The sequence below is a fragment of the Aulonocara stuartgranti genome, assembly GCF_965226115.1.
Source record: "Aulonocara stuartgranti genome assembly, chromosome: 18".
NCBI classification, from domain to species: Eukaryota; Metazoa; Chordata; class Actinopteri; order Cichliformes; family Cichlidae; genus Aulonocara; species Aulonocara stuartgranti.
Window position 1 is genome coordinate 2,604,806 of NC_138954.1, and position 141,117 is coordinate 2,745,922.

General features: G+C 40.9%; 10 protein-coding genes and 1 long non-coding RNA gene across 22 annotated transcripts; 6 read left to right on the plus strand and 5 right to left on the minus strand.

The window, feature by feature from the left end:
* The first annotated feature begins 3,816 nt into the window (after positions 1 to 3,816).
* Positions 3,817 to 18,386, plus strand: vcpip1 (valosin containing protein (p97)/p47 complex interacting protein 1). Its single transcript, XM_082512919.1, has 3 exons — positions 3,817 to 6,782; positions 10,432 to 10,518; positions 12,005 to 18,386. The coding sequence occupies exons 1-3, from the start codon at positions 4,133 to 4,135 to the stop codon at positions 12,793 to 12,795; spliced, it is 3,528 nt and encodes a 1,175-aa protein (XP_082369045.1). The 5' UTR covers positions 3,817 to 4,132; the 3' UTR covers positions 12,796 to 18,386.
* A 1,954-nt stretch (positions 18,387 to 20,340) lies between these two features.
* LOC309694718 (uncharacterized protein) lies at positions 20,341 to 34,826 on the plus strand. Its single transcript, XM_082514927.1, has 5 exons — positions 20,341 to 20,582; positions 23,968 to 25,039; positions 27,590 to 27,684; positions 29,454 to 29,624; positions 32,663 to 34,826. The coding sequence occupies exons 1-5, from the start codon at positions 20,429 to 20,431 to the stop codon at positions 33,679 to 33,681; spliced, it is 2,511 nt and encodes an 836-aa protein (XP_082371053.1). The 5' UTR covers positions 20,341 to 20,428; the 3' UTR covers positions 33,682 to 34,826.
* Positions 34,827 to 35,041: 215 nt separating this feature from the next.
* Positions 35,042 to 48,050, plus strand: dusp28 (dual specificity phosphatase 28). Of its 5 annotated transcripts, XM_082513676.1 has the most exons (4): positions 35,042 to 35,100; positions 39,143 to 39,216; positions 43,517 to 43,936; positions 45,627 to 48,050. In XM_082513676.1, the coding sequence occupies exons 3-4, from the start codon at positions 43,592 to 43,594 to the stop codon at positions 45,726 to 45,728; spliced, it is 447 nt and encodes a 148-aa protein (XP_082369802.1). In that variant the 5' UTR covers positions 35,042 to 35,100; positions 39,143 to 39,216; positions 43,517 to 43,591; the 3' UTR covers positions 45,729 to 48,050. The 5 variants fall into 5 exon arrangements, with proteins under 5 accessions (XP_082369802.1, XP_082369803.1, XP_082369804.1 ...); XM_082513677.1 differs by lacking the exon at positions 39,143 to 39,216; XM_082513678.1 differs by lacking the exons at positions 35,042 to 35,100; positions 39,143 to 39,216 and adding an exon at positions 42,291 to 42,631.
* On the minus strand, positions 36,377 to 39,826 carry LOC309693978 (uncharacterized protein). The gene is made up of 2 exons (XM_082513673.1): positions 39,581 to 39,826; positions 36,377 to 38,368 (listed from the first exon to the last, which is right to left on the minus strand). Exons 1-2 carry the CDS (start codon positions 39,750 to 39,752, stop codon positions 37,920 to 37,922), a joined length of 621 nt encoding a protein of 206 aa, XP_082369799.1. The 5' UTR covers positions 39,753 to 39,826; the 3' UTR covers positions 36,377 to 37,919.
* Positions 48,051 to 49,510: 1,460 nt separating the features above from the next.
* Positions 49,511 to 55,978, minus strand: proca (protein C (inactivator of coagulation factors Va and VIIIa), a). Of its 2 annotated transcripts, XM_082512319.1 has the most exons (10): positions 55,848 to 55,978; positions 55,550 to 55,613; positions 55,387 to 55,470; positions 54,233 to 54,390; positions 54,020 to 54,044; positions 53,536 to 53,646; positions 53,028 to 53,168; positions 52,145 to 52,260; positions 51,678 to 51,795; positions 49,511 to 50,176 (listed from the first exon to the last, which is right to left on the minus strand). In XM_082512319.1, the coding sequence occupies exons 3-10, from the start codon at positions 55,454 to 55,456 to the stop codon at positions 49,587 to 49,589; spliced, it is 1,329 nt and encodes a 442-aa protein (XP_082368445.1). In that variant the 5' UTR covers positions 55,457 to 55,470; positions 55,550 to 55,613; positions 55,848 to 55,978; the 3' UTR covers positions 49,511 to 49,586. The 2 variants fall into 2 exon arrangements, with proteins under 2 accessions (XP_082368445.1, XP_082368444.1); XM_082512318.1 differs by lacking the exon at positions 55,848 to 55,978 and having other exon boundaries at positions 55,550 to 55,704.
* Positions 55,979 to 60,497: 4,519 nt separating this feature from the next.
* LOC309694299 (uncharacterized protein) lies at positions 60,498 to 65,772 on the plus strand. The gene is made up of 5 exons (XM_082514275.1): positions 60,498 to 60,561; positions 61,516 to 61,987; positions 62,196 to 62,276; positions 62,666 to 62,746; positions 63,151 to 65,772. The coding sequence occupies exons 1-5, from the start codon at positions 60,538 to 60,540 to the stop codon at positions 64,062 to 64,064; spliced, it is 1,572 nt and encodes a 523-aa protein (XP_082370401.1). The 5' UTR covers positions 60,498 to 60,537; the 3' UTR covers positions 64,065 to 65,772.
* A 1,285-nt stretch (positions 65,773 to 67,057) lies between these two features.
* saga (S-antigen; retina and pineal gland (arrestin) a) lies at positions 67,058 to 78,710 on the minus strand. Of its 3 annotated transcripts, XM_082513628.1 has the most exons (16): positions 78,533 to 78,710; positions 76,714 to 76,796; positions 74,790 to 74,850; positions 74,364 to 74,408; positions 73,872 to 74,071; positions 73,328 to 73,387; positions 73,176 to 73,243; positions 72,941 to 73,076; positions 72,663 to 72,747; positions 72,483 to 72,555; positions 71,897 to 72,034; positions 71,735 to 71,812; positions 71,340 to 71,354; positions 71,123 to 71,175; positions 70,559 to 70,568; positions 67,058 to 68,004 (listed from the first exon to the last, which is right to left on the minus strand). In XM_082513628.1, the coding sequence occupies exons 2-16, from the start codon at positions 76,759 to 76,761 to the stop codon at positions 67,878 to 67,880; spliced, it is 1,197 nt and encodes a 398-aa protein (XP_082369754.1). In that variant the 5' UTR covers positions 76,762 to 76,796; positions 78,533 to 78,710; the 3' UTR covers positions 67,058 to 67,877. The 3 variants fall into 3 exon arrangements, with proteins under 3 accessions (XP_082369754.1, XP_082369756.1, XP_082369755.1); XM_082513630.1 differs by lacking the exon at positions 70,559 to 70,568; XM_082513629.1 differs by lacking the exon at positions 70,559 to 70,568 and having other exon boundaries at positions 67,058 to 68,000; positions 71,109 to 71,175.
* A 5,524-nt stretch (positions 78,711 to 84,234) lies between these two features.
* On the minus strand, positions 84,235 to 87,716 carry LOC309693985. 3 transcript variants are annotated; one of them, XR_014272756.1, is made up of 7 exons: positions 86,566 to 87,716; positions 86,143 to 86,225; positions 85,640 to 85,841; positions 85,379 to 85,528; positions 85,066 to 85,209; positions 84,821 to 84,968; positions 84,235 to 84,704 (listed from the first exon to the last, which is right to left on the minus strand). It is a non-coding gene; the product is annotated as an uncharacterized lncRNA (long non-coding RNA). The 3 variants fall into 3 exon arrangements; XR_014272757.1 differs by having other exon boundaries at positions 84,235 to 84,391; positions 84,639 to 84,704; positions 85,066 to 85,528; XR_014272758.1 differs by having other exon boundaries at positions 85,066 to 85,528.
* Positions 87,717 to 88,336: 620 nt separating this feature from the next.
* cldn15la (claudin 15-like a) lies at positions 88,337 to 95,595 on the minus strand. Of its 3 annotated transcripts, none has more exons than XM_082513671.1 (6): positions 95,589 to 95,595; positions 93,488 to 93,691; positions 91,500 to 91,664; positions 90,216 to 90,297; positions 89,791 to 89,898; positions 88,337 to 89,676 (listed from the first exon to the last, which is right to left on the minus strand). In XM_082513671.1, the coding sequence occupies exons 2-6, from the start codon at positions 93,669 to 93,671 to the stop codon at positions 89,598 to 89,600; spliced, it is 618 nt and encodes a 205-aa protein (XP_082369797.1). In that variant the 5' UTR covers positions 93,672 to 93,691; positions 95,589 to 95,595; the 3' UTR covers positions 88,337 to 89,597. The 3 variants fall into 3 exon arrangements, with proteins under 3 accessions (XP_082369797.1, XP_082369796.1, XP_082369795.1); XM_082513670.1 differs by lacking the exon at positions 95,589 to 95,595 and adding an exon at positions 94,678 to 94,808; XM_082513669.1 differs by lacking the exon at positions 95,589 to 95,595 and having other exon boundaries at positions 93,488 to 94,161.
* A 2,192-nt stretch (positions 95,596 to 97,787) lies between these two features.
* crfb16 (cytokine receptor family member B16) lies at positions 97,788 to 106,911 on the plus strand. Its single transcript, XM_082513647.1, has 8 exons — positions 97,788 to 97,939; positions 98,018 to 98,145; positions 100,900 to 101,026; positions 103,038 to 103,228; positions 103,528 to 103,652; positions 104,029 to 104,176; positions 104,860 to 105,014; positions 105,300 to 106,911. The coding sequence occupies exons 2-8, from the start codon at positions 98,094 to 98,096 to the stop codon at positions 105,426 to 105,428; spliced, it is 927 nt and encodes a 308-aa protein (XP_082369773.1). The 5' UTR covers positions 97,788 to 97,939; positions 98,018 to 98,093; the 3' UTR covers positions 105,429 to 106,911.
* A 24,283-nt stretch (positions 106,912 to 131,194) lies between these two features.
* Positions 131,195 to 138,179, plus strand: LOC309693745 (uncharacterized protein). The gene is made up of 2 exons (XM_082513253.1): positions 131,195 to 131,302; positions 133,691 to 138,179. The coding sequence occupies exons 1-2, from the start codon at positions 131,203 to 131,205 to the stop codon at positions 137,398 to 137,400; spliced, it is 3,810 nt and encodes a 1,269-aa protein (XP_082369379.1). The 5' UTR covers positions 131,195 to 131,202; the 3' UTR covers positions 137,401 to 138,179.
* The last annotated feature ends 2,938 nt before the right edge of the window (positions 138,180 to 141,117 follow it).

A 141,117-nucleotide genomic window follows, 5' to 3' on the forward strand; every position in this document is an offset into this window, starting at 1 on the left:
AACACGTTTAAAGGTGCTAAGCTGTAAACCCATGAAAATCCTAAAAATGACTGGACAGTGTTATATATTTTGAGGGCCACGTGATTTCTAACATATCCTTAAAGTTCCCAACAGCCCCTACAGTCCACATACAATTTGATTTATTACTTTTATTTTGAAGCCAAAGCAGCCGATCTTTTGGAGATCCACACTGTGCTTCCAAAATAAAATAAAAGTTATAAAGAGATCAGTGATGTTGTTGCAAAGCCAGAGAGGTAATTGTGCACTTGAGCACACTTTAGTGTATTTGCTAATTATAAGCACCATTTCAAATGGGCTTTCACGGAAGAGGCTTCTGTGTGACTACAGGTGAGTAGACGGAGTGTTGTTAAACTCGTAACACTCACACAGTGTGTACTTCTGGGAAAAAATAGTCAGTCTGCATACAAATATTTACCTGTGAGTGGAAATACTGTGTATGCATCTTGTATTAATCCTGACTGTTGGTACTAATAAAATTAACAAAGGCTCTATACTGTGCTTTTAAGTAAACAGTGAAAACAGTGTTTTTATAAGGCCTTTAATAATCGTGTATTGCCAGTTTTTCATTATAATTTAGTGTATCTTATGTTTATACGTAAATTTACTCTTAAACAAATCAGACTATTTTATTTTTAATAAAAAAATCTTAAAATCTTGTTGTGCAGTCTGAATGTTTGAAGTTTATTCATTTCCTTTGGTAAAAGCTTTTATCATCTAAAACAATATTTTTATTGGCCCCTTTTAGTTTTGTTAATTCAAAACATAAACACAGCAGGTTATGGGCTCATTTAAAGCTTACTGATAACTTTGTTCATATTTTAATGTTTTAATTAATAGTTTGGTCAATTTCACAATTATGTTACATTTGCAAAGTGTCTTCGTGACTCTTTACCTTGTAAAAATATTAACAACTAAAGATTTTAAAACCTCAGTGTCTCCTTTTTTGCTTTAAACTTAAGTAACGTCTCTGAAGGTGATGCTGGATTTCCACATTTGTCTGGCAGTTTGTTTCCCTTCTTTCTTACCACAGTAAATAAAAGTTTCAATAAGGTCTCTGTGGTTCGTTTGAAACAAACATATGATGACAAGTTTTGTGGATTTGAGTTTGCTGCTAGTGCTGAGATTAAAAACGAAAAGGATAAGACCGCCATCATGTGGTTATTCAAAAGAACTAAGTAGTTCAAAATCAAAGGGCATTCCTATGAAGAACAAAGGTGAATTATATAATCATATAATGGTGCTCAAAGATTCAGTCATCTGTGGTCAGAACTGTTGAGACCAAAGAAAAAAAGATTTGGTCTTGTTCTGTGTCTTTGTACGTAGAGAACTTATTTGTCTTTACTCATATATGACATTTATTATCATGTACAAATGTTTTACATAAACATGAACACTTCTCATTTGACAAAGTTATTTGGCATGTAGAGGATCTCACAGAATTTCAAACATATCTGTGTGTTTTTGTTTGTTTGTTACTGAATGAGATAAATAAATAAACCCTGACACTTGTCAGTATACTGTTTCTCAGAAAAATGCATTTAGCAGTCTTAAATCCAGATCCAAAGCCAGGCCGGACAGCAGCAGCACAGAAAATGGTGTCAGGTTTCTGTTACGTCTGACAGTAAAAGCAGAAAAACAAAACCGTATTCAACCATGCAATAAAAAAGAAGCTACTCTCAGCTCTTGCCACAAGGGGTCACCACAGAACTGGGCGCTCATGCTGATACAGTCCCAGGGGCAGTGCCTCTGCGAATTCACAAAAATAAAACTGTTTCTGCAGCATTTTTAAAGCAAAGAATAATTTACTGCCAAAAGATGGTGTGAAATTTTTATTTTAGATGTTTTTGGTGTGCAGATGATCACAAAGAGACGCCTTCTCTTTAGCACCAAAATCACACTTTATAAAATTAGTATAAGTCAAAATGACCTTTCTCTCACGTTTTGCTGCAGAAGCTACTCAAGCTCTTACATGGCCCACAATCTACTGTGAACTGAAAACAGATGAACCTGTTCAAGGCAAGTTTCACGCTGGATATTTTCTCCTGATGTCACACAAAAGCATTCAGACTGGCCCACTGCTCTGAATGTGCACACGGCGCCCACTCAGGTAAGAGATCTTTCATCATAGTCTGTGCTAAAGAAGAGTGAAAAAATTAGACTGTGGGAGAGAGTAATACGAATATAGTACAATGTAATACTACAAATAGTATCGCAGGTACTACACCAAATTGCAAAGCTTCTGTTTTATTTGCTTTACAAAGGGTGGACGAGTGTTTACACTGGTTCTGGTTGTTTATTTAACAAGTACGGTACCTACTGGACCTCAATATAAAAAATTTAAGTAAACTGCTATTTACATTAGACGCCCCTGGGCAGGTCACATTGATAGATACAGCACAATTCAATTCAATTTTATTGATATAGCACCAACTGACACCAACAGTCGCCTCAAGGTGCTTTGTGTTGTAAGGAAAAGCACAACAAAACGCACACAGGAAAGACAAATAAAAATATGTCACACTGGCTTAAACGGGATCACAGGTCTGGTTTTTCATAAGCCACCTTGAGATGTACCTTCAAATTGGACATATAGAATTTTTCTTTATTAGTACGCTATATTAGTATTTGCTTCCCTTCAGTGACAGCAATTTGTCCAACTGTGGTTCACCTGCAAAGCCGTTCCCAGCCCCTTCTAGCCATGTCCCTGGGTCCAATCTCACAGGCACTCTTTGGTTTAATAGATTCATTTAGAGGAGTGCAGGAGTTCATGCAACCTTATTTAGAAAACGGGCATCTCAGAGCTCCAAAGCTCAACATTGTTTTTTATTTAGGGGGTTGAGCTAGACTCTGATATACTTGAGTTAAACATACTTTACAGCTCATTTACAATGCAAAGCTCCTTACCTTGCAGGGCTACACTGTAATGCATCATCTCTACTGGTGATTTTGTAAACATCTACGATCATTTTAATCATTTGTGCTTAACGTGACACTGAGACAATCTTATTTAAGTCTTATTAAATATTACAGTTAGCATTCAGAAGATGAACTGTGTTTCTGTCCTTTCAGTGTTCAGAGGGTCCTGTTTTGCTTGGTCACTGCTCCAAAACCATTATGTCATTGTTCCCCGAGTCACCTGCCAGGGAGTCGCACCAGGCGGCAGCATCAAGCCTGGTTCGCCCTGAAATAAAGTGCATTCTGATGCATCGCATTTAAGACGCATTGGTCACAACTAGCTTAAAATGTGTACAAAGCTTTTAATATAGCTCTGTGAATTCAGTGTATTGACCGGCGCACAAGGAAACTTAAATCCACATATTTCTAAATGGAGTTCGGCGACGGTTGGTTTCTCTAAACGTCCCAGATCCAGTTACCGCTGGTTACAGCAACGACATTTAAATGGAATGATAAATATTCAATGCGAGCCCTGCTCGGCACCCTGCTAATTTTCCCAGATGGCTAACGGCTAAGCTAACCGGTAAACTCGTGTTGTCAGTGTCTTTAATCCAAACTCTGTTGGTTTTGTGCCCCAGATCGTGCAAACCACAGGGCACAATAAAAGTCTATAAACAACGTAAGTGAAAACTGTATTTCACTGGATTTTGTGGGGACCAAAACTATACGTTAGAAGAAGAAAAGCAAACCCAGTCAGTCCAAATTGACATGATTCTGCCGAATTGACTTCCTTACACAACACACGTCACTGTGACGCGTTGCATTCTGGTAAATGCAGTTAACCTGGGTTTAAGGTCGTAAATGTACACGACTTAACCCGACATATGCGTTTTACTGTTTGAGTTTCTCGCGTTTCCAGCTAATGTTCGAACAGGGAAAAGATAAAAATGCAGTCATTTTGATGCTGGTGCGTAGTTGTTTAAACATAGATAAAGAGAAAAAAAACTACAAATCCCAGTAACTGACGTCATTACGTATGTACGTCTAGCAACGGCGAACAGCTAAAGGAAAAAACAGCCGCTTCCGTGTTGTTCTTGTGTTATTTTGTAAAATAACTGTCGTTAGCGGAGTCAAAGCTCGCCTGACAGCCTCGCCGGAGTGTGAATATCATGGTTTTGTGAAGCTGACACACAGCGTCAGCCTTTTTTCAGCCAAAATGTCGCTGCTGCAGAGCTCAAAGAAAAAAGACAAGCGTATTTTGTCTGGTACCTGCCCAGACCCGAAATGTCAGGCGAGGCTTTTCTTTCCTGCTTACGGCTCCGTTAGCATCGAGTGTACCGAGTGTGGTCAGCGCCACGAGCAGAAGAACCTGCAGAACGTTGAGGAAGTCACCGACCCCGATGTCGTGCTTCACAATCTGCTCAGAAACGCCCTGCTCGGCGTCACCGGGGCCCCGAAGAAGGGGACCGAGCTGGTGAAAGTGATGGGGCTTTCTAACTACCACTGCAAGCTGTTGTCGCCCGTGCTCACCAGGTATGGCATGGACAAACAAACCGGCAAAGCCAAGCTTCTGAGGGAGATGAACCAAGGGGAGATGTTTGACTGTTCCATCCTGGGAGACAGAGCTTTTCTCATTGAGCCGGACCATGTTTCCACCATAGGCTATGGCAAAGATAGGTCAGGGAGCCTTATATACCTCCACGACACTCTGGAGGAGGTGAAGAAAGCCAACGGCAACAGAGAGTGTCTCATCCCGGTGCATGTGGACGGAGACGGGCACTGCCTGGTCCACGCTGTGTCCAGAGCTCTGGTGGGGAGAGAACTGTTCTGGCATGCCCTCCGTGAAAACCTCAAACAGAACTTCAAGCAGAATCTGGAACGCTACAAGGCACTTTTTCAGGACTTTATAGATGCTGCAGAGTGGGAGGACATCATCAACGAGTGCGACCCTCTTTTCATCCCACCAGAAGGCGTACCCCTTGGACTACGCAACATCCACATATTTGGCTTAGCCAACGTCCTCCACCGACCCATAATTCTCCTGGACTCCCTGAGTGGGATGAGGAGCTCCGGGGACTATTCTGCCACCTTCCTGCCTGGACTGGTGCCGGAGGAGCAGTGCAAGGGGAAAGATGGGAAGCTGAACAAACCCATCTGTATCGCCTGGAGCAGCTCCAGCAGGAACCACTACATCCCTCTGGTGGGAATCAAGAACACGGTGCTGCCAAAGCTGCCACCCCGTCTGCTGCCAAAGGCCTGGGGCGTCCCTCAGGACCTCATCAAGAAGTACATCAAGTTAGAAGCGGATGGGAGCTGCGTGATTGGCGGAGATCGCAGCCTGCAGGATAAATATCTGATGAGGCTAGTTAACGCCATGGAGGAGGTATTTATGGAGAAGCACAGCATCCACCCGTCGCTGGTGGCTGACGTTCACCAGTACGTCTACAGGAGGACTGGCGTGATTGGCATCCATCCAGAGGAGGTCACAGAGGCGGCAAAGAAGTCAGTGATGGAAAATCGGCTGCATCGCTGCCTGATCTGTGGCGCCCTTTCTGAGCTCCACATCCCACCGGAGTGGCTGATTCCCGGCGGTAAGCTCTACAACTTAGCCAAATCCACACACGGCCAGCTGCGGCCGGATAAGAACTACAGTTTCCCCCTCAACAACGTGGTCTGCTCTTACGACCCCCAAAGGGATGTTCTCCTCCCAGACTACAAACTGAGCTCCCTCAACACCTGCAACTGGTGTCACGGCACGTCAGTCCGCCATATCCGTGGAAACGGCTCGGTGGTTTATCTGGATGGGGACAGAACCAACACCCGCTCCCAGGGAGGGAAGTGTGGGTGTGGCTTCAAACACTACTGGGAGGGGAAGGAGTATGACAACCTCCCCGAGGCCTTCCCCATCACGTTGGAGTGGGGGGGTCGGGTGGTGCGAGAGACAGTGTACTGGTTCCAGTATGAGACTGACCCTTCATTGAACAGCAACGTGTACGACGTGGCCATGAAGCTCGTCACAAAGCACTTCCCGGGCGAGTTTGGCAGTGAGATCCTGGTGCAGAAAGTGGTCAACACTATCCTCCATCACACGGCCAAGAAGAACCCGGACGAATACAACCCCGTGTCCATCGACGGGGCTCATGTCCAGCGCCTCACTGATGCCTCAGAGTCTCAGCAGCCGGCGGACCCCCAGCCGCCCACAAAGATCATCCTGACGGGACAGAAAGCAAAGACGTTGCACAAGGAGGAGCTAACGATGAGCCGAGCAGAGCGCAGCATCCAGCAGAGCATCAGCGAGCAGGCCTTCGTCACCCAGAAGCGTCGGACTGACAAACTGAAGCAGGAGCAGAAAGGCCAGGGCCGGACTTCTTCACCCGGAGGCTCTCCAGAAACCTCCTCCTCTTCAGCTCCAGCCACACCCACCAAGTCCTCCTCCCCGTCTTCGTCCAGTAAGGAGAAAAAGATTCGTGTGACTACGAGCGACGGCAGACAGGCCATGCTGACTCTGCAGGCCCACACGACCTTCTCTGAGCTGCAGAGGAGCATCAGCAACCAGTTCAGCGTGCCGCCGGCGCAGCAATGCATCCGCTACGGTTTCCCACCTAAGGAGTTGGTCCCACCAAAAGATGGCGAGGAAAACGAGCCAGTGGCGCTGCAGCATGGTGACAGGGTGACTGTGGAGATCCTAAAAGGCCCAGAGGACAAGAGCCCTGCGGCCTCCATTCCCCGAGCCTCCAGCTCGCACTCCGCCCTGCATTCAGTGAAGAGCGAGGACGCCGTGACGCCCGGAAGAATGAGCAGCCGGGAACTCCAGGACAGCATCGACCTTGAGATGTCCTCCCTTTGTCTCCTAGCAACGTTGATGGGTAAGGTTACATGTAGGGTACCAAGTAAGTTAGTGAGTGAAGCAAAGTAATGTATTATCACAGCAACCTGTGCCACAAGACTGAATGTGACAGGAAGTGTACGTTTAGGATATTTCAGAGCATAAGATCCATCCTGATATAAAGCAGAGCAAAAGATCTTTGGTCGCACAGCTTACCTGTACCGTACGGCCTTCTGAAGCGAAACTGGCTGCACATAAAAACAAGCTGTGTCACTTTGAGATGTCACTAGAGGAAAGTTATTGTGCTGGAGCTGCAGCTTCTTTTCACTTTAAAGATGCTGTGAATCCTGAATTCTTTGCTGACGTGTGGATTCGAATATCACAGCCGAGACACTGATTACGTTCTTTGAAATCAGTGATCGTCTCCGTTTTCAGCAGATAGTGGGCCTGTCTTGAAATCGTCTGCCTTATTAAATGAAATCCATGCTGGATTCAATTTTGCAAAGGGCCAGATTTGATCCTCAGGCTTTGATTTTGTCACATTTGATCTAAGATATAAAAGCTTGTTGGTCTGATTGAAGGCTGCCAGGAGAAAACTATTTTTCTCCTGTGTTGTTCTGCACTTCAGGAGCTAAAACCCGCTCGTCAGGTTTAACAGAGCCAAGTGGCTGCTGCTACTTTCTTATTTTAATAATTCACTTCTTAGTTTGATTTTAGAAACATTCCTTTCTACAATAAAGCTAAAGGAAAACAGTCCTCTTTTTCCTATGCTTGCATAAGGAAACGTGTATTTCAGTTATAATAACTTGAATCAGTCATTCAGTCCGGCTCTTGGCTGTTGCTTGTTACTGTACAGAGTTAATCTGTGACTTAGCAGTGAGTTATTTACAGGTAAATATACAAAGAAGCACAAAGGTTCAATTAGACTTAATAAAAGCAGGATAAAATATGATAAAATGTGTCCTGGCTTCTGGGGGTGAACATGCAATTATCCATGACTGTAGTTGAGGCAAAGAATGTGTCGACTGACTTTAAGTCTTTTTGGCCATTTTATTAGCAAAGATGTCTTCAACCTTGAGTAAAACTAAACCCGACGTATGTTTTAATATCTTCTGTCGCAGTGATTTTCCTTTGGTTGACAGCCAGCTTCGATTGGCGTCAAATGTGTTTTTAGTACATGCAGAGAAAACCCTGGTATGGAAAAAATAACATTTCCTCAAACATGACAGTGCTGGTGCTTCAGTTTGCTTTAAAGTTCAACTTTTGATCATTAATCATTCAAAGATAACGATTGAACTCGTTCTGCTGTCTGCCCTTTCATTAATTTGACCTCTTGTTTATATTTTCATTATAATTAGCATCTCTATAGTCAATGTTTGTTCACAGGTTGAGCTCCTGACGATACAAACCTACTGTGCTGGGGCTGACGGTGTGTTTATAGAGAGTGCTGTCAGGTTAATATCATACAGCACTTTATTTTATTGATTAATAATCAGTCAGAATGATAACGATTTGTACAGTAAACATCTCCTGTTCCAGTTTCTCCAGCATGGGGATGTCTTTGTTTTCTGTGTTCACTCATATTATTGAATGTGGTGATGATGATGATGATGGATCATCGTCGTGTTTAATTTATTGTCTTCTTGCAATGATGCTGCTGCTTGCTTAAGACTGCAGAGTAAGCTGAAGTGTGTTTGTGTGTGTCTGTGTGTGAATAAAGAGAACAGCTCCAGGTGTGCAGCGCACATGCCTGCTGGTTTCTGATTGGCTAGTGCAGGCAGGTGATCAAAAAACTGCCGTTTGCTCTCAGCAGCTGATTGAGCTCCCAGGTTTCTGATCAGCTGCCATGAGCAAACAAGAGACTTGTTTTGTGTGTGAGTGTGAGAATCTGCTGACTCGAGCAACTCGCTCCCTCCCCGTCTCACCTGCCAATCAGGTCAAAGGTCACAACTGCGTTAGGATAAACAGATCGGGCCGTGTGACACACACAGAGCGTCTGTCGATATTCAGGAAGGTTTCGGCTGCGCTCCGAGCGCTCCGCAGGCCTGACGCTGCACTTCCTGTCAGCACCGAGCTCGTGTTCAATAATCCCCCCGCCCGGCCCCGGCCAGGATGAAACAAAGCATCCGCTCACCAGACAGTGCCTCCAACCCAGAGCTCAGAGTTCACACAGCTGAATGGAGCAGACCTGTAGCTGAATATGTGCGACGTGCATTACATATAAACACACAAACAAAAGGAAATGCACCGTCACGCACTTTCAAATGGACTCAGTGCATCAGTGCAGTGTTGAAGTCCCTGTTTTACTGACAGGATATTTGAAGCTAAATAAACACCTGAATATGGTTTTATCGCCTTTATTTATTGACAGTGGTTTTGTACACCAAATAAAATTTAACCTTAAACCAGATTTTATTTCATTTTAAGCTTAAGTTGTTGTTTTTGCTCATTTCACTTTCAATTTTCATTGTCTGGAAATGATGAGTTTCAGTTTAGTTTTCATGAGTTTTGGTGGTAGTTTTAGTTTTGTTCTTATATATTTGGAGGTTTTGTCAGGTGCAAAATTTTAAAGGTTAACACACTTCATACACATTCAAGTCCCAGACTCATTAAACAGATGCACCAGATGTTCCTCAGGCTGGTTGTGTTGAAAAATAAAGTGAAAAAATATTGTTTACAGTAGCTTTATTGCAAAGTCTAGTTTTTATTTTTACTGTAGCCAATTTATTCTTGGTTCACTATAATAACTTTGCCTGAAACTGAATCATTAATGAACCATTTTAGGTTTTCTCAGCAGAAAAACCCACATCGACACATTCCACTTTAAGTTTTAGATTTGGGAATTAATGGAGACAATGATCAGTGACAGACTGGACATTTATTTATTGGCTTAGATGACTGTTATTGCAATAAAAAAGGGTTTATGTCTCAGATGAGATGGATCATTTTAATCACAGCAGGAGAGTACAAGTGGATTGATATTTTCTGTCGAGGTTGTTGAGACTAAATATGAAGCAGCTGAAGGACAATGGCATTTATTAGAGGACCTCTAAAACAAGAGACGGTAAATGTAGATGAAATGTAGAATATAAAAATGTGAATGTTCCTACAGAGTAGCAGCAGCATGAGCAGCAGTGCGAGGTTAAAACGAGGGGGAATCGCTAGCCTGGCTTTACCATCAGCATCAAAGCTGTAGATGTTGTATGTAGTGTGAGCTTCACTGAGTGTGAAAGCAAACATACTGGAACCACAGAGGTTTCTATAAATGACTGACGATAGCTGCTGCTTGCAGCTTCATATTCATCATGTAGAAATAAATGTGATGTCACACCTTTATCAAGAAACATTTCGTAGGTTTGTCCACCACTGCTTTCAGGTTTAAATATATTTTTACATATCAGCGGCTTCACTGTACGCCAAACAATGGCGAGGTCAGAGTATCAACTGTATTTCCACTCTTGTGTCTTACATTCAGATGTTTCGGTCTCTGTTTATTTTTGTGCTGCTCTGACCGCTCACGTTCCTGCCAAAGCTGTGGCCTCTGCACTCTGACACCGAGGACTTCTGTGGTCCTACATTGTGCTGTCCTGTGTAGCGTCCTGCTCACACAGACACATTTTAACCTTGTGTTGTGTTTAGGACCTCGTCTCATTCGTTGGATCCTTTTAAAATGTTTGTCTTTGTTTCAGGTGAGGATGTTTGGTCGTACGCAAAGAAGCTGCCACACTTATTCCAGCAGGGCGGCGTCTTCTACAACATCGTTAAGAAAGACATGGGTAAGCAGGCTCTGTGTAACAGAGCAGGTACATTTATACATGTGCGTTTGTGTGTCTGCATCACTGTGAACCGGAGCTTATCATACGTGAGCTACTTTTTTTAAAGGCTTCTTTGCTAACTAATTATTAGACAGATTTTAAACATGTGCAGAAATGTAGCAGAAACACACGCGACTGATCAGGTGACGCCTGAGAGCAGAAAAGTTCAGTGAATAAAATTCACGAGGCTGCAGGAAATGAAATGTTTCTTCCCAGACCTGATGATCAATGCCCAGTGGTCCACATTTGTGCCATATTCCGGGTTCCCAGCACGCACCTTACAGGAACTCCTTCCCAGAGAAGAAAACGGGGTCTGTTGTAAACATGTGGAGAGGATTTCGATTAGATGATAGTGCCCAGATTTCTGGTAAATAAAGGAACGTGGAGTGGCTCACTGATGTGTGCTGAGCTCTGGTCCTCTGCAGCACAGAGGAATATATGTCAGAGTTTACAGTCAGATGAAGTTTGATTGAAATATATCGATTCTTGTCACATGCACGTGACTCCTCAGACATGTCTGAAAGCAGATTGGTGTGATTAAAGGATCAGTTTGTTTTTATCTGTCATATTCTTTATTGTAAGTTATTGCAAACCAAAAACTAATAACACAGGATCCTTTATGGCGACTTCTTATTTCCTGTTATCAGATTGTCAGACTGTTGCTGTGTTTCTATCTGATGCTCTGGAGCTAACCGCAGCATAAATGAAAGCAAACCCTTGAACCTTTGTCAATATATTTGGTACATCCCACCCGAGGGAGGGAGAACAGCTGTGTTATTAAAGTTGACCTATTGTGCTTTTGTTTACCTGTCATAGATATATTGTTACAATGGTGGATAGTCAAGTCAGCCGCGAACTCACTTTCTCCAAACACTGTTTTTCTACTCTTGGATCTGTGTGACGGCGCTAATATGGTCATTTGAATCTTTGCAGGTGTTTCAGAGCGCGTAACTAAAAGCATGAGCTTAGTTTGATAATAAGAGAGCTTAAAGAAAAACAAAATTACAAGTTAAATCTAAAACAATAAAGTTTGACAGCCCTCACATGCTCTGCTCCCACTGCACTGCACAGTTTCACAACGTTACAGCTGCTGAAATGTTTGTGAGCTTATACACAGGCATCAATGCAATAACACGAATATGTTTCCTGCTTCAACTTGATTGGCTCTTTGGGGGAAGGCGGAGGACGCTGGCCATCTGTAGTATCTGAGAAGTCTCCCATAAATTGCTGTTCAGATTCTTTTTTTCTATATAAATTGTGTCTGAATGTGAGAATAAAAGTTTCTTGCCTACTGATTTAAACCTTTTCTTGTGAGGGGCAGCCAATCAGAGTTGGCAGAGCTGAAGGCTTGTTTCAGACCAAGACCCAGGATGAGATTAATAAGGATTATTTTAGACTGTGAATCATGTCAAGCTGGGAATGACCTCTCTCTCTCTCTCTCGTTCAGGCCTGATGGACGGGAAGCACTGCACGCTGCCTCACCTCACAGGGAAAACCTTTGTTTATAATGCAGCAGAGGAGCGTTTGGAGCTCTGCGTGGACGCTGCCGGTCACTTCCCTGTTGGGCCTGATGTCGAGGAACTGGTGAAGGAGGCCCTGGTGCAGCTACGCTCTGAGGCATCCGGTAGGGGCAGTAGAGAGGGTAGTCCCTCTCATGGCGTGCTGCGGCTGGGCAGCGGTGGCGTTGTTCGTAAAAAGGAGCAGCTGCAGAGTGTCACAGCCTTTCAGGGAAAAGGCCACTCTCTGGGCAGCGCCGGAGGCTCCTCACCACCAGAACACCGCCCTATCACACGACAGCACAGCAGTGGCGTGGACCTGAGTGCCAGCGTGTCCCGAGGACCCCCGGACCTGTCGGACATCCCCGAGGACACCACCAGGGAGCTGGTCCGCATGGCTCCGGGCTTCGTCACCATGAAGGACGGCCGTGGACTCGACCCCAGCCTGATGGAGCAGCAGCGAAGGAAGCTGCAGGAAATGGTGTCCTCCATCCAGGCCTCCATGGAGCGGCACCTGAAAGAGCAGCAGAGCACCGCCTCCGGGGGTAGGGCTGCCCAGGAGCCGACGGCCGGAAGCCAGGCGGGTGAGGACCAGTCGGTGTCCACGGCCGACCACAAACTGCCAGCTGCAGTGTCGACAACGGCAGCCATCAAACCTGAGCAGAAGGTGGAGGAACCGGAGGAGATGGACAGCCAGGACGCCGGGCAGAGTAACGCCACCGAACCCATGGATCACTCCTGATCACGCCTGAGCCCCAGCACCGCCCCACCCCCGCACCCGCCTGACCGGCATCTGTGGGTCATAACACCTCAGGTCGGATCCTCAAGCTTTGGTCTTCATCGTGTTGCGTTGTCTTTACTGCATGACTAAGAGCGGGCCGACTGTCCTCGCCGCTGCGAACTCCAGGTGGGACAGCCGTCGATGAAGCGATATATTGTGACGCGCTGTCTGCGATATGTCATCGATTCATCCGTTTCACAGATCTGTTGCAGAAGCCGTTGCCATGTGTGTTTACACTGTATCCACTGTAGCTCGCCTGTCAGCACCGCTCTATGAAAATTTAACACGGTAATGAATAAATACAACGATGTGATCCCCACGTTGATTCAAAATAAGTTTTTCTCTTAAGTTGATGATGTATCGTGAACAACTGTCTCACAGTATATCGCAGAGTCGTCCATAAGGTGACGGGATTCTGTCGTTAGGCCTGCGGTTCCCACCTGCAGACGTCTAATCCTCTCGCTGTGAACACTTACGGATCTCCGAGGAGGAAAATCCGGTGAGACGCATTTCTGTAGATAGAAGAAGTCTTAATCTGCCACCAGGAAGGAGAGTAGCTGGCCGCCGCCAGCGTCGCGTCCTGCAAACATGCTTCCGTCAAAGTGCACGCTCTGAAAAGTGCACCGGCCTCCGTACGCATCAACGCCTTCAGAATCTGCTTTCCACCCTCCGTTTGTCTGAGCTCTGCAGGGAGAACTCTGATCTGTGTTTGCTTGATTGTCTGAATCCTCCTTGATGACTTTATATTTTTACTTTACCTTTTTGCCCCTCTAACCATCACCAGTTTAATGGTTTATATTCTAGAAAAATCAGAATGAAGCCCCTCACAACCTCCAGGCAGAGAACTAACTGCAGTTTCTATTTGTTGTATCTAAAATTTAACCGCACGCTCTCATCTCCACGTGTGACATATTGCAGTTTTGTGTGATGCCACCTGCGCCTCAACATCAGTAATAAGGCGTCTGTCGATATCTGTGCCTGTAGCAGTATTGAACATGTGCTGTGCGAGACCTCCAAAGTCCACATGAGCTGGTTTGTTAGTACAAGTTGTTTGGTGGTCCACGTCCCATTTGGACCGTTGTGTTTTGCACTTTTAATTTTTTCTTCTGTTTTGTTTGTTGTTTACTTGACATTTGATTTGCTTTTTAGGTTGATTGTATGGAAAAGACGGCCTTGTTGTATTTGTGCTCTTTTTATGGCTTTTTGAGCATCAGATGAGTGTAACCATATTTAAATGAGAAGTTTTATTGCTCAGTTACCACCTAACAGTAGCTGGTTTGAGCAGAAAGCTGCATCCATAAGCTGCACACAGGCACAGATGTCTGGTGATTAATGCTAATCAACAGACGAATAAAATACTGGAACGGTCTCTTAGCTGATGGGTCGCTCGTCACAATTTTAAACGTCATTAAAAAATTCTCCAGAATGCTCCAACAGCACAAACACAGTCGAGAGGTCCCGTTCAGTGACTCTGATTAGCTGAAGCCTAACAGCTACACCTGCCTGTGTCACCACCCACCTGTCAGGGCCACGCCCCCATTAATGCAAACTTTAAGCCTTATCAGTGTCCAAATGAATAAGTTAAATACGATTAACATTGTTTACAGTTCATCAAATTTTTAATATTTTTACTTGCGGGTCTGCAAAGGCTAAGCTCGAGTGGCCATTAGCTTCATTAATGGATGTTTCTGGTTGGTCGGGCTTCTTAAAAGATCTTAGTTTGGGTTCCTGTGTACCCCACTTCACTGCCAGTGTGTAAATGTGGGTTTGACAAAAAGTGTTACGTGTTAAAAACAAGAACTAATTTATTTCTCACATATTTGTTCCAGCTGTATTTTTATTCACCTTATGTATCCCAGGTTAAATATTTTAAATTTTTAACACCTAAATTTAAGTTTCATCTGATCTCCAAACACTGCAGATTCATGAGAATCTGTGTAAATGTAGCAATAAAATGCCAAAGATGTGTTAGAGATGCACATGTAGTCAACAAGAGTCACTTATGATTTTTTTACTATAAAATTCCCAAGACGACCTCGACACGACGTGTTTGAACATAAATGTTACGATCCACTCTGCTCTGGACTATTTTGTGTTTGTTATTAAAACTCTTGAAATCAGTACCTGAAAAGACTTTTGTGTGAGGTTTAGAGGGACATAAACATGAAGCAAATATCTGGTGCTTTAGAAGCTAAAGATGAAATGCCTTGAGATGTGAGCATGAATATGAACTTGAGTGCAGTGCAACGAAGAGAAATTGTATTTATTGCCTGCAGGTGGCGCCGTGTTGAATGTGCAGCAGTAATGAACTTCCTGGAGGTCGAAGCTTCTCCTCGGTTTACCTGAAAACACTGTAAAATAACTCTGCACTGGACTGTTATCTTATGCTCAACAACTACCTTTCCCATGAGTCTTAGCCACAGGAGCACAGTTAAAGTATTATGGGAATCAGCGAAATCAAAAAGCGTTTAGCTTGTAGAATTTATAGAAAATCCAAAATGAGCTGCGGAGGTTTGTGCAGGTTAAAGCGAACGGCTCCTCCTTATGGAGATACTCTGAAAATACTTTGTGAACAAGTTGATCTTCACATCCCAAAAGTTAAACATGTGCTCATCAGCTGATCAGGTTACTTCATAAAAGGCCCAAATATCAAAGTAAGAAACCTAAAGCTCCATTCAGGTGGGATTCATGTCTCAGTGGTGCTTTGGTGTGGCCTCGGGAGGCTTTCTTCTTCTTCTTTGCTCTGAAGATGAACCTTCTGCTCCTTCCTAACATTTAAGGTTTGGTTCTCGCTTCATTTTTTCTCTTTTCAAAAGCAGAACACAGCCAAAGAAAAACCAGGTTCAAGTTTTCACTGGAGTTTAAATTCTCGTGATTGATCTAAGTTTTGGTTGGAGGAAGTCCTCGCTGGGCCTCTGTGCTTCTGTCCTATGCAAACATCTTAACTGAACTTCCAGGTCTAAACACCACCTACACATTTCAGCTGAACCTCCCAGACTCACCACCAGGTGGCCCTGCTGTCAGTGAAGGCGTCTCATAGAGATGCACTGATTGTGGAAATCAAGTTAAACTATTGTTTTTAAAACAACAGCTTTTGGGAATCATATATTACAGTTTTTCACTCTCTGAATGAGAAAGAATTCACTTGTACAAATTGAGGATCGACGGGACACAAAGTGACCGTCGATCATCAGCTCTCGTCTGTAAAAACCAAACCACAAACAGGAACTGAGAGATTTAATTAAATCTTCCCTCAGTGTGGCGACACCAGATTACAGAACAAGAGTTTATTATTTTTATTTCCCCGAGGCTTTAACCGCTCCTTTATTCCTGTAACGCTGCAGGAAGAAAAAGTATCTTTAGATGTGTCAAATCAGCTTTTGTGGATTGTGTTTCCACGTCTGGAACATCAGGCAGGTTAGAGTCGCAGCATGTGACTCTTCTCATTTTTCATGTGTCTTTCACACTGTTGTCCACATGTCTGCTCGTTCTATATGAATCATAAAGAAGCTGCTGTTTTTGTCAGAATTACCTGAAAGTAAATGTGTGTTTGAAGACAAATCCGCAGAGAAAGCATTATCACATAAAGCTCTTTATGCAGCTGCTGAATAAGCTCACAGAAGCAGGGTCCCAGGTTTCTGATGAAGATGATTTTGGACATTTTTAAATGTTTTCATTGTTCACACAGAGTGTTTGGTTTCACTGAAGATGGACGTCTTAGTTGTGAATTACAAGCAGCTATTGTCACCTATACATGCAGATCTTAGTTTTAGTTCACGAGGAGCTCGTTCAGAGCTGCTCACCACACACTGCAGAAAGGGTTTTACAACTCTAAGTTGGCCTCCAGGCTTGTGGTTTCTACGTTCAGTCAGTGTCTGCTCTTCCTGCTGCAGAGGAAACTTTTCCCTCTTTCAGCATGAAACAGTGAAACAGATCCAGATGTTAGAGCTCACTCTTCAGCATCTGGCAGGCAGACTGAAGCCAGAGGAGCACGTTAATGCAAATGCTGCCACTGTCACATATGGACAGGCTCTATAAGGGAGGCTTCACGTGTATGTGTTTCTTCAGTGCTTGATGTTCAGAGGTGGGTTTTGCTTTGTTGTTGTTGTTTTTTGCTGGCGTCGTTATAGTAACAAACCTAGTCATGCAGCTAGCTAACAGAGCTAACTAACAAGGTTAGCTGTGGCAAAGTTTGTGCAGCTCGGCACCAAAACAAGAAGTTCAAGATCATTTCTGGGCCACACACTCGAGGTGTTTTCATAACCTTTGTACAGCTTTGAGCTTCATCAGAGGTTCAGTCTTTTCTTGGGTAGTAGTACTGAATTATTTGTAAAAACATGTGATTGGCTGAAGATTTGTTTAAAAATTAGGACTTTTATTCAGAGGCGCTGCTGCCTGAAATCCTCTCTGATGGCACAGTTTTCAGCAGGTTCGTCTTCACTGTTTGACGGGACGTCCACGTTCAGTGTGAACTCTAAACTGTTGCATCAGCAGCAGTTTAGAGTTTCCTGTGTTTTCTAACAGGAGATGTACACTGGTGTGTACAGTGTTTTGGTGTGTGTGTTTGTGTACTTTTATTTTGCATGTTGATTTTTCAGGGACTTCTTGAGGAAAACAGCAGTTTCTTTTCATGATTCATCAAACCAGAGGTCTCAAACATCCATCTGATTTTTACAGGAACAAACTGGGTCATTTCTGCTCACAGTCCTCTGATTCGATGCTTTTGTAGAAATGTAGAAATGTGCAGATGTTTTTCATTGTGCTCTGGAGCAGCTGGTTAGTTTAGCATTAACAAAGGAAATGACTCTGAACTCTAAATCTCACTGACGCTGTATCGCGTTTGTTAAATCCGTGTGAAATGTAAAACAGGACACCTGCGAGTGGCACCGATCTCTGCTCCATCACAAACATGGAAGGCAGTTTCCGCCAACACAGATGTTTCTCCACCTCTGCATGTTACTTCTGTAATGAATCATCAGGCCTTAAACTGTGCATAAAATGTTTTACACTTAGGTTCTGCTTCAACTCTTTTATCTCGACTGTGTTTAATTTGAACTGGAGTCTTTGTATTTTCACTTTTTTGGCCTTTTTGTTTTCTGGTTTAGCAAAAAAAAGTCTGTTTCAGAATCACGGTCCTTCTGTTTTTGCCGTTCAGATGAATCTTTAGCACTTTGAGGAAAACGGGGAATGTTAGCATAGCATGCCCATAGCCGAATCATCATCATCATCATCAGTCAGAGAGGAAGCAGGTCGGCAGCACGAATCAGGAGGAGAGTTTGCTCAGATCAGACGACACTGCTGTAACAGACTTGAAGTTTTTCTTTGTGACTGCTGTACTAATGACATGAATTGTAATCCACCTGTATAATAGTATATATTGTAGTATATTTGGATCTGTACAGAAACACAGATGTTCAGTTCCTGCAGTAATGATTTCTTTTGTTAACTTCTCTCTGGTTTGCTAATAAAATATTGATGATACACGGCTTCGACATCGCTGTTTGCATGTGTGATAAATTTCCAACCCCGACAATAAAATCACTTCCTTCACATGTTTCCGTATTTTGTCGTCACTCACACACTTTTCTGTTTGTCTGTTTAAAAAAAGGTGTTTGTTTATGGTGCAGAAATCATTTTTCTCTGTTGTCCAGTCAACATAAGTTTGTAGAGAAAAGCAAGAGTAGAGCTGGCAAGAGCCTCAAAGATGTTAAAGATCGTGTTATCTCTTTTATGTCTTTTTGAATTAAACGTTGGTGATTTTGATGAGAACACCTTTAACATTTCTTTCAGTCACTCAAAGACTGCTCACTGTCTGGGGTGTCAGACACATGGCCAGATTCAGCCAATGAAACGGTCCAATCACACCTCTGGATAAATTTGGAAAGTGTTGAAAAATCACACTGACATCATTGATATCTCCAGTCCAATGCTGAGGAGAGACTAACAGGAGGGAACAAGTATTTCTAGATCTGAATAAATTAAAGTTGTTTAGTTCCAAAAGCTCCACATTTGAAGGCTTTTATAGAACATCTGAAACCTATAATGTGCTTGTAATAATGCAACTGTACATGGTGGAAATGAAAGAGGGATAAGGAAGGCGCCCTCCTCAGTGCATCAGTGTACATGCAGTGAAAGCTGTTGATTTAATTATAGAGGGGAAAATACATTTTTAGTTCAGAAACATAAACTCCCGTCATGTAGTTCTCAGTGGTTTGGTCCACAGGACAAACACAACTTCACAAACGTCTTGATGGATGATCAATCATCCAGGTAAGTAAATCTCCAAAAGCTGATTCTGCTCATCTGGACGTAGCGTTTGCAGCGGGAGAAAAGGAGGCCGTTTATGTGAAAAGGAAAGACCATCTCTGAATCGAGGAGGGGGCCTAAGGGAACATCTTTCACCATCATACAATCCTGTGATTGCAGCCATTCCCCAGCTCTCTGTGAATGGTACTCATGACCATTGATCAACAACCACTGATCAATGGTCATGAGAATTTGCATAATCATGATGAACTGACCTCCCAGCCCATTGTTCCCTCAGTGGACTGATTTCAGTCATTGTGCAAATGTCTGTTTATAAGATTGGGGAAACCTGCAGTCAGAGACTGAAGACGGCACTTGGATGAGCGACGAAACGTTTCTCCCACTGAAAACGTCCAGATGAACAGAATCAACTTTTGGAGACTTCACAAACCATCCACAGGATGCGTGACTGCTGCTTTCTTCTACTTTTAAGCGTCAGTGCCTCCACCACATACTGTAGGCCTGTGCTTATTAAAGTCACTATAGAGGAAACATTTTCAAGCACTTTTTTTGTTGTTTTATTTTATTTTTTAGAAAGTTTCCTGATTTCACAAGACAGAAGTGATCCGTTCGCTTGATTTAAAAAAGAATCGTGTCCCTTTTTTCCAAATTAATAACATATCTTAAAATCCCAAAGAGCATCTGGGGATTTTAGTAAGCAATAATGAGCCCTCACTAAGGTGAATACCACTTTATTTTGAATTAGGACTGAAATATTGGCAGATGTTGGTGTCCTTGTCTCTTGAGTGATTGGTTCATATCCTGATCCTTGAGAAACCTTGTGTTATTTTAAAGATCCGAGGAGCAGAGGCATTGAAGGTGGATGGGTTTAAATACCTGTGGTCAGAAATGAGTATATGAGAGGGGGAGCTCAGGTGGAGCAGTTTGAAGATGAAGTTAGAGGCAAGGCTGAGCTGGTTTGGAAGGACCAAAGGATCCCGGAGATGGAGCTGACAGGCAGGAGGAAAGGAGGAGCTCAGAGGAGGATGCCAAGGATAGGGCGAGAAAGAGCGAGGATTTACTGCTGTGTAATCCCGATGAGGAAGCAGCCAGAAGAAGACAAAAGCTCTTTCATAAAAACTCTGTTATAAATGTTTATAAATTTAATTTGTATTTCTTGGCCAGTGGATGCATTAAGCTTCCGTAGAGCGCGTTTTATTTTTAGAGGAAAAGCAGCTTCCGGCGGAAGTGGACTGAAACTTCACGGCTGTGTGGACGTCGGAAGCTGGCAGCTGGAGGTTGACGGTGTTTTGCATCGCTGAGGCTCGGTGGAGCTGCTGGAGGAACCATGTCCGCTCTTCAGCATCTGAGGCTGTTCGTGAAGGAGCGTCTGAGCGCCGCAGCGGAGGAAATCTTCAAGGAGTTTGAGAAAACCGTCCTGCAGTACGAGGAGCAGCTGCACCAGCAGCACGGGGCCCTGAGCTGGACTGCAGACTCTGCAGGTACGTGGGGCAGCAGGCCCGGGAGGAGAAGGACCAGCGCTGCGCTCTCAGGCCGGGCGGACGCTGTTAGCTTAGCCGTCACAGGGTGAGTCCAGCCGGGGCGGAGAGCGCGGAGGAGCCGCTGACAAAGGAGCCGCTGAAGCGGGGATGTGGTGACTTTGACTAGTTTCTCCAATTTAAAATGAAAATATATTTTAAATCTGACATTTGTGGTTCGGTGCACACGTAAAAGCCAGCCAGCAGCCGCAGGAAAATGCCAGAGACCGTGCTGTATCATTCCAGTATAAATTCACTCTGGTTTTATTGGAAAACACCAGAAACCAGTGACAGTTACTGCTCATGTGTAACTTTTTTTCTTTCAAACACATGAAACAGAAATATTGCCCTAACATTTTTTTATGTGCAGTTATTGATGATTCCTTCATTACAAATAACACAACTTTCATTTTATTATTTTAGACGAAGTAAAGTACCAAAACAATAAAGCACTGCTGAGTAACAGTATCTGTTCTAATAGAAAGGCACCGAGCCCTTAATGGCAGAGAGGCAAGCGGCTGATGCTGTCACTGCGCTCGGGTAATCCTGGGTAACACTGGACATGTCGTGACCCTGCGCGCTCTGTCTCAGTGCACTGAGAGAGAAATACAGCCAGAAACGGCACAAGTGCAAAAGGTTTCTTCCCCTGGATGGTGGACAGAGCCAGAGACGCTTACACTGAGACTGTAAGCGTCTCATCTCTGCTCGTTTCCTTTTGTTTGGGCTTTAAAGACATTTACAGATGAATGAGGTTTAGCTTGATCTTACTCTGACGATGATGTTTAACTCTGTCATTACCAAACACTATCACTTCAGTTTACTTCTAGTTGTAGAAGTATTTCAGTAGAATATGCAGTAGTAGTAATATGTAGTAGAATTCAGCAGAGGGGGCACAGAGACCTTTCTGGATGGTCTGAACTGCCCATAGAAGATCTGCCCATGACCTTGATGCTGTGGATACAACTGGACTAGGAACCAACGCTGATGATTTTCAGGCTCACAGCCCTGTACACTCTTGGGTTGCATGATCAGTGGCTGCACACAAGTTTAAGAGTTTAGTGTTTCAAACAAATGACTTAACTGAAAGTATGAAAGCACTGCTTGGAGCAGAGGACCTGAAAGTGCTGATGTGTGAGTACCAGTTTAAGGAGCCAGCAATCGTTGATGGTCACACTCTGTGAGGATACTCATTTATGTCGGTAACTCTTTAACCTTCACTGAGGTGGCAACATCTGGGATAAAATAAATGAAGAAAACACTCGGTTGGTTTTATATGCCTGTTTTTCATCACTGTGCAAACTCATCTGTGGAGAATTAACCTTACGGTGCATCAGCTGCACGTGTGCTGCAGGCAGGGACATCCAGAGGAAGTTCTTCTTCAAAGACGTGTAACAGGAATGAGCACTCGGCCGTTGACTCTGCAGATGCCTCTCTCTGTTTCTGCAACTTTAGAACTCAGTGGGATCAAAGACAAGTGCCCCGATGTGAGCGGTCACAATCAGACAGGTAGATTTTCAGATTTTAGGTTTTTCAGAGTTAAAGAGTAAATGTGGTCACAAGATGCTTGGGGAAAACAACAATAAAAGAAGCTCCAGCTGTCAAAAATATCTTCCTGTCATCTCTCAGTTGATGATGATGGATCGTCACCTGCCACGCCACACACGACTTAACTTGAGCAGAGGTCTGGGCTAGAGATGGACCGATCTGATATTATGTATCGGTATCGGTCCGATACTGACCTAAATTACTGGATCGGATATCGGAGAAAAATAAAAAATGTAATCCGATCCATTAAATATCACGAAAGCACCTCACAAAACTTGTAACACGCCGTAACTCACCTCAGAATGTTAGCACTCGGAGCAGTATGCATCACGTGATAGAGCAGCTGTGGCATGCGGGACCTGTCGGTGGTCTGGATAGCATTTGGAGCTTCGCTAGCAACCCGGCATTTCATCTCCGACAAAGTTATCCCGAGAGAAGTAAAGCAAGTGTGTAAGTCCATCTCTGAATGTAAAGCATTCCTGCGTTAAGCTTAACAAGCGATATATGGAGCGACTGCCTCTTCTTGCTGCTACTTCAATCATGAAACTGCTTAATGATCAGCTGATCGGCTTTTCTGTCGTGAGTCCGTCTCTCTGGTTTGTTTTTGGCCCACTTTGCACCAGAAAGAGGAAACCAGCGGCTGAACAACAGCAGCACGTTTAAGCTTGATCAGCTGTTGTTAGAATGTATTTAATATTACTTTCTACTCGAGGATCTTTTTCTACGTAGCTGACGCTGGTAACTGTGCAGGGGCGGATCTAGCAAAGTTTAGCCAGGGGGGCCGATAGGGCATTAACAGGGAAAAGGGGGCACAAAGACATAGTTTTCTTTCTTATTCTCATTTAAAATGTCTAGCTTTTAATAAATAATTATCTGACACCCAAAGTTTTAATTTGATGCAAAATGAATAGAAGTCAATTACTGTATATAGTAACTATTAAGTCTAATATATACCCTAGTAAGCTATAGTACTTTTTCCTTTGGGAAGGTACCATCTGTGCAGTCTGCAATTTTGTTGAAGAAAGATGTTGAATCTATTTAATATTTCTTGAAAAATAATTGATTTCTGTGCATTTTTTTTCACACTGCATCAAATTAAGGTTGATTACGTCGATTAAGCATCATGAGGTGGAGCGTGAGGGGTGGTTCCCTATTTTTTATTTATTTATTTTTGTTGTTGCTGGGAGTTGGAACCCTATTAGTTAGGTTGCTTAATATTTACGCTAAGTACTCTTTAAAATACCAGAATAGGGAGGATGGTGTAGGTTTAAGTTTATTAGATTGATCAGTATTGCTGAACTATGAAATTTTTTTTTTTGCATACAGGTATAACAGAATAGCTTTAGTGTAGTTGTTGTTTTAAACTTGAGTATGAACTTATACAAAATGCAGCAAGATATTTAAAAAACAGTTTTGTTGATTAAAAAAACACTATATCGGATTCATATCGGTATCGGCAGATATCCAAATTTATGATATCGGTATCGGACATAAAAAAGTGGTATCGTGCCATCTCTAGTCTGGGCGTGAACTTGTGCCCAAACATGCTCAGAAACATTTGTGTTGCAGGTGTTTGTTACGTGTGGAGGAGCGACATGAAGCCAAGATTTCATTTATTATGAATATCAGAATAAACATGATATTTTCATAATGAGCAACTGGAGAAATTGCATAAAAATCGGGCTAATTGTTGAGGTATCATCAGTCACTTTGACCCTCATCAATCCGAGACGTCATCGTCCATCAGAACAAACCTTGTCGTATCACAGTATGAACTAATTCTTTCTCCCTTTTATCTCTGCAGACCTTCCACAGGAAGATGACTGCAAAGAGGAGGAGAAGGTTTCCATCGAGCTCTGTAAGCAGAAAGAGGCCTCTGCTGTGGACCAGGAGAAACCAGAACCAGTACAGATTAAAGAGGAACAGGAGGAGCTCTACACCGGTCAGGAGGGAGAGCAGCTTATCCTGAAGGAGGAGAGCGAGACAATTATGGTGACTCTTACTTATGATGAAAGTGACCTCAGTGAACCTCAGCACAAGTATGTGGACTCTGGATCTACGACAAATGCAGAGCCACAGCCAGAGGAGCTACATCAGCGTACCAGAAGCACCGCGAAAGCTGTCACATCACAGAGTCAGCGTAAACCTGACGTGGGGAAAAAGTCTGTAAAATGTGACGTTTGTGGAAAAACCTTCAAGTATAATTTCCAGATGAAGAAACATTACAGAATCCACACAGGCGAGAAGCCGTACGCCTGCAGCACTTGTGGAAAAAGATTCTATCAGATTTATTTCATGAAATATCACGAAAGAAATCATACAGGTGAGAAGTCACACCTGTGCATCACCTGTGGGAAAAGATTCACTGACCTATCGGCACTTAAAAGGCATACATCGATCCACACAGGCGAGAAGCCGTATTCCTGCGAAACGTGCGGGAAATGTTTCAGGCACAGTGCGACTCTGTTGGTTCACATGAGAACCCACACAGGTGAGAAGCCGTACGCTTGCAACACCTGTGGGAAAAGATTCACCAACTTATCCGCGTTTAAAAAACATGCTGCAATCCACACAGGTGAGAAACCGTATTCCTGTAAAATCTGTGGGAAAAGTTTCACTCAGAGCGGGAATCTGACAGTTCACATGAGAACGCACACGGGTGAAAAGTGGTACTCCTGCGAAACGTGTGGCAAAAGTTTCAGTCGAAGTAGCAATTTAACTGTTCACATGAGAACGCACACAGGTGAGAAGCCTTACCACTGCAACACCTGTGGGGAACGATTTAAATACGCCGCAACACTAAAGAACCACATGGGAACGCACGCAGCAGAGACGTCGCACGCTTGCAAAAAATGTGGGAAAGGCACCAAGGGGGAGTGATAACAATCTGGTCGCTACGGGAACCCATACAGGTGAGATGTCAGGGCCCTGAAACACCTGTCGGGAAAAATATTATGAATATGCTTGTGGTAATTTAAAGTCATAAAAACTGCTGTGACTTTATGTTCACAACATCTGTGTGTTGTGCTGAAGAGATATCAACTAGAGCGCAATAAGGCTGGGCTGTGCTTTCATGCAATACCACTTTGTACCACAAGATGGTGAAACAAGTCAGCGTAACCTTTATTTAAGGAGGTAGTAGTGACTCCTTATAAATACTTTATTTAAGTCATGGCATCAGTTCCATCTATTTTACTGCAGGATGTCAAAGACTAGCTCAGTTTCTATATTTTTGACTTTCAGGAAGTTGAATTAACAACTTTAAAATGCCAGAGCATGTTTTTAACATTTTAACACCAGATAATTAATCTGATTAAGCCAGAAAGATGTAAAATATAAAGTATTTCAATATCCTCATAGAAGTGAAAACACAAAGACAAAACAGTTGGAATAAGTTGTTCTTATGCTCTGCTATCATGTGTTCGGCACAGGGATGCAGAATCAGTCCTAAACATGCTTGTTATGTTGTGGTTAGCTGTGATGTCATGTTTTCATGCTGCTGTTCTGAATCAGTCAACATCTGGCTCATTTGTGTTAATGAAGTGCAGCTGTGAGACAAACTCCTCTCAGACTTCTTCTTTCAAACTCTGGTACAATGTTTTGTGTCTCCAGGTAAAAACACCTGTTAGCCTTAAATAATGAATGCCATCGTGTGTGGGCGGAGCTTCAGATGAGATGGCCCTCAGTGAAGGTCCAACAGCTGCTCTCTAGGTGCACATCTGCACTTTCTTCAGTATCCTCCTTCTTCTGCGTTTGCTGCTCCTGAAGGCGGCACGTTATGCCGCATGTGATGTGACTTTGTCATATTTGCGGTGTTGAAGTCAGTCCGTTGTGGCTTATTGATTGTATCCTGTCGGCATCATGCCGACTGAATGGTTAATATCAGCCCCTCCTCAGCACACTGTTCAGTGTTTTATAGTGGACAGTAGGGCTGCCACGATTAGTCGACTAGTCACGATTACGTTGACTATCAAAATCGTCGACAACTGATTTAATAGTCGACGCGTCGTTTGAAGCTTTGTAAGATCACAAAAGACGCAGGAATAAGTAGCAGGATTTAAGAGTGTAATAACAGACTGAAACAGAAGATGGCAGCACTGCATATACAAGGATGCCAGCTGCCGTTAAACCCGGAAGAAGTAGCTCTGTCCCAGAATTCATAGTGCAGCCCAGCGCAGTGTCCAACAATGGCGGCAGCTAGTTAGTTTTAATGTTACTCTTATTATTCTTTCTGGGTCACAAAATAAATGTTTAACATATTTTCAGGCGAGAATGTAGCTGTGTAAACCTCAAATATCTGCTCAGTTTATCAGGACACCACATATTTTCAAAAGCGCTCCGACGTTTTCGGAGACGTCTGTTACCCACTAGCTCGATAGCGAGCCGGGGTTCAAGGCTCACTAGAGCCGTGAGAACACCGGACTCCCGGCAAATCGTTTTCAAACCCACCGCCGTCTTTCGCTGCTCAGGTTAAACATGATATATAAGTCACTTAGATAATTTAAAAATATTATTGTTTGGCGTTTTTCAGTGTTTTATTTGTTCCTGAGTAAATCGGTTTGGCTGAGATTAAAGTTATAGTTTTTACACAGCTGAATAAACGTCAAGCAGACAGCTGATCATCAGAAGTGTGAGATGCTCGAGAATTTACTCCGGTGTCCTGTTATATTTTAGATAGCAAGGAGTTTATTAAACTTCACTGAAACAATCTGAAAATTTCATTAAAATTTAATAAACTATCATCTTGTCTTTAGTTAGCACAGACCTTAAACACTTAAAGCTGTAAGCTAATGATAGTTATATAAGAGCAAATGCTGCTGGTGCGATAAGCTGTACGTCCAATGGATGATGATCTGATTAGTCGACTAATCGCAAAAAATAATCGGCGACTAATCGACTGTCAAAATAATCGTTTGTGGCAGCCCTAGCAGACAGTATATCAGAGATTAAAGCTGCTCGGCAGTATTTGAAACATTCACATCCAGTTATGAAATTAGACCTTGTGTATGTCCCAGTACCAATATAAACAGTTAATAACATTTATAATTTTGCTGTTTTTACCCCCATGAAGGCCTTTTGTTACACTCAGCTCTTCTTTGCTGTGCCATCCAATTTAGAGGAGCCAGCCTTTGACACAAGGAGAGATGAGACTGTTTATGATGGTTTGAACCCAAAACCTTCTCTCTGTGAGGTGACCAGGCTAATAATCTGTTTATCTGACTAATGCAGCTACACTTTGTACTCAGTCGGTCAGTATTTGTTTTTCAAGCAGAAGCCGTTCCACACAGACTTTAACAGTTAATGACAGACCTGTGATGTTCTGGCTGTTCCCCAGCGGTTTGCACTGCACCTCATTTTTATTTGTTTTAATTAACTTCACACAGAGGTGTCTGAGTTAGTCGTCTGTGGCTCTCCTGGTTTTACAGCAGCGTCTCATCTCACAGCTCCACACACATTTACCGGTCTGACACCTGGGACTTAGAAACACGTCTGCTGTTGATCAGCAAGCAGCAGTCTGCTTGTAACAGTACATCCTATCAGGTGCGTAGTTTAAGACCAAAAATAGCCACATAAACACTTCAGTTCTTTAAAATTTAATGACTTTGGGATCTTAAAAGATCACGACCATCCTGTTAGTACGGTGGGTTAGCCAACACTAAACCCCGGGCCGAGTTCAGCAGGGTCGGATAATCTTCTGGAATAACTTGTGAGTAATTGTGTCGGGTCAGAGGAGCGTCTCTTTAGTTACATTTTCAAAAAAAATCCCTTTCATCAAATATTTCTGAGTGAGCACGATTCACAGCAGGGCTTTCAGACTCCAAGTGCCTTCTGACTTTAACAGTGATGATGTTTAAGAGCTTGTTGTGTCACACTGTGTGAGACGGGTTGAATGAAGTGTAACTCTGTGTCAGGCAGAACAAAGTGCGAATTTTAAGGTGTCAAATAATTTATCCTTAACGACTGTTACAGAATCACAAACGAATGAAGACGTCTGATAATTATGAAGTTTAACTTCTGTGCTTGAGTTTTGCTGACAAATAACCTTTAATATCAATGTAATCCTTTTTTTTTTCTCAGAAGTATTTTGAAAAATGTCATTCATTTGAAGTTCTGTATAATCCTGTCCATCTTGTAAAAATCCGTTATGCATTGTGGTGATTTATTTAATCTAAGTTTAAAACAAAGGTTTATTGTACAGTAACATCATATCTGAGCCGACTAACGAGCTGTGTTTCAGGTGTTTCTTTGTTTTTCCAAACCATCATAAACAACTAAATTCATATATTGTATCATATTTGATATAACAGCAATCTTTTATATTTAAAAAATAAACATGTCGAAACTTTGACTTGGCTGCTGGTGGACTGTTTCTTGCTAGGTGGGAAAGTCTACCCAGGTGATTAATCTGGGTGCTCCAGGAGGCGACTCACCATCATTAGTGCTGACATGAGGCTGAAATCATTACAACAGAATAGCATTGTTGTCGTTCTATTACTGTTATCATTTATCTTTTTCAGGGTTGTGGGGAGACAGATAACCATTAGCACTCACATTCACACCTATGGGTAATTTAAAATCACCAATAAACCTAAATTAACCTAACCCCATGTCTTTGGAGTGTGGGAGGAAGCCGGAGACAATCCACACAAACAGGAAGAACCTGGCCAGGTGCAGGAGTGTGGTGGTTAGTTTGTGAGCCACCAGAGCTAACCACCACACCAATGTGCTCGCCTATTATGTTATTCTATACAACAAAATATAGTGCAACTCTGTCACTGACACAAAAGGTAATACTGTAAGTTTAAAAAGAAGATTAAAGATGAGATAAAGTAACACATTTAGGTTTTCTAGGAACGTAGAAATAATACTGCACAGTCAGTGCATCAATACTGACACAAACTTTGTATAATATCACATGGGAGTCTTTTTAGACCTGCAGGCTCTTAAATATAGTTTTCTATAAAAGAGGAACATCACACACTAATGTGCAGTGCATTATAGGATGAGTAGCTCACTGTTAAACGATCGCAGATGTTTCTCCTTTATTTTTGTTTATTTATTTAGTTACTTATTTATTATTTTTAATTAAATGTTTTCTTATGGGCGCAGCTGGCTCTTTCTAAACCTTAAACTTCTTGATTTTCTGAAATATAAAATGTACTTTCACGGCCGAATCCCTTTAAAAAGTGGGAGCTCAGCGTGGAGCTCCAATAAAACACGGGCGGAACTACAGTTCACTCCCTTCTCTTCTGCCGGAACTCGACAGTGTGACACTCGGGTCGTAAACAGCAGCGGCGCAGGCGCTAGCAGCGTTAGCTGCTGGAGGTAGGATGTCTTCAGCTCAGTGTTTTCCTCCGGCTCATGAACTCTGTCAGACGGATGTGGAGCGAACCTTCGTCCGCTGTCAGGAGGAGCTGCTGGACATCAGCTGGAAGCCTGAGATAAAGTTACACAGAATCGGTAAGAAACGATGACATGTTGCAGGGTTTTAGGGGTAGCAGGGAGCTGCAGGTTTTTCCCAAAGAGAAAAAAAGAGAGAAACGCCAAATTACATACAACCCAAATCCCAAATAGCTGGCTGCTGTGAAAAATGTAAATAAAACCAGAATGCAATAGTCTGCACATCCCATAAACCCATATTTTATTCATAAAGAACACATCAAGTCTTTAAACTGAGAAATGAACAATTTTAAGACAAAATCATTTTTGACAGCTCAAAGAAAAGTTGGCTGGAAAATGGAGGTGGTACTAAGAAGAAACAGATGGAGGAACATTTTGTATCTAATTAGCTTAATTGGCAGCAGGTCAGAAATGATGCTGTCATGGAAATCACAGCATGGTCTCAGGAAAGCGTCCAGAAATCATGTCTGTGAGCAGTTTGCTGTAGCGTGATCCAGAAATGCTGCCAAAGCTCATTTAAAATGGACCGAGGGAGAATGAAAACCATTTTGGTCGAATGGTAATTTAATTTGAACACAAGACTAAAGATGAGAATGGCCATCAGTGTTCAGTTCAAAAGCTTGCCTCTCTGATGTATGGAGGGAGATGAATCAGTGCTTGTGAAACTGGCAGCATCCACATCTGGAAAGAATCCATCACTGCTGAAAGGTATATACAGACGAGCAGCAGAGAATGGATGAGGGAATTTGCTCTCATCCAGATGGCGTCTGTTTTTGGGAAGGTCTTGTGAATTTAGCAAGCTGATTCTAAACCATGCAAAAGGATGGAGCAGGACAGCTCATGAAACATCTGCTTGTTAAATTCAGTTGTGTAAATCCACAAAAAGCAGTAAACCTTAGATCAGCTGATCACATCCTGTTCACAAAGAAATTCTACTGCAGCTCTCAACAGCAGTGGTGAGTCTTTCCCTGAGCTGAGCCACTACAACCAATTTTAGGCTTTCACAGCCTGCTTAAATCCACTTTAACCTCCAACTGTACTCATTTTCCTGACACCCCTTACTATGTAGGCAAAGGAAATGTTCCTTCTTTTTCTCTGCTCGTTTTCTACTTGAGTGATTTAAGCAGAGCACATTTATTAAGTTAACTTTAGTTTAAATTTTAAGTTTATATTCTCATTGATATTATTTTATTATTACATTAATATAGCACAAGATTTAGGTAGCGTTGCAAAAAAGGAGCCCCTCCAAAGAGCTGCTTTATACTTACGTACTTTACTATTATCATTAGATGCTGCATTCATTTAGTTTTTATTACACTCTGATTTAATACAGTGCAGAATCTTTGCTTTAGTCGTGTGTTGTGCAAACTCTGTTTCTGCCTTATTTACTTTAATTCCACATATGTTTGCACATGTTTCTACTGATCACAGCACCCACCTTCTATTTCCTATCTAAATATAAAGAAATTGGTTTGGAGCTCTGCATTTACTGAGGCAATAGTATCGGTGACTTATGTGTTATGTAATCTGATCAACAGTTGGTTGTTGAATAACCAGGAAGGAAGAAACTTCACAAACTGACATGTTGCAATGATGGCATCTTCTTACAACACCATGCTCAAATTCAGTGAGCTCTTTCAAACCAAACATTCTGTTGTTTGGTTTGAGGGCTGCTTGGCTAGAAGCTTGATATTTCTACAGCTGTGGCAGCGGGACTGTAAACACCTGGGTTTAAAGATTAGCAGGTGTGGTCCTGTAGTATTGCCCATTTGGTGCATGTTTGGCCTGAAGTCTGTCGACACAAATCATTTGTTTAAACTAAAAGCACGTCGTGATTTTTTTTTTCCTTGTGAATTTCTGTGTTTAAAAGTTGTTAAAAAACAAAATGTTAAATGTATGTTAAACCAGTCATCACTAATCTGGGAGTTAAAATAGAGGCAAATCTTAAACTTGAAAGCCAGGTCAGAGCTGTTGTAAGATCTAGCTTTTTTCATTTGAGGGAATTAGCCAAAATAAAGCCTATCTTATCGAAACAGCATTTTGAGACAGTAATCCATGCCTTTGTTACTTCTAGGCTGGATTATTGTAAAGCACTTTATTTTGGGGTTAGTGATGCGTCCATTAGGCGCCTGCAGGTTGTGCAAAATGCTGCAGCACGTCTTTTAACTGGAACAAAAAAGTTTGAGCACATTACCCCAATTTTAATTTCACTCCACTGGCTACCTGTACATTTTAGGATTGTTTTTAAAATTCTCTTATTTGCTTTTAAATCTCTTAATGGCCTGGCCCCCCCCTACCTCTCGGAGCTACTACAACCATATACACCTCCCCGTTCCCTTAGGTCCGCCAATCAGCAGCTCCTTAAGGTACCAAAAACTAAGTATAAATCTAAAGGTGATCGTGCTTTTGCTGTAGTTGCTCCAAAGTTGTGGAATGATCTACCCTTGCATGTAAGGCAGGCCTCTTCTCTCTCTGAATTTAAAAGTCTTCTTAAAACATATTTATTCGCTGAAGCCTTTGGCATTGATTAGAGGGGTTGACTCAATTTGTTTTGACATGTTTCAATTTATTTTAGTTTTTTAGTTATTTATTTTATCTTATCTCATTTTAATTTTCTTTACTTATGCTTTTAGCATGTACAGCACTTTGTGAACTCTGGTTTTATGTTAAAGTGCTTTATAAATAAAGGTGGTATGGTATGGTGGTAAAATGAGGCAGGATGTGAATTTAAAAAAAAAAAACACTATGACTTCACATCCTAAAAATCTGTGTTTTGTATGGAAGACAGACCAACTGAACTTAAAATGGGGACATGCAGTACTTTCATGTAATGCCAATTTATACTAAGGGTAACCCTTATTTAACCAGGTAAGTTATTAACAACAATCTTGCTCACACTGCGGGCTGAGCAAAGGGCAAATCCTTGTGAGGAAGTGAGTAGAACTAAAAAGAAATATTCAAATTAAGAGCAGCAGAACACATTTCAAAACTCTCTAAGATAAAAACACTGTCCCTGCTGGTTTAAAAACATGTGGTTACATTCCCCAGAACGTAATCGTCACACTAGGAACTTTTCATGTGTCCGTTTGTCCCCTCAGATCTTCTGTGTGTCAGTCAGAATGAGGAAGAGGAGCTCTGTAACCAGGAGAGAAACTCCCGTCTGGACCAGGAGGATCCAGAACCTCCACAAATCAAAGAGGAAGAGGAAGAACTCTTCATCAGTCAGGAGGGAAAGCAGCTCCTACTAAAGGAGGAGATCGATACTTTTATGGTGACTCCTGCTTATGAGGACAGTGACCTCAGCGAGTCAGAATCAAACTGTGATCAGCTCCTCTCTCCCAGCTCTCCTGAAACTGAGAGCTTGAACGAAGGAAGCTTTGATGTAGCCTCAGGATCAACTAGAAATGCAGAGCTGAAACCAAAGCAGAGCCGTCACAGAAACAGTGACAGCAATTTAGACTCTGTCAGTAAATGTGATGTTTGTGGGAAAGACTTTCAAGATGACGGGAACCAACACAGAACCTCAGAGAAGCCGTACGCTTGCAGCACCTGTGAGAAAGAGTTCTATCAGCTTTATATAATGAAGTATCACCAAAGTGGCATCGCAGAGGAGAAGCCGTTTTCTTGTGAAACATGCGGGAGAGGTTTCCGAGCTCGAGATAAAATGTTGATTCACATGAGAATCCACACAGGCGAGAAGCCCTACCTTTGTAATGCCTGTGGGAAAAGCTTTTCTCAGTCATCGGCGTTGAAACGGCATGCGTTAATTCACTCGGGAGAGAAGCCGTATTCCTGCAAAATATGTGGGAAAACCTTCTGTCAGAGTAGTGATTTGACCGTCCACAGCAGAATCCACACGGGTGACAAACCGCACATCTGTAAGAGCTGTGGGAGAAAGTTCTCTGACGCTTCAGCGTTCAAACGGCACACGGCGATCCACACGGGCGAGAAACCGTATTCCTGTAAACTGTGTGGAAACAGCTTCAGGCAGAGTGGCCATTTGCTGCGACACATGAAGATCCACACAGGCCAGAAGGACTACTCTTGTACAATATGTGGCAAAAGTTTCACTCAAAGCGGCGGTTTGAACGTCCACATGAGGATTCACAATAGATAGAGACCGTACTCTTGCAAAGTGTGGGAAAAGCTTCATCAATCGTCGTAACGTGTCTGCACACATGAAAATATAAATTTGCAGGAGAAGGAGTCCTGCCAGACATGTGGGAAGAGTTTCACTCAGTGTTAGTTTAACAGCCCACAGACTCTCAGGAGGAAAGTCAGGCCTGTAATGTCTGAGTGGAAAATACGTCTGGGAACAGAAGTCGTTAAGTAGAGCTTTCAGTTTTTAAGCGATGTATAGCAGGCTGTGTTCGATGAAGCTGCCTGGGCCTGGATCAGTGTGTCAGACTGCACAATCAATCTTTGTCAAATTGTCCAGTAGATGTGGTGAATCTGTAATAAGTGCATTTCAGTTTTTATTGAATAGGTCTTATTGAAATGTGGATGTTTGTAAGGGCGTATGATGATGTCATGGATTCAGTGGGTTGTACTCTGAGGCCTGTACAACATTTGAAATGTTGTCAGTGTGCTTTCTGCAGGCAGATATAACGTTCAAACGATTTTCAGATGACTGCATTCTGTGTTACATCGCTCCTGTTTCAAATAGTTTTATGTCAGAGCACGTTGTCTCAGCTTGTTCCTGTGTGCAGTGTTTGTGATTGGGACACGCAGCTGAGGCAATATTAGATGTAGACGTTGGATAACAATCATTCTTTTAGCACCAGTTACTCAGGTTCATTCACCTAACAGTAATTTATACTCCAAGTATCACCTGGTGTCATAATAGCAGTAATTGTATAACTTTGTTGTATTGCAAGGGTAACTGAAGCTACACAGCAGGAGTGAAGGAGGTCAAAATGAAGAAGATCTTGTTAAATGTGTGAGGTGTTAATGTTTCATCTGAAATTAAGGACTTGAAAACCTCTGTTAATGTTTCTCTCTCCTGAACCTGCTGGAAGAACATGGTGAACTGATAAGGACCACGGTTTACCCCACCTCTGTGTACTTAGAGGGCCTGTAACTCTGAAAATACTTAAAGTACGAGTGTTGCATGGTTTATTTAAACGTACTGAACTATTGTACAGAAAAACTGATTATGAGTCAAGTGTGAAATTTTCCAGATTTTATATGAAATATAAATGATGTTGTTTGGTTTTACGTTATGTTTCCATCTGAGGCACCTGATTAAAATTTGCACATTGTAGTCAGCCTGTCTGTTTCTGTTTTATCAGGGTTTAGTTCCTCCTGCTGGTCAAAGCCCAAAATTACATTTAAAAGTAATAAAAAGAATGAAAGATGCTGTGCATTATTAGCATCAGCCTGCATTTTAAACCAGCATTAAACAAATATGAAAACACCTTTAGAGCTGTCTTTTTATTACCCTGACATGACTGTAAATGTTTTTAATGACAGAAACAAAGTCTGACTGCTGTGAAGGTTTTCTGCTGCCAGAAGAATCGGATCAAAAAGATTAAATGTAAGTGAAAATCACGTGAGTCATAAACTAAAACAAATTCCTAAAAGTCTGGATGGGCTGTAAAATGTAAAAACAGGTCACATTACAATAGAACATAGAAAACATGTCAAATGTCCATCCATCCATTCGCTTCTGCTTATCCGGGGCTGGCTCAGCCTCAGCAGAGAAGCCCAGACCACGCTCTCCACCACCACCTCCTCCGGCTCGTCTCGGGGAACACCAAGGCGCCCTCAGGCCAGCCGTGAAAGTTCAAGTTCAGCTTGGTCTCTGTACATGAGACAGTTCTGAAATACGAAAGGTCTCTGTGACGAAAAAGACATTTTTATAATGAGCATGTAATGAAAACAGCGGGTTGTGGGTTGAATCACACACAAACCTTGTTTCATGAAGCTTACACATTGTAAGGCAGGAAGAATATCACCAGTTCTTCACATGTGTCAAACAGGGTGCGTGAATCTAACAAAAGGCGCTGATTTCTTTTTCAATAAGCGACGGTCTCAGTTCCTCGTTCATTTTCTTGTCACGTCTCATTTTTATACCAAGAATTTGAGCTGCTGACATTTTAAATATTAGAAAAGTTAACAGCATGATGTTTAAATGTATTTTAGATATTTTGTAAAAACTGAAGACAGTATTTTCACAGAGATACACTGACTGAACTTTTCCAGTATTGACATCAGCACCTATGAAATGATTTATTCATCACGATGAGGAAGAAACTGAATCGTTCTTTTATGTTCAAAGTAAGTAAAACAATAAATAAAAACAGGACTTTATTTCTTTGCAGTCGTCTTGTGAAACACAGAACAGCTCAGAGCTGAAAAAACTAGATCAGCCCACAGACTGAGCTGTTGTCAGGACACTTGACCCGGTTTCTGTCATCAGACTAATATCCAGCCCAAACACGGGGTTGGTGCATTCATAACTCCTCTAACAGCGCTCTGACTCTGGGTGATGGACATTTCAGTCACAGATGATTTCTCCATCATCTGTGATTTGATGTTTCAGCTCTGTGGCGTCCCGCCTGGAAGCTTCCCCGTTCTCCACTCTGTGGTTCTCGTGTCGACCGGCAGGTTGCTGCTGCTTCTGAAACTTTTCCCACACATCCCGCAGGAAACGGCTTCCTGCCCATGCGAGTCCTCATGTGGACCTTCAAGCTGCCGCTCTGAGTGAACCGTTTCCCGCACAGTTAACAAGAATACAGCTTCTCCTCTCGAATGGCGTCATGAAGCTGAACCTCTTCAGATTTTTTTTCCAGATGTAGTTTCTCCCACATGTAGATTCTCACGTGGCTCGCTACGCTCGAGTGATTTTGGAGACACTTCCTGCATGTTTTGCAAGTATGCAGCTTCACACTGGTGTGGATCCTCAGGCGAGCCGTTAAATCGCTGTTCTGACTGAAACCCTTCCCACAGAATTCACAGGAGCACAGTTTCTGTGACAAACTCATCAGGAAATTATTTACTGAGGTCAGAGGTCAAGAGAAGAGCAGGTTCATTTTCTTGCTTCCTTTTGCATGTGAGGAGGCGCCCCCTGCTGTCTATTAGTCAAAACAACATTTCAATCTGAGCTTCAGAAGAATGAAGCTGCTGAGTGCCCAACGAACGATGAGCTGTTTCTCACATGGAGGCCACAGCAAAACATCTGTAAACGTGTGGGCTTAGTGATGAAACAGCAGGAGACGCCATGTCTGACTTAAGCGCTCGCGAGTGCGATGAAGGATCCCAGAGAGCCGACTGTTGGTTTGTGAATCATTTATTAAAGAAAACGTCCAGAACTCGAGTGTCACTTTAAAAAACCTGAACAATGAAAAGATGATAAAACATCTTCAAAACATCAGACGTATCAATCTATGTACAACTAGTGCATTTATACATGATTAATAAAATAAAGAAAGCTGAAAGGACATGCACAGTTACTCAGTAACAAACTCATTTAGAATTTAGAGCTTCGGTCTTTAATTCACCTCATTTATTAAAACAAAAGAAAAAAGAACGGAATATTTACAATTTGTTTCTAATACTGACATCAGGAACTACACACGTGGTGCAAACGTGTAAGCTTTTCCTCCAGGACCTCAGAGAAACTCAAAGATGGCCTCACAGCTCGCTCTGTTAGTCTGCATTTATAGACTTGGTTTTTTTTACTGGCACAAATTTGCTGTTTTACATGATTTTATGATGTAATCGAGAACCATCGGGAACATTTCACACTTTTAAAAGAATTTTATTGCCAAATAAATCAAATGTATGTAAATCCCAGGAGTTTCCTGGTCACAGATCCAAAATGTTCATTTGATTCTCCTCCGAGCGACTTGGTATCACTTTCTTGTGATATGCTGGAAAACGTTCAGCTGGTCATCGACTGACAGTTAGTTTGGTCAAACCTTAAAAAGCAGGTGGAAGAGCAGAAGCTCACAAACTGATCCTGGAGCTGTGATAAAGCAGGAACAATCAGGATTTGACCCAGAAGCTGAGCTGCAGCACACGTTGTCTCTGCAAACACCGACTCGTTCAGCAGTTTATTTGCAAATAAAAATCTTTGAAACGTATGAAATGCTTGTGACTGACTTCGAAACATATTTTTCCCCAAAGATATTCGTGCAGCTTTCTTGCAGCCTGAAACACACGTTTGCTGTATTTCTGTGACATTTAGTGCAAATCTTGCTTGAACACAACTTCTTGTGTGGAGTGACAGTTTACAACCTACAACTATGTATCACACGTGTGCAGCTTCACGTGTGCGGATCCTGGGAAGCTTCAGCATTTGGGACTTTTTCATACAAGTTTTTTTACCCACTTCACATTTTGCAGACTTTTTTATGCTGACTCTTGGACGTGGGAGAGTTTTCTACAGTTTCTTTCATTGGCCTTTCTTCTGCGCTTCCTTCTTTGTTTCTCGTCCACGTTTGCGGCTGATCCTGACCTCACGTGCTTGCTTCCTATCAGACTCCAGTTTGGGGAGCTGTGAAAGAGAATCTGGCCATCATTTGGTTCCTGTTCTCTATGTTCCTCATAAACAGGAGTCACCACAAAGCTCTCGGTGTGACGCTTCAGTGCCGACTGCACTCCCTCCCTCCTGAGTTTGTGCTGTTCTTTGATCTGTGGACGCTTTGGTTCTTGCTGATTGGACAACAGTTTCTTGTGTTTTTGTTTAACATGAGGAGGCCCTGGTTCCTCCTGGTTCAGGCTGCAGTTCCTCTCCTGGTTACAGAGACGCTTTTTAGGAAGAACCTTCTCTGCTGCAGTGACGTGGAGCTGTGGGTGGTCTGCAGGGACAAGATAAATGTTAGTAACAGTCCATAAATAAGCACAGAGTACAATCCTGACCTAGCAGGTGATTTAAACTTCTGTGTTGGTGTTTGAGACCTTGTGGTCGCGTCTCGTGTGTCATATAAGCTGTGCCAGCCGTCAGAAGCAAATAAAATGCCAGGGCATTATTCTGCCTCCCTACCTACTCTGCTGGGGAAATTTTAAGAGGTAAACATGTTTGACATATTCTTCCACATCTTTGTAAATGCTCTTGCGTCCATTCCAACAGACAAGCTCCCTCCAGGAGCTTCAGGGAGTCTTTATTTTGAGATGATAGTGATTATTTTCTGATTAATTCAAAACCTTTGTTGAAAAAGTAGCTGGAAGTTCACAGGAGGAACTGATGTGACTTGGGTTTCAGAGAGATCTGGTTATAACGTATCTGCAGAGTAGATTTAATACAGTACACAGAGTACAAGTACAGATCAGCTAAGTGCAGGTACTAGTTTCCTTCTGATCCAATTTCACAAACCATCCATCCATCTTCATCCGCTTTGTCCAGGGCCGGGTCGCGGGGGCAGCAGCCTAAGCAAAGAGGCCCAGACCTCCCTCTCCCCAGCCACCTCCTCCAGCTTATCCGGGGGAATACCAAGGCGTTCCCAGGCCAGCCGAGAGATATAATCTCTCCAAACACACAAAAAAATACAAAAGTCCTAATGGCACTTTTCTACTCTACAACATGTCTCCTTCACCCATTCTGTCACACACACTTTTCTGCACCTATCCAACAGTCAGCAGCTCAGGTTCAGCATCCTGCCCACAGACACTCTGGAGCAGAGGGAACCCCCACCCTTCTGATTAGCAGGTGAGCTGCTGAGCTACACCACCCAGCTGTGCTGTATCATCACTACAAGTCTGGCGTTAGAAGCTGTGACAGACTCGGTGAGTTACGGTGATTTCTACAAGTGTACAGACCTGAGGAGCCCGCTACCGCTAACCAGCCGGAGCCACGTTACCTGCCTGTGGGCATGCTGAGCCGTCAGCGTCTCTGCTGCTCTGACCTCAGTCTGATCTTTCTAAAAGCTGAAGGTGTCTGCTTTTAACTCCGCATTTCTCATATTATTATTATTATCATTATTAATATTACTATTGTTACTTTGGTCTGCGAGGATGACATAAAGAGCTCGGAGCTCCCGCAGGCTCACACTCATTCATCCCGGTTAGCCTACCGATCCTCTGAAGCTTGATCTCCGGCTTCCAGAAGCTCTCCAGCAGCCTGCGCTGCCGCTCGATGTCCTGCTCGTATTTGACGATCGTGTTTTCAAACACCGTGAAAATTTCATCCACGGCGGCAGACAGCCGCTCGTTGACAAAGTTTATCAGAAACTCCACTGTGGACATTTTTACTTTCGATTAAACGATCAGCACAAGTCCTTCTACAGTTCCGGATTCTGCTGAATCTGCTTCCGCTGTGTGCTGCACCATTAAAGGTTCTGAATGAAGCTGAGACGTTTTTTAAAGTTCCGCTCTCGGTAAATTACTGCCAAACGTTATTTCTTACATAATATTAATAATAATAATAATAATAATAATAATAATAATAATAATAATAATAATAATAGTTATTATTGTTGTTTTTTATTATTTTATTATTGTTTTTTATTTTTTATTTTTTGTACTGGCACAGTTATTGAAAGTAAGTAATCGCAGGCCGCCATCATTTCCATTTTTTTTTTTTCTGTCCCGTTTGGCTCTTTTGCCCTCAGAATTGTTGTCTAAAGGCAAAGAAAGATGCCCAACGGATTTACTTTACCAAATTGACCATCCCAGCCTTGCCATAATGGTCCATTTGATTCACCTTTTATTGTTTATTTTATTTTCACTTACTGAATACGGGACAGACTTGACTGGGGGAAAGAAGGGGAGAAAGAAAGAGGGAAAGAGAAACAGCTGAGAAGAGGGACGGGGGAGAAGGGCAAAAGGCAAAAACCAACAGAATGAGCAGAAAAAAAAAAGAAAAAAATGCATATATCAATCACCTGGATCACCTGCTGAGAAAGAAAAAAGAAAACAAGCAGAAGAGAACAAGAGTAATAGAATAAACAACATCACAATGATATATGGGAATATGACAGTAAATACTAAATGTTAAACATTATTGTGCAGCACATAAGATCAACAGAACACAGTGTGCTTTGAGGTAGGAGCCAAAAAGGGTGTAGTTTGTGAGTGTGATCACCCGTGTGTACACCTGTGAGCATGGACGTGCTTGTTTTTTGTTTTTTTAAAAGGTTCCTTCATGTAATGATCTGCTAGAGGGTGTGGGGGGGGCACAGCCCCGTCCTCCAGGGCATGAAGCAGGTGTGGAGGAGATCAAAACTCCAGACATCCAGAGGCCCCCAGAACACAAGAGACCAAGGAAGACCAACAGAGGGGCAGCTGCGCCACTGTCCCAGAAAGAGCTGAGGAGAGTCCCAGTTGAGGGCTCATTCAGCAGCCGCGGAGCAGAAGCCAGGGGGAGTTGCAGTGACGCGCCCGTGAGCTCCGCCGGCAGCCAGCCGTGCCTGAGTGACCGAGCCCCAGGCCGAGAGGCCGGGGGCACCCCACCTCCGAAGTGGCCCGAGCGAGCCCCAGGCTCCAGGCCCCGATAAGCGGCCGCCAAGGAGTGAGCCGGCGTGTACCTGGACGCCCATCCCCAGACACAAAGAACCACCAACGCACCGACACCTGAGGGAGTCCACCACTGGCAGGGGAAGTGGTGGTAGGGGGAGATAGGCCTCCAAACCTTGGAGGGCCTGAGGTGTCCCCAGAGAGGTGGCGTCTGATACCCAACCTGACATATAGACACAGACATACAGGCACACACAGATACAAACATCCATTCCCACCCTCATGCTCTCATATGCACTTACTCCACACTCAACCAACGTGGAGACAGACATAAAGAGACGCTGTACACACGATCACACTCCCCAAGCGTACTCTACAAACCGGGTCTAGGTACCCTTGCCCCTGGAGGGGGGGAAACTGCACCCAGACCCAGGTGGTGTTACCCTCCGCCATCATTTCCATTTTCACTGTATAATATGGTTTTATACCATAATCTGACAGCGTGTTTATTTGTTTGATGTCGCTGTCACGGTGTCATGTCACTTGTCTTTTAAAGACTTACTAAAAATCATCACTGCGACATTTATAAGATTTACAGCTTATCATGTATGTGTCACGTGTCATGTCACCCGAGCAGCCATCACAGCAGCTCTTACTACCATCGTGTAAACCTTCTCCTTCAGTCACAAATCATCCACCCACTCCACTCTGCCTGCTCTCTTCTTAAAGTGTCAGTAATACATATACAACAATAACAGTTTAATCATTAATTTCTTTAATAAATAAATAAATCCCCCCCCCCCAAAAAAATTAATAAATAAATAAAAAATAAAAATAATAAAAAATAATAAAAAATTAAGAACAATGAAACAATGACTTTACCTGCTCGCATCGACTCTTTTCATGCACATAATTTGTTTTTGGGATCATTTTCTGAAAAGAGGATCAAAAACAAACAATAAGGAGAAAATAAAGCAAAGTAAGCAGATGAAATTGACTGAATATTACTTATTTTATTTTGTTGGCATTGTAGTATATTAAGATGATAAATAAATAAAAATATGATGAGGTGAAGTCATTGTTTCATTCATTTTAAGTTTTTTTTTAAGTAAAGTAAGTACTGGTGCATGAAGCCTGATAGAAGTTAATATAAATTTAAAAGTACAAATCCAAACAAAAAAAATTACAGAATTATTTATGGCATTAACAGGTGCAATATTTATACAATACAGATGCTTATTTTTTATATGTAATTTATCTGTAATTAAAATTATCATTTCAATCTTTATGCAAACAAACCCAGTTCCAAAAACATATAAAAACAATAATAATAAAATCAAATGAAAATCAAATATTCATCTATTTTAGTCATGGATCTGAGCAGCTTTAAGACCCAGAGCAGAGCGGCTGTCAGCAGCGGTAAATATAGCAGCATTGTGGTGTGTGCGCTGTTCTGTGTGCGGTGTCGGTGTGCGGGTCAGAACAGCTCCGGGTCATCATGAGGAGGCCTGAACAGACCGGAGCAGTCTGAGCTCTCCTGTCAGCACGAAGCGAACATGGCGCGTCTTTAAAGCACAAACTGAGCGTGAAGGAGCCTGAAGATCAGCCGCACGTGAGTCACGGCGTCCTTGTGTTCAGCGAGTGTGAGGCGTTCACTGCCTGCTGTTTCTGTAGGTTAACTGAACATCTTAAATCTCTGTCACTGGGGCCACAGAGAATATTTAATGTCTGTACCTTTATTATATTATTGAGATGACATATGCCAAGTAAAATGCTTCAACTAAGATTTATTTTCTTTGTGAATCATCAATAGGTTAAAATCCTGTAGCGCGAGCTGATATCCTGACGTGTACTTTATCCAGCTTTTATTTACAGAAATGTGAAACAAGGAAAAGCAAAAGAATCTCATATGTGATCCAGTGAATAAGGTCCTGATTAATCTTGCAAATATATTTTTCATCAATACATTAAACGTGTTATTATTTATACCACTACCACTACAAAGCGCTTTATATGGTAACAGCAGAAGCTGTACAATACAATATTAGAGGTAATCAAACAATCCTCTGTGAGAAACACATGAAGAACAATGAGAAAAAAGAAACTGTAGGAGAGAGAAGACAAAAGTTAACGACTGATGGAGTAACATGATAGAGTTTTACGATATGAGACGACCAGATTATTCAAGACCTGGTATGTAAAGAGAAGGTTATTTTTTTCTTTAACAAAAAACAAATCTGTAATATCTGTAAAAGATTCAGCTCAGTATGCAGCAAGTGAAACACTGTACAGTTAAAAAAAGAAGCTGACAAACGCACATCAGAAGTTACGCGAGGCTCTACCTTCACACTTCTACTTCAGCAAGCAGAAAAGATATTCATTTAAATAATAACTAAAAGTAAAGAATGAATGTCGTTCCTTTTAGTTTTACTTTTAGGAGGAAGTCAGAGTGGATGGACGGGTGTAGCCTTGAACTCTGCAACAGAGTCAGAGACTAACTAATCATTTTCTCAGTGTTAAATAGACTGCTGAACCCGACACCGCTCTCTCTCCAGGCACTAGTTACCTGTGAGCCTCACTGACAGTGTAAGGAAGCCCACGAGGGTCAGTTCTTCCACAGCCTGGCCAGGATGTTGCAGCTGTGTAAAGTCACCAACGCTCTGTTCATCAGTAACGCCCGCTCAGCCTGCAGCGACGAGCTCATCCAGCAGGAGGCGGTGACGCTCTGCATCAACGTGTCCAAGCAGCAGCCGTTTCCCTCCAGCAGCATCACCAAGCTGCAGATACCCGTCTACGACGACCCCAACGAGGACCTGTACAGCCACTTTGACCGCTGTGCCGACGCCATCCAGAAGGAGGCGAACCGCGGCGGACGCAGCGTCGTCTACTGTAAGAACGGACGCAGCCGCTCGGCCACGATCTGCATCGCCTACCTGATGAAGCACCGCAAACTGTCCCTGACAGACGCCTTACAGGTGAGGATCTATCCCACCCTGCTCTACTTTACTTTTTGTACAGGTTACAACTTTGGCATCTGGTGTTAGTGATGAACTTTGTCCACCCTCCACAGACCCCGAGCTCCTCCTGCTGACTGTGAGGCAGATTATAAATGTGACACTTTGTTTATTGGAAAATAAACTGCACATTGATTAAACAAACTGCTGAGTTTGTTCACTCTTAGAGGAGCTGTTAGGTTCCATAAATACTGTTCTCTCTCCCGAGACGTAACATCTCGACGTTTTGTCACGTCCCGCAGCGGACCGTGAGAACGCGAAAAGTGACCTTCCGCGTTCTTATGGTCCGCACCAGGTTATGGATGAAATCCAGTGGAATGACGCTCCCGCGGTAATAGACCTTCCAGCCATGTATTCCAGCCCTATACCTAACCTTCTCCCTAAGTCTAACCATAACTTTATTCCTAACTTTAACCAGCACTTTAATGACGTTAAATAGTGTTTTCCCAAGAGGTTTGAAGAAAATGAACAAAGATGTGTAGATTGAGTCCAAACGGTTGTCATATTTCCTCATTTTTCCAATCTCGTCATTTAGGAATGTGTTGGGTGCCTTGAAAACGTAATATGTTGACGATTTGTCACCTAGCATTACGCTTTGGGAGAACGTGCTGATAAATAATGATCAAGTCTTCAAATGAAGGTCTGAGGACTGAAAGAGTAATAGAGTGAACACAAGTCACAGAAAAAGTGCTGAACTTTTGGTTGCTTCAGAGTTTTTCACACATACAGTTTTTGTTTATCATTTAATAAGTATTATTTTGCAGATTTTAAAATGCCAATCATCCTATTTATAAGTCTCACTGTGCTTTGAGCCGTCTAAATCAGCCCAATCCTGCTGCATGAAGGTCAAAAATGTGGAGGACTGAGCTCAACCTGCAGCTGAGAGGTTTGTTTTCTGACGCTGAAGCTTTTATTATCCAAAGTGCCCTTGAACACAACACTGAAAGATGAGCTGCACACTGAGCGTTGCTATATTCATGCTCAGAAGGGACAAATACAACAAATCAGCCCTTCTCTGAAGGCTGACACCCCTGGTCCTGTTTTGTGCTGCAGATTTGGCTCAAATGAAAAAGAAAAAATGTTATTTAATTAAATTTTATTTACTGACCTATATTCATAACATTAACTATCTGTTTAACCCCAACAACAGAAACACATCTTTGTTTAATGTCTTTTTTGCTTTTTGTAACGTAAAATTAAAATTTTTTGGAAAAAATTGTTGAAAAACAGCATAAACACTTTAAAAAATCTTCCACATCTTGTTGTGTTGAGAAGAAGCTGAATTTATGCATTATCTATTTATTAATCATCACTTCTTTTTATTATTAATTTATATTTAGAGTTTAAATCAGATGTTATACTGTTCACTAAAATATTTTCCCACAGTTTCTCCGATAACTTCAAACATTAAATGAGTTTTATGATTTGACAGAAATGAAGGACTGAAGTTTTGCAAACGTTATGACAGGTAATGGAAAAAAAAATACGTCCATAAAACAAATAACAGAAAACAGGAAAAAATTTATGAAATACAAAAATATTTAGAAAATATTAAAATAACTTGTAAAGTACAGAAATACAAATCATGCAGAGCAACCACAGATCCTTAGAAACAACCAGAGCTCGTCACTGTTCATTTCCCTTTTCCCAGAAAGTCAAGACGGCTCGTTACGTGATCGACCCGAACCCCGGCTTCATGTCTCAGCTGCAGAGATACGAAGAGGAGCTGAAGCGGAGACGAGGAAAGTCCTGATCCTTCTCACAAAACTCAGAGTCCGCAGCCGAAAACAGAAGCGGTGCTGAAGCTTCTTCACCTCCGTCCTCCTCTTCTGCAGGATTTTACACGCCGTCACTTTAATTAAGGCTTAGATGAATGAATTAACCTCTAGATTACGGCCTGTTTTTAAAAAGAAGTCCCAACAAATATGTATTGAACTTATTTTCATGTTAGGATCCTGAAGATATCTGAGTGTCTAAAATGTGACCTGATAAAAACAATATTTAAGGAAAGTTTTATTACAAAACTGAACAAGTGGAGCTGATGAGAAAAAGTATAGATTTTTTTAAAATCAAGTCAAATAACATAAGAAGACAAATTAACTATAAAATTTGAACTAAGCTGAAGTGAAGGTGGAACTGTTACCTCCTAAATGTACTGAACATACACGCTACATGATGTTCATCTACAGAAAACGAGGCTCATTTACTGTACGTAATCACAATAACATTATTTCTTTTATAAACCTTTACTTTGCTACAAAGCACTTAAAGAAAAAACAGACAGGACAACATTTGTACCAAGTTTGTGGAAAATAAAAGATGAAGACATCAAAAAGAGCGAAAATGTGGTTTATATCTAAAAGTTCAAAATATGAACTAAGAAGTATATTTATTATCCAATTATCAGTTATGATCTATCAGGTTGCTGCTCACCGTTGGTTTCACTATTGATTACTTTGCAGCCAATACTTCTATTTAAATTAAAATAAAATACTTTAAACCATAATTGGCAACAAAATAGTATAAAAACTGATTATTTTTATGCTTGTCCTCTCAGTGGTTCACTAATCATAAGAAAATCAAAAAGAATGATTATTTTCTGTCTAAACACTCAGTTTTCTTTTCTTGTCCAAGTCTGAGCACACGTGGCTGCAGTCCCACCTTTTACCTCTAGGTGGAATCACTTACACAGAAAATAATGCAGCCCCGTGAACACGTGACGAGTCAGGCTCCTCTTTAATTTGATCTGAAACATTAAAAAAATCCACAAAGAAGCTCAGGGATGATAATAAACCGTGACGTGAGATTTCGATCTTCATCAGCGTCTCTCTTGTGAACCTGATTAAATGAGAACTCACCTGGATTTTATTCTGACAGGATGTAACCTTAGGAGGCTATCTCACTGATCCTAGGTCAGTTTCACTGTAGAGCATGGATGATGTTACACTGAGAGTTTCAGTTAAGATGTGATAATATGGAGCTTTCCAGGTACTTAAGCCTCTCCTGTTAAAACTTGTTAAATTCACACAAAACCTTTACATTTATTATTTGTAAAAGAATTATTTCCCAGGAGGCTCCAATTTAACTTCACCTGAGATTTAATTTGAACTTAGGTTAACATATGCCAACGTGGAATTGTTCATTTAAATAAGTGAAAAGCTGAAATTTTCCAGAACAGAAATCTTTAAACTTTTTATGTTGTCATAGTAAAGTCAAAGGTTGTTACAAGTTAGAGATTTGAAAGCTTTTTAGTTTAAATCACCTTATAAAACTGATAATAATGTCGAGATCAAGTAACAGTTTATATTAATATTCTATGAATCAGCCTCTGAATGATACACGGGAAAAACATTTTCCTGGACATGAACAGGAAAGCAACATGTTCCTGGTCTTTTATGTTTAATTAAACAAAAAAACAAAAAGAAAGAAAGAAGATTAATTATTAATCTCTAAAAGCACAAAATCTTGAAACTGGGCATAAAAACAAAAGAACACAAACAAAAATGTCTTGCCTTAAAGAGCCACTGAATTATTAATTGTCAGTTTTTTTAATGCTCCATCAGATGTCTTAAAGCTCTGTAAATATACAACATATTAAATACTCAGGTTAAAATAGTAGAAAAGAAACAAACACATTCAAGTACATATGTGGGAAACGGTCTGAATTTTTAACATTTTGGCAGCTTATTAAGTCTGAACGTAAAACATGTAAGTCTGTGAAATTCAGCAGTTTTATATGTTAAATGTGTTCTGTGAGTTTTAATGCTGCTTCTGGTTAATAATTATCTTTTAATAAACAAAACAAAAAACCTTGTGAAAATCTTTGGTGTCTGCAGAGTCTTACTGTTGATCTCAGGTGTGTCCTCCTTTTGATGCTGCCATTTGAATCTAAAAGCAATGATTTTATTTGCACAGATATTATTTAAACCACCTGTGACCTCAGTTTTTATTGTAATGAGTCTATAATTACAAAAGCAAACAGATGTCTGTGTTAGCTAAAGGGTGTTACCATAACAGGCGCTTAAAGAAATAATCCTGCCCTGCCTCTTTAAGACCAGGCTGCTGTAAACAATCGTTTGTGAGAAAATAAAAATAAAGTTAAATGTTGATCACTCAAAAATGAGCTCTGTGGTCATTGTCTACAATATGTTGGCCAAGGTTTAACTTTATGTTTTATTCCTGTCCTGAGATGTGTTTGTTTCTGAAGCTGAAGTAAAAAACACTGCAAACCACAATATTTGATTAAAAATACTCCAAAGACACGAGTAAGGCTCACAGTTGTTAGTCTAGTGATCGTGGCTCAAGAGTTGGCAGTTCGTCTTGTAATCGGAAGGTTGCTGGTTCGAGTCCTTGGGCAAGACACTTCCCCTACTGGTGTTGAGCAGAGGGCCGATGGCGTGATATACCAGTGAAATAACAAATTGGCTTTCTCATTCGGCTCTCTCTTTACCACAACAGATTGGTACAGCAGCCGCATGACTGTGAATGTCCCGCCAGCCTAACTGTCAATCGCACGTCTCACTCGTGAGCAAGATCCTAAAATACTTGAACTCCTACACCTTGGGTAGTAACTCGTCCCCAGTGGCGGTCCTAGCCTGTTTGGCGCCCTGGGCGAACACTCCCTTTGCCCTCCCCCAAACACACACACGCGAAATGTACTAAGGATTGTACAATAACATAAAACTGCTGTCGGAACCATGCTGAATTTCGCCAGAGAAACACACACACGTACACACATATGAAGAGAGAGAGAGGTCCCCAATCGATGAAGCCACAGAACCACATCAAAGAAAATCCCACAAAATCCAAAGATAAAAACCTTTTATAACTACTACAGCTAGATATTCTGTCCATAAAAAAACTATGAACAGATCCAAGGCTCACCAGAAACATGTCCAACGTAGTGCCAACAATTTGAACCAACTAGTTCTGACTTCTTCCCCACCAGAGATGTAACGTTCCATGTCCCAGGAGCTATATTCAATACCCAAGAATCAAACTAACAGAGAGTCTCTGTGGTGTAGCCAATCAAAGACATATTCTGTACTAATTAGCAGGTACACTTCATGGATACAGGACTCCACCCTAGCCCACGATCAAATCTCTGTCTGTTCAAGGAGACGATGATATCTTACCAAACTATGGCTGTGACCTGTGTGGTGAGAGGCTTGAAACACTGAGAGCAGCTGAGCTGTAATGTTTGCATGTTTTCCTTTATTTGATGGATGTAATTTGATACAAAGAAAATAAGTCCTAGATTTTTCATCAAAGATTTTCTTTTTGAGTAATTCAACAGTAATTTCTGGAAAGAGTCAGCTGATACAAATATATTTTTTGGCACTTAGAGCATCTAAAGGCAAACACCATTTGGTTTTGTTATAGGAAGACATTTTTCCATTGATTAATTGAGTATTTCACATTATTTTAAACAGATACGTAGCACTACAGGTCAGAGGGAATTTAAATTGTCTGGAACTAGTGGAAATCACTGGTTTTAAAAAAGCAAACAGCTGCGTCTTCATGGTAAATCATTTTATTTAACAAAGTGTGTTACATTTTTATGTGGGTTCAACAGAACAGAGCCCGAAACAGCTGTTGTGGATAAATTGGTTCAGAAGCGTGGGCGTCCTTCCGGGCGATGGCCTCTGTCCCATTCTTCACGCACACTATTGATCCAATTATTGTAGTTGGACACTTTTGTGTAGATTCCCAGTTTGTCCAGCTGTCCACAGCCCTCACCCCAGGAAACCAGGCCAACCAGGAACCAGGTGTCCCGGTACAGAGTGACCATCGGGCCCCCACTGTCACCCTCACAGGCATCCTTCCTCTGTCCAAGGATACCGGCACAGAGGACGTTGTTGGAGATCGTGTGGGGGAACATCTGCTGAGTACAGATGCTGTGGCTGACCAATGGGATTTCAATAACGTTGAGCACTGAGCTGTGCTTAGTGCTGTTCATGTCCTCTTTGCCCCAGCCAGAGACAACAGTCTTAGTGCCGTTCAGGTGGAGCACCCGCTCGGCCATCTCGCGTCCTGGCAGGCAAATGGGGACGATGTACTCAGTCGTGGGAGCGGGGGTCTGTAGGCGCAGCAGGGCAATATCATTGTCCATGGTCTTGGTGTTGTAGTTCGGGTGTTTGAAACCTTGGACAACATCCAGGATGACCTCAGTGCCTTCTTGTTTAAGACGCTCATAGTCACCTAAAAACACAGGGCGTGGACTCATGGTTAATGAAAGCTGATGTGTGTTTTCACTCTGACTACAACAGGGATCTCGAACTCCAGGCCTCGAAGGCCGGTGTCTTCCAGGTTTCAGATGTGTCCGTGATGCAACACAGCTGATTTAAATGGCTAAATTACCTCCTCAACATGTCTTGAAGTTCTCCAGAGGCCTGATAATGAACTAATCATTTAAATCAGGGGTGTTGACCCAGGGAGATATCTAAAACCTGCAGGACACTGGCCCTCGGAGCCTGGATGTCGAGACCCCTGGACTACAATGTAACCTATCAGCAACCTTGGTTTTGTAAAGTTTTACTGCTTAATGGCAAAATAGCAAATTACTTCAAATAATTGTATATACAGTTGAATAAAAAATAAAAACTGGAAAATTTAAGTACATTGAGTTTTCTCAGTGTACTTAATTCCCACCCCCCTGAACCACGGTCGCCCCATGGGTGACCTTCTTGTAACCGGAAGGTTGCAGGTTCGATCCCCAGCTCTGTCCTGGTCGTTGTGTCTTTGGGCAAGACACTTCACCTACCACCTACTGGTGTTGGCCAGAGGGGCCGATGGCGCGATATGGCAGCCTTGCTTCTGTCAGTCTGCCCCAGGGCAGCTGTGGCTACAACTGTAGCCTCCACCAGTGTGTGAATGTGAGAATTGTAAAGCACTTTGAGGGTCTCGAAAAGTGCTATATAAATGCAATCCATTATTAGTAGTAGTAGTAGTATTCCAGCTTTATTTGTCACTGTTGAATTAATGTTCATGTATGGAGTCCTTAGGATTGTGACAACCTTCTGACCTACCAGCTGCCTCTGCCATGGAGTCTCACTCTCACTACCTGTTTAGGTTTACAGATCAGTCCCATGGCATCTTCCTGCCATCTAATACAAATTAATACTGGTGATCAGTTGACAGCGATGCTGTTCTCTTCACCCAAATATCAAACATAGACTGACGTGACTCCACCAGTTATGCATGCCTAGCAGTTTGTAAACCTTTTAGCCTGTGTTTCTTTTTTAATAACTACACTCATGAGCATGAACATGGTGTTTGTCTGGGCTAATTTATGTCTGTTCATCAAAAACAAAACTCTGGGCAGTTTATCAGCTGGTCCAGGGTTCTTTACAATCACTTTTAGTCTCGTCCTTATTGTTCTCCCAATATCACAGGAAATTAAAAAACTTCACTGTGGTGATTTTTATAACTTTATATATTGCTTCTAGTTTATTTCTGTGTCATACAAATTAAATTTAAGGTAAACTGAAGTGTTTTCTCTCTGTGGGCGAACAAACAAGACCCTATCAGCCTTTCAGGTAAAAACTACAGGCAGTCTCTCCAATCATTTGTACTTCACTATAATCAGTTTGTTAATCAGTTCGTTACCGCGTTGATCTTTCTAATCACTTCAATGTCATTCATTTATGATTATTTTTCATTTAATTATAATTAGTGTCTGTCATCTGCAATGGAAACTCACCGAGTCGTACACTGAACGTTAAGCTGTTTTCAAGACAGTGAGCAGCTGTCAGAACCCAGCTCTCATCGATGAGGACACCCCCACAGTGAAATCGACCCCTGTAATCCATTACCAGGACCTACAGATAAACACACTATCAGGTATTAATGCTCCAACTTGGATTCTACTGACAAGATAACATCTTGACATTGTGAAACAGCTTTGTTTCACATATTAGTTCAATCTTTGAAAAAAAAAACAGAACAGATTTAAACAAATTAGCAGATTTCTTACCAAATTCAAATGTATATAACATAAAAAGAGGGCGTTGCCAACATCTGATGTTGGAGTCTTAAGATCTTAATAACCATATCACCATTACAGCACTTTGATTTCAGACTGCAGGCTGCTGTAAGGATACAAATCTAACAAGCTAAAGTTGCCAGCATGACACACCCAGTGTGTATTGTAGGTTTTTTTTGTAGTACCTGCCATGGACTCTCCCCTTTCTTGCCCACCTGCCCCCCCACCATCCAGGGACGGAGGCCTTTCGGTGGTGGGCTGTATGATGTGGTGGCTAACAGCTGTCCACAGGATGATCGACCTGTAAAAACACTGTATTAAAGCTACAATGGAAAAATATTAAGAGAAACATAAAATAATCTCTCTCTTTTCATCTCATTCAAGCTGAGAGGCCAGCAGCTTGCCTGTTGTGGATGAGCAGTGTGCGAAGCAAACTGCCACTAGTCTGCGTTCACTGTTCTGAGATCAGTTACTAACTGTGGTTCATATGGAAACACAAGTAAGCAAGTAAACCAGCATCAGTGAATTTCACTTGATGACTTGACTTGTGCAACTGGCTTGAAGTGTCTAATGGTGTCACCACATCCCCATTAAGTTGATGAAGGCTCTTAGGGTCCTGTTCTAGCATCCATGTGTGAGACATTGAGTACTCTGTCTACTAGTAGGCCTGTGTCTTGCAGCTCTAGTGTTTCTGCCTGTTCCTTTCTGGGCTCCATTCATGTACCGAGCCATGTGCCTGTTCATGCTAGCTCCTATGATGCCTGACAGGAGCATCCATGTGGTGATGATGGGATTAATCCTTAAGAATCATGTGGTGGTTCATTTATGCTTCCAGGTACTCAAGGAGTGCAGTTAGCTTCTTTAGCCAGTAGGTGCGAATCGTGTCAGGACATGTGCTGTCCAACTCGTCAGCTCTTCATTATCGAAAGGATTGTCCAGAAAATCATAATCCATAAAGATATATTGAATAACAAGTCTATATAAAGTGATGAGAGAATTTAATTTTTGCTTGCTAATAAACATTTTGTTTACAGCCAGCAAGTGAAGTCAGACTAGAACTGCTCTTACTGTTGGGAACACATTTCTTGGAGTCATTAGTCTGTTTGTATCCATTCACACAGCTGCAAGTCCTCGACAGGCCGTCACTGCTCTCCGTACAATCGTGGTCGCAGCCGCCATTATCCACGGAGCAGTTGGTGGCTGTTACAGCTAGATGGAGATGGGAAACAGGAACACGGGAACTTTTCAGGTTTCACATTAAGTTTTAGTGAATGTTACATTGATGTGACTCCGCCTGTAAAAGAAATCAAACAGCAGCTACGTCCAGCTGCCAGACAAAGTCTCGCTAACAAGTTTTAGCAAAAAAATAACCCTCGTGAATGCTTTGTTACTTAGGTTCGTTTGTGTGCACAGTGGGTAATTTGTATTCTTTTCGTTGATTCTCAAGCTTTAATTAAAGATGTGGTTTGTTGCTTGATGCAGTTTCATTATATTGAACACTCCTTGCTTCACTTTTGTAGTCTTTTTTTAATATAACGTTAGAAATGCTCCTAGGTAACCAAAGACACTGACTCACGATATTCACAGTATTTGCCCTCATATCCAGAGTGACAGCGGCAAGCGTAAGCTCGGAGCATATCCACACAGTCTCCATGACTGCACTTGTTGGACTCACACTGGTTCCCATCTGAAATACAGTCAGATAACATGAGTATTTTTCCCATGACTATCTGCAAAGAAAGAAGATGTCAAAAGCCTCGCCTTAGTGACGCTTTGGGAGGAAGACAGAAGCAGGCTAAATCTTATTTGATGTCGTATTGTTGTAAATGTACTGTAATCTTGTGCTTTTGGGTAATCAGGCAAGCATATCACACCCCATCCCAAGAAATAAACGATGCAGCCTGTGAAGAACCTTGTCCTGAATTCTCCTCAGTCTACACATCATTCACATTCCAGTCATCAGAAATATTAAAATAATATTTAATAATTTATACATGGTATTATTTTTAAAGCTGATATTTAGTATGTTTTCACTGTCAAGCTGAACAAACTTGTCTTACCTAAGTAAACTGTCCAGAACTCCAGCTGTAAAGACACAGAAACAAACATCACCAATCGCACTCATCTGGTCATCGCTGCAGAACAACACACACACACCTCCTGTGGGTATTTGTCAAGTCGACACTACTGTGTCATGTTCTCATCAGCCATAAATCAAAAAGCCAGATATTTTTGCTTATTTTGAACTACGGTGTGTTAAAGAGACATCTTACCGTAGCTTCTCTGGTCTGGAAAATCTCTCTGGCCTCTTCAAAGCTGCATGTCTCCTCATGACATTCTCGCTCCAGGTTTCCTGGTTTCAGCTCCTCCAGGAAGGAGTTCGCCCGACGAGAGCGAAGCAGCATGTGAGCCCGTCGTGGGTCCGAGAATACTGAACACACAGAAAGAGTGAAACAGTGATGCAGACCAATGCTAAGACAACAGCTTCTTTAACTGTTTTTTCCCCAAACATCACATTTTTGGAAAGCACTTTGTTGTCATTTGGACTTAAATCTTTGGGATTCTGTGAATTTACTCTCATCAATTCATGTGATTCCCGTGTGTTGTATGCATGCCTGGAAAATGTTCCTAATGAGACGACAAATGGAGAGATCTGGACCAGGACATCAGCGAGCATCTGGACAGTCTGAGTTGTTCAATAGACTGAAGCATCTCCCAGAGGAGAGAGAATTATATTATATTATATTATATTATATTATATTATATTATATTATATTATATTATATTATATTATATTATATTACCGGTCCGTGAGTCGTTTGGTACCTGGCCACGAGAGTTGAGGCTCAGGTGTGAAATGTCTGGTTTTCAGGGTTATTTTGTTAATATTTTTATCGTTAACTCGGTTTTCCTGGGTCTTTTCACGTGTGTTATGAATAAATCTTTTTTTCGGTACTAGTTGTATTTTGTTGTATTTATCCGCGACACTTTAAAGGCCGGTCCGTGAAAATATTGTCGGGCATAAACCGGTCCGTGGCGCAAAAAAGGTTGGGGACCGCTGCTTTAAGGTCACCGTCCACTGGAGCCAGCTTTCTTCTGATTGGCTCAGGATCAGGTAGGTGTGCACGCTGACCTCATTACCTGAAACTTTGTCCATGTTTAATATGAGCGCCCAGTTGAGGAACAGGTAAAAGCACAATAGGTTCACTTTCTTGGCAGATGAATGCTTTGTTGCTAAAACAGATTCCACGGCTGACCTGCTGACAGTGAAGCTCTCACATTATTTCCCGTCAGGTTTATGTAATTCAGTGAGACTCCAAGACACCCGTGTAACAGAAAATCTGTGGCTACCTAACCTCCGTGTCTCTTCTTTCTTTTACAGACGTATTGATGTTTACTTATCCCGTTCGTCTTTGATCACACCTACCTGACAGACTGATGACTGACGCCGACCACAGAGCAACGACGACACACAGACAGAGGGCGAGGCGGGACATGACCTCGATCACTCCTGCAGGAAATCAGACATTTATGTCTTTACTGCTTGTGTTTATCCAGTTAGCATTAACATCCAGCATAATGACACTTACAGATTTAAGGGGTTGAAAAGTTGAGTTCTGGAGGAGCTGCAGACGAGACAAAACCGAGTCCTCACTGCCAGTTAAAAAAAATCTCTCAGTGGAATATTTCTACAAGATTGATCAGCAGGGAACACAGAGGCCTCCAGTCAGAGGGGCACAGCAGGACACGATCACCGTGTGAACCTCTACAACCTTTGACCTTGTGAGCTAACAACAGGGCCACAGAGACAACATCCTAAAACGTTCACAGGACATGAAACAGAGTCACGGAGAAACGAGGGGCTTTCAGGAGAGTTTTGGTACTTACATGTGAAGAATGGAAGCCGTGGACAGAGACGATGCTTCGCTGTTTCTGCTGTGTTAATAACTAACTCCCAGTGTTTACTGAGAGTCCACAGTCTGCAGCTGATCGCTGTCCACCAACACTGTCAACACAGACCTGCCCTTTATCCTCCACCCACTCTGCTACACATCAGACCTCATTTTCACAAAATGTTACAAACCTTCAGACACTAGCAGGACGACGATAGTGTGGGACTTTTCACTGTGTACCCACCACACAATAGATCTGTGGTTATTCACCACAAACATGGACGTGGATGAAGTCTTCACGTCTCTATCATTTAAATCACTGTCTTTGGAAGCATGAACACCTATGACCCTACAAGACATCTGTAAAGATACTGAGCAAAGCCCAAAGCCTGTGAACCAGACTAGACCTTGGTATGACTAAAAGCTAAGATAATGTTGGCTGTTTGGAGTTGCTAAGTTATCATCTAACGCTAGCAAGCTCAGTCTGTGAGATGCATTGAGAGACAGACATGTTGGTTATAACCTTCATCACACTTTGCTGTGGGCACAAACAGCTGGAGACACCACAGCCAAGTATTCCTGGATGCATCCTCAATCATCCAGGTAAGGAAATCCCAAAAAGTGGATGCTGTTCACCTGGGCGTAGCGTTTTCAGCCTGGTATCCTTTCCTTTAAAGTTCACCATCTGGTTTTCAATTCAATTCAATTTTATTTATACAAGATCAAATCACAAAACGCAGGAAGGAAAAATTCCTCCTTTAACAGGAAGAAACCATGCTTGGGTAATGTGAAGTCCCTGCAGAGGAACCAGGCGGGAGCCTTTCCCAGCTGCCACAGTGTGAGCGGCAGGACACACTCACACCTGGAGCCGATTTGCAATCACTGATTAACCAACATTTGTGTCTTTGGACTATGGAGATGAGAGAACACAGGAAGGTCCCGACAGGCAGCACTAACCAGCACATCACTGAGTCACACACACAAAAAGCTGGAGCACAGACCTGCTGGAGGCTCCAACAGTCACCAACAGCACAAACAGGGTGGAGAGGTCATTCTGGGCTGCAGTTTTACACTTCAGTATCAGCTTCAGGCTGACGCTGTTAGACATTTAAACATAGTCTGTGAGGTTTGTGGCCATCCTCAACACATTTACATACAGCTATTTTGTTTCAGTGTAATATTAGTTTGTTTTCAGTGTAATTTTTAATTTTTAAAAACATTTTATTGATCTTTAATATTTTTTAAAATAGAATATTGTTAAGAAAAATCCAGACAAGGAAGAAGGCACGAGTCCTGTTTTACACAAATGTGACGCATTGGCTCAGTTAGCAGGAAAAGCAGGACTTTAGCAGACCTTTTTCAATTAAAATTATGGAACAAGCACAGAAAGAGTATAAAGTGACTGGCATCATATAACTAATAATCCTCTGATTGGAAAGATATTAAAGTCCAAATAGAAGGAGGAGAACAGTTTCTAACAAGAAAGAATAAGGAAGAAAAGCTTTTTGTCTCTGAAAGAGGACAGAGCACTGACTGACATTTATCTCCTGGAGATCCAGTGTCCAGGACGAGCTTTATTCTGGTCATAGAACAGTCTTATCCCTAAATGCTGGTTTCCAAGCAGAGCCGGCACTTAACAGGAATCAGCTGATTGTAATGATTTGAACCAAAGCCAAAAGGTTTTAGGGGTTTCCCCCAGGAAACAGTTCACATCAGGATTTATAGATAAATTCATTCACTCAAGTATTTGACACTGTTTTAATTAAACCACAAGAATGAACATATATCATTACAGAGTACGTGAAAGAGAAGCTGTAAGATTTTGCTATTAGATGACTTTGTGAGCACCTTTCTGAACCCTCAGCCTTGACATTAGTTTTTGTTCATTTTTGTTTTCTCAAAGCCAGAAACGACCATAATTGGATGAGAGACTCCATGAAAAGAAGCTGTCACGTGACCCTCTAAAAACATGACATGTCTGAGTTAAAACAGCTTTTGTGTTTGTTTTTCGGAGGAGAAATCCACAAAAGCTTCCGAAGTAAAGAGCCGGTCTCGTCGTCAGCTGCCGGAAACACCCAGAGAGCGAGCAGTTACAGGCGTGAACCCAGGCCAGCCTCCACAGTGTCTCTGAGCACCGCCTGCTGTGGAAACCAGGACACTTATTAAGGTTAACCATTCATCTCCGTGTCCTCCTTTGTGCCTCAGCCTCATTACCTCAGCTTGGTTTACTCGTGTGTCCTCAGCTGTTTTCATTTTTTCTGAATAAAAGCTGCCCTCGGGACATAAAGGAGCCATCTCTGGTTCCACAGGCGATTTAAGTGATTTTGAAAGTGATGTGGGTGGGTGTGGCCTTCCTGCACTGGTGAGAGACCTGGCTTGCTCCCTGCTGCATTGTATATCTTTACTTTATGATCAGACTGCACATAGTTTATCATTGATGGTAAATCTATTAATTACTTTAAGTATATTCTGTCAGAAGCAAAGAAAGATTTTAGCAACACCGGTTTAACCCCGGAGCAGTGGTTCTTAACCTTGTTGGAGGTGCTGAACCCCCCCAGTTTCATATGAACCCCTCTTCAGTGAAAAATAAAATACGATTTTTTTTCAAATTCAAGACATACATATGTTTTTTACTGGTGTACAAAATGAGCCGAGCATGTCACGGCAGAGGCTCTGCCGAACCCCTGAGACCGACTCACCGAACCCCTAGGGTTCGATCGCACCCAGGTTAAGAACCACTGCCCTGGAGGTTTACCTACCCCCAGTAAAACCAGTACAGAACTGCCAACCAGAAGCTGCAGTTCCTATAGTGGCCACTTGAGGCTGGCTCCAAAGTGACTCAGTCCCAATAAACTCACATGTTAAAAAGCTCCAGTTCAGAGCAGAAATAAACATGTTTACAGGCTACATGCTACTAAAGATGGTTTTGGTCTCTATAGCTAATTTTACCCAACTAGGCGAGTTTTTAACGAACTCGACTAATCCAGTTCTGCTGAACTGTAATGTTTGGGTGCTTTGAGGTGGATACCCGCCAGGCCTGGAGGTAAAACTGTGCTAAATATACAAAATTCTAGTATTTTATTTATACATTACTACAAAATAACTAGTTCCAGGGACGCAGCACCACATTTGACAGCTATATCGCCCTCTTGAAGCTGCCATAAAAAAAACAAATCAAATAAAAGTTTGGTTTTACTAAAAATAAATAAAAAGCCACATGTTGTAAGGGTTCTCCACCAGCAGGAAATTAAATTAGACCTGTTGTCTTCCACATGTCTAAGTGGTCAAAGTACTCAACCCTGATGGACTTGTCTGAGTGTTAATAGAATAAAAAGCATTTTACTGAGAAAATCATGGCAATCTGAACTTCACACATCGATGCTGAAAAAAGAAAGAAACAACGAGAGCGTGGTAAAAAGGACAGAGAGTACTCAAATACTTCGGTGCAGCAATAAACCGGAGCATCTGAGGTTCGATTCAATAAAAGTACAGACTCAATGCTTAAATAAATACCTGCAGCTTAAACTCTATGTTCATTGTGTCATTGCTCTTAAAATTAGGCCAGTTTTAAATTTCAGCTACAAGTTGTTTTTCTTCCCAGGCGTATAATTAGTTTTTGTAATATTGTGTATGGAGACAGTCTCATGAGATGTTTTCATAGAATAAAATCATTGTTGTGCAGTAAAATGTGCTAATAAAAAGTAGGCTGCCCTTTGTGAAGCCTGGCTGCCTCCTCAGTGTTAGATTACTGCATTGTTGAACATCATGCTGAGTAAATTATTACAACTTCATCACTATGTGGCGACTGCGGTACTTGTTTGTACTTAATCATTTGAACCTAATGATAAAATAGAAGTTAGTCAGAAATAATAGACACATAATTCATTTGTGCCACCCAGCCTTTGGTTTACAATCACAGACAAAGTTTACAGGATTCTTTTTTAAAGAGGTGGCAAAAACTAGACGATGGGTGTTCTGAGAAATCAGAAAAATGAGAAAACCTTTGTGGATCTAACAGAAAATTATATAAAATCCAAAGGAACGACAGTGGCCAGACCTCCTGCTTCCATAAACCTGAACCTGGAGGTGCGTGCCTGCCCAGCAACATTGAAGCATGAACGACTAATCTAGTCAATAATCTAATAATGGTAAAGATGGATCAAACCACTGCCAGGTGGTCACAGGAACGATAAAGCACCTGCTGTTGCATCAATATGACAACACAGTTTTGGTCCTGACTTGTTCCTCACTCATTCAAACATGAGTTGCACAGATACACATCAATGGTTTGATTCTAAGAAAACTAAACAGACTCATTTTCTTTAGTCTTTCATGTTGTTTAGGTTTTTTTATGTCACTATTGGTGTGATTGCTTCAGCTAGAGGTGTGGAAAGGAAATATTAAATATTAAATGTGTTTTTTAAAGGATGAGAGAAAATGGAGGGTGGAGAAAGATGGCACGATAAACAGAGAATCATCTCTTCTTTCTGTATCATGTCGCAGGCAGAACGCCCAGTTCTTCTTCACAATAGACATCCCTGCTGTAGCTGCCCTCCTCCCCGTGTTTCCAGCCTTTGTCTGCAGGTGAGACTGAACCTGAAAGATATTTTGTTTTGGCCGAGGCTTATAAATGCATCAAAGCCTCTTCCAGCTTGCTCATCTTCCCAAATCTGCTTCTCCAGAAGATGCAGCACAACTCGGATGTGGCGGTGAGTCTCTCCAAAGCATCTCAGAGGATTTTATTTTCAAGTCTGAGAGCAATTTAGGTTATTTTTTTAAACGTATGCATCAAAAAAGACTAAAAATTTCAAAATTCAACTGCCTGTTTCATCCAGACTGAAAACTTTTTATACAAGTGACAGTAAAAATTGTGTTTTTAAAACATTTTAATGTTTTTAGTTCACAAATCTTTTGTCGGACTTGAATGATTATTTAAAACTGATTTTATGAAACAGACCAGGATGTGTCCGTGAGGGCATCGTGTTGAGTGTCCACAGTTTTTTGTTAGCGTTTGTCACATAGGACACTTATTTAGTAAATGTTTTTATATCTGTGTGGTGTGCCACAGGGGCCAGCTCTGGGATCGATTTCATGCTCTTCTCGTCTCCACTCGGGGCATAAATGTCACAGACACAGCGTCTCTTAGCGTTTCTGTGCTGATGACACATGCATGTACCTGAACACTCCAACACTGGAATGTTGGCTTCTCTTAAAAGCTGCCTTTTTGCAACAGCATCATTTTATTTAGTTGATCTAAAAACAGAAATCATCAGTTGTGAAACTGTTAACAATCAGCTGGTTCTCTTCATTATCAAGTCTTTTGCAAAGAGTTTTCCATTTCTTGAATATTTATTTCTTGCATTTTGAACAGCGCAGCTCAAATCTAATGCAGTCGTGTTTAAATAGTTTCAGAAGCAAATCTTATTTAATATTTTTTTGAAAACAAGACTATTTTGTGCACTTTTATCTCATCGGGTCTGAATTACTTTAATAACGGCCTGTTTACTACTGAACATGAAATCCACTGAACACGACAGAGCTCGAGAGATGCGATCACATCAGTCCTGTTTTAGTATCTTTACACTCTCAGGATGTTTGACAACAGATTTTACATTTCTGACCTCTAAGTACCAAATGCATCTTCTTCCTTCTTCCTTCTCCAGATGCTGACGAGGTTGCTCGGACTGCTTGTCTTGTCCACCCTCTGCTCAGCCATGTGGGTGCAAAACTACACCAGACAATACATTAGTGAAGAGGAAGGCTCCACATATGATCCCAACACCCACCACTGGCCTGAATCAGTTGACAGGCAGTTTAATGAGACTTCTAAGAAGACTGATCACCCAACGGGAATCCCATCGTGGCCACCTGAGGCACGCAGAGGGCCTCTTATGATGCCTCCAACAGGACCCCCATTTCCACACTATGGCAACAACTCTGAAGGTCCCAACATGCCCAGGGTGTTTGGGGTCAGTAACATACCTTTACCACCCATGCCTGACACAACAATCTGTGACATGCTGCTAAATGCACCGGTACCCCCGCCCGCCGACCAGATTCCATTTTTTTGCATCTGTAAATACTGCAAAGGAACCGTAGGACCCAAAGGAGACCGCGGAGACCGAGGTCTTCCAGGTAACCTGATCACTCAAAGCACCTCAAACTAAAAACAACGATTAAAATGTAAAACTTGAAAATCATTAATGTCTGAACAAATGTCAAGGATTTAAAGTTTGAAGCAAGGCAGACAGCAAGGTTTGGAGGATGATTCCTCTTTAGTGATTTAATTCAAATTCAAATATCTGATTATATTGAAAGTAACCTGTCTTTAACTTTTGATCAGGTCCTCCCGGGAGCGCTGGAAGTAGAGGATTGATGGGGTTTCCAGGTCCCAGAGGGTTTACAGGCTCTCAGGGGATAAAAGGTGAGTTACACACCAGAGGGGTGTGTGAAGAAGCACATTTACAATAATCAGGGTCTTTAACATAAAGGTGTTTTTTTTACTTTCCAGACTGAACTAATCAAACCGAGTTGCAACACAAAGCAACGCTGAAATTAAGAGGGGAAGAAAATGAGACACTGACTTCCTGTGATTTGAATTTATGTTTCTTCTCCTCACGTACTTTTCTATCGATACTGAATGAAATCCACCTTAAAACACCACAAACTGAATCTCATTTTTTTCTTTTTTGTTCCTCTAACCTGTTGTCATCTTTAAATGTATCTTTCAAAAAAGCTAATAAGCTTAAACTTAGAATTGTTGGTTTTTCACTCAATAAAATATCAACTCACCTTTGTCTTCTCTGTTTACAGGCCAGAAGGGAGAAATGGGGGAAAAGGGAATGCAAGGTGCAGAAGGTTTCACTGGCACAAAGGGAGATCGGGGATTTAAAGGTGGGTCTACATGGCATTATGGAGAAGGTCACCCTATTTAAAGCGTGATTGGTAATACATGGATATTATTAAAGCAGGAAATAATACCTGTCAGTGCTTTGTGTGAATGTAATTTTATGATGGTTTAATGATTTAACATTAGTACAGGGTGGGTAAGGTTTGGGTTCAGGCATAAAAATGAGATGATTTGAGTGGAAGATTGTAATTCCAAAGTACATCCTGGAAAGATCCTGATGGATTCTGGGCAAACTGGCCAGCTTCATCAGTCTACATACAGAAAATGGAGAGAAATGTGGGGATTCTTTAGGATTTAACCCACCTGAGTAAATACTGTTGGAAATTGTTCAGTAAAATAAAGTGTTAAACTTGATCGTATTCTTGATGTATGCTGTGGCTGTTTCCAGGGGACAAAGGGGACCAAGGATCAATGGGACCCCCTGGTGCATCGGGCCCTCAGGGGGAATCTGGTATATGCCCTGCCACCTGCGAGAGTGTGCCAGGTGCACCTGGTACTCAAGGACCACCTGGACCAGCTGGAGCCCGTGGCCTGCCAGGGGTGCAGGGTCCTGATGGACCCAGGGGCATAAAAGGTGATAGGGGTGACATGGGTTTGCCTGGAAACCCTGGCAACGATGGTGAGAAGGGTGATCGAGGTGAGCAGGGGGTGTGTAAGTGCACAAATGGAACAAATGGTGCTGATGGCAAACCAGGGCAAAAGGGAGACAAAGGGGACAAGGGTGATATTGGTTCCCAGGGTATACAGGGCACCATGGGGTCAAAAGGCAACCAGGGTGATATGGGTCTCATGGGGCCACCTGGGCCCTGCTCTCCAGCCATCCAGTCAGCATTCTCCGCCTGTATCAACGAGTCATTTCCAGCTCACAATTTTCCCATTCCTTTCCCACACATCCTTACCAACCAGCAAAACCACCTTAACCGAAACGGCATCTACATAGCCCCCGTCAACGGCACCTACGTCTTCTCCTTTCACCTGTCAGTTGCTGTGAAACCGCTTAAAGTCGGCCTGTTCCGCAATTTCTACCCTGTGGCTAAAATAACAGAAGGAACCTTCCCATCCACCACAAGCCACACGGTGGTCCTCCAGCTCTACATGGGAGACCAGGTTTGGCTGCAGGTGAAGGACCCCACCACCAATGGCATGTACACTGATAATGAAAGCACTAGCACGTTCTCTGGGTATCTGCTGCACCCCGACTCCTGCGAATTTCCTCTGGGCAGACATCACTACCTCCCACAGTCACGTCATGGAAGCTACAGCTGGGATGGTCCCGACCCTACCACCACTCCACCAAATTAGTTTCTTTTCAGTTGCACAGTTATAGATGAGGCACAACAAGCATCCAATCAAATTCTCAGTGATTTTATAACTGCAAGTTTTAAAGGAGGGGTATTCTATCAATGAAGCAATGACAATTGTTAAAATAGGTTTTTCTACCAGAGTTATGCTGAATACAAGTTCTACTGTAGGACCATTGTACCACACTGTAGTTACTACTCAATTAAAAAAATCAGGTTTTATTTCTTGGGTTAAATCTAATTCTGTTTGGTTGTTGAAGCTGGCATCACATAAAAGGAAAGGCCAGCAAAAAACCCCAAACAATAAACACACAAAATCCTTCTTGAAGTATTTGTTTAACACTTAGCATGTTAGCATATCCAGGCAATTATTGTCAAACGATGTCTAAATGAACCTTAATTCCAACTCTTCCTGGGACAATAAAAACAAGTCAAATGAAATAAAAAAGCGTTACAATGTTGCAGAATACTAATTTTAAAAGGTTTTCACCTGGAAGTCATATGTCTAACAAACATTCTCCTGACTGCAAACATCTCTCGTCTCTTATGTCACACTTGGATGAGACAAAAATAAACTCCCCCTAAAATCAAGTCCTGTTTTACTGGTAATGCTAGTGGCTTCAAGTACTGGTTCCGACTAAAATATCTTCAATCACTATTTGAATGATTTGTGCTTACTGACTTTGACGAACCTCTCAGTTATCTGTCTTCTTGCAACAGTTTAAAGACAGGATGTGTATTCCCTGTGACAGATTGGAGGCCTGTCCAGGATGTATCCTGCCTCACACCCAGTGACCGCTGGGATCAGCTGACACACAATTGGAAAAAAGAAAGAAAATTGAACAGCCATAATACCCTCCTTTTAAATGTGGCTATGATTCAACACTCATATGAAAATGCATCTGGGCTTGTATATGCCAGCATTTGATCATGCACTAATCAACTGTTAGAGCGCCCTTTTGTTAGAAAGCTCATTTAGCAACAGAGGTTTTAATATTTTTGATAGAAAATGAAAAATTTGGATCAGCTGCAGGCGATGGAATAACATCACCACAGGTCTGTTGAGATGTAGGTTTTAAAAGGTTTACAGTGAAGGAGCGGGAACAGAGCTGTGACGCAAACGAGACGTTGAGAAATGAAGAAGGCTGAAGACACGGCAATGAGACGTGCCGGCAAATTCTCCACAAAATCAGTGAAATTCTCTTCAGGTTCATCAAGTAAAAGAATCATAATCTCCACAGATCTCCACAGTACACATGAATATTTTAAAAGATATAAAGAGTGAGAACACGTGCCATTATTTTCTTAATGTTTTCTTAATTTTGAAGAAAATCTAATTTTGAATGTAGGATAACTGATTAAAGGCTTTTCTCGCTATTTTTAAGGTTTTATTTTTTTATTATATGATTTAAAACAAAGGTTGTACAATGAAGCTTCCTATGAAACTATCACTGCCTGATGTCTCGCAACATTAAACTTCCACTTTGTAAAAGGTATAATCTGTAAAACCTGCGACACCATCAGGTGATGTTGGACGTGTGTTTGGATTCAGACAGTAAACGGAGTGTGTTGCATGTGTAACAGGTTAAAGCATCGTTCACCTTCTCTGAGGTGCTTTCAGCGACCACACCGTGTCGCCTGTTTGTGCTTCAGGTTGTTGCGATCTGTGCATCGTGGGCTTTGTTTGAAATTAAAAACTTTCACTTAAACTTTGTGTTTGAGTTATTTTCAGCAGCAGCACATTTTCTGGGTCCCCTGGTCCAAAAATTAACTTGTGACATGAATCTCGTGTGCAGAGCAAAACCAGACATTGAGCCTGGCTGCTCCCAACAAACTCTAAACTTTAACACACTGCAGTTTATTCTGATTCAGCACTTACTGCAAATTCATCTGCTAATAAAAAATCTCCAACGATGATCATTTTTCACTTAAGGTGATTGTTAAATATGGATTGTTACAAAAAGAATACAACATTTTGTTTAGCTGTGCATTTCATGACACTCACACTCACCTCACACAATAACAAAAGTTTTGTTTTGAATGCTGTTAAGAGTCCGGTGCAGTGTGAGCTGATGTAGATCTGCTGATGAAGAGTCTGAGCTGGAAGGAAATCACTGAGGTTTAATTTCTAATATTTTAATGTTAATTGGGAGCCTGAGTAACTGGATCAGCAGGGGTGTGAAATGTCCACGTTAATAATTAATGCTGCACTAGTTCAATTTGATGACCAGGATTTGTTGTTAGAACATGCATCTGCAAAGACTTCAGCAGGAATCGACGGGCTTGGAGAACGACACAATAAACGAAGAGTCTCCACGGCTTTAAAAACAATTCACATTAAACCGAATCTTCACATCAGGGCTGGTTTTTAGATCCAGATTGAAAATGCATTTTTATTAACTGGCTTTTGACTCAGTGGTTGACTGACTTGTATTTACTTATATTTTATTGTTTTCGCTATGTTTATTATTTTATCGTATTTATTATTCTTATGGTATCTATTATGTTTCTATCGTTCAGCACTTTGGTGTGTTTTTAAAGCGCTATATAAACGATGATGATGATGAAACTGCAGAATAAAAATATCAAAGCACTTTTTTAAAGAATGCCACATCAGTCCTCTGTTTCTCACATGACCGTCACACATAAGAACCAGGAAGTAAAAGCTGAATATTTGAGCTAAATTAATATGAAGGTAAATACACTTTGATTAAATATACTAACAAATAAACAGGTTTAATATTTATTGTACAGTGGTGAGAAGGACCGAGACTGAATCCATATTTTCCACATCCTTCATCTATTTAACATTTCATTCAATTTAGTTTCATTATTTATCGCACCAAATCACAACAACAGTCGCCTCACGGCACTTTATATTGTAAGATAAAGACTCAGTAACACAACAGCTGGATCCAGTCGTCGGCTCCTGCCCCGCCCACATTTCAGCCATTCAGAACTTTAAACCAGAAAATGAGCAAAGAAACAAAGAAATGAATAAATTAGCTTTATTGTCAGAGTTAAACGTGCACTGTCGCACAAACACGTCTGGTTTGAGGGCCAGATTGAATTGATCCTTCTACATCAGTGTCTCTACAGTAAATCTGAACTCAAAGTCAGAAACACCTTTATAATCAGTTTCAGCCTCATTAAAACAGAAACTGTCTGCAGCAGTTTTCAAAAGACACAGAAATGACTTTAAATCTGAACATGAAGAGTGGAGCCAAAAAACAAAAGCACTACACAACAAACCTTTAAATAATGTTAAAGGATTTTTTTAAACTTTTAATATCAGGATCATTTCTGTGGTTCTGCATTTTAACAGGATGCTAGCTTCAAATTATTTGTCACCAAGTCTTTATTCTGTCCTCAGATCTGATGTTAACATCTGAAGTCCACTGGTGTCTAAAGACTCTGACTATTGGTTTAGACGTTGGATTTATTTATTTCTGAATCTGGCTGAAACCACGTGTTTACAAGCAGTTACAAAGGTAATAACTCAAAGCGATTCTGCAGCACTGCAGGTTTGTGCCGCATTTATCTCGCTTTAGGTCACCGGTTTGTTTTTTCAGCTATGCCCTGATGAACAAAAGCACAAAATCTGGAACCTAAACAGATATTTGTTTCCTCAGGAGCTTGAAGGAGACCAAGCAGAAGATCAAATAGAGATGATGGATGAAAACATCCTGCAGTGATGTAAAATACACCTGAAGGTTAAACATGCACAACCACAGGTATGCGCCTTTAAATCTTTTTCTAGCACAAACTCAAACTCCCAGCATTCTTTGTTTCACCCTCTTTCACTCTCTCTCCTCTATTTCTCTTTGGGCGCCATGTCGTCACCACCCGAAACGTTGCCTTCCTCGTCGTCATCATCGCCGATGATCCCCTTCAGGTAGGAGCGCTTGAATTCCTCGAACACAATCTCCTCCTCCTGCTCACTACAGACAGCAGCAGCGTTTCAGAGAAAGTTAGTGTTTAAAGCAGCACATCAGCCCTACAGTTATCACATCAGGGACACAGAGCAGGATGGGGAAAGCTGGGAAACGAGACAGCACAAACTACAGACTTAGTCTACGTTCACGCTGCCGGTCCTGATGCTGAATTCCGATTTTTTGATTAAATCCAATTATTTTGTCTGGTTTCTTACCCTACAAATAAAATGTGACAGCAAACGTACTCTAGTGTGAACGGTTCACGGCCCTCAAAGCGGCCTGCATGCGCAAAAGAAGACGTCGTACTCAGTGCGCTCTGTTCACGGAAAAATAGCGGCTACAGAGTTAGTAGGTGTTGTTGCAGCAGTCTGTCAATTTCTGCACAGTCGTAACCGACAGAATTTTGACAGATTCATTAGAGAAAGAAGGACACAGAAAAACAGAGAGCCCGTGCTTTAACAATGGCCTTGTTGGAGCAGTGGCTGCTGCCTCCGTGCAGAGGTATGTATGGACACGGAGTCGGAACCAGCAGTGGTGGGATTGGGACGTGAGATGCTTCACTGACACGGAGTTCATCCACCATTTCAGGATCTCAAGACAAACACGCCGCCATGCTTTCTCGTTTGTCTTCTCCGGGGCTGATAATTAGCTTTTGTCTTGTGTCGGTGATGTAAAAGACGGATTTAATGCGACATGACCATCAAACAGCAGTCGCTTTCTGAAACATCAGATATGTATCGGATTCAGTGTCACATACGAAAGTGACCCAGGTCGGATTTGAAAATATCGGATTTGTGCCGTTCACACCGTCACACCATGATGGGATATGGGTCGCACAGGGTCAGAAAAGTCGCCTGCAGTGTGAACGTAGCCTAAGACTTCAGCTGAGCATCCACAGAGCAACACTTTGATGTATTTCCCGTTTCTTCTTTGTCACGTTTGGCCTTGTGTTAACCGATGGAGCCCAGGTCCACCTCACAATCGCTGTATGTCAGGTTTGAGGTGGCATCTGACCCACAAACAGCCCACACAACATCTGCTGCAGCTGAACTGACGCAGCCCAGATGTGTCTGACCTCAGACCACATCAGCACGACTCTTAGTAAACCTTTACTGTCTTTACCATCTAGTCACATATACTAGACTGTGTGAAGGAGATTTTTCTCCCACTTTACGCTGTGACCCATTCATCCACAATAATGAAACATGCTGAGATTCATCCTAAAAAGGAGAAAGAGATGGTTTTTAGCAGTATGTCATTTTTTCCCAAGTCTTCATCTCTTCAGCACTGAGGGAATCAGAAGAATTAGAAATTATTTCAGGAAAAAAGTTAAAAAGCTTGGAGAACTTGAACATGAAGCGCGTGATTGGCAGTTTCGGTGGGTACAACTTTCTAACCTTCACCTTGTTTTCAGTTTTAAACTTGTCCACATTTTATCACTGGTTTGCTGTGACAATGGAGGAAACTTAAAAACCATGAACCTTTTTTTTTTACATTAACAGTAAAACAAAATACTTGTTAGTGTTTGTTTGGCAGTTTTTGTCCGTCTCCAACCACATACTGTAAAAAGTATTAGATTACTGCCATCCTGACAGAGCTTTAAGGTGGTATTTTCAGTTTCTTCACATGTTCTGCTATGAATAAACCAGAAAACGTGTCAGGGAGGCCACACAGAGCTTCCAACCAGCTGTGTTAGCTTTTTGTTTCCAAGTGTGATGTTACGTCGATGTTGCGTGTCCAAACGAAGCCTGTGCCGAGGCCCGTATCGTGCTTCAGAACATCACGTGACCGAAGATAAACGAGGCCCCGTTTGTCTTAAATGACGTGACTGCCTCATTATGTGATTGAAAAGATTCTCTCAGAGAGGATGTTCAGTTAGCTGTCTTCGACTAGGAGTCCTCATTATTTTCCATTTTTGTTTCTAATCTGATGAACTTTTTCTTATCTGGGCTTTTCTTCGGTTTTAATCTGCTCTGTCACTCTGGTAATCTGATCGACTGATGTGAAGGAAAAGATGGAAATAAAAAGACTGGATTGACCTCTCAGCCATTTCTCACACTGTGAAGGAAAGAGGACACAAAGACACCGAACACTGAAGAACAAACAAAGGGAAGCTGATACTGCTGATGAGGACAGGAGCTGGCAGAGAGGAAGCCCTTAAAAATGGTGATGAAGAGATAAAGATCCCGAAACTCAATCCTGTCCCTGGATATAAAGGAACAAAAGCAACATCGGGCACAATAAGCATGACGATGTTCATCCTCAGCTAATCTGCTGCCTCTGACTCGATCGTGTTCACTGCTTCAGTCTCTTCCAACCAACACGGCGCATAATCACTAGAACAATTCAGGGTGTCTTCCACGGGGATAAAATCGTTGTTTATATTCTTTTTAAATTTAACTTTTTTTCAGTTGTTAATATTCTTGCAGTAGGTACTCATGCAAGTGTTTCCAGCAGAGCTATCGACATGTTGTGGATTACGCACCAGTGCTGTGTCGATGGAAAACATGTTTCAAAGTTACACACGACCAGATAAACAGAAATTATTTTGCATATTTACCTCTCCTTCACTGATGGCAGCAATAAAGAAAAAACAAACAAAGAAGTTTGAACAAATTTCTACAAAATGAACACAACTTTGTTTTCTCTGAGCGTCTCTCGTGAACCTCACACGGACCAGTTTCAGATCTGGCCCAACCAAACCTTAAATTTAAACCCTTTGTTATCTGATATCCACCTTAGTCAAATCTTTAATGTTGACATTTAAGACTTGACTAATTTATTTGATCTGTTTTCACTTGAAATCGGTTTACTATGAAAATAAACTGCAGTTCTTTTAAGACCCAACAGAGGGCGTTACCTCCCACTTTGAGAACCACTGAGGATTCAGGAAATCTTTTCCTTTCGTGCTGAGTTACTCACGCTGGAAAATTTTACATTTCTTTAACTGTTTTTTTTTTGCAACTTAATTTCTTTTAATACATATAAAACTGTATATAAGCATATGTGTTATACTGATATAATATTGTCTATATAATGATCTGGTTTGACTTTTGAAGTAAAGAACCTGCAGTGGTACAGATGTGCACAGCTGCTGTAAACATGAGGACATTTGCAGTTTTACCTGCGTCTGGTTTGGCGTGCATCAGTTTGAAGGGAACTTCCAGACCGACCTCGCTGCAGAGTAAAAGCAGAACAAACATTTCTGTCTCATCATTTAATGTCTGATTCATCCTGCAGCAGTTTGCTGAGTGTCTTCAGCTCATGTTGAGCAATACTGCTGATCCTAGAAACTGAACATCGTAGTAACTATCAGTGAAAACAAGGACACATGAACTCACCTCGAGCCCATCATCCTGTGAGCGTGTTGGAGACAAAGATCAGAGCAAATAGAAACACGTTTACATGCAGTGACAACAAGGACAGGACGTTTGAACACGAGTACATTCAGTTTCAGTGCTTTTCATTCCTCTACGCACATTTTTAGGATACTCAGGTCACAGGTTGGCTCAGATTTATCAGAGTAACATGAAGAAAATTGGAGCTCTTAAGCAGCAGTGAGCACCACAACGAATCAAAGAAAATCAAAGCAAATAGACGATGAGAGCAACACTGGCTCTGCCCGCTCATCATCTGCCTGCTTTTTATCTCATCCTCAGAAAGAAATGCAAAACACTTTTCAGGATACTAAAAGAAATGAAGCCACATTTCAAACACATGAAGAGGAGAGACTGACCCTCCAACGATGAGCTTCACCATGACTCTGTACGAGACCATGATCCCCAGAACCTCCTTCAGCACGCCGTCTTTGACACTGAAACGGAAAAAATGATTGAAAGCATCTTTTTTTTTTTAATCCTAACTGAGCATCAGCGTTTGGAGCTGACTGACTGCTCACATGCTCGAGGAGGCCAGGTTGGTGTCTTCATGCTTCAGTTTGCCATCCAGAGCGATGCCCCTCCTCTCCCTGTTGTTGGCCAGCAGAGGCAGCATCGTGTAGACTTTCTGCAGCGTCGCTCCAGGAGACACCGAGTCCCTGACAAGAAAGAACAGATAAGCTTTAAAGGAAACACACAAAATAATCAAAAGGTTAAAATATCAGCAAAATTTAATGTTACATTTTTTACAAAATTCTGAGAAGTCCTGTTAATTTACTTTAAAAGATCAGAACTATAAGGTACAATGAACCTGACGGTGTCTAACAATATGATGAAAAGCACAATAAACAATTTGATCCTTGTTAATTCGAATCGATTCTGATTAAAAGTGGATTGCAATGGTTCAGATCAAACAACTGAAGGAAGCGTCTGTATTTTCTGTCCACTTTGTTCAAATTTATCCTAAAAAGAATAAAAGGATAAAAATAATATTTCAATATCTAATGATTAACCTGCTCGTGTGGAAGTCAGTTTTTCTTTTTGGGAGAAAAAGATAAACTGCACGATACAGGTAAGATGATGAGTTCAGTGTGTCCTGACTTTTACCCAGAATCCTCGATATCCACACATTTGGCATAGCTGTCATTGGAGTACAAAACCACGTTGGCAATCTGGTCAACTGGGAAAGACAAGACACAAAAAGACATGATGTTTAAGACATCAACTCTGATGTGTTTCCACATGAACCTCTGAGAAATAAAATGAGCTCTTAAGTGTCGCGTTTACCGGAGAGGATGATGTTCTTGATGTTCTTGCTGGAGTTGTTTGTGACGCTAACGTGAACTTTGATGGGCTCACCGTGATAGTAAACCTGAAACAGGACACAGGGTCGGAGGACGTGAGCAGTGTCAGGATTATTCCCTGAAACTGATCAAAAACTAGTTGAAAAAGTCACAGAAACCAACAATGAAAACCCGCCAAACCCTTCATGTTTGAGTAGCAGAGAAAAACACGCCAAAGCTATGAAGTATCTGATCAACTGAAGCTTCAGACTTTGGACCCACCTCTTTGTCCAAACTGGCCTTGACTTGCAGCGGTTTGTCCGACATGACAAAGTCCCTGGTGGTCTCGACAGAGGGCGCTATCCCCTCGCCCTCCGGAGCGTACTGCACCTTCCTGAGCATCAGCTTCACTGTGCTCCTGTTGTACCAAAGAGGACAAAATCATCCACATTAGATATTGTTCACTTCCAGCTGTGTTCCCGGCTCCTACCGTCCGATCGGACCTGCTGACACTCACCGTTTGCGTACTTTGGCGTCCTGGCTCTCAGCGCTGAACGCCTTAATCTCAAACTCCACAGCACATTGCTGCAGAAGAGGAGAGACGAGAATGCTTCACCAGCCTGTGAGGCATCCGTGTCATCACTGCTGACTCATGAGTTTGAATCTTACCTTTCCGACATCACTGGGTGCTGGCTGCAGGGCCACTGAGCACGGCAGGTTATCGGGGAACTGCAAAGAAGAAAAACAAACGTATGTACTGTATGGAGACTGAGACAGAACCATTCATTTCCTCTTATGTGCCAGCATGTTAACGTCTGTCTGTGATCCATGAACCAGTCACTTGTCCTTAACGGTTACAGTGATGATGTCACCACACTGGGCCTTAACGTTCAGCTCAGGTAGCAGAACGTCGAGCCGTCTCAGTTATTCTTATTCTTTCTGCCACAAAATCTCACCACACACCTGAGATTTGGCAAAAACATGACTTTAACCCAACATGCATGCACCTGAATGTCTATCTGATTTTCTCCTAAGGCTGTAGTTCCTGTCCATGTTGCACTGTGTGCTTAAAAGGATTTTTTTGTCTTCATCTCATCCATCTCTGAGTACTTTTCCCTGCTTACTTCAGCAGATTTAAACTCAGGACTTTGGCTGTTTTCAGTTTATTTCTATTTGAAGTTTCTGCCTGTCTGCAGTGCCGCTGAAGTGTCACCTCGAAGAAGAACGGGTATGAGTTGTTTCCCAGCTTGCGCAGGAGCTTGGCCTGGACTCTGGTGTGGATACCCTTCTCGCGGTCCTGCAGGGGCGGGTACACCTGCCGGGTGGCCAGGTACAGCTCCCTGCGGAAGGCGATTCCCATCACATCCATGTCATCTCTGCCGTAGCGGAAGGTGCACGACAGCGTGACAAACACTAGAGGGCAGAAGAGACAAATCAGTTCAAAAATCTGCTTTATATTTATATGACTGGAATCTCTTTGAATCCGAGTTCAAACAGTCAGGTAGGCAGCGATTTCGTTATTTTCATATTTAACCAAAAAACAATGAGAAGCAACTTTTCAAAGACCCGTCAGGCTGAGTATCAGGAAACTGTAGCTAAAATAATGAATCTAAATGTAACTCTTTTAATCCAGTGTGGCTGTGGCCATGGACATAAATGCAAAAGAAACTGTCCAATAAAATGAGCTCTGGTGTTTTGTACAGACCTTTCCTCCCCTGCAGGGCCTCCGGGTCAATGAGGATGACGCCATCTAGTGGTAATAAAAAAAATTAGATTTTCAATAAAACAAATTTACACTTTCATGTAAAAGGATGATCAAAATATTCAAACAGCAACGTAAAGACATAAACAGATGCAATAAAGTTTCAATCCATATGCTAATATAGCTGGACAATATAGATGCCATTTATTTTAATTTGTGCTGGTTATTTACTTTGATTATTAGTTTGATTTACCAGAAGTCCAGCTGTCATGTTTCTATTCTCAACTTTGAGTTCAGTAAATTACACAGAAAATTCAACTGAACAGAAAAACCCCAAACAAGCCAAAGGCTCTGCAGCATCAGTGCTGGGGTCCGCGCTACATCACAGGCAATGTCGAGGTTTTTCCCCCATTTAAACAACAGACTCACCCAGTGGTTCCACAGAATCAACACGGTCCACAAAGTCTCTTTTCCCCATGTAGACTCCAACCTGAAGGAGGAAAGAAAGTCTTGAAACACCACATCCAGGAAGCATCACCCGCTGATGCTAAACACACCTCAGTTTGTCCAGTTTGTCTGCTCCAATTTGCTTAATGACCGAGGTCTACAATGACCGTGATCTGAGTCCAGACACCTGCAGCTCAGGTGGGACATAGCTCAACTAATAAATCCGAGTCGGCATCACAACAGGTCTGATATCTGATCCTCCTGAAGAACAAACGAATGCAGAAAGTACACGTGGGCTGGTTGGAGGGACTCCCACACACTCGAAAGAAGTTAGAGGTGAGGTCAGAGGAAACATATCAGTCAAGAAACTTTCAGCTGATAATTCTAAAGTGAATTCAGCCTTTCAGCAGAAACTGTGTGATGAGACTGACCAGCTGATGACATATTCATTGTTTCTGGTGTTTTGTTGTTGTTTATTTAGAATAACTGAACAAGAATATTGTTTTAAAAAATGAAAATAATGAAAAAAAATTAGAAAAAAATGTTTACATTAAAAACTCGATAATATTCAGACTGATGTGAAACAGACAAACTGCAAACGCTAAAGTGATGGAAGCATTTTGGTAAATATGAAGTTAACATATAATGAATAATTCATTCTTTGTTATTATTTATTCAGATTCATATCTTTTCTAATAATTCATAAAAGACAAAGCGCTCTCCAGCAGTGTCACCTGAGCGTTAGCATTTCCGACAGGCATGATGTTTTTGTTATCCAGGTGTTCCCAGCCTGTGGGAGAAGGCCTCATCTTATCTGACAGAGCTCAGCACAGGCTGTACTGAGGTCAGACATGTGCTCGATAAACAGAGCGAAGCCCTCGCTGCAATAAAGCCATCATAAATCAGCTCACGTTGTCGTGTCAACCTTCAGAGGATCAGTGAGCTGAGCTGCTTCACAGAATTAAAGTTACTTTCATTGAAACTCTGGAGAGAGAGAAGGGCGTCGGAAATGATGTCTTCTATACACAGAAGAGTTATATTTCCACTCCAACCACAGCCTGCTTCTTCACTGGGACATCCTCGTTGTGCTGGTCAGTGTAGTGTGATTACACAGGATATTACTGCTGGTGGTAGAATGCCACTGTGGCAGTTAGATTTAGGCCTGTGCCACAATTTAACCATAAAGCCATGACTACATACAAATGACATCACTTGTCTTTTGTTGCTGATGATTGGTTCCAGGCTTCAGCCAATAAAAAGAATTCTTTGCTCGCCACTTCCATCGCTCACCTCAAAGCTGAGACTTGTTACTATTTATACATTTGAAGTTTCGTTTTAACTGTTTGCTTTGTTAGATTTAAGAATCTCAGCTATTAGGGTTGGGCTTATTGCAACATCGGGGTTTGGATTAATGCCCTGAGGTCGTCACCGGTGACGAGCTTAACACTGACAATACGACACATTCAGACAGGTTTAAGGCTCAGAGAACCTTTGATGATAGATCTCACAGAGAGGCAACAAGGCAACCTTTAAATGATTCAGGTTCACCTCCACCTGTTTCCCAAATTAAAAATCTCTTAACAGAAATTCTATAATGGCAAAAACAAGCGTATGAGACGATTCTGGCTTCTGTAAATGTGTCTCTTTGTCATGTGGCTAAAACAAAAACAAAAGTGTAGATGTACAGAGTTGAAAAGAAAAGGACGAGGAAGAAGCAAAAGAAAAAGAAAAGTCTTGAAAATGAAGCTTTTCATTGATAAATATCAGAGAATGCAGTTTAGTTGTATGGCAACATTTCAGCTGACAGTCATGAATAAACATGACTGTCAGCTCCTTTCAGTCTGGACAAACCTTTCAGGAAAACACTCACGGTTCTAATTTTACTGAGAAAACTCAACCAGCTCACCGACTTGTCCTTGCAAACCTTCTTGAAAATCACATTTTTGGGGCTCATCTTGGTTCAGACTGAAGGAGGCTGGTCCGCGGTGCCTGAATGAAAGAAGGGAATAACTTGACTGGCAAAGCGTGCGACATCACAGCAACTTCTAAAACTCAGAATGTTTGAAAACAAATTCCATATTTTCACCTCCATTCTGTCTAATTCTTGATTTACTCAACAAAATAACAAAATGTCAAGTTGATGGTGAACTAAAAATCTGTAAAACCTTTTCTTGCCAACCAAATATTGTCTTTGTCCTCCACGTGTGAGCTACAAACACACCTCAGTTATATCTTTCACTAAAAAAAAGCCAGTTTCCATAAAAATCGCCAGTGAGAAACATTTTCACTAATTGAAAATAGAAGTAGTGAGTAGTTCCTGTGACACTGCTAGAAACATGTTTTGCTGATGATTCAAAGTAACCAGGAGAGATTTGGACACCAAAGATGAAGAAAACAGGAAGTCAATCAGGGAGAAATATGAGTCAGTTTGTCACAATGTACATGTGGACTGTAAGTTCATTCAGGTACATATTTATTCTTATACAAGCCCTGCGATAGACACCAGGGTGTACCCCACCTATCACCCTGAACTGAAAGCAGAAGAAGATGGATGGATGGATGCATGGATGGACGGGTGGATGGAATTATATGTACAAAAAGACACATTTTCACTAACGATGTGTTATTTATCTATGTCTTTGTTTGTTTGTCTATCCACACGGATAAACGATTTCTCCTTGCTGATTTAATTACCCTGAGATAACCGAGAGGTTTGATCAGACTTAACTCAGTTAATCCTGTTAAAACCTTCTCAGAAGTCTGTGACCTCGTCTCAGTGAAAGCTACACCTGCAGACATCTTCAAAATCAGTCCAGGGCGACGTGAGGAAGTCTGCATCCACGAAGAAACTTCGTACTTCCAATAATTACAACAACTGAATAAAGAGCACGTGTCAGTGCTACTCATTTGTATTCCAAAATCTGACTGAAATAAGATGATTTTTTAATGCAAAATAATTTCTCATGACATCAAAACTAATCAGCAAAAAAAAAAAAAAAACATCCACAATTTGAGAAATCTGTAGTTTCTTAAGCTCAGTCATAAATGTGTCTGAAGTCCCAGAAATCATTTTTTGCTTAGAAATAAAACATGTCACATGTGTAGCCCAGTTAGTTTTATTTAATTTTAGTTTTATTTATCCTACAATATGAAGAATAAACATTTACTTTTTAAACTCAGGGACAAACTTTTTTTAATTTGAGTCCTGAAAACCATATTTGTCTTAAATTAAGTGACAAAAAACCAAGTGACAAACTTCACCCAAATAATCAGATAAAGTGAGTTTTAATTATGTATTTTATTTATTTCTAAGCTTGAACATGAAACCTTTGATCCTGAACTTTGAAGATAATTGTGTCTATTTTAGTTTATAAAACTGAATAATAAAACAGAGGCAGAAGAACTTTTTTTGTTTTAAGATAAGATAGATAAGATACCTTTATTAGTCCCACAAGGGGAAATTTTGAGGATATTAAATAAAGTGTCACGTTTTGTTGTTTTGATTTGGTCTTTAAAGTTTCTCACAGCAGAGCTCTCTCTGTCTCTCTCTCTGTCTTTGTTGGAATCACAGGCTTTTGCTCCTTTTCAGGGCTCCTGGAGGAAACTTTAGCAGCTCAGTTTAATAACAGTTCCTTTTGTACTGACAGGTTTAATCTGAAAGACCCTCCAGGATCTACAAATGTAAATATAAAACAGGAACACCTTGGATGTGTCAGAGGACTCACCTGTGGTGCGCAGGTGTGCCGAGGCTGGATCAGAGGAGGAGACAGGAGTCTGTCCCCGAGGCTCTATATGTAAATGCCTGCTGTCCTTCACAGCTTCTCTCAGCCAATCAGGTGACCCAGCGGTGAACTTTGACCAGCCCTGAGGACCTCCCTCCCACTTTCTTCACCTACAAACCTCCACGCGCAGACAGATGGACAGACAGACAGAGACAGACTTCAGTGAATGAGCTGACTGAGAGGATTGAAGCTGGTTATCCTCGGTCAGCACAACGAGGCTGGATTAGACCGACAGACGTGACAGAGTGAGGAGGTGCAGGGAACAAAACGTGCTTTCAGCCTGTGTTTTACTTCACGTTATCTCTTTTAACCCATTCAGCTTTCATCAGGTTTACACATTTAAGGTGCTGAATTATTTCTGTCAGGGCAAATGTATTTATGCACTTCAGCTCATGCAGTGGAAGGTTTTGAAAGTGATGTAAAATAAGGATGAGCATTAACAAAATAAGTTAATGACTGATAATAAATAATAATCTGTATTATAAGATTTATTATAAACATCCTTTATTAAAAGTGTTAATTGATTACTTTTGGGTTTAATTGTACATATTTGCTTCACTTAAACATTTTTGCTTGATTTTTTTCTGAGTAAAAAAAAAATGCATAGACTGTATCTAAAAGTGGGGCGATCGTGGCTCAAGAGTTGGGAGTTCGCCTTGTAATTGGAAGGTTGTCGGTTTGAGCCCCGGCTCGGACAGTCTCGGTCGTTGTGTCCTTGGGCGAGACACTTCACCCGTTGCCTACTGGTGGTGGTCAGAGGGCCCGGTGGCACCAGTGTCCGACAGCCTCGCCTCTGTCAGTGCGCCCCAGGGTGGCTGTGGCTACATTGTAGCTGCCATCACCAGTGTGTGAATGGGTGGATGACTGGATATGTAAAGCGCTTTGGGGTCCTTAGGGACTAGTAAAGCGCTATACAAATAAGGGCCATTTACCATTTTAAAAGATGGACTCAGCCAAGGTGTCTCCATTTAGGAGCCTCAGTTTCAGCATCACGGTGGTCAGCATCTTATTTTGTTCACTATTTTTTATACCTACATTTTATTGGAGCTTTTTTAACTCTCAGTGTTCGGACCCAGAAATGACCGATGACATCAGACATATAATAAGCAGACAGTGGTTAACGTTTACATTTAAACAAAGCCAATGCTCCTTTAACCATGTGATTTATGGAGGACAGAAATGAGGCAAAAACCAAAATCTGTGTTTAACACATGTATAAATCATGCACACAACAACAACAGAACAAGCTTTTTAAAACAGGCCATTCATTTATTTACTTTATCGCTAAACTAATGTGTATAAAGTGCTTTTCAGTTCAAATTCATCAAAGTTCTTCCACTTTTGTAACACTTTTTGTAACACAATCAAATCTGTCTCGCTACGTTTTAGGTTGGGTTTACTTTACACTCCTTCATCAGAGACAAATTATTATATTTCACAGTCTTTGGTTTTGAGTGTGAAACTAAAAGAAAAAGGGAAACACGTTCAGACTTTTGATAGGGACTGTGTGTGTGTGTGTGTGTGTGTGTGTGTGTGTGTGTGTGTGTGTGTGTGTGTGTGTGTGTGTGTGTGTGCTGTAATCTCCGGTGTAATAATGATGATGAAAGTGCTGCAGTAATCCACCTGTCTGTTTACCTGCTGACAGGCAGAACAGTGGATTAAAGCTCAGCAGCATCACTCTGCCTATATATAGACCTGTGAACAAACACACACATACACACAGACACACACGCATATACACACTTATTTTTCTTTCATATGCAGATTTCAAATACTTTAGAAGTTTTCCCAGACAAAATATTTCTGTATGCAGTGAGTTATACATAATAATTACATGTATATTGATAATTTAAGCCTCTGGCACAAAGGCTCAGGTCTCAAACTGCTACAAGGAGCTGCGCCACAGAGAAACTCAAAATATTCAAGAGACACAATAAAACCAGAAATAGAAAAAAGTACAAACACACATAATCTGAGTCCTCAGGATTCCCTGGATGATTGAACATGCATCATTGTCTAGTGCAGACCTTCCCAAAGTGTGGGGCCCGCCCCCTAGGGGGGGCGCAGAGCCATTGCAGGGGGCGCGGTATAAAAAGGGGGGAGGGGACAAAATGCTTGGACACTAGTGATGGGATTTCCGGCTCTTTTTAGAGATCCGGCTCTTTCGGTTCGGCTCACTAAAAAGAGCCGGCTCTTTTGGCTCCGAACCGGCTCTTCAGGTTGTTTTGTTGCTTTAATTAATTTATTATTAACAATAATATAGAATTACGCACAAAAGGAATTACTAACATAAAAAAAGTGGTTTTATTTATATATGTTTATATATAAATATATGCGGTGGCCCCTAGAGACAAAACACGTACAAACACCAAAACACATTTCTAGCATGAACTGAACTTCCAAAGCAGAGCTACTAGATCACTTAAATTACACAATTGAAAGCATGTGTGTATTGTTTGTGTATTTATACACAAGCACTCATATATATTCAAATAATTTTTAAAAAAAAGTTCATTTACCTGTTACTACCACACACCAAATCCGGTCGTTGGTACTTGCTGGCTTGTGTAGCCACAAGATAACAAAAGCTCAACACTGCGCCCAGCATCCTGGAGCACTTCTGTTGTCTTTTATACGTGTTTTGAGTTTTTATGTGCTTCAGAGTTCGTACGTGATTTGAAGTTTGTATGTGCTTTGTCTGTAGGGGCCACCGTAAATATACTTTTATTTATTCACTCCACATAAAATGTAATAAATAAATCATATAATACAAAAATCAACTATTTACATTTCAACTTTTAACTATTTAAATTTTCAGCTTTTTCCTTTTACAAATTTAAAGTGAAAACAACACAAAACACTGCAAACCACAACACAATTAAATATAAATTAAAATATGAAAACATAAAGAACATGCATATTCTCTGTCATATGGGCCTGCATGAATAAACTTTCTGAATCCTTTATCATCTGCAACCGAAAATAGTTGTGGATGATTACTATACCTTTCTAATGTGATGTTGTTGTCCCTGGCTCTCTTTCTCTCTCTCTCTCCCGCTCTGTTCCTGTGCTACTGAGTGTAACTACCGCCCCTCCCCCCTCTGCCCAGCATAAAGCACAAGGCTCGCGTGCAGAGTGAAGCGAAAAAAAGTGCGAGAGAGAAGCAGAGTGAAGCTGACCCCCCACCCACTTGAAACGTAAAGGCAAATAGGCGGAGCGGTTAGTGCTACGTTTGTGCAGATTTGTGCAGGTAAAATTAGCGTTTGTGCTGCTACGGTTTCCGAGATATTAAACTTTATTTTATAGGTCATTCAAAGGTCACCATCCCCCCAGACTGCTCCAAAACAAACCAAAATGGTCTACTTTTTTAGTGCTACGTTTGTGCAGATTTGTGCAGGTAAAATTAGCGTTTGTGCTGCTACGGTTTCCGAGATATTAAACTTTATTTTATAGGTCATTCAAAGGTCACCATCCCCCCAGACTGCTCCAAAACAAACCAAAATGGTCTACTTTTTTAGTGCTACGTTTGTGCTGATTTGTGCAGGTAAAATTAACGTTTGTGCTGCTATGATTTGAGATATTCTGTTATGGTTTACTGCTGAAAAATGTCTTTTTCAAATGACCTTTCACTTTGTGTGTTCACTTGTTCAATAAAGTTCTGTTAAAAAAACCCTCTTGTTGTATGTAATCAGCTAAATTTGTAATGAGTGTATTTTTTTTTTTACTTCAATTTCTTTACTTCAATCACTTTTTGTTCATAAAACCACGATGCAAATGCTTGAGGATTTATTTTTTTTAGAGTGGATTAAAAAAACTTTATTGAAAACTACATTTGAACATTTTACACTCCCATGAACACTTTGAGAAACGAACAAGCTCGCAGTCTTTTGCATCAAATACACATTTTCTGGCAGAAAAAACTATTATTTGGCATTACTGTGTCTGAAGGATTCTTAGAACAGCGTTCATCTGATTTCTGAACAAGGTAAGCTTACGTTTAAAATACTGAGGTTTTAGTTAGTTAATACATGATATAGCTAACTGTCTGGATCAAAAGGACTTTTTTCAATGTTAAACATTTTCAAAAATGTCCAAGAAAAAAGTTTCTAAAGCACTTTAAAACATGTAGCACACTGGACTAAAGTGCTGTACAGTACATGGGTTAAATACTCAGACTCAATTTAATAAACTCACAAATTCAATAGCTCCATCTTAAAAACAATAATTCCACAAAATATGAAAGTGTAGATTGGTGGAGAACTTGGGGGAGGGGTTGCTCCTGGCTGTATATATAGTTCAGAAATCACGTTTTGCTCCATCATAATCATAGTGTGTGTTTTTTTTTTATTTTTTTTTTAGATGCCTCGAAAGCCATCTGTAGACAAGGTTTCCATTTTTGCAGTTCTTTGTAATTCAAAAGAGGCCATAGTCCAAAATGGCAAAATAGCCACTCCAGCTGCATCAGTCTGGAAAGAGCTGAGTCAGCAGCTAGAAGACAAGATGTCAGCAAAGGCCCTGTACACTTTTGTGAAGCTAAATAGACACAACATCTGGTCAGCTTTGGAAATCAGTGATCAGGAAAGTAATAGTGAAGGAGAGTTAGATTCACATTGCATTTCTCCTGGACAAGAAAACTGTCAAGCTTTTGAACTAGAAGTCCCTTTTGAGGACTGGGTTAAATTTATTCCTGAAAAGGTTGAATACAATGACAAGTTTTCTCCTACCCAAAAAAGGGAATACACAATTTTGAAACCTGGCACTTGGACTCATATCATCAACGATCTTATATGGAAGAAGATCAAAAATACATGTACACTTGTGTTCCGTAGAGCAAAGGTCCATCCAACTGTATGGAGGTCAGCGAGGGCAGCAGATCTGATGGATGTTGGAGATCCTGAGCCAAGCCACCTTCCAAATTTGGCCACTCTGCGAAAAGCCAAACAAGAGAGAAAAGACTTGGAATTAGGAGATAAGGACCCCATTGCATCTCTGCAATTGTTAAAATATAGTGTTCCTCACAGTGGTAGCATCCGAGATATTGGACTGGACAGGTTTTTCTGTCACTACTGGAGTCAAACACAGATGCATGTTTATAAGACATTGTCAAAAAAATCTCCCCCAACTGTGTGCTTTGATGCAACCGGTTCAGTTGTGAAAAAACTGCTGAGACCAAATGGCAAATCTGGCCATATCTTCCTTTATCAAGGTATTCTGAAAGAAAACAATTGCCCCAGTGTCCCAGTGGTGCAAATGCTGTCAGAGAAACATGATGTTAATGCCATCGCAAACTGGTTGAAAGAATGGATTCGTGCAGGTGCACCTGTGCCAAAGGAAGCTGTGAGTGACTTTTCTCTGGCAATTCTGGGAGCTCTGGTCAAGGCTTTCACTCCTCATCCTGATCTGAAGTCCTACCTTAATGAATGCTTTCATGTCCTTCTTGGAACCCAGTCTGCCAAACTCCCCCTTTGTTATATCAGGGTTGATGTTGCGCACTGCATCAAGATGATATGCCAGTGGGACTGCCTGAAGAAGAAAACACATCGTGTTAAAAATTTCTTTGTCAGGTCATTAGCAAAACTTCTTCAGTCTCAATGTTTGGACCATGCAAAACAGCTCCTAAATGCTATCACTGTTGTGGCCCTCAGTGAGGCAGAAGGTGATGACAATTCTGGAGCCCCTCTTCCTTCAGAAAGGTGCAAGAAATACTTGAAAGCCCAAATTGCTCAAGACTCCATCATCATTCCAGATGAACAGACGGAGGAAAGTGAGAGAGTGGATTCAGTGGATGAGATCCAGACTGACCTACGACAGTGGGTAACAGAAATATGTGAGGAGAGCAGGTCACTTGCTGCAGCAAACGGGGATAGAGATAATATTCACTTTCTCCCTGAGATTATTCCTCATATAATAAGACTCGCAAGTTACTTGCCACTCTGGACAGGAATAATGGTCCCTCTCTTCCAAAGCACCAGCATCACAGCAAGTTCAGCCACTGTTGAAGCTGAGTTCAAAAACATAAAACATGGCCTTTTCAAACATGACAACTTGCCTCTTTGAGTCGATCGCTTCATTGCTCGTCATCTTTCCTTCATCGAGGGAAATATGCGGATTTGTTCTGCAAAAGAAAAGGTCAAAGATGAGGCAACGGTGGGATCACTGAAAGTCACAGATGCCAATTCTGGATCCATGACGACTCACAATGCAGAAGACAAAATAAAAATGGATGCTCACCCGTTTGTGGGATCTGATGCTGCCACAAACATTCTTCCGGCTGATGGGGATGCAGTTGAGAACTGGAGGGGCCTAGCTGTTCCACCCAAAAAAAGGAAGAGGACTTCCTACCTCTCTTCATGTACCGAATGGCTCCATGCAGATGAAACTTTTGGGGCCAAAAGAGTGAAAGTGGGATTATTAAAAAATGGAAACCTCCATCAGCCTATTAGATTAGGGGAATCGACAATCTCTGTGCTCAATACCTGTGCATTTGATGCATTTTTTCAGTGCTTATGTTGTGCCTTCTGTGACAGCTCCACATTTCAAAATGCTGTTCTGAAAGACAGTGAAAACCCAGTCCTACAGCTGGTGAAAGCCATTGCCACAGATGGTGTGACCCAACAAACCTACAGGAGGAGAGCAGAGCTGCTTAGTGTAATGTTTGAAGCTGTCTCGTTGAGGTCTGCTGCGATCCAAATCGATGCTCAGTGCAATATCTCCGCTGTAATTGCTAAGACAATGAGGAACATCTCAAGTGTTTATTTTACCAAACACTGCTCTTCACAGCACTGCTACCTCAGCAAAGGGATGACAAGGGAAGTGCCATTTGTTTCTCCTGCCATCTCTGTCCTCAAAGAGTCTGGTATGGCTCATCTTGGCACGGCTGTGGAAGCAGGACTTGGCCTACCTGAGTCTACCTGCCTCAGGCCACTCTCCAATCCATCTCTGTGTCCATCAGAATTCAAAACAGAAGACAGCACCACAGGAAATGAGCTCTGTGCAGGGACAGTTACTCACAGCTACAACATTGGAGATATCGTGTGGATTGATACTGACCTTGCAAACCAAACAGAATTTCCACTGAATGAATTTCCCTCCAACCTGGTTCTCCAAGAAAAGTCGTTCACTATAAGGGCATTAATTGCTTTCCATGGAAAGATGACCACTGATGGTTTGGGGCATTACACTGCATACTGCAGGAGAGCTCCATGTGTGTGGGAGTGCTATGATGACCTGGGAAATGGAGTGACAGGAGCATCTGAAAAGAAAAAAATACAACCCCATGCCGTGTTATACACAGTATAATGAGTGCTGCCTGCATTTTTCTGTTTTATTTGGTTCATTACAGTTACATGTGTTCAAATGGCTAGTGTGTGTTATCAGTAAGTTCAGTTTTGCACATAAAGTTGAAGTTCTAAATTAAAAATCTTTTAACGCTCTTTTCTTTGTCAGTCTGATGCATATTTGCTTTTACACACCCAGTCACTTTCACCCGTAGCCTTGAAAGTAACCGTTTTATTTTTCTGTCAATAACTTTTCTGTATTTGTTTTGTGTTTACCTTGTGGCTTAAGTCAGGGGTCAGCATCCTTTTCATTTCAAAGGGCCCCTTTTACCCCTGCTGCTACAAAACCTGTCTAGAGCCTAAAAAAAGAAAGAGCCTATAAATATCTAGAAAATGAGTTGTTGTATCGTGTAAGCTATGGAAATGTAAATAAAAATGCTTATTTTTAGATTTGATAAGACAATGAATCATCAAAGCTTTATAACGGAAAAAAGTATTTGTTAAAATGAAGCCAGCTACGTGCATCCTTTCCATAATAATTGAAAATTACAGTAAACAGATTTGAAGCTATGAAACATTAAATCACTTTTAAAAGCCTTGTACATTCAGTGAATAGTCAATGCAGATATTTCATAAAAAAAAAAAAAAACTGTTAACAGAACCCTTTCTTGTTGTCTTTATAATAAAAAAATGACTTACCTGGTCTTATAAGAGCCACAGTGGAGGGGCCGGAGAGCTACATGTTGCTTTAGAGCCGCAGGTTGAAGATCCCTCGCCTAGGTGCTGTGGAATATTCAGTTTTCTACACGTAGGTAACAACCTATCAAAGCAAACACTTCATTTTTTCTGAGACAGCTACATTAATAATAATGAACATATATAATTCAAAACAAAATCATAGAGGCCAACTGGGTATGTAAAAAATAATAATAATTTAGGTATACGTGAATCACTTCACATGAAACTCAGTTTTGCCACAGAAAAAATAAAAACTTTAGCCTACCTTGTGTACGTTTCTGCACTGGTAACAAAAGAAATATCGACCTTTCCGCTGAATAAATTGTGTTACTAAAGTGTAAACTAATAAAAGTTAATATGCAGCAAGCCTAGAAAAAGTGCAAAACTCCACAGCTGCTGAAACTCACTGCCACAGACACTGGTGTTATACAGCGTAGGCCGTAATAATTAAAATCATTATATCTCAGATACTGTAGCAGCACAAACGCTAATTTTACCTGCACAAATCAGCACAAACGTAGCACTAAAAAAGTAGACCATTTTGGTTTGTTTTGGAGCAGTCTGGGGGGATGGTGACCTTTGAATGACCTATAAAATAAAGTTTAATATCTCGGAAACCGTAGCAGCACAAACGCTAATTTTACCTGCACAAATCTGCACAAACGTAGCACTAACCGCTCCGCCTATTTGCCTTTACGTTTCAAGTGGGTGGGGGGTCAGCTTCACTCTGCTCGAGAAGCGAGAGAGAGAGGGTGAGAGAAAGAAAAAAAAAAACCCACGTGACGGCTCGCGATAAGGAGCCGGCTCGTGTCGTTCACGTCAAAGACCCGGCTCTAAGAGCCATTTCGTTCGCGAACGACCCATCACTATTGGACACTGCTAGCACGGGTGTCCACAGAAACGCAAAGCAGGAGATGAAGCATCGCTGAATATGTTTCCAAACCAACTTCATTCTAAGCCAAAGACCAGAAAATATGGTGAAGCATATCTGCCCTTTGGCTTCACCTGCACAAGTGCCGAGGTAGGTCTCCCTGCAGGATTGGTTTCCCCTGCATCATAGCATTGCTGGGCTGTTCAAATCACGGACAAACAGTATCCCACAGCTGTTTATGTTTTTAAACCCATTTTGCACAGAGTGGCATTATTTGAAAAATGTATTGATAGCAATGTTGAATATTATATAATATTCAACATTATTACACATGAAAAAAAACAACTACAGTAAAATAATGACACTGTGACGCCTCTGCCTTTGTAAATGGAGGGACAGTAACTGCGTGTAAAACCTGCAGACAGTCAGATTAACAGTGTTTTGTCTCTATCTGCTATTCTGCAATTCATCTCATGTAAACAATAACGTGCGCACAGCGTGACGTGAAAAAAGGCACATACCTTTGACATTGCGTGACCAACTCTGTATTCCTCGTCCACACGTAAACGCAAAAATGGAGTTTAAAAAATCTCCGTTTTCGGTGATTTCAAAAATACCCGTGTAGGTGCGGACGCAGCGTAAAAGAGTTAGTAGTTTATTTTATTGCTACCTGTAATTTATTGCAGATTACTTGTATTTGCTTAATTGTTTACTAAATGTTTGAGGTGTGAAATAAACCGCAATGGAGCAAAATATGGGTGTGTGTGGTTTGAGAAGGGGGGGGGGGGTGCGAACAATTTTCTTGTAAAACAAAGGGGGGCCTAGCAAAAAAAGATTGGGAACCACTGGTGCAGTGTAACATGTGGCTGGATATAACAAGCTTCACCGTAGCAGTGAAGGTGCAGTTTTTCTATATGATAAATAAATGTTTCTGTAGTAAATGAAAGACGTGTGTGAGCATGATTTAAAATGTGAACAATGTGCAAAATTACAGGAAAGGAGAAAGTTTCACAAAATTAATCCACAAAAAATTCTTGTTGTTTCTTAGTTCAGACCAACGATGAAACAAACAAACTTACACAGACGATGATAAAAAAAACGGGAACTTTTCTGCCATTTAAATGTTTATTTATGACTTAATTACTTCGGACTATATGGTCACGGTGGAGATCTTTAACAGAAGGAGAAGCTGCAAAACTTTAACAGTACAATCCAAAGTCCAAATTTAATGCACTCCAGGATGTTATTGGCTTAAAAACTGCTGGAGCTGCCATCTTATTAGTGTCCATAGACACTTCATTACAGGCAACCTCATTAACAATGTCTGCTTTAATAAACACGTTTGGCTTCAACATTAGGACTTCATTAAGCAGCTGGTGGAAAAGCTCCATGTAACACTGCTGCAAGCATCATTTAACTCAAACAGTAATATACAATTTTACACAAATTGCACCTTTAACTGTCCTTTTGTTTTCTGGAGGATTGTTTACTTTCAAATGATTAAAATCACATTTAAGAAGCACAAAATGCAAATTCAGCAACAAAAGAGATGAGAAAGCAATGAAAAAAGAACACAAACAGAAGCAAAACTAGTACAGAAAGCATCTCATGAAAATGACAACTGGTTTAGATTAATTGCATTTTTACAGTTTTCTCTGTGTTTTTATAATTACTGGTGAATTTACTGACAAATCAGAGGATTTTCAGGAAGTCCGTTTATAGAGGTGAGATGTACCTGTCAGGATTCATATCTGAATATTTTAAAATACCAAATAAATATACAGTACATGAATGTTTGTATAGAAAAGCCACATCCATGCAGAAGATTTGGATACTCAGTATTGTGGTTAAAAAATAGCACAACACCTCAATTTCTTATGTAATACAAACTTTATTCCGATAAAAACAAACTGCACACAGGGTTTCCAGAATCACAAACAGTTATATCGATCAATATAATCTGTAAATCTTTGTGATTTCTTTAAGATTTAAGATTTTCTTTCAAACACAAGTTAGAAAAAATGACAGAAAAACACAGAACGCCGGTCTGAGTATCAGGTGTATACAGACAGTGCTGCATGATTGTGTTGTTATGACATTGTGGGGACCACAAAGTTTGCATTTAGACGTAAGCTTTGGCATCTGGTTCTGATTTGGCTGTGGGCGTGTACACCTTCTGTGGTGCATTTCCATAATAACCGCTGCAAAACAAGAAATACAAAGTCAGACAGATTCTCAAAGCAGCAACATCCCCAGACTGGAACAACTGAAAATGTCAAGAGTTCAACAATAAAAAGTAACGAGTGCGTGTTTACCTTTTCTTCACCGACGCTCTCTTACACGCCGAGCAGAGAAAAGCTCCGCCCAGCATGGCCAGACAGGCTCCAGCCCATCCCATGTAGAGGCCGGTGCCGAGCTCGAACCTGGAAATGACGTGACAATTATTAACAGACAGAAATCAGCTTAAACTTAAGTTTCAGGCAGAAAATGCTCAGATTTACTTGTTTTACTTACATTTAAAATGCAAAAAAGATCAAATATAACAAAATAAAATCAGATTAAATTAACATTTAAAGCATGTCATATTAGTTTATAGCATCAAAAACAAATTTATTAATGGAGGAATTAAAAATAGTTATCATTAAAAGGACTCAGCTGTCCCTTAATGGCAATCATCTTTTCTTTTTAACTCTGGTATTTCTCATGAGATCAAAATTCAGCATCTGTGTGGTGAACGTACTTCATTCCACCGTAGAACGGATCGTTGAAGTCATTAACCACTCTGGCTGCGTACCAGGAAGCAGCTACCAGGCAGCAAAGACCTGCAGACACAAGCACAAAGTATTACAGCCTCACTTCCTTTCTTTCTTAGTCTCTTTCCACCACCTGTGAGTGCACTCACAGCATCGCATCACCAGTTCTTACTAAAAAATGTTTCTGTTTCACTTTACTTTTGTTTCGTTTCCACCACACAGCATGTATATAGTTTGTACTTTCAATGTCTTTTTATTATTTTTATACCTCTGACTCAACACTTCCTACAAATATAACATTCAATAAACACTCAGTTTACCTCTTTTAAATTTGAGTTTGATGAGTGTTTTATTGTAGGCTCTTCACTTTGCCATATGGAAGACTGTAAGGTGACAGTTCCTACGTTTAATTGGTGTTATATAAAAAAACACAAACGTGAATCAATAAACTTTAACTACACAAGAGAGGAAAAAGAGGAAGGAGCTTGGCTTTAATCCTGGGAGAGAACCAAGCATGAAAAGATCATCTCATGCTGCAAAAAACATTTGTGGTTTAAGCCTACACGGGGATCGTATGAGGGCCTCCACGTGTCTGTGTTACTCACTCCTTTTTATTTTGGTCCTTTTCTTAATGCATTATCTAATAAATAGCACGGTGCACTTAGTTATACTGACAGGTCTTCCAAAAAGTCTGTGCTCCAATTTTACTGAGTAAAACTCTAGGATCTAACTTGTGTATTATTCAGCACTAATCTGCAAATATCTGCTTAGTTGGAGAACAACATGGAGAGAAATGCTCCAGGTTTGCAGACTGTACAAACACGTCATGTCAGTTTTGCTCATGCAGAAGTTTGTAATCATTTCTTTGATATATCTGTAAATTCATTCAGTAAACAAATGAAGAAACTTCACTGAAATAAAAGAAAGGAAGAAGAGCAAAAAACTTGCAGAGCTTCCAACTTCCAGCATCTGTAATACATCAATATATAACAATCCACAATAACTCTGTTGTGGAGCTTGGAAAGAAAAGCGTCTGGACTTAAACAGGCCCAGACGCTTTTCCTTCCAAGCTCCTTAGACAATCTACAACAACACTGAATGCAAAAATATCCAAATATCTAAAACTTATGATAGTATTTTGTAGTAAATTTCTACTGAGTGTCTTAATAATAGAAAATCAATTAACCTTTTCTTGACTTTCCCTTCAGACAAAGTTTTCTGTGTTAGTGTTTGTAGCATGTGAAGTGACAGAGATGAACCATCACACTCACCGGCCAGGATGCTCAGGATTCCTCCAATGGTGGCGATCTTGGCCTTGGATTGTTCAGTGGTTGAGCCGATCTTGATGCACTTGAGTCCAAGCAGAGCGACAATCATGGAGCCGAGGCCGAACAGCAGACAGATGATCATCAGGGCACGACAGGCCTGTACATGGACTGCAGACACAGAAAGAAGTCATTAATTATTGTTTACATACTTACTCAGGGTTTGTGGGTAATTCTGTAATTCACATAGAAACAGAGCCTCTGCAGCCCTGTTCATGGAAAACACACCCAGCAATTTACAAATAGATGATCAGTTTTGCTTAAACACAAAGAAACTGAGCGCTTGATGGGAACTCTTTGATTTTCAGTGACAGGTTTGTCCTTTGAGTTCTTTCTGTTCATCCCCCTGTTTTTACCTATTGTGCTGTCTGACAAAACCTGATCTAGACTCGTTGGAATCAATAAATAATTTATTCTGAAACCTGTTTTTTTGTTTTATTTTATATGTGAACATAGTTTTCATGCAAAACAAAGTGAGGTGAGCTGTAATGAAACTTTAAATGTCAAAAAGAACGAAAAATACTCCAGCCGGTGACATAAATCCCAGTAAAACCAGTCCTAACTTCCCTTGACTCTTTATTTTAAATGTAATATAAAACAAACAGGGAAATAACTACCTGTGCAAAGGTAAAAATATATATATATATAAATATATAACCACCTGTTACTGTAAAACTCATTTATATGTTTACATCTTTATTAAACGTTTATTAAAAATACACAAAAGCTAAACTGTTTAAGGAAAAGGAGGAACTGGCTGTAACATTAGGTGTGTATTTGTGTGTTTTACAGCTGCTGCAGTCATTTATTAACCAGATGACCTCTGCTGATCATTAGAAACAACTACCACACCTCTTTATGAGCTTCAGGGAATTTCAGGAGCAATGGTAGGTAAGCTGGTAGGAGTCATACCGAGTAATAATGATGATGATGAGTTTGGTTTCAACAGCCATTTAAACTCAGACAGGTACATAAATATATGTCACTAAACACCTTTATAACACCAGTTATATGGACAAGCTTTCTAAAGACGTTCAAAACTCTCAAAAATTGTAACTTTGAATCTTTTATACTGGAGTATTTCATTAGAGCCTCAATTGCAGGAGGAAACCTGGCGTCTCTTTACATCTTTATCACTATGTAGGAAAAAGTGTCGAGAGATTTGATGAGTTTTAAAAATACAAAAAACCATCAAAAATAAGCCTCCAGTCTGCTTTTATAGATAAACCTGCTGAACCCACATTAAAGTCCAAGTAAAGTAAAGAATGAAGAAACATACTGAGCTGTTTGTTTGGGGTTTTTATCCTTCTTCTCAGAGAAGTTTCTTTGTTTCTGCCCATTTTGCTTTCAACAGAGAAAACTCAAAATGGCGTCCAAAAACTATCCTTGTATAACAATTACTGAGAAAAAGTCAACCTAACACAATCCAATAATAACCTTTATTGATCAAGCTAAGATTTTTCTGAAGACTTGGCAACTTTATAACAAACATTTTAATAAGTATCTATTTTCATTTTTACTTTAGGCGGGAAACACCGTCAGCAACCTTTGGACGACAAATTCTGAAATGCTGCCACGCGACATGCTGGCCTATTTTCTAAACAGCCTGTATGACAAGGTTTCAAAGAGCTTTACAGAGATACGACACCTTTATAGCTTTATGAGAGATGGAAACTAAACTGTTTGTCTGGTGCGGCCTAAAAGCTCTGACCACATCCTGTTTCCTGGGTCACGATTGGTCAACAGTTTAACAAGTTTTTTTATTCTGTTTGCTCAGTCATCTCCTGTTCTGCTTTTCATAGACACTAATGCTGCTTTTAAAATATAATGATGTCATAAAATAACATTATTTTGTTATCAGGTTTGATCAGAGTGTCTGACATCAACTCTCAGCTTGAGATAAGTAACAGGAGGACTTGAGTGTCTGGTCTTACCGGGGAGGGCCAGCATCGATTCAAAGTCCCGGCATTCGGCGATTCCCGCGCTGTTCTCAGCACAGGCGTGCCACAAGTTTTCAAACTGCCTCTGAGAGATGATCACGCTGCCGGACACGGTGGAAACCTTCCAGTAGTCGTTAACCAGCGCCGCACCGTTAACCAGCCAGCTGATTATGCACATGATGAACCCGACCGCTTCCACTGCCGTCGACATGATTACAGATGTTTCCACAAAAATTACTTAAAAAAAACCACAGCAACTCTCCCCAAAAATCCAGCGACCACAAATAGCCTAACAACAGCAACGTTCACAAGAACATTAACAGGGAGTAACTCTGTGTCCTCTAAGCTGAAGCCTTCAGGTAGTCAGGAACAGGCTGGAGGTGATGGAGGCTCTGGTGTCGCTCTTTCAGTTACGTCCTGTTAATCTGACATCTGGTGCTCCAGCACAGGGACTTTACTCTAACAGGGGCCATAAACTGCAGGGCCACTCCTTCTGTTTCCCCCTGACCACACACCAATCGATGACAATGATAGATAATGTAGTCGAGTCTTCAGCCACACCTGAGTCACAATGATCCACAGGTTTTTATTATTTTGAGAGGGTTTGTGTTCTGCAGAGGACACTGGGTATTCTTACTTGGGTCCTGGAGCTTTCGATTATTTTCTTTTTCTTTAAAATGCAAAAAGTTGTGGATGAGTTGCGGCGACGTTGCACAGCTTACAATATTGGAGGTTATTTTATTAGCAGATCACATGTAGGGTAATCTGGTTCTTTACAAGCATATTTTAAAATTAATTGATAAACTGCTGCTGTGAGCGTGCCACAGGAAATAGAAATGTAGAAATGATCCAGCATTTTGTACTTTCAGTTTGCTCATCTGGATGTCAGTTTGTTTTTTAATGAGTTTTGTTTTGATGCTTTATTAGTAACACAAGTTTTACAAGATAAAATATATCAGTAAATATCCTATTTGTGAATTTTGAGGTATCTCAGAGGAGACGTTTGCTAATGTTAAATGACAGGAAACATTCAGCATCATCATGCTAGAAAAGCTCAGCCGCAGATCAGTAATGGAGCCACAGGCTAAATGTGCCAACCTCACATTAGCACCTTCAGAAGATTTCTGGCACAGGAAGGTTTCTCACTAAATCCAAATACTCTACAGAAAAACACAAAAACACACCTCTGGGTTGGTCAACAAAAATATTCCAGTGCTGGAGTTGTTTTCATTATGCAAGCGAGTGATACTGATACTGACATTCTATGGGAGAGGGCGTTTACTGCATACAATACATAATCGTTATAATTACATTTAGAATTATATAAATATATATTATATAAGATGAATGGTTGTTAGTTATGGCTTACATACATGTCATAAATTTAAAACTATTTTTTATACTTAAATTTATTTTTATTTATTTAAATAATTGCTGAATAATTTTTTCACCCCTTTTTCAGCCTCGACTAACAGATTCAGTGTTCATATTATCAGTAATCACAGATCTGTGTCCAATTTAAAATTCCAGTCAAAGAATTTCAATAAAGAAGTGAAATAAAGAAAGTGAGACTGAGTGAAGTCAGTTATCGAGCAGCTGTTATTGCTTTGAAACCGAGTTCCCCACATGCCTGCTCAACATCACCTCCACCAGTTGTTTTACTGTGTGGCTCTGACCTAACCTGTGCTGGAGGGAAGTGAAACTATGCCACTTCATCTGTTCTAAAAATCCTTCACCACACTGAACCCTAAACTGAAGTTCATACTTCACATACTTCATCAGTAAAGCAGGTGCTCTCTGGTTTCTGGTCGATGAGAACAGGAGAGGAACAGAAACGTCCAAATAAAGAAGTCCTGGTTGCACTGCTGAGTCAGCTAAACAAGAGAAGTGTACCAGTGTCGCCTGCCGTGCCTACTAATGACATAATCTTCACTGAAACCATCGTGAGCCACCAGAAATATTATTCTGTATATTTCTTTAACATTTAATTTGCTAATCTTCCTGATTAAACATATTTTGTAACATAACTACATGAGAAAGCAATAGAAACATACTTGATGCAATTAGCTTTGAAAGGTTTGTGTGTGAGTCATACGTGCTGATTTCAGGCTGCAGACGGCAGGTTAGCAGGTTGTATGAGATGCTCGAGGTTTTATAGTTTTATGGTTGACAACAGTTAATATTTGATCGTCATGAGAGTCCAAAGTCTGACTTTTATGGTCTTTGTATCACCAGAGAGAAAAGAGACTGGCAAAAACAAACAGGTAAATCACGAACATGGTGCACAACATTTAACATAAGGGAAAAAACTGTTACACACCCAGATACACACATTGAATGTCCTTATTTTTAAATGAACAATAACATTTGCAGAAGTTGCTTTTACAGTTAAATGGACATCTATGCAAAACCGCTCCTGCTGTGAAGAAGCAGGTCAGCTTATCAGTTCTTCAGTTTGTAAAGCTCTTATTCATCTCCTTTTTCTGCCCTTCCTTGGCCATGATGCTCTATATCTCAACTCGTCACACAGTGTACAAAAAGTTAATCACATTTTAATGCGTTTCATGCACGAGAACCATTTTTCAACATGCACTGAAGCCCCTCAGCACGTCGAAGACACGCCATGAGACAACAGCCTGTGATACAGTTTCAGACAACTAATTACATCACATCAGGTCTAACTGCAAATGCACAACATCACAGGGATAAAGTCCAATCCAAACTACAACCACGGGACAGTTATTAAAATGAATGTATGAGAGGAGCGCCCGACTGTACATTCAGCCTTAATCATTAATTAGTAGTTTTAAACACTTATAACGGTATTTTGAAAAGAATGAATAAGTCACAACAAAGTCACCATATTATTTTTTTTAAGGCCTTTGAAGAAAATTAAATTGGTGTGATTTAGAAATATGATCACTCGACAATAAAACAAAGCTCGTATGACTCGTGACCTACATTTGCAGTGCTTTTGCGCCTTCCTGCCTGTGGGTGGTGCTGTTCATCCAGTTCTTTGTTTTAAGTTATCCGAGCTCTAAGCTGCAGTCACCAAATCCAAACAGACGATTCTGTGAGCAAATGTTTTGGCCCTGAAAGAACAAGATGAGCAGCTGTGTAAATATTGCAGATGTCTTCTTTAAAACCCTGCAGGGCTGTGAAGCATCTTCATTTATGCTTTTTGCTTTTTGTTTTGGCTTCAGCATTTGTTTCTTCTTCAGTCACCTTTCCTCACTCATCATGTGGTTGTACACCTCTCTGCATTCAATCAGTAGTTATTATTCATCTCTGGCTTTCTACTGCAGCATGTCTTTTGTCCCGCCTTCCTCCCCTCTCCCCCAACCAGTTGCAGCAGATGGCCGCCCCTCCCTGAGCCTGGTGCTGCTGGAGGTCTTGTTTTGGGGGGGTTGAGTAGTTTTTCATGTACACAGCTTTTACTTGGTTCATATTTGTCACACAGATTTGAATATTAGACAATGATACCTCGAGTAAATCAAAGTACAGCATTTCCAGAGATATCCAGACCTACTTGGCCCTTTGTCGCCACCGTTATGTTGCCACTATCCCTCATTAGCTCCTGTGTGTATTTAAAGGCTTCTGTTTGGCTGTGTTCTTTGATTGTGTTGTGTTGTCTTCTGCTTGTTTGACTCCCTGCATGTGTCTCTTTGCATTTTTATCTCTTTGCATTTTTGGTCTCTGCTTTGGATTCATGCTCAGGCTTGCTTCTTATTGGCCGGACTTCAGCCTTGTCATCTTGCATTTTGGCCATAACTCTTTTAGTGTGTCCCCCTCTGCACACCACCAGACGCTGAGGTGACACAGCATCTGGATGAAGTGAACGAGTGGATAAAATGTATTCCAGGAGAGATTAGGATTCCCTCTGCTGAAGCTGAAAACGAGTGCTTGTTATCACTTTAGCCCAGATTCTATCTGAGGATGTTACTTAAAGGAACCATTCATTTCTAAAATGCTGCTGTCAGGGCTGCTTATCTGCTTACTCACTATGTGGACTGAACAGAAAATAAGATCATGATGTACATTTAAAATCTGATCTCAGAAACCGGCTGGTGTGTCAATCAGACACTTGTTTGCACTGGACAAGCAGCACTATGTACTGACCGTGTTAATACTGATAACAAACAGCGTTGATGATCTTTGTTTGTGTTACAGAAGCTCAACAGCCGTGTTATGAGTTAAGCCAGTAATTTACTGTTGACAGCTGTGCGCCTTGAGGGAAATCATAACAGGTCAGACCGGATCTCCTGCCCCAAATACACCCTCAGCATCCGGACACACTAGCTCCTCTCTGCAGGTCAGAGAAGAGCCGAGTTACAGAGAGACGAAAGACGCTTCTTACGAGTTTGAAAGAGGAGTTTGGCAGAAAGACGATAGACGAACTGAAACCTGTGATTTCACTGTGATCTTCCAATTGTCTTCAAGACCTGAGTGAGCACAGAAGGATCTGGGTTATTTTGACAGAGATCTGGATTTTTAATCTCATATTAACGATCGGCCTGTGTGCAGGTACCTGCTCAGATTTGGCTATGAAGGAACCGACGGGCTCATTTCTCCCTCTGGTCTGGAGATAAGTGCTGCAGTCATGACTGTCAGTCTCCTGCTGCTGATGATGACCCTGCTGAATTTCACAAATGGTGAGTTTACATTCAGCTGACACAGAGACCTGATTTCTGTCTGAGCCCAACACACAATCACATGAAGGCTCTGCAGCATTAGGTGCTGTTCACACAAGATCAACTAACAGGCTGGAAAATCCTCCAGGAGGGAGTCTGGCTGCTGCTTTACCAGGATTTCTTTTTGAATGGGATGGTTTATGGAGAGTCCACACACACACACACACACACACACACACACACACACACACACACACACACACACACACACACACACACACACACACAATCTGGATACTTGATTAAAAAATTGTAGTTTATAAAACTGTTGTAGAAAACATTAAAACATTAAAAGGTTAAAAACCATATACCACTTAGGTTCTAAAGTTATAGTAGTCTGTGTGCAAACACACACACATTGTTGTGATAACAGCATCATAATTACTAAGTTATTAATGGATATGTCAACTTCATGTTTCAGCTGGAAATGCTTTCACTTGCTTATAAATGTGTCTATTCTTATCTGTATTAACACTACGTGATATATTTTTAAATCTGTAGAATAAGAAGTAATTACCAGCGGAGGTCAGTCGTGTCTCTGTGACCTCCCTGTGAACCCCGTGAAGGTGCAGAAGCAGTTATGGTGTGCGCTCCACACACACACATGAAGCAGGAGTTTGTGTGATTCTTATAGCTGCCAGCTCGAATAATAAACAGTAACTTATTTACGCTGCACAAACTTTTAACTACGACTACTTATGTCTGTTTTTTTCTTTATTTTATTTTATTAAATTTAATATGTGGCCGAATAAAACTGAACGGAAAACTCTCCGGACTTCTGACATTATCTGATAATGTTGAAGCTGCTGTGAGCGTAACATTGCATTATGTTATAATAGCCCTGAAATGTTTTAAAGAAGCTTTCATTGAGTGTAATGGAAAGTCATAGCTTAATGCCTTTTATTGTTACATTTTAATTAGTTGAGCTGTTGCAGATGAACAAGCTCGGCTGCACCGGTGATGTCTCGGCACAACACGACTGAAGGAATCTGTGTTATCTCATGTTTGTTGCGTGAAAGCCAAGTGAGCAGTTAAAGCTATAGAGAGCATCATCATCATCATCATCATCATCATCTTTATTCATAAAGAACTTTAAAACGACTGTATGCATAAATTGTATGAGTACAGATGAGTATGATTAGTCATATAAATAAATACTAAACATCAAAAATTATTGGAGGTCTTCTAGTAAAATCTATCACAGGTGAAGAATCTGATAATTGCGTTAAAAATGCACCTAAAGGCGTCAACAGGGCAAACACAGCAGACGGATCCAGGTTCAGTCATGTAAACAGCGAGCAGCAGTGTCACACACACGTCAGCCTAAGCCACCACAAAATTACTCAGATTTATGAGTTATTAAATAATTACAGCCCATATTCGTTTCCTCCCCCCTAAAAAATTTGGAAAATAGAAAATACGTCAGTAATACAAAAGTACACCTACACAAGAAAGTCCACTGCAGATCTTACAGTGTAAGTGGACTCTTGTATTGCCCAATCAGACACTCGATTCTTGTACGCCACAGTCACTGAAGGAGGAACATCAGCTTCATCAGTATCCAGTCTGATATCCAGTAGATCTTAAAAATATTAATTCAAGCCTTTTGAATAAGCGTGACTTCTAACAATAGTTATTTTTTAATGTTGTTTTCATCACATCTACCAACTAATAATACAGTTAATTTGACCATAAATGAAAATGATCGAGTTTCCTTTTCTCCATTTCTTCACTGAACCCGCTTTGAAAAGACCAACCTGCCTTATTTCCCCTCATCCTGACGTGTGTGGAGCCAATGCAGACAGTCGCTCTGTCACGTACAAGCAAACAAAGCCGAGACGAGTGTGCTTTGCTCAGAACTCATGGATGCTCCTCAAAGTACTGATCATTACTATCCCTGTTATACCCGTGTAGAGCTGTGCACTACTCTCACCTGGGCTCAGCAAGCCAAGTGAAGTAAAAACTGACATGCATGACATTTATGAACTTTGGGGGCTTTTCTTTATTATTTTGGGCTTTTTGAAACTTTACTTAATGATAACAATTTATAATGAATGCATTTAAAAATAGATACAACAACCAAAATGAAGAACAAATATTATGTCTTAATGTCAAAAACCTCTATTTGTTATGCTGCAGCTGAACTGGAGTCGGTTTTACTATAATACCATTTGGTGCCAAAAGATGGTTTAGTGACTGCAGTTTAACTTGTTGCAGTGGGAGGTCAGTGGCAATAGTAACTACCAGTAAGAAGGAAACACCGACAGCTTGAGCACAGTCAGTGCAGCAATGCAGCGAATATGGACGTTCAGCAAGTTATGACTCATGCTGGGCTTTAGCATCAAGTTATGGCATTTTTCTGTGCAGTATGTTTTGAGGCACACGGTTAAGGCCGGATATCTTTTTCCCAAACTAAATGAAACCAATCAGAAAACTGGAAACACAAGTGCAAAACACAAAGTGAACCTTCTGACTAATAAGTCAGTGTGTGTAACGATGAGATGCAGGCAAACAGTATTAGATTAGATTGGGTTTATACGTGTCTGCAGCTGGAGCTTCAATTTCCTTTTTTAATATCCATCTGATGTTTTGATTAGTCATATGTCACCAGAGGATATCAGGATGTGTTCTGCTCATATTAAATTTGACTTAATATTAAATTTTTTATGATACCTGATTTATAACATTTGATCTGACATTTTACTGTGGCTGCAGATGTTTGGACGCTACCGGCTCCTGGCAGTGTTTTCATGGAGTCTGTCGACATGAGACACATGCTGAGGTGGCCCCCCCTGCAGGCTTCATGCAACACTACACTTCTGTACTCTGTCCAGTATCAGGGGTAAGTATTGTAAAAAATGCTGATCAAATATTTGCTTACACTAGTCCCCAACAGAACATCCATATTGAATGATCCATATTAAAAAGTCATACACAAAACAAACTGATGATGACTTTTAAAAATATGAATTTTAGTAAGAACAGTTTGGAGCTCAAAGTCAACCTCATCCTGTAGCTCAATACAGAGAGATCACTTTGAAGAATTGAAACATGGTTTATTGAGGCAGAGTTTGGGGATTAGACTCCGATGAGACATCACGGCAGTCAGAATTCCACGGTGAGAGGATTTAGGACAGGACGCCGCAGAGTGTAGATGCAGGTGGTGGTGAAGATGAAGACTGAGGCTTGGATGGAGCTCTGACTGAGGTGTCTGTGAGGTGGAGATGGAGAGGAGGTAGGTTGAATGAATGAAGGCCTAAAAGCGGGACTGAGAGCACAGATTTAAACTACGCAGAGTAGAGGCTGATTGAACATAAAGGCGAGCAAGAAGACTGGACTAGAACAACGACGTCAGTGTTGAGACTGAGAGCCGACAAACAAACAGCACCGACTCTCGTGTCTTTGCTGCAGACTGACAAACACAGAAATGACCAACAGGGTTTATTTATTGCATGTTTGTATTAGTATACAACGACAGCTAAAACTAAGTGATCCTGACAGGGAGACATTGTTCTTGATGTAATTCTAACCATGTGACCTAAAACAACAGGAGCAAAGAATGATCAGCAGGTACGTCTGTGTTCATAGCTGGACGGTTTTTGCTTAGTGCTTTATTCTAGTTATTACAGCCTCAGTTTGTTCTAAGTCACCTGAGTGTAAGCCACAAAGATTACAGCTGTTCAGTCAGTAACAGTTTCATAACTGAGAGAATTTCAGTGTCTTTTATCACTGCAACACAAGAGAGACGTCTAAAAACCACCTTTAAATTAACGAGTAAATAACTTCCAACAAATCACTAACAGTGAGATCATAAGACCTGTTCGAAAAACTCTCACCTGTGGTTCCACCCTCTTTTTCTGCTTTGGAGGCGTAGCAGCAGTGTAAGACCTGGCTATGGGTGTAAGGCTCAGGTATGGGTGTATGCACCCCAACAGTGAAAGCACACAGATGCATGCAGATGCAATGATGTTTATAAAGTTTTACAACCATAAACTTAATTATTCCTCTGCTTTTTATTATAAATATTTAAAGACAAAAATCATCCTGATGTAAAAGCTTTATGAGCTCACACCAAAACCTAACGATAGACAGGCTCAGCCACACCTCTGATCCTCTGATAAATGTCATAAATGCCACCTAACAGGTTGACTCTGACTGAATCCTGAGTCATTGCTGTGCTAAATCTTCAGTGATGTGCAATAAACAACAAATGCAATGAGGACTGCTGCGTGCGTGGTGGAGGAGGTGGAGTCGTGCAGAGGTGTATTTTAAAAGGATTAAATGTGAATAGTTTCAAACTCCTTTAAATGAAGCTAATAAAAACAGCTTTATCAAAATTACCCAGCGAGTAGCAGGAGGGGAATCACTGAGGCAGGAAAGACAGATTTATAAACAGTGACACTCAAAGAAGCTGTTACACTGCAGAGAGTTTATTGGTTGTATTTGTTCAGACCTACGTTCCTCCTCAGCTCCAGCATCATAGTTTTCTTGAGAAGAATCTATTATTACCTCACTGTAGCTTCTCAGAAAGAGGAAGAAAGTTCAACCACAGGAGACAATGAGCTCACACAGTTGGCATCATGTTTAGCATCTAAAGATGGTAAATGGACTGATTCTTATATCGCTTTCTACTCAAAGCACTGTATACAACAGAGGTAGATTAACAAAATATGGACATTAAAAACGGGGATAATTGGATTGAAATGCAACAGCTGGTCACTAATATGACTAAATGAACCAAAAAGTGCTGGATGAAGAAATACGACTGTTATATGAACTTTTAGAGTCTCTGTTCTGTTCCCAAGAAATATCTAAAAGAAAACTAAAACTCTTTCTGTGCTCGACGTCCGCAGAGAGTTTGAGCTGGAGCATCAGAACGGCAGGTGGATGGAGGCTCCAGGGTGCCAGCGGATCACGCTCAGTCACTGTGACCTGACCTCTGACCTGGGATCAGACTCTGACTACAACATCCGGGTCAGAGCGCATTGCGGCTCGCAGCGCTCCGCCTGGACCAAACTCAGACCTCCCTTCAATAGGAGACAAAGTAAGACAAGAGCTGACAGCTACGTCTGTTTTACGGCTGATGTTCGGTGTGTTTATGGATGTTTGTCTTCAGCTGAGACGTATCGTCAGGCAGGAAGAGAAAAGTCAGGCACTAAAGGAAAGAAAGAGGCCTTGGTTTTAAAATATCTGATAGATAGTAAATGTGCAGAAAAGTCCATTTGAATTTTTGAATTTTTAAATATGTGAGACTTACTTTGAAGAGCCCACGTGATCCTGTGAACCTGGCCAAGAAAAAAACATTTTCTAATAGAAATAATAAAGAGTGATTCCTGTGTGCAGCCAAGCTGTCGGTACCAAAGATGACAGTGATGTCAGCAGGCGACGCCATCCAGGTGTCGTTTGAGACTCTTCCTCTGACGTCAACCGTCGATGTGACCGTTTGGAAAAAAGGCGAAAAGCTGCAGGTCGTTATCTGATCTCCTTTTCTCTTTATTTCTAGTTCATGTTTTCATTCTTGCGTTTGCTCCTTTCTTTTCTTTTCCTTGATTATTTATTTTCGTTGAGATTGTGATTCCTTTCCTTGTTTCTGTTTTCTTTTTTCTTTCCGCCTGTCCTTCCATTTCTTTTAATCCACCTTTATTCTCACGTTTTCATGTTTTCTCCCCACACTCTTGCTTTTTGTCCCCTTTTCTTACACTGTTTCTTTTTTCGTGTCTCCTCCTTTCTGACTTAATTTAATGACACAGTTTAAGCTTTGTTTTTTATGCATTTTCTGTATTCTTTGTTTCATTGTTTAAAATAAAAAAAAACTCACATTTTCGTTATTTTGATCTCTTTTAGGCTGTCGTGTACTCGATGCCTGCTGAGGAAGAGGTGCTGCACATCGCCGCCCTGCAGGAGGGAGCAGTGTACTGCGTCACAGCGCAGACTGTGCTGAACTCAGGGTTTCGCAGCAACAGCACTGACACCCAGTGTGTGTCCATCATAGGTACAGGCGTAAACACACACACACACTTACTTTCCTAAAATGTTTTAACTTTGAACATGTTTCTAAATTACTATAAAATCTGTAGGTCATGCTTAAATATCCTTGTAATTTAAAATGTATTTCATAAAATATTTTCTTAGTTTCAGAGATGTTTCTCTTTTCATAATACCTGGTAGTTCATTGAAGTTACAACCATCATCACATCACAAAAAAGCATTTAATAAAAGTCTTCCCTTTCCCAAAAGAAATCCAAATTTTAAAAAAACATTCACAATTTTAGAAAAAGATCTTCACCATCAAACCCATTCTCTTATTCCACATGATCTGCCTATAAAGTCTTTACTTCACAGAAACATCAAGATTTGTGCTTATAATTAAATTAAAATATGGAACCTTCCTCGTTGTCCAGATGAGGCTTTTCTTAGTTTTGGAAACAGTGGTCCTTGTTTCCTCATCAATTATTCAAAATAATTAAATGTTCAATTAAAAAATATCTGAACATCAAGAAAATGTGAACATTAGACGCAGAGAAAAAACAATAAAATCCAGAAAGAACCTAAAGAACTAAAAGGTCTGAATCTAATTCTGATCATTGAACAGACATTTTTTAAAGCCAGCATGTATGCAGTGAACTAAAAGAGCGCTCACGCTCACTGAGGTTTTGACTCCCGACTCATCTGCAGATCCAGATGCTCCTGCCTGGAAGACGCCGACCACCCTGACGGTGACGGTCATCATCATGGCGGGACTCCTGTTTGTTTTATTCTGGTCCATCGTTCACTGTCGTCCAGAAACCTGTAAAACACATTTCCATAAAGAGCCTCTGCCACAGTCTCTGGTCAGTACTACCTCTCATCTACACAGACAGAATACCTGTGGTGTAAAATATCTGAACCAGGAGGTCACAATTTATATCAGCAAACCTAACAGCAGCAGTACTTTAGCGCACCCTGCTGGTGATACACTCATAATTATTGTTTCTACCGAATATCTGACACCTAAATCATAAATACACATAGTAAAGAGTGTTACTGCACGTACTGACTAAGTTTGAGGTTCAGTGTGAAGTAAAATGATCTACTGTTTAGTGAAGTTTTCCATATCTTGGTCTGTTTTTCTACAGAGAGGTAATTGGGACATTCAAATCCCAATGAGCCCTCAGGAGAAGGAGCTTTGTGACCAGATGGTGATGGAGCCAAATCAAACCTCATCACAGACTGATGCTGCACTGATAACCCATCAGGAAGACTAAACCAAGCTGAAACTCACTGAGAATCTACAGCAGGACAACAAGGAAGTAACGTCGTGCTACAGTCCTGCAGTATAGCTGTTGGAGGGTCACACGGAGCAGCACGCAACATTTGAATGGTCCATTTATGACCCTCTGATCAGAGTTGGAGGTGGAACAAGAAGCCCCTGTGAGCCCCGACAAAGCTGACAAGTGTCTACATTCCCTGTTGACTTCTCTTCAGAAGAAAAAACTGGGTATTTGTGTGACTTTTAAAGCGCTATGAAGCCCACAGAAGGAGGACAGGATTTATTCAAGATTCAAGTAGATCCACAGTGGTAGTAAACAAAGATGTAGGGGGAAAAAAACTTGGGAAATGAAGAGACATTTTAAGTATTACTGTGTAACTGCTGATTGTGAAACTGTTAAGCAAATGAACCATCACACTTTGATTGTGAAATGAAGCAGTAATGAATCAAGCAGGGATACAGGCATATTTTCACCGAGTACATTTAAGTATATTACTCAAGAAAATATATTTACCAACTAAAGATTACATTCTGTTTGAATTGAACCAGTATGAGCTTCTTACAAAGCCATCAGTCCAGCAGACCAACCACAGGATTCACTACGCGTGTCAGTCTGTAAAATTCAGTTCAAAAGTTGTGAGCAACATGCTGCCTACAAATTAAACAAACCATCAGACCTGCAGTAGGAGCTCGGACTGACTTCATCAGCTTCTTAATATTTTGGTACTAAGAGTTGTTAATGCTCATTTTAGAGCAAGCTTTACAAATCTGTATTTAAAACACTCTGGTGCCAGACTCTGTTCTTGTTATCTTACAGTGCTACCTCTTTAGTTCTTTTAGAGTGAAACTACATGTGTTGATTTCTAGCTGGTGCTTTACGTTAATGTCGCCTTTGTTAACGTGTATAATTAAACTGCAGTGATGTGTACGAGATGCTGTCACATCACTGCTGAAAATGTGCTGTTAGGATGAAGTTATAATTAAAGCACATGCAGTGTGTCATGTTTTTGAAATAAGCTTGCTGTGACGGAGCAGATATTGTTGGGTTACAGCTAAACACTTACAGATGAGCATTGTTTATTTTCTGTAACCTTGGACCTGAAGGGTGAGCCATGAAGTCAGGTCAACATTGTCAGGCTTTCGTGGTATTTGCTGGCTCAACAAAACCTGAAACCTCAGTCAGAGAAAACCTGTATCAGAGAGGTCACACTCAGTTTCTGTGCTCCAGACTTTCTGCCTTTAGGAGAAACTCTATACCACACTTAGAGCGTGCTGTCGAGTAAACAACCAATGTGACAGAGATGATTTTAAACAAACGTTGAATGTTGATCTACTCTGGACCGAGTAATGAGCTCAGTGTACTTATTGTGGTCCGTGCATGTGTATGTAATGTGAGGCATATAGTTTGACTGCTTTAGGCTTAAATCCTGCTGTAGAGCTATGTGTATATGTACATATATATGTTGTCATTGCAATGTTGATGTGTTATATATATATATATATATATATATATATATATATATATATATATATATATATAGAGAGAGAGAGAGAGAGAGAGAGAGAGAGAGAGAGAGATATTCAATGAGGTAAATTCATTGAATAAACGTGTTTGTGGATTATCAGCCTTTAAATCTTTTTACTAGGTGTTCTGTGCCTCTTGTTTTTGCCGTACTGGAGTTGTGATGGGTTTGAGCCTCCCTGCAGTCTGAATTGGATGGATGTGTGGATATGACACATTTTTGTTAAGGCCATGATAATATTTACTGTTTTAGGAAAAAAAGAAATTAGATTGTGAGAAGCGTCTTCAGAGAGCTTCATTATTGCACTGTATAACCTATGAGGAAACTTACAGCAGGGCAATAGCCCATGTCAGGTATTATCATTGGAAACACTCTAGAAGATGAGTATTTATAGTTTTGCTTTGTCGTAAATTTGTGAAAATTGAATTATTGAAGTGAAGTGGAGAGAGAGAGACCCAAATGCAGGCACTGGCTTATGTGCAATGAGTGAGCTTTACTTACACGTGGTGTACACACAATACAACAGGTATGCACAGACACGAGCTTAACACTATCAGACATGGCAACAGGGAGGGAACACAGAGACACAGAACAGAAAGAGCTCAAAACACAAAACCTGAGAAGTAGAAATACTAGGACAGAAACCAAAATATTAACAGTGACTGTTTGTCACCTGTTTATAACTCGAGTTACCATCTTTTCTACACTGACTGCAGTACAGAGTGAGTGAGATGCCAATCTGTGCAATGAAGGATCACGACAGACAGCAGCTTATGTGCTCTCAAGTTTATCAAAGTTTATTATTTAATGATGTCACCATCATTCAGCAGGCTATTACAAGAATAGACATAACATGTAACTCAGAATAAAAATCTCTTATATCAATGATATTTGCATTTTATGACATAAAAACATTAAGCAGGTTTAAAACATGGAGAACAGTGTGTGTGTGTCAGGCATTATAAACAGTTAAGAGGGAATAAAATAATTGAATGAAGAAATAAAACAGTTATGTTGTGATCAGTGTTGTATGTTATTTAGGTTTTATGTTGTCTAAAGTGATGTAAAAAATGATAAAGCATTAAACTGTAAAAAAAACAAAAAAACATAGAAAACATAGAAAACATAGAAAAACAAAAGAATTGCACAAGTGGTAAAACCTTAAATTACTTAATATTGTTGTTGCTGGCTGAGATTTAATGCCTCTAAATATTTGATGCTACTTCTGTCTTTATTTATCTTATTTTATTTGTGAATTGTCAAAGATGTAGCATCAAGAATGTTTAATTAAATTTCTCCACGTGAGCCATGAGCTCTGCTTTTTCCTTCATGGACGTCAGAGACTGAACTCGTTGCTTCCAGCCTGGTTTAGCCTCAGATTTCTCTCCTTCAATAAGCACGTCGATGTGTTCTAGAGTGGACAGAGGGTTTGGCTTCAGTGCTATCTCTTTGAGTCTGTTCAGACACTCTGCAGATCTCTCCACCAGTTTCACCACCTCAGCCTGCAAACAGTCGTACTCAGCATTCAGTTTGTCAACCAGTGCTTGAACAGTCATCTTCTCTCCTTTGGCCTTCAAGTACTTTTTTCTCAGCTCCTTTATTGTTCATTTCTCTTTAACTTCTTTATACACCCATTTGTACTTCTGATTATAACGTACATTCCAGATGCATTTCCCTGGGCACTCTGTACAGTATCCGTCTGGCCCCATTGCTGCACAGCCACGTTTATCTGCATCATTTGCTGTCTGGCAAGGGTAGTGACAGGTGTAATGACACTGCTTGCAATTAGTGATGTAGTTTCCAGGATTCGAAATATCCTCCGGAACAGGGATTTTAACAGAAACTTCAAACTCAAAGCTTTCATTTCTGCTGATCTCTGCCTTGCAGTTTTTAATTTTTTCCCTCGTCTCTTTTATCTCCTCAAGCTTGGCTAACCCAAGTTTCACCTGCTCCTGCAGACTCTCAACTGAAATCTCGAGCTGCTTTCTTTCTCTGAGGACTTCCTTTGTCAGTGTCAAGCTTTTAGTTTCTATTTTATTCAGAGCAGCAAAAAACTTCTTTATACTTTTCGTCCCCATCTTCCAAAACATCTGATTGAAGTCCTCTTCATCATCATCATTATCATTGTCATCATCATCATTCATGCTTTCTGCCACAGCTGATTTGTTATTTGCAAACAGCGCTGAGTTATTGAATTTGAAGTGAACCGGCAGCCCGTCTTTTGTTTTAGGACATGGGACTCCTGCAGCATTGATCGCCTCGAGAACTGGAGGTCGCTGACCATCTGCAAATGTCACCAGGATCCTGATGTTTTCTGCCACATCGTTGCCAAAGATTGAGAGCACTGAATCAAACACATATTTCTGTGTTGGTGTGAGTCGTGCTAAAGCAGCCTGAGCTACAAAACACACAGCATCGATTTCACTGACACCATGTGAGGAAGTGAAGAGATTACGTAGCTGCTCTACGATCTCTCTGTCTCTTTCTATGCCTCTTGTATCTCCAAAGCCTGGAGTGTCCACAATGGTCAGAGAGAACGGGATTTGAAATCCCTCCTGGTGGTTGATTTTGTACACAGCGACTTCAGAGGTCTGACTGTGAGCTTGTGATGTTGACTGAGTTTCATTCACCAAGTTAAAGCGATATGGATCCTCCCATTTAACACCTAAAATGTAATTGATCATCCCGTTGATGAGAGTTGTCTTCCCAGCACCGGTTGCGCCCATAAGCATTATGGTGCGATTAGGCTTACTGGACTCTTCTCCAATACTGAATCTCTTGCATCCATCGACATTGAATGTCATGTTCTTTTCCAGGTGAATCATATAAACAGGGAGAAACCCTGGTGGTGTTTCAAGTGGTTTGCTGACTTTTATTTTAACAGCATCTGAAAGCTTTATGGAGCCTCCTTCTTCTTTAAAAAACCCAGACATTTCCTGTTGTATTGTATATTATTTTGTGAACTTAATGGAAAAGTTATTTTTCTAGTTCTAAAAAAGCAAATATTTGAAATTATGTGCAGTCAACTTAATGTCTTCTGAGGTGTTTTTTCTATTATCAAACTGTTCTCCCACTAGGAGCTCAGTCTGAGTGGAGTTTTTTTTCTCCTGCTCTTACCTCATGTTATGTATTTTCGTTGTTTTTTTCCTATCAGCCGACCTTTCTGACATGTCTCCCCATATATATATATATATATAAACAAAAAAGAGCTCAGTGAACATGAACTTACTGTGAAGTGCACCTTTTATCAGAAAGAAAGATGTTGGCCCAGTATTCTTAGTTTCTTGTATTTTTTGTATTTCGTTCCTTATTTAGGCCATGTTTCCTGAGTTGTCCTGTTGTGTTGTTCCCTAAGTGTTTTCCTTTCGTGACTCTTACCCCCTGTGTGCCCCTCTTTGTGTTTATTCCATGTTTCCCCTGCCTGTTATGGCTATGTTCTTCCTGTGCTCTCTCTCTCCCCTCCTGTCTGAACCCCCGTGTACTTCCTGTTTTACTTGGTGACTCCCGCGCCTGTATACGTCATGTTATGTTCACCCCACCCTGTCTCGTTATGGTTATCAGTGTCACCATTGTTCCCCATGTGCTCCCACTTCCCTCGTTAACCCTCTGTGTATTTATGTCTGTGTCTCCCTCAGTTCTGTGTCGCGTTCTCCCTCATGCTGTGTGGATCTCCCTGTGTCTCTCTGCGAGTGTTTAGTTTCTTGTTCCCAGTTTAGTTTTGTATGTCCTACGATCTGCCTCTCCAGCATTAAAGCTGTGATTTTTTTGAGTTCATCCCCTGAGTCTGTGAGTTTGCATCCTGCCTGCCACACAGCGATCCATGACATTTAATGTGGCAAACAGGCGCACGGCCCTCCCCCACCCACATACAGGCTTAGCCATGCTGCAGCAAAATATAAAGGAAGTTAGCTGTAGATGACATAAAGTCGTTTTCAAACTAAACTAATAATAATGAAAGATGTTGAAAGTTAAAAATGAATTATTTTAATTTACATGTTGTTATGCATTCGTCTTCCATTTTAGTACATTTTGAAAAATAAAATTTGACAGATTTTTTTCTTTGTTTTCTCCTCTCTCTCTTTGTGTGTGTGTTTTTTTGCCCTGGGTACAGGAAGAAGAACGTATGGTGGAAGTGAACAAGACAGCGACCGTGTAAACAAGTATGAATTCTCAGAAGTCCTCCGCACCCTCATTCACAGCAAAGCTGAAAGTGAAAGAAGAGCTGCTGCAGGAGAATTGCGCCTGATGCCTACATGAGCTTCAGATGAACACAAAGGGTCTTCATGACCAACAATCACATGTGAAATTTAGACAAATATAATGCCAAATAAAACTGGAGTAAACTCATTTATTCCAGAATGTATACACTAAATGATGTTTTCCATAGGCCCAAGAACAGCACACAGCACAAGATCTGTACAATTACTGTTTCTAAATTGTATCATAAATACTGCTCACATCAATGCACTTACAGTAGCCGCAGTAAAACCAAGAGGAAAATAATTCAAGTTTATATTCAATGGACCAAAACGTAATAACTTGGATATGGAGTTGGTTTCATGTTGATCTATGACTTCATCTAGTACTTACCAGGTGAGGTAAATGAGGTAAATACAATCTCATATGAGTAACATGACCTTTTAAAGAACTAAGCCGAAATGCAGAAGTAGTGTTTCAGGAAAAACTTCCTTAGACAGCATTCTGACTTTTCTGTATGACTTTGAACAAAAATAATTTGGTGCACAAGTTTGATTCATTTGGGCTTTTTCTAATTTCTTAACATTTGATTTGCTGTAAAATGACAATCATAACTTTCAGCAGTGATTAGGTGAAGACCCAGTAGGTGAAGGAGTGAATTTTTAATGTGGGACGGAGGTCAGATGTCTTAGCTAACAACACAAACATCACAACAATACAAACGTAGTTATAGTTTGACATTTATTGATGCATCCATCATTCACCACAACAGACGTGAATGCTATCATGGACAAAAACATAATGAAGCTCATAAAATGATTTTATATATTAGTAACATTTACATTTGCACAAATGTGACTTTGCACTATATTTATCTTTTTTTTATCCCAAATTTAATTTGAAGAGTTAAGGTTAGAAAATTAATTATTACAATTTAGTTCAATGTAAACAAAACAGATTAAGAAATGATATTGAAATAAACCCAAAGCTGAGAGTAGCGTGTGTCAAGCAGACTGTGGAGAAGAGCAGAACAAATTCAACCAGAAAATAAAAACTCATTTTTGTCATTGTGCTGTGTTTACATCTTAAATTACTTGCAGTAGTACAGCCAAGTGGTGAAGCACGCACTTACATTGCAAAACAAGTTCAAACTGAACTGTGGTGAAGTCGTTCTCTGACTCTGGACGAGTTGCCTTGTTGACTTGCTAAGCATTAACATCAAGTGATTCTTGATGACGCAGGAGTTTCTCGCCTTGCTCTATTTTAGCCATTGTCTCTGCTTTTTCCTTCATGGACATCAGAGACTGAACTCGTTGCTTCCAGCCTGGTTTGGCCTCAGATTTCTCTCCTTCAATAAGCATGTCGATGTACTCTGGAGTGGACAGAGGGTTTGCCTTCAGTGCTATCTCTTTAAGTCTGTTCAGACACTTGGAAGATCTCTCCATCAGTTTCACCACCTCAGCCTGCAAACTTTTATACTCAGCATTCAGTTTATCAATCACTTTCTGAACAGTCATCTTCTCTCCTGTGGCTTCCCGATACTTTTCTTCCAGCTCCTTTATTGTTCTTTTCTCTTTAACATCTTCATAGCCCCATCTGTACTTCTGGTTAAAGTGTACATTCCAAATACATTTTCCTGGACATTGAGTACAATATCCATCTGGCCCCATTGCTCCACAGCTCCTTTTATCTGCATCATTTGCATAGGCACAAGGGTAGTGGCAGGTGGCATGACACTGCTGACAGTTGGTGATGTAGTTTCCAGAGCCAGAAATGTCCTCCTGAACAGGCTTTTTGACAGTAACTTCAAATTCAAAGTTCTCATTTCTGCCGATCTCTGCTTCATGTTCTTTAAGTTTTTCACTCGTCTCTTTTATCTCCTCAAGCTTGGCTAACCCAAGTTTCACCTGCACCTGCAGACTCTCAACTGAAATCTCGAGCTGCTTTCTTTCTCTGAGGACTTCCTTTGTCAGTGTCAAGCTTTTGGTGTCTATTTTATTCAGAGTGGCAAAAAACCTTTTCATGCTTTTTGTCCCCATCTCCCAAAACATCTGATCAAAGCCTCCTTCATCATCATCATCACTCATTCTGTCTCCTTCAGCTGATTTGTTATTTGCAAACAGCGCTGAGTTATTGAATTTGAAGTGAACCGGCAGCCCGTCTTTTGTTTTAGGACATGGGACTCCTGCAGCATTGATCGCCTCGAGAACTGGAGGTCGCTGACCGTCTGCAAATGTCACCACAATGCTGATGTTTTCTGCCACATCTTTGCCAAAGATTGAGAGCACTGAATCAAACACATATTTTTGTGTTGGTGTGAGTCGTGCTAAAGCAGCCTGAGCTACAAAACACACAGCATCAATGTCAGTGACACCATGTGAGGAAGTGAAGAGATTACGTAGCTGCTCTACGATCTCTCTGTCTCTTTCTATGCCTCTTGTATCTCCAAAGCCTGGAGTGTCCACAATGGTCAGAGAGAACGGGATTTGAAATCCCTCCTGGTGGTTGATTTTGTACACAGCGACTTCAGAGGTCTGACTGTGAGCTTGTGATGTTGACTGAGTTTCATTCACCAAGTTAAAGCGATATGGATCCTCCCATTTAACACCTAAAATGTAATTGATCATCCCGTTGATGAGAGTTGTCTTCCCAGCACCGGTTGCTCCAAGAACCATTATGGTGCGATTAGGTTTACTGGACTCTTCTCCAAAACTAAAACTCTTGCATCCATCGACATTGAATTTATCATTTTTTAGGGGAATGACATAAACCGGGAGATGTCCTGAATGTGATTCCAGCAGTTTGCTGATCTTTTTAACAGCATCTGAAAGCTTTATGGGGCTTTTTTCTCCCTTAAAGCGGCTGAACATTCTCGTTTTGTTTTATATTAATTACTAAAGTTACTATGAAGACGTTGATCTTTCGTTGATCTTTCTCGCTCTGTGCAGTCCGCATCAATATCTTCTGCTCTGGAGGTGTTGTTCAGGCCCAAATCTGAAGAAATATGAAAAGTACAAAATATAAATACACAGAATTAGAGTCATCAAGTTTAAATAGGAATGATCTGTGCTTAACAATGACTGTGTATCTTAAGTGAGGGAAGACATTATATCGATATTGAGGGAATGGCATTCTGCTCTATCGCTGTACTCATGGAGATGTCGAAGAAAAAAATGATCTATTTTTTTTATGTAGAATTGTCGCCTTAGATCCTTAAATTAGCTTAAAATGGCTAAACTACACAAAAACCACCACATTTTATTCTAAGCCCAAAAATTATCCCCACTGAAAATAAAATCTTATGTTAAGATTTTAGTTTGGACTACTCACTTTCAGTTTTAAATTTATATATTATTCTTTAATGTGGTGTGACTTTTACCATTCAAAGCATGCAGTAAAATTTTACTTTTGTCTGTTTTCTGCAAGGGTGCTTTGCTAATGAAAAGATAAGTTTGGGCCATTATTGATAATGGAGTGTGTGTGCACGCGTGTGTGTTTGTGTGTGTGGGTGTGTGTCCTCAAGTCCTTTCTCCTATAAGGCCACACACTGGGGGTGTCCAAATTCATAGGCTGCATCCTCCTGAGGCCGCATTTGTAGGCCGATTACGTCACAGCGATGCGACGAAGGCTGTCCAAATTTGTACACTCCTCCAAATGTGTCCTACTTTTCCCCAGATTTGAAGGATGGGTCGGGTGTATCCTTCGTGGCCCACCATGTCCCAGAATTCATAGCGCAGCCCAGCCAATTCCAGTTTCCAACAATGGCGGCAGCTACTTAGTTTTAATATTACTCTTATTACTCTTTCTGGGTCACAAAATACACTTTTAGGATATTTTCAGGTGAGAATGTAGCTGTGTAAACTTCAAATATTTGCTCGGTTTATCAAGATATCACGTTTGCAAAAGTGCTCCGATGTTTTTGGAGACGTCTGTTACCTATGTGGTCATAAATATTTTGTACTTGTAAATCAGGATTTGTGTGTGTAAAAAGAATTTGTGTGTGTACTTAGCAAAAAAATACGTGTGAAACTCTGCACTCAAGTTTCAAGTTTCAAGTATGAATTTTGACCCTATTTTTCTTCGTTTCATCTGATTGGCCAATGTCATGTCAATCACAAATTTAACAATCCAATCAGAGAACAGATAGGTTTGGCTATTGGAGGGGTGCTTTATGGAGCTTCAGGTCCTTGAAGGGAATAAATGCCCTTTACATGCCAGCCCAGCGTTTTCCTTCATCACCAGGAAGGAAAACAGTCTGTGGTCGTCCGAGTTTGGTGATTTTTGTGTCACAGGACTACGTGTTTAATACAGGGACTTCCACAGCCTTTTCAACAGCGCTGCGGACCTGGGGGGGGGCAGTGTTGTGGAAATGACACAGTCTTCACTAGTGGGGATAGTTACAAAGCTTTCTTCGTTGTGAATTAGCGATACATGTTTTTATTGAACATTTGAAGATAAAAAAAACAGAAACTCTTGTAGAGGACATAAAGTCAGAGATGGAAACGACAAGGAGCAGGAATTATTGATTTTTAATGTCACAATTCCAACCCTGCTCCTTTATCCGTTCTTCGAACGGCAAAAGTGACCCGAAATAGGCACTCTGGTGGAGTTACTTTGTGTGTGTGTTTATAAGTAGTTTTAAACCTTGTGATCCACAAAACAGCATAACAGTGAAAGAAGAACTGACTGCGTTACAGTCAGAGCAGGAGCAGCGGCTTCGCTCATGCGCGATTCATTTGCAGTTTGGACGCACAGGTGTGAACATCTCCTGCAGCTGGGGGAGGACTATCCTCCGCCCGTGAGCGGGCAGCACCGCTGCTTGTTGAGAGTAAGAGCAACACGCGCTTTCACGTCAAAAAGTCGTCATAAATAAGTCTCCAATAACACCAGAAAAAGTCGCCAGATTTGTTGCTGGTCGCTTTTTAGAAAAAAAGTCGCTAAGGAGGTCTGAAAAGTCGCTCAATATAGCGACAAAGTCACTAAGTTGGCAACACTGCCTGCAGTTCAAAACAGCGCCCCCCAAACAGCCAAACCCATCTGTTAAATTAGTGATTGACATGACATTGACCAATCAGCTGAAAGGAAGAAAAATAGGGTCAAAATTCATACTTGTAACTTGAAACTTGAGTGCAGAGTTTCACACGTATTTTTTGGTCCACACACAAATTCTTTTTACACATACAAATCCTGATTTACAAGTACAAAATATTTATGACCACAATTTGAGCCCATAGTTACCCACCAGCTCGATAGCTAGCCGGGGGTATAACTGCGAACTCCCGGCACATCGTTTTCAGATCTCCGCGGTCTTTCTCTACTCAGGTTAAACATGACATATAGGTCACTTAGATAACTTAAAAATGTTATTGTTTGGCTTTTTTCAGTGTTTTATTTGTTCGTAAGTAAATCGCTTTGGCTGAGATTACAGCTGAATAAACGTCAAACAGAAAACTTATTCAGCAGAAGTGTGAGATGATAAAACATTTACGCCAGTGCCCTGTTATATTTTACATAGCAAGGAGCAGATGGCTGATTTTATTAAACTCCTCCGAGACAGCTGGTGATGCAAAACTGAAGGCTAGACTGTTCAATTTCACAGCAGCTCACTTATAGACCATGAAGGCTGGGTCCTCAGGAGGATGCAGGCTATGAATTTGGACACCCCCACTGTTTTGTAAACTAATTCAGTAACTAATTTAATAACAAAAAAGATGACTAACCTTTCAGAGCTTCTAACATATCTCTGTTGCAAGAACCAAAACAAAATTTTTGTTCTCGTTCAGCTATGCAGCTGTACTGCAGCCATGGGTAGAAATATGCGCAGTAGTGGAGGAGCAGTCACTATGGAGATGGCAAGACTTTACAGCACACAGGAGGCTGAGTGTGAGTGTGAAGACACACAGAGGAAACCTCAGAGGTAGAAACTCTCCAAGCCGGGAGACTGACAGACCTTAGGCATCCTACTCAAATCCTCTCAAACAAACTAGAGTCTGCTGGGTCGATGGTGGTCATGTCTTTCTGTCAAGGCAGCCCGTGTAGCAGGCACCGATTTGCAGGAGTCAGATTAGACTGATTGCATTGGCTAATTGTGCAGCTCCTCGGCCAAAGGTGGAAAAATCATTTTCTGTCCAGTGAACCACCTGTCACCTGACTCAAACAGGCTCTCGTCCACACTGTTCTTATTTTTAAAGTGCTCTCCAAACAAACATTACTATTAACAGCTGGATTTTCCTGTTTGAGTGCAGCTAGCCAAACGGCGCATACCTACTTACTGCTAAAGAGTAGTGATGTGTGATACCACTGATTTCGACGTATTTTACGTCCACATGTGACTCCGTTTACGCTCAGCCATTGTTGTGAGTGCGCACGCCAGCAGGGGCTGCGACACAATTATACAGCCGTATTTCGCACACGACTATAAATGATGGAAGAGGAAGTAGTTCCTTCCAATTTAGATGATCCGAATGTTATACTTTCTTTCCACTGCGTTCCTGTAAATGAAAAATTACAAATTTACCCCAAAGTACTAAAATATCGATATTTTAATATGAGAATCGATTCTAGAACATAAATTACTAGTATCGGAAGAATCGATATTTCAATATCGATCCGCACATCACTACTAAAGAGACATGAAAGTAAAAGTGGACAGTCTATCGTTTCTTTCTTAACATAAAACTTATTGTTTCAGCCAGGAGCAGCATGTAAGTGATCCCCTTAGACTGATTTTTACTTTTAATGTCCTTATTTTCCTCTGACTTATCGATTCTGTCACTGGCCTTTATATGTGTAGCATTTCATGTCCCCATTAATGTTATTGTTATTGGTGACACTATGATGATGATGATGATTATTATTGATTGTATCATTATTATCAATTAGATCTTTATTTTGATCTGCATATGTATATGTGTGTGCGCGTGTGTGTGTGCATGTGTGTGTGTGTGTGTGTGTGTGTGTGTGTGTGTGTGTGTGTGCATGTGTGTGTGTGTGCATGTGTGTGTGTGTGTGTGTGTGTGTGTGTGTGTGTGTGTGTGTGGGTGGCAAAGTGCTTCCACGCAGTGTACCAGGGGTATGGAGAAAAGTTGTCGTACCATAGGCATGAGGAGTGTGTGTGTGTGTGTGTGTGTGTGTGTGTGTGTGTGTGTGTGTGTTTGTGTGTATTTATATGTGGAAAGGAAAATATGTAAACATGAATATGCTGCAATAGAACTAAAGTATCCACTTATAACCACGAGTAGGGATGGGTATCGTTTAGGTTTTATCCGATACCGGTGCCAAATCGGTACTTTTGAAACGGTGCCGGTGCTTAAACGGTGCTCAAACCGGTGCTTAAAGAATGGAGAACACAAAATTGGTCCAAAAACCTCATGTTCAGCAGTTTTTTTGTAAAAAGATAACAATGTTAGCCTTTTCTGCAGCTATGGGGCATATATGGTATCACTCTTGGCTGGAAGCTTAAACAATGGAAAAAACACAAACTTTGTCCTAAACCTCTCATGTTTAACTGTTTTCCACTTTTTCTTTGGTCATTTTAGCCTTTTTGTCCAGGGTGAAGGGAGTATCTGCCATCAAACAAGAAGACAGCCGCATGTAGCTATGATGATGTTTGCTAGTTCACCTTACCTGCATTAATGTAATAACGTGGTTAGCCTACTCAACGTAAATTACACACGAACAACATTGAGCTACTCACGCAGAGAAGAACGGCTGCTGCTGCATCATCATCCTCATCATTTCTGCTACACTGGCAGGGCTAGGGGCCAGGACTCTCCTCTTCGGGTTTTTGGGGATGTTGCATAACAGGCAACCCACCCGCAGTAGATGCGCTCGGTGTGAGGTCTCGCAGCAAGCTATCAAATACGGCGCATTTCTGGGCTTTTAAAAAAAACGCTATGCGTCGCCAGGTGTTTCATCGGATTTGATGTGTTACCTCCTTTGACAGTATCACAGTATCAGCTTAAAGCACTTGTTGCTGCTGAGTTTGCATCTTTTGCTGTGAAGTACAGCCAGACTTTTGACCGCTTCGCCTTGGGCATTTTTAATCTGTAGCTCTGCTCTAAAAGAACGTACGTACCTGGCCCCGCTAACTATTCTCGGAAACTAAAATGATTGGCTAGAAGTGTATCACAGCTCAGGAAAAAAAAGCACCGAAATAAAGCACCGAAACGTGCGCTGCTTTTCGGTCTGGTTACTACCGTTTATGTCAGAAGATACTGGTACCCATCCCTAACCACGAGTCTCTTGTAATGTCTGTTTAAAACGTGCCTGGCAGCACATGGTACATAGTCATTTGTATTGTAATTTATCCTGAAACCTCTGAACGTAATAATTTTATAAGCAGATTTTCCACATGCAGATCAGTGAAGTTCCTGCCTCTGTAAGATTAAAAGTGTACAGAAACAAGCAGCACTGGCATTGTTTTCATTTTGAATATTTAATGTTTAAACTTTTACGTGGGTAGTACATTTCTAACCAAACTTAACTTCATGCTAGTGCATTATGTCATAAGCTAACATCATCAGTTGTCACCTTTCAGTCTAACTCTGTCCTGTCTGAAAAACCCATCAGATTCATTTATCATTAGGATTCCTTTTAGTTTTGATTATCACAAGATTACAGAACACAAAATGGAGTGAAAATAAAATATTTATTACATTAAATTTTAACAAAAATCTTATAAGTTATAAAGCTTGTAATTACTGTAGCATGCAATGTTAAAAGAAAACCTATCCAAACAATACAAACTTTACATAAACCTTGTGTTGATCTTAACCTCCACTGGCACGTGGTGCTCAGGCACCCCTTACTATATAAATAGCCCCTTTTTCAGTTTATACAACTCAATAACAGATAAACAGTAAAATAACCCCTCAGTTTATTTGTCAACTTACCACTTAGTATGCCTCTGACCAGTAAGGGAGAGCAAGTCTGCTTTACTCTGTGGCTCCTTTTGGGCTTTTATGCAGTGTGCACACAGTGTGTAGTGTGCACATTTCATGCAGCGTGAAAAACGTGTTGTTTGGGTACACTTCAGCAGCACTACATCGAAACCTGAAAGAGGTTCACTGTCACATGTTTAACTATTGCCAAACCAAGTTATCAGTTATTGGCAAGCTAGTGATAACAGTAGCTATAGAGAGTGCAGAGTAGACAATTGTTGGAGGAGAACTTTGGAACTTTTTTCAAGTTGTCATGATTGACAAAATGTGTAATTTGACACATTTTGTCAAATCACAAAATGTTACAGGTCATATTTAAAAGCAGCTGTCGAGAGAACCTGAAGTTTTCAGGGAAGTTTTCAGAACACATTTCTATCTTTGTTTGTGCTGGGGAAGAAAAGGGGAAAAAAAAGAAAAAGTGAAACATATGAGTTAAAAGACTCACTTTGTGCAGACTCTTCAGCGATGAATGAATTGCAACTGATTTTTATACTTGGAGAAAAAAGAAAGACAAAGAAAAAAGTAATCACATTTAGAGGTACATAGAGTTTAGAGTTCCTTTTTTTACTTATTAATTTAAAATAATAATTTTGTCAATAAGATAATTTTTAAAATGTATATTTAACATTTGTACATTTACAATTCAAAATCTTCAAATTTGAAACACACTAGATTGGCAGGAACTTCTGTGACACGCGTCAAGTCAGCGTTCGAGCTCGTCATGCCCAAATCGGTACAGAGAATCACGAAATTCTCTAATTCATTCAAATTAGTCTGGAAGGACAGATGTCGTGATCCTGGCTGAATCGACAGCCAGTCTGTGGTTACTTTGTGCCATAATGTCTCTGGAGACTTCGTATTTTCTCCAGAGTAATCGATTTGATAATTGAGAGACAAGCTCGCATCTATTAAATACTTTCTTTTCTAAATCAGTGTTACAAAAATATTGTCACGTGTCGACCAGATTCAGACGTAGAAACTCAGTTGTGCAAGTAAAGTGATTTTATTTACAGTGAAGGTGAGTTGTGCTATTTATAAAATCTTCTAGTTATTCACAGTTCAAGAGTCTCTTATGTACAAGGTCCAACAAGGGAGGTGATTTCATGCTTCCAGGTTTTCTAGAGATTCAACGTTTCCAGAAAAGGAATTCTTTGTGGTCAGCGTGTTGTACGTTTGTGTACTTGGGGGGGTTGACAGCAATATTAGTGTTTATGAGGGTTTCTTTTCTTTGCCCCTTTTGTTTGATACAATCATTTGTCTGCTAAACAACAACAAGAACACCAACACCCCAATATTATCAGTATGTGCAACTCACTTTGTATAATTATTAATACTACTACTATTACTATTTAAATTTTTTTGCTCTGTTCTCATTCTTCCCAATTAGGACAGTAGTTATTACATGGAAGACAAACCAAAAGATTTAAAAAAGGAAACAACACCATCCCACTGCCACATCCCCTCATGCACACTTATGTGATACAGATCTGATGCACACATATGATACAGGGAGAGCAAACTGAGAAGTATGAACAGACCAGGTTTTACAATTTAGTGATTTATTTATTTTTTTGTAACAACAAGAAAGTAAGAAAAGAGAAATAGGAAAAAAACCATGAATGAAAATATAAAACAAGGTAAGTTCATCCAAAAGTTTCTGGACCAGCTCTTTTCTAATAAGTTGTCTGAATCAGGACTGAACTCCTCCCAAGGATAAGAAAGACGAAGACAATGAGAGATCCAGCATTCGAAGAAGCATTTGTCCTCCTGGCTGTGGGTGGTGCGCTCACTTGATGGTGGCTCTCTCTGTGGCAGAGTATCACTTCCTGTTCCTGTTAAAATACAGTGGGGTTTTTTTGTGGCACTTATCTGAGTAGCCAATCTAATTAAGAACTTTATATATAATGTCTTATTTCAGAGTGTAATGTTCACTTGCTTTATGCAAAGCACACTCTCTGTTAAATATAGTCACTGTATTCACTCACTGTGTCTTTAGGGATTCACCAGCTTAGCTCCCAGGCAGTGGAGAGTAGACGTTTATCACAGTAGATGTCTTTCTGAAAGCGCTGTAACTAAGTTTAAGAATATAATCCACCCACTGTTATCATCTTCAATGCCCTGTACCAACATAGAGCAGAGCAGCTATCTGAAAGCTGCGCCAACAGAGGTCGATTATCTTGTTAATAATTTTACCTCCTCACTACGTACGACTCTGGATACTGTAGCTCCGGTGAAAACTAAGGTCTCAAATCAGAAGTACCTGACTCCGTGATATAATTCTCAAACACGTACCCTAAAGCAGATGACTCGTAATCTGGAGAGGAAATGGCGTGTCACAAATTTAGAGGATCATCATTTAGCAATATTATTAAAAGGCATGGCATACAATAACTTACAAAAGGTCATTTACAAGTAATTTAGCACCAGATTCTCCACAAACATCAGTGTGCGATTGGACAGGGGCAACCATCATTTGGCCATCCCCCAGCCCAGTCACAAATGGTTCTCCTTTACCAGCCGGCCGACGATCCAAGACCAACCGAAGATCCACAGCACTACGGTATCACTGCGTCTACCCAGGATTCTGACTTAGAAGCATTCAGTCATAATCCTGCAGATTGTAGCTTCGCACCATTGACTCCCAAAGCCAAGCACATACACCAGCAGCATTACAAGTGCAACAACACATCATCAGTGGGGGAAAGTAAAGCTAAAGCATCCAGTTCATCCCACAAACAATTTTTTAAAAGATTTTTTTTAGATTTACACAAATTTAGAAACACATTAAATGAACAAAAGTTCATGAAAATGATTTATACACATTTTTAATAATATTTCAAATCGAGTAAGTCTCTTTACCGATATACAACAAGTAAGAGTAGAGCTCAATTTTTAAATGTATTTCATTGTTATTAGAGATTATTGACAAAAACACTAGTAGGGTAACAGTTAAAGAACATATTTCCATGGCAACAAATTCTTGTCTCTGAAACAGAATCTGGGCATTTTTATTTATAACAGTGATGAAAACAATTCAGTTTAACCAACTGACTGACAAAAAAATCTAAGCAAAAAAAGAATTACATTAGTTATACTATTATCACTGTTAAAATTTATTATTCAGGGTTTTTTTGCCCAAATTCCAGGCAAGACGCAGAAATTAGGCCAGAAGACGTTGCAGACTCTAGGATGACTTGCTTAATGTCTTAATGAAGTACCAGGCCTGGGGCCTGTTCTTCGTACGTCGCTTACTACATCCAAGATCAAATGACACATCCAAGACCAAACCATCGCGCTAACCGTGAGCTCGCTAATCCGGTTCCCCGAACACGCCTGCTGTTGACGATTAGTACAGCTGGACGCAGTAATGTGACATCACTGGGTGTCGTAAAAGGGGCTACGCATCGATAGTAGAAACATTGATCGGCAACCCGCTGATTGGTCGGCGAAAATGTCGAAGGGGCGCGCTCGGTATTTTCCGGCAGCAGAGCAAGAACTCATGAGTGAGGGATTTCAGGAGTTTCAGAGTTTAATTAAAACGCAAGAGAAAACTGCAAAGGCTGCAAAAGCAAGGAGAGAGGGCTGGCAGAAAGTTGCTGACAAATCAAACTCGTAGGTAATTTAATAATAATAATAATAATGGATTGGGTTTATATAGCGCTTTCCAAGGCACCCAAAGCGCTGTACGATACCACTATTCATTCACTCTCACATTCACACACTGGTGGAGGCAGCTACGGTTGTAGCCAGGCTGCCATATCGCGCCATCGGCCCCTCTGGCCAACACCAGTAGGCGGTAGGGTAGATCTATCATATGACACTATATTGTCCAATATCATATGGCATTATATTATATTATAATATGTTATATTATATCCCCTTTCACATTAGAGCCACAACAGGACCCACAAGAACATGGGAACAAGTAAAAGTGGAATACAGGAGTATTCTACAGAATGGTAATATTTATCTCTTAGATTGCTTTTCGTCTCTTGGCAAGGTAATACTGGCCTGTAATACTCTGTTAGTTTGTTCATAACAGCAACCAAGAAAAGGGCAGAGGAAAAAAAGACAGGTGGTGGTCCTGCACCCCCTCGTCAACAAGTTGGTTAAGTAAATAATACCGTCACGGGAATATCGATATCTCTCAATGAGCACACTGTCGCGCTGAGCTAAAGGATCCTGTCTATCCCGCAATATACGCTGAATTCTGAAAACTCTCCTTATCAATCTTGCACCTTCCACAATGGGTGGCTCGCGTATACGGACAGGACATGGCTGCGACAGGCTTCCCAAATCCACCTTCGCTTTTATAGCCGTGGTCTCTCATCTTGATTACACGAAGTAATTTACAATTACTACTCTGAAATATGAATTACATCTGTAATAATCACATACATGTAATAGAATGTTAATAGTACATTTCCCTTTTTTAGGAAATGACCTGTATGTATCTGTGTGACATCAATAAAAGGATCAAGTGCTGCATTATCTTTAGTTACATTGATAATATTTATTTATGGTGAAACAGTGGTGGAATATCGCTGTTGCTTTCGTATAAATGAAGCGGACATACCTGCGTGGCCGCGATCTAATCCTGTTTACATAAAGTAAACCTGCTCCCGAGCAGGTTTACGCTTACGGCTCTGTTGCTATGACAGCAAGTCCCGGATGAGCTTCGGGGAACCGAACGATCCAGGATCACGTGAAATCGTCAACAATCTAATCCAGCTAACTTACTTAGCGCGGTACGAAGAACAGGCCCCTGGTCACCAGGAATTAACTCAGCTGTTTGTCTTCAAACATTCACCATTATCATTAGTTACAAGGTTTTTTCTCATGACCTTCATCAAAAACAATTCCTTGTCATAGTTAACTAGCTACCTCTTAACATTGTAAAATACTCTGTACACTAAAATACACTAAAGATACACTGAAACACTCTTGGAATCACCTCCAACAGATGCAGGTTTCCAGCATTTCCAGAAACTAATTCCTCCTTTTTAGCCACACAAAAACTCTCTCCCATAACCTCCACTGGGACATCGTTAACAAAGGGGAAGATGAGTGAAGAAAAACAGAGTACCTTACATGCTGACAAGGTGATTGCTATCATGGTTAGACAACACTCAGACTGAAGGTTAGGGCAGACCAACAAGCATACAGACCAAGAAGGAGACAGAGGAATGGGTTGTTTTATGGAAAACACGTCATATATCCTCAATTAATCATGATCAGTGAGAAGTACATAACACCACTGCACTAAATATTGATTGAAACAGTTAGTAATTGAGTTAATAATGAAATATAAATAATGTTTATTTAAATTTTGGGGGGGTAAATTACTGCTGTCCCTGAGAAATCAACATAACGGTATGGTTAAATGTCAAAGCATAGATAAGGCTGTGACACTCTACACTGACTATTGAATTTCAACTCGATTACCTCACTTGGAGAGTCATTAGTCATTTGTTATTGGCAAGTTGATAATCAGAGTAGACATTGGACCTGCTGTTGGAGGAGCACTTTGGTCTTTTTTTGTTTGTTTTCATTTGTTTTGAAATGTGACAAAAATTTTCAATTGAAACATATAAATAAGACAAAAAGTCATAAATGACAGTTGGTTTTTCAGTCAGAATCCCTTTGTCTGTTTCTCCTCTAAATTCTCTAATTCTCTATTTCACTGGGTAAACAGTTTCCACAGCTGGTTATACACTAGTTCTTTTTTTCTACGTATGGTAAGTGGGGGTAGTTTGACTCTGATCCACAGTCAGTGGGTAATTTGCAGCAGGTTGCTGTAGCATCTGCCAGCAGGTGGGCAGCAGCATCAGTTAAAACCAACTAAAACCACATATGCACTGCTGTAGATGCAGCAGCTGCAAGATTTTAAGCACATATAAGAATGAATGCAAGTTTAAATGTGTGCTCAAGGATGTTATTACTCAATCAAACTCCAATGACAAAATAATTGTATTTCACAAAACAGTTTACTGCTGCTTTGAGGGGGGTTGTGCTGTTCTCCTGTCTTTATGACTTATGTTGGGTCTAAACACACAAACCAGAGGCCAGAAACCGACTACTAACTTTAATAAAATAATCATAATAATAATAAAATCACTGTTTTTGTTGATGCACTTTGGTGCCTTGAAAAGACCAAATTGTTCTCAGCATACAAAGTTTTTGTAAAAGCCATCAAACTTTGTTATCTGTTGACACATAAAATTGTAATATTAAGTTAATGTATACCTACAAACAGTGAGTTGTTATTATTCCTTATTAGATTATGTGTCTCACTCTCAGGAAAAAAGCTTTACATGCAGTGAGAGTTACACGAGTAAAAGCTCGTGAAAACATATAAAGGACTTACTTACACTGTCCATAGACTATGTGTAAAACCATGGATATGCTGACTTTTGTTAATCATAATTAAATTTACTATGTAAATGATTAAAATATTGTAAAAAGATGCTGAAAGGTAATGTTAATGTTGCTCATGCACAGGTTTTGTGTTACATGTTTAAGAACCAGGGTTCACTGACAAGCTGTGGCTTTCTAAGCCTATTTAAACAAATCACAGGGAGAAGTTTACATACGAGGTATAATAGACTGCACAAATAATGACTAAATGTTAGACTGACTTTACCACTGTTTCAGGTACACTCCACCAGTATTGCACTTAAACCTGAAAGTGTCATAAATGGCTGTTTTGCAGGCCAAATGAACTCAAAACAACTTTAAAAATATAAAAATAATCGTAAAATATTTTAAATTAAAAATAAAGACAGTGTTGAAAGCAGGAATTGAAATACTAGAAGTAGTTTTGAATTTCAAATTCAGTTTTATTTTTACAGCACCAAATCACTACAACAGTTTTCTCAGGGTACTTTATATTAAGGTAAAGATCGTACAACAAAGCAACAAAAAGAGAAAAAAAACAATCATATGACCCCTTTGAGCAAGCGCTTTGGTGACAGTGGGAAGGAAAAATTCCCTTTTAACAGGAAGAAACCTCCAGCAGAACCAGGCTCAGGCAACTGGTTGGGGTTAGGGGAGGAAGACTGGATGACCTTTTTGTGTTTTTCTAGGAGAAAACACAACAAGGGAGCACAAAACTGTGAGCGAAGAAAAAACTGGAGAGGAAGCATCCGGGAGGGCAGCTGAACCTAACTGAGAAGTAAGGCAAGGGATGTCAGTCTGAATAGAAAGCACAAGAGACAAAATACTAATAAGATGAAGCAGGAAGTCACAAAATACAGGAACAGAAAAGTGGACTCGACACAGAGAACAAGAGGACAGGAAAACAAACTCAGGAAACGAACTGTAATTACAAAAAGTTTACATTTTCAAGAACAAACGAAGCAGAAAGATGGAAAAGTGAAAAAAATAAACCACAAGCAAACTAAGAAACAAAATGAAGATATTTACCAACAACAGAACTTAAGAGTAAAAACCACAAAACCCTCGTTAGAAGACCGTCGGCTTTGACAGAAAATGAAAGAAACTGCTTCATTTTCCGCCGTCATGTTTATAACAATCGTAGAAATAAATCTTGTTTTCGCAGTTGTCATATGGCACATTGAACCTGTGGACAAATAACTGATCAGCATGAATGTTCAATAATGTAAACCTTTGTTTCTTAGTTAGAGAATCCACTCCCCAAACCATGTTGTTTTCCAGAAACTTACAAATTCACATTTTAGTTTTGTCTGAGCATCTTCAGTTTGCAGATAATGCTCATAAAGTTTAAATATATTATTGTTTTTCTCTTTGTACAGTCAGCATGTCATGTGATTTTTCTGTCCTGCCACCTGATTAAAGATCTGGGGGCGGTCCCTATGAAAGAGGATATAGTGTGTGAAACTGCAGCCTTCCCTAGGACACTCAAACATTCCTGCTGTAAGTACGCTGATGCTCTCTCCGTCTTTTTAATGTTCTCCTGTACACACTGCTGTGGATCTTTGCTAGATTCTGTCATCATTTAAGTCATTTCACAAAGGTCACAGGGCAAAGGTGAATGCTCTGTGTAACCTGGTGTTTTGGTTCTTACTTAAATATGCATCGTTTTAGTGTTTGCTGAACGTTTCCATTGGTTTTGATGAAGGTAAGGACTAAATCTAAAACAGAAATGTGCACGAGAGCTTTATATCAAAATAATTTTTTAAAGCTAAAGTGTATCTTAAGTTATTCATTTATTTTACATTTTACATTTTAAAGCACAACTTGCTTTTAAATCTGTTTTTGTTTGTTATACAGACGTTATGTATGGTGCAGTATTTAAAAGATTCTCCATCTTCTTTATGCCAAGCTAATTATTTATTCATTAGACTTAGACTGAACCACATCATGACTGTAGTGTGTTCATCACGTACACTAGCTGTGCTGTGAGTTCTGCCACTTTTACTCTGTCACAAATAATTATACGTAGAATGAACTGAGCACAGTTGGAACAGAGGGACATCTAACTCACATGTGCAACAAACCTGAACTCTCATTTTGGTCCTGCACATGCACATTAGCATCATCTCTGATCATTGGAACTTTGAAGTAGGTGAGCATTTCAAATCTTAAGATATTGGTTTATTTTTGTGTTCACCACTAATAGCTCCTTGTGCTTGGATCAGCGTGAGTCATTGTGATCTTCACTCTAAAGACTAAAGACTGACGTATGTCATGAAATGGTTTCGTTTAAAGAAATCAGCCAGTCAAGAGAAATGTGCAGGAGGATCAGCGGGGAACAGTCTGACATTCAGACAAATAGTTGAACATTTCTGGTTAAGAGTAATGCTTATAAAAATGTACAAATCTAACTAAAACGCAAATTACTGTTTATTATATTTGATGACTGATATTCTGGTGTCAGCTGTAGAAAAAATAAACTACTTTTGGATATTATGGATTTTTTTGTAGTTTAGACTTAAGGAAGCATTGCATAAAATATGTCATAACTTTTTACTTTTTCCATTGTTCCAGAAAAAGCTAGTGAGTGAAAACTCACTAGCTTTTTCTGGGACAATGGAAAAAGTAAAAAGTTTACCCTATATTAGTAATTATGAAAATGATTTTTAATATTTCTGACCTGACTGACAAGAACTGCAATTCCTATGCAAATTGCTTCTCTTTGATCTCTTTGCTTCTCTTCTTTGATCAAATATGTCAGAAAATACATGAACATAACTAAGAGTTACCGATGTTTAATGTAACCTTTACAATATGATGTGTTTGAGTTTACAGACTGAGGTTTATCAGAAAATAAACCTTATATAAGTTATATAAATAACTATAAACATATTTTACAGCAGAGGCAACATTATTCTAGCCCAGCACTGGGTCTCTTTTATTTACAGTAACCAAATCAATCAGAATCACAATACTTACCAATATCAAATGATGAGAATAGGAAGTCGAACACAGCGTAGAGAATCTGGTCATTTTAAAAAAAAATAAAATCCCTAAAAGACCACATGCAGACTCAAAGCTTCACCTCTGAAACGCTCAAACGTTTCATTTGGATGGTCCTGGTATTTTGCATACTGTCTCAAAAATAGCATATATTAACCTTTTTTTTTTGTTACTTTGTTACTATACTTAAGTAGAATTTTTGTTATTTTTACTTTTACTCCCTATTTACTCCTAACTTTTTCAAAACAGGCCCATTAATTTTGGTTTGACAGATTTACTCCAAGCCTTCAAAGATCAGACGATTTAAGCCTAAACAGTAAGTAACATGAATGTGTTCCTGTGAATGTGTATTAATCACCAGATGTTGCATAAAAAGAAATGAAAGACCCCAAATCGTGTGCCATATTGGGTTGTTAGTCGGGGGTGTTAAAGTGGGCTGGTGTTTTTGTTTAATTTATCTTTTTGGCACAACACAAGAACAACTGCAAGCTTAAGTTACTTCTGCACAGCTACCCCTACTGAAGACGAAAGGCAGTGACGTCTTGTCGCTGTGGCAGGTAACTTGAAGTGCAGCGTTTCTATCAGATCAACAAACATCAGCAAACACACAAACTGTTTGTGTGCCGTTTGTGTCACAGTGTGTTGCCAGCTCAAGGTCAAGCTCCTGTATTTCACAGGGAGAGAAAAAGAGCTCACTTCAGTCAGAGATGGAGAAAAATAAGAAAGACATGACAGACGAGGAAGAAGAGAGCTTAGATTTAAAGACAAAGACTGCTCAGTGGTGTTTGATAAACTGGACATGTAAAGCTTACAAGTCCTTATGTGTTTAAATCAGATGTTGGGTCTGTACAAGTTACATTATGTTGTTTCATATTACATATATATATTTCATATAACAAACTGGGGCAGACTAACTGTGTTATTTAAAGGTTACATGAAAATCCTCTGCAGGTTAGTGCAGGATAAACAGGTTAGGTTGCTACAATGTGTGACTGGTGCACAGTGGCTGTGGTTTCATGGTCAGAGTTCGGTTACATCAACTGTAGCAGAGATTCATATGATTTTTAGCTGATGATGCTGAGATCCATTGGCTGAATTCCACCTTCAACTTTAGAGTGTTTAATATAAACAGCATAAACAGCGTACTGTCAGTGTAGAGGACGGATATCAGCCAAAAGAACTTGTGAAACATCTGCTGACATCTGGTTGAATTCAGCTGTGTACATCCACAAACAGCAGCAGGTCAGCTGATCACATCCTGCACACTAAGGAAATCTACTGGAGCTCTAAATAGAAATTATTGTGAGTTATGATTCTTTTCCCCACGCTGAGCCACTACTGCTGATTTTAGGCTACTCAAATTCCTGTTTAGAGGCAAAGTGACCCTCTACAATGGAGGCAACAGAAAATAGAGATGTGATTTATTTTCCTTCTTTTTCTCTGCTCATGTTCTACTTAACCGATTCAAGCTGAGTTCATTTTTTAGAAATAAAATGTAGACTGAAATAAAGTTTGTATTGCTATCTACTAATATAATTTTATTATGACAATAATATAGCACATGGTTCAGTTGGCTTTGTATAAAAACAGGTGGTAGAAATGTTCTTTAAGGAGCTACTTTTACTTTCTTACTTTGAGTACATTTCAGAGCCTGTACTTGAGTAAAGAAGCTGAAGCAGTACTTTGTATTATCTGCTCAGATACAGAGATGGATGCTGAAGCTAGCAGAACGATGGAGGTCGCGACACTCGGCCGGCCCTTCAGCCTTGGGATGCTGTATGACTGCCGCCAGGATTTAGTCATACCTGGTAAGGATTCATGCGTAGTAACTCAATATACAGTGGTATGCAAAAGCTAATTAATTAACTTTTAATTAATTAATTTTCATGATTTTTCTTCATAAAGCATTGGTTGTTTGGATCAGCAATTCCATGTAAATATATCATATAGCAGATGAACACAATGATATTTGAGAAATGAAACGAAGTTTATTGGATTTACAGAAAGTGTGCAATAATTGTTTAAACAAAATCAGGCAGGTGCATAAATTTGGTCACCCCAACAGAAACCTGTGTTCTGTTTCCGCCATGCATAACGCCCCTTGTTATGCCCAAATAACTCAATTGTAGTTTCATCAGTCCACAGCACCTTATTCCAGAATGAAGCTGGCTTGTCCAAATGTGATTTAGCAAACCTCAAACGACTCTGTTTGTGGCATGTGCGTAGAAAAGCTTCTTCTGCATCACTCTCCCATACAGCATCTCCTTGTGCAAAGTGCGCTGAATAGTTGAACGATGCAGTGACACCATCTGCAACAAGATGATGTTCTTGGTCTTTGTAGCTGTTGTCACCATCCTTCGCCTCTGATATCTAAGATTTTTCTTGAGCTGCCACTTTGGGCCTTAACTAGAACTGTGCTGTGGTCTTCCATTTCCTCAATATGTTCCTCACAGTGGAAACTGACAGCTGAAATCTCTGAGACAGCTTTTTGTATCCTCCCCTAAACCATGATGTTGAACAATCTTTGTTTTCAGGTCATTTGAGAGCTGTTTTTTTGAGGTTCCCATGCTGCCAGTCTTCAAAGATGCAAAGAGGAGAAAAACTTGCAATTGGCCACTTTAAACACCGTTTCTAATGATTGGATTCACCTGTGTATGTAGTTCAAGGGTCAAGCTTACCAAACAAATTTTGTTTACCAATAATTAGTGCTAAAGGTAAACAAATCAATAAATGACAAGGGTGCCCAAATTTATGCATCTTCCTAATATTTTAAGTTTTTCTTATAGTTTAAGTAACTATTGCACACTTTCTGTAAATCCTATAAACTTCATTTCACTTCTCAAATATCATTGTGTTCATCTGCTATATGATATATTTACATGAAATTGCTGATCTAAACAGCCAGTGATTTATGAAGAAAAATCATGAAATTTTTCAGGGGTTCCCAAACTTTTGCATACCACAGTACGTGAACTAAAATTCATAATCGACATCCCATCATCAATTCTGAATAGAAATAAATATTGTTCTTGACATAAACACATTTGTTTTAATAAAAAGAAATCAAGAATGTTACAGTAAATGTGAAAACTGATGAGTGCACCACTGTGGTTCAGTGGTTAGCACTGTAGCCTCAGGGTACTTGGTTTGAAATCAGGCCGGGCCCTTTTTGAGTGGAGGCATGCATGTCAGGTTAACTGGTGATTCTAATTTGGCCCCATGTGTAAATGTGAGCATGAATGGTTGTCTGTCCCTATGTGCTGGTCCTCCAGCACAGTGTACTATGACAGATAAGACATATAACACTGAACTGATAAGTAGAACTGGAAAATGGATGTATAGAGGGAGGGGTGAGAAAATTGTTCAATGTCGAAAAAAATTAGACTAATGCCAGCTGTCTGTGAACAATATGCTGTGCTTACCAGACTTGGAGACACCCAAAGTGTCATAAGCATGTGTCACGCAACTTACAAAAGTAAAGATTATACACTTTAACAAATACTTAAAACGAAGGATATTTCCTGTACTGTTATTATTTTAGCTAGCTTTACAAGTTCAGTTTTCTTTTTAAATGCCTTTTTTTTTTTAGCTCACTGAAGTTTATCTTCACGACTTGTCTTTGTTCAATTTTAGTTAAATATATTAACTTTAGTGCACAGATGCTCATTTTAAGCCACCATCTGCATTCCAGTGGCAAGAGGTGCTATTTAGTGAAGTTTTGTTGCTTTTAAAGGTAGACTTTTGAAAAGATCATTTTTCATGTTCTCAAACATGTAATTTGTTTTGCTGAGCTTGAAAACAACTTTCTTATTACTAAAAATAAAGAGGCAACCCATCTGGTTAAAGCTACAAAGAAAATATCCAGTATTCTGAAGCTCCACAATGAAAAACACAAAAGCATTGATGTTCTTGTCATTTTTCATTGTTTCCATCCATCCATTCGCTTCCGCTTATCCTTGTCAGGGTCGCGGGGGGCGCTGGAGCCTATCCCAGCTGTCACAGGGCGAGAGGCGGGGTACACCCTGGACAGGTTGCCAGGCTGTCACAGGGCTAACACACAGAGACAGACAACCATTCGCGCTCACATTCACTCCCACATTCGCACCTATGGGCAATTTGGATTAATCAATTAACCTATCCCCACAGTGTGTTTCTATCCAAAATAAAAAAATATTTTAACTTGTATTTTTTAACAGGAATGACACTGTGGGACTGTAATGACCTGGAAAAAGATAGACGAGAACAAGAACAACCTAACACTGAATCTGAAATAGTTGCATCTGAATCAATTGAGGACAAATCTTCAGCATTAAATGTTGAGGCATCCCTGAAGGCAAGTTTCTTGGGAGGACTGGTTGAGGTTGGAGGATCAGCCAAGTATCTCAATGATCACAAAACATCCAAATACCAGGCCAGAGTGACACTGAACTACAAAACTACAACAAAGTTCCAGGAACTGTCAATGAATCACCTTGGAAGAGTCAACGTAAAACATCCCTATGTTTTTGAGCAAGGAATAGCAACACATGTGGTCACAGGTATCCTTTATGGGGCTCAAGCTTTCTTTGTGTTTGACCGTGAGGTTTCTAAAGGGGAAACTCATCAAGACATCCAGGGCAGCTTGAAGGTGATGATCAAGAAGATCCCCTTGCTTTCCATAGAGGGTGAAGGTTCCCTGAAAATGGAAGATAAGGACAAAAACAGTGTTGAGAAATTCTCCTGCAGATTCTATGGAGACTTTTGCCTTAAGAAACCTCCAACAACATTTCAGGAAGCTGTAGAAGTCTACAAAAGCCTTCCAACATTACTAGGAACCAATGGCGAAAAGGCTGTACCAATGAAGGTCTGGCTGTTACCTTTGACCAGTTTAGATTCTTGTGCTGCTAAACTCGTCCGTCAGATAAGTATAAGATTAGTTCAGGAATCACAGAGCGTCCTGGAGGACTTCAGTGAACTGGAAACAAGGTGTAACGATGCACTGAGAACTTCCACTGTCCAACAGTTCCCACAGATTAGCAAAAAACTGACAAGTTTTAAAGAAATGTGTTCAGAGTTCAAGCTGGGATTTCAGCGAATGTTAGCGAAGAGACTACCATCAATCAGAGGAGGAGGAGAAAAGGAGGCTGAACTCGCTGAGATCCTGAAGAAGAGACATTCTTCACCTTTCAACAGCAAAAACCTGACTGAGTGGATGGACTGTAAAGAGAGAGAAATCAGTATCTTAAAGTCTTTCACCAACATGATGAAAAACACCAAGACTGTCCCATCTCAGAATAATCTACATGAGGAACTTCTCAGTGCAGAGTATGGCCTGTGTTTTGTTTTCACCTCACTGGGGAAGGATGAACCGTACCTCTCAGCTTTATCAGACTACCTGAAAGAAACAACCAAAACAGACGTTCACGTTTATCATACTTACAATGTAGAGAAGGAACAATGGTACCTTTCAAAAGAAGTAGCAGATGATATGAGGAAGGAAGCAAAACTCTTCAGTGATTTTGCAGAGGCCAACAAGGAAAACAAGAACATTAAGTTCCTGACAGTGGGGTTAACTAATGAGACACAGGAAGGTTCCAGCATCTACCTTTATGAAGGTGGATTTGCTGTCAGTGAGAACTTTGAGCCTCCTTCAAAGCCTGAAACTGTGACAGCAGCTGACATAAACCACAACAGTGTGACACTGAAGATTTCTCCACCCAGATTTGGAGCAGAGAACATCACCTCCTACTCTGTTGAGTACTGTGTCAGTGGAGAGGATGGATGGCAGCAAAAGACAGAAGCAAAGGCTGAAGAAGTCACAGTGAGAGATCTGAAGCCAAACACAGAGTATGTGTTCAGATGCAGAGCAGTGACCTCAGCAGGTGTCGGACCAGCTAATGTAATCAGTGATGCCATTAAAACTTTACCCTGCAGCCCTCCTGGAAAACCTCAAGCTCAGCCATATTCAAGTGAGATATCAGTTAGCTGGGAGAAACCTGCTGAGCTTGGAGAGGATGTCCAGATACTGAGTTACATAGTGGAATACGCAAAAACAGATAGCAGCTCAACAATAAATGACCTCGAGTGGAATCAAGCAATTTCAGGAGGTGAGAAGGCCATCATTTCAGGGCTTCAGTCAGAGACACAATATGCAGTCAGGGTCAGATGTGACTGTGGTGTAGATGGAAGAAGCAAGGAAAGCATCATTGTTAATGTCTGCACAACAAAGCGTGAATTTGCACGTCTGGCTGAGTCCCTAAAACATATCAGCAAGAAAACAAACTCAAAGCTGCCCTCAGTTTACAAACTGCACCTGGAAGAAGAAGATATGGACATAGATGGATGTCGGAGGTATATCTTTGGCAAAGAAAGCATGAGGCAGAATCGCACAATAATGCTTCTTGGAGCAACAGGATCAGGAAAGTCTACTCTCATCAATGGAATGATCAACTACATTGTTGGTGTAGAGTGGAACGACGGTTTCAGATTTAAGTTAGTTGATGAGGATCCAACCAGTTCACAAGCTCACAGTCAGACATCTGAAGTCACTGTGTATGAAATCCACCACCAGGAAGGCTTTAAAATCCCGTTCTCCATGACCATTGTGGACACTCCAGGTTTTGGAGATACAAGAGGAGTAGCAAGAGACAAGGAGATCACAGAGCAAATCCGCAGGCTTTTCACCTCTCCTAATGGAGTCAGTGAGATTGATGCAGTGTGTTTTGTTACTCAGGCCTCTCTTGCACGACTAACAGCAACACAGAGATATGTGTTTGACTCGGTGCTCTCCATTTTTGGCAAAGATGTGGCAGAGAACATTGAAATGCTGGTGACTTTTGCTGATGGCAAAGAACCACCAGTTCTTGAGGCAATAAGCGTTTCTGCAGTCCCGTGTCCAAAAAATGAGTTAGGGCTTCCGGTTCACTTCAAGTTCAATAACTCAGCATTATTTGCAGACAACAGATGCAACAAAGACTGTGAAGAGGATTTTGATGAAGATGATGCCAGCTTTGATGAAATGTTTTGGAAGATGGGAGCCAAAAGTATGGAGAAGTTCTTCACTGCTTTGGGTAAAATGGAAACCAAAAGCTTACTAATGACCAAAGAAGTCTTAAAGGAGCGCAAACAGCTTGAAACAGCCATTGAAGGTTTGCAGCCACAAGTTAGAACTGGATTAGCAAAGCTTGAAGAAATTAAGACAACCAAAGAAAAGATCAAAGAGTATGAAGCAGTCATAACTTCAAATGAAAACTTTGAGATTGAGGTGGATGTTATTAAACCAGTCCAAAAACCAATCACAGAGAAAGGAGCATTCATCACCAACTGCCAGAAATGTTCAATAACATGTCACTACCCATGTGCAATAGCACAAGATAGTGAGAAACGTGGATGTGCATCAATGGATATGAATGGGATGTGCACTGTCTGTCCTGGAAAATGCATTTGGAGTGTGCATTTCAATCAGACATACAGCTGGGAGTATGTTCAAGTGAAAGAGAAGCAGACAGTGCAAGAGCTGAAACGCAAGTATGAAACAGCTAATAAAGAAAAGATGACTGTTCAGGAACTGATTGAGAGGCAGGAAGAAGAGATTGTTCACCTTCAGGACATGATGGTGTCCCTCATGGATCAGTCAGCTCAGTGTATAACTCGACTGCAAGAGATCAGCCTGAGGCCAAACCCTCTGACCACCCCAGAGTACATTGACATGATGATTGAGGGAGAGAGATCAGAGGCCAAAGAGGGTTACCAAGCTCGAATCAAATCTTTGGAGGCAATGAAGGAGAGGGCAAATCTTATCTCCAAGGTAACGCGACGAGACAAACTTGCAAAAACGGAGGAGGAATTATCCGAGGAAAGAAAGGAGAAGAAGGAAAAGAAAGGCTTTGTTAAGAAAGTTCTAAATTTCTTTGGATATTCAGGTTAATATTACGAAGGTCTACAGATATGTCAGCAGCATTAAGAGGACATTAAATGATTTAAAAGAAAACTCCTGGATTAAATAAATATGTTACAATTGAAGCTTTTTTCCAAGTCAAACTAAAGTTATCATGATGTCAGGACTTAAAATTCCATTTTCAGGGTGTGAAAAGACTTTCATTGTAATTTTTCCACAGCTACTTAATAGATCAAAAGCCAAACTAATGTGAATGCCATGTCATATCTAAAAGATTTAGTAGTCTCTGACAGGTGTAGCATTGGTTCTAGACAGATCCTTAAAGGCTGAACCCAAGTAACATTTCCTGCTCCTTGTAGTAATAAAACTTATAGTACTTAACACACTGAATCTTTAGAATCACATACACGAAAAGATAAATAAATTTGAATTAGGGATTTGGCAGTTTCTTGTCATTAGGATGATTTGTTCTTAGTTTTACATCATTCGGTAGTTTGGATTGAAGCAGAATTTAGTCGTGAAATATGTTGTCACTTTTTAAATTATAATAGTTTTTTGTGATTTATATGTTCAATGTGAATCAGAAATATTTCTACAAATGCTGAATTAAAATCCCATTTAAATTTGGTTATTAAAACGGGTGAGCTCAAATGTTATGATTAAGATGTGATAATAAATGATCCTTTTGGATATGTGCTGCTGTATTTTGTCTCAAGTTGTTTTTAATTTCTAATCTTTTATATCTGTATATTACATTTCTACATTACAGTTCAAAAAAGTGCCCCTTCGACAGCCAAACGCATCTGTTCTCTGATTGGATTGTTACATTTGTGATTGACATGACATTGACCAATCAGATTAAAGGAAGAAAAATAGGGTTGCAGGGTTTTTTTTTTTTGGCTAAGTCCACACACAAATCTTTTTTGCACACACACAAATCTGTTTTTTCACACACACAAATCTTTTTTACACACACACAAATTCTTTTTACACATACAAATCCTGATTTACAAGTACAAAATATTTATGACCACATTTTGAGCCCATACTCCCCCCTCTTCCCAGCGTGAAGCGGAAAAAACGTGCGAGAGAGAGGGTGAGAGAAAGAAAAAAAAACCCACGGCTGGCAATAAGGAGCCGGCTCGCGTCGTTCACGTCAAAGATCCAGCTCTAAGAGCCATTTCGTTCACGACTGACCCATCACTACTCATCAACAAATACACGTAGATTAATTTAACATGAAACAGACTGCGTCCACAACAAGTCAGTACAGCTGTGAATATGGCCAATTCTCAGTTACCAGTCAATGATAAAATAATAGCTTTTATTTTCTGCATGCATCAGTCAACCACTCATCCAGAGGATCTTCAATCCTAGAAAATTCCTTCTCCTCATTTGATAATGTCTGTCATCCTTCCATGCCCTGGTAACTGGCCCATCCAGAGCTGTATGATTTTGAAATATACATACAACTAGCCAAACCACACCTTGATCACACCAACCCTTTTCAATCCTGAGGATGTCCAACGCCATCCTAGTCTGGACTGTGAAAGGTGACTTTAACGCCGACTGTTCTCTAGCATATCAAGACTATCTCTCCACACCGTTACATATTCCATATGTACGGGGTACGACCCCCTTTGGTCGTGGCGTGTGGATATTTCTTTAAGACACTCCGGCACGCCCGGCTACGCCCCACAGCATACATATAAAACAGCTGTGCAGACGTGACACCGGTGATCGTTGATCTCCACTTGTTGTGTGTGTGTGCGAAAGAGTGCTTACCTTGAGAGCACTGTGTGTGTGTCTATTGGAGCGTGCTTCGGCATCCTCCGTGGGCGATGTATTTCTCCCTTCTAGGTCCCCTGGTGGCCCCGGTATTCCCCTGGTATCCCTTAGCTTGGTTCCCCCTAGCTGGCCCTTGCTTCCCCGGCATATCGCCTCGAAAAAAAACAGGCTTATGCGCTGGTCGGACCATGCTGTGCAGCTGCCGGCTAGCGAGTAGCTCGGCTACAGTGTGGAAACACGGCAGGGACACGGCTTCAGCGTTCAAGCTTACGCTGTCGCCTTGGCACTGTGCAGCTCGGCTGCTAAGTGTGTTAACACAGAGGGGATACCGCTTCAGCGTTCCAAACGTTTGCTGTTGGCCTGCTTAACACTGTGGGAATAAACAGTGGGGAATTATGCTACGGTTCATGCCGGCTATCTTAGCCGGCCTGCGAGTAGCATTCCAGCCGGTTAGCCTGTCTGGCGTGTTGCCCGCAGCTCGCGGATTAACGCGGCCAGCAGGGCTCCGCTCGTAGCTCGGCTACATTGGGGAAATGTGTCAGAGTTCCAAGCATATGCTTTTACCTGTCAGCACTTTGACACCAGTGTTGCCAACTCCTCAGTAAGGAAAATCGTCCTAAAAGTTGCTAGAAGTCGCTAAATGACGTCATCGCCTAATTTGCATAATTGGTCATGCTAATCTAATTGTAACCTATGTTGTTGGAGAGAGAAATAACATCGTGGAAGAGACATAAAGTGAGTAAAAAATGTCCTAAATGCATTTAGAGTTTATTTAGAACTACAAATTAAATTTCTTTTAGCAATTATTGTTTTTTTTAATGTCACAATTCCAACCCTGCTCCTTTACCCGGGCTTGGACCGGCAAAAGTGACCCGAAATAGGCACTCTGGTGGAGTTACTTTGTGTGTGTGTGTGTGTTTATAAGTAGTTTTAAACCTTGTGATCCACAAAACAGAATAAGAGTAAAAGAGTAAAAGAAGAACTGACTGCGTTACAGCACCCACTGCTTGTTGAGAGTAAAAGCGATACGCGCTTTCACATCTTTTTTTTAGCGACTTTTTTTAGAAAAAAGAGTTGCTTATGGGTCTGAAAACTCGCTAAATATAGCGACAAAGTCGCGAAGTTGGTAACACTGTGTGACACAGGAGCTAATAAACAGTGAAAGGGGAGTTCAGGTTGCGGCTAGCGCCGGCTACCTGTTAGCACTTCCTGGTTAGGGTGTGGCCCCGCCCCCTTGCTTGGTAGCAGAAGTATGGCAGCCCGCACGTCCCAAACATGTCTGTGTATGGTATTTTTGCCTTTTATGGTAGGCACGAGCAGTGTGGCTGTGCCTGGGTGAAAAAGGGCACATATCTGACTAATGTGAAAGCAGCCTAGAGCATGCTGTGCTGGCTGACGTGGCTGCTGCTTGCGTGCACTGCTTTGTTGCCAGGGCAGTCTAGGCATACCGTGCTGGGTTTGAAAGCATTAACTGGCCCGCCCCTCCCCCTTCTCCTGCCTCCAAAAATGAGAGAGCGGGCTACTATGGGGAACATGGCTGCCACTGCTGTGACTCCAGTTAGGCAGGCCATGGGCTGGGTCCCCTCCCACACCTGTTGCTGATTTACTGCTGGCCCCTCCCACAGCGTCCCTCCCATGGCTCCGCCTCTGTGAGGCCTGGGCTTGGAGGTTGACTGTCGGGTGGCGGATGTTGAAGAAGCTTCCGTCCTCTCCTCCAGTGTTGCCCACCTTTCCCGGGGATGCCCCCTGCTGGTCCCCGGGCGCAGTGTCTGGCGAGTTGGGTCCCTTCAGCTCCTGATTGGAGCATGCCGGGTGTGGGAATTGGCCCTTCCTGAGGTCCCCTCTAGCTGAGTGGACCTCCAGGTTGTTGCTATCACGCAGCCTCAGCGCCTACTGCCTAAGGTGCTGCTGCTGCCTGGTTGCAGGCCGTGTGTGCCCTGCCTCCTGGCGTTTATGAGC

Excerpts from the sequence above, each read along its gene's own strand:
- vcpip1 (XM_082512919.1), top strand. The coding sequence starts at position 4,133 with ATGTCGCTGCTGCAGAGCTCAAAGAAAAAAGACAAGCGTATTTTGTCT. Across the intron at positions 6,783-10,431 it reads TCTCCTAGCAACGTTGATGG|GTGAGGATGTTTGGTCGTAC; the intron begins GTAAGGTTACAT and ends TCTTTGTTTCAG. Across the intron at positions 10,519-12,004 it reads CATCGTTAAGAAAGACATGG|GCCTGATGGACGGGAAGCAC; the intron begins GTAAGCAGGCTC and ends TCTCTCGTTCAG.
- LOC309694718 (XM_082514927.1), top strand. The coding sequence starts at position 20,429 with ATGTCCGCTCTTCAGCATCTGAGGCTGTTCGTGAAGGAGCGTCTGAGC. Across the intron at positions 27,685-29,453 it reads CAGCAAGCAGCAGTCTGCTT|CAGCGGCGCAGGCGCTAGCA; the intron begins GTAACAGTACAT and ends GGTCGTAAACAG. Across the intron at positions 29,625-32,662 it reads GATAAAGTTACACAGAATCG|ATCTTCTGTGTGTCAGTCAG; the intron begins GTAAGAAACGAT and ends TTGTCCCCTCAG.
- LOC309693978 (XM_082513673.1), bottom strand. The coding sequence starts at position 39,752 with ATGTCCACAGTGGAGTTTCTGATAAACTTTGTCAACGAGCGGCTGTCT. Across the intron at positions 38,369-39,580 it reads GATCAAGCTTCAGAGGATCG|ACCACCCACAGCTCCACGTC; the intron begins GTAGGCTAACCG and ends TTGTCCCTGCAG.
- dusp28 (XM_082513676.1), top strand. The coding sequence starts at position 43,592 with ATGTTGCAGCTGTGTAAAGTCACCAACGCTCTGTTCATCAGTAACGCC. Across the intron at positions 43,937-45,626 it reads CCCTGACAGACGCCTTACAG|AAAGTCAAGACGGCTCGTTA; the intron begins GTGAGGATCTAT and ends CCCTTTTCCCAG.
- proca (XM_082512319.1), bottom strand. The coding sequence starts at position 55,456 with ATGTCCCGCCTCGCCCTCTGTCTGTGTGTCGTCGTTGCTCTGTGGTCG. Across the intron at positions 53,647-54,019 it reads GTTCTGGACAGTTTACTTAG|ATGGGAACCAGTGTGAGTCC; the intron begins GTAAGACAAGTT and ends ACTGTATTTCAG. Across the intron at positions 53,169-53,535 it reads GGGCAAATACTGTGAATATC|CTGTAACAGCCACCAACTGC; the intron begins GTGAGTCAGTGT and ends ATCTCCATCTAG.
- LOC309694299 (XM_082514275.1), top strand. The coding sequence starts at position 60,538 with ATGCAGCACAACTCGGATGTGGCG. Across the intron at positions 60,562-61,515 it reads AGCACAACTCGGATGTGGCG|ATGCTGACGAGGTTGCTCGG; the intron begins GTGAGTCTCTCC and ends TTCCTTCTCCAG. Across the intron at positions 61,988-62,195 it reads CGGAGACCGAGGTCTTCCAG|GTCCTCCCGGGAGCGCTGGA; the intron begins GTAACCTGATCA and ends ACTTTTGATCAG.
- saga (XM_082513628.1), bottom strand. The coding sequence starts at position 76,761 with ATGAGCCCCAAAAATGTGATTTTCAAGAAGGTTTGCAAGGACAAGTCG. Across the intron at positions 73,077-73,175 it reads GACGCCAAAGTACGCAAACG|GAGCACAGTGAAGCTGATGC; the intron begins GTGAGTGTCAGC and ends TTGGTACAACAG. Across the intron at positions 71,813-71,896 it reads AACCTGGCCTCCTCGAGCAT|TGTCAAAGACGGCGTGCTGA; the intron begins GTGAGCAGTCAG and ends TTTCCGTTTCAG.
- cldn15la (XM_082513669.1), bottom strand. The coding sequence starts at position 93,704 with ATGTCGACGGCAGTGGAAGCGGTCGGGTTCATCATGTGCATAATCAGC. Across the intron at positions 91,665-93,487 it reads ATCGATGCTGGCCCTCCCCG|TCCATGTACAGGCCTGTCGT; the intron begins GTAAGACCAGAC and ends CTGTGTCTGCAG. Across the intron at positions 89,677-89,790 it reads AGAGCGTCGGTGAAGAAAAG|CGGTTATTATGGAAATGCAC; the intron begins GTAAACACGCAC and ends CTTGTTTTGCAG.
- crfb16 (XM_082513647.1), top strand. The coding sequence starts at position 98,094 with ATGACTGTCAGTCTCCTGCTGCTGATGATGACCCTGCTGAATTTCACA. Across the intron at positions 98,146-100,899 it reads CCTGCTGAATTTCACAAATG|ATGTTTGGACGCTACCGGCT; the intron begins GTGAGTTTACAT and ends CTGTGGCTGCAG. Across the intron at positions 103,653-104,028 it reads AAAAAGGCGAAAAGCTGCAG|GCTGTCGTGTACTCGATGCC; the intron begins GTCGTTATCTGA and ends GATCTCTTTTAG.
- LOC309693745 (XM_082513253.1), top strand. The coding sequence starts at position 131,203 with ATGGATGCTGAAGCTAGCAGAACGATGGAGGTCGCGACACTCGGCCGG. Across the intron at positions 131,303-133,690 it reads CCAGGATTTAGTCATACCTG|GAATGACACTGTGGGACTGT; the intron begins GTAAGGATTCAT and ends ATTTTTTAACAG.